We start from the raw sequence: 144,179 nt of genomic DNA, 5'->3' as shown, positions 1-144,179 counted from the left end.
TATTTATTTCGCTTTGTTTTATTATTTTATTCTTTTTTCTTCTACTTTAATGTATTAGCTGTATTGTTTGTGTTTGTATTTTTAACACTGCCTCATAGTTTCATTCCTTCATGTTAAATGTGTTGAATGACATGAATGAGACGTTCACCTCATGTAAAAGAAAACAAATGATGACTTTCAGAGCAGGGCAATGAAGAGGGAAATCCTAACCACTTCTACTTTTGAGTTATTTATTCCACTATAGGTGAATTTGCTTAAGCTTTTCTTTTAAATCAATATAATCACTGTGGTAATTTAATAAACCCAGTGATGAATACGGTTCATAAAAAACGTTGAATGCCTTTAACCAGACACTGTTGTGATTCTCCTCCTTAATTTAGTTAAACCAGGGTGTAAATACTTTGGCATGGTCGGCCATTGTTGATAAATAGCTTTGATAAGTGAGAGCTTATCTTCCTTAGAGGTTTGGATCTGGGGGTCTGTTGTACTTCCTCTCTTTGTTCCTGTAGATTGGATCACCACTTCCTGGGAAATCATGATTAACGGGGAAGTAACAGATTGCTTCTGGTTGTTTTCAAAAGAGTCAATTATACTTTGCTGCCTCTGCTGCAGCTGATTTACAATCCCCCCTTTCAGCTGCTGTGCTTTGCTAAAACATACAGGTTCAATACCTGTTCTCACAAGCTTACACCTAAAAAACAAATGATGCATAATTAAGTCCAGAGCAGCTAAAACCACCGATGTAACAGTTCTAATTATAATAGAAGCAAACCCAGGTTCTCCCTTGTGGATTAATTTTGCTCAGAACCGTAATAAGACTGTAAGAAAGCCTCCTTGTTAACTCATATTCTGTCATTTTGACTTGGCCAGGAAATAAACTGCCAAAAAAAGATAAAGCGTTCCTACAAAGAAAGGCTTGCAGCTTCTTACTACTTTTATCTTTTAATAATATTCTTATGTATACAACACAGCTCCAGATATGCTGAATGTAAAGGTGTAAGGGAATAATATACAGATATAGAAAAAAATAACTGCTGCTGCTGATGTGGGATGTGTAAAAAATGACCTCCCTCTGTAAATTTGACAGAATAAAACATTGATTAAAAGCTGAGATCTAACTGCAAAGAATATTTTATCATCTTTGTTAATTATTTATGAAGCAAAGATCACTAAATGCTGTCTCTCTTATAAAAGTACTTCCATTTCTAAATAATTTAGAGCTCTGCAAGCATCAAAGAAAAGTGCTGAAAGGAAAACAAATAGTAGTCCTTTTGTATAATCACGAAGAATAAATGATGATAATAAAGACAACTGCTGAGAGGGCTTATTCTTAATGGTTGGAAAAACTAATAATCCAACAGATTTAAAACTTTCTTCTATGATAGGGATTCTGCCAATAAGCTAAATTAGGAATGTCAAGATCTTGGTACTTTTAAAGGAGGTGCAGGCATATTTTTCACAGCAAATGAGAGGAGAGGGCTGCATAAGGTCTTTAGTTTGATATGCAAATCATTTTCATCTATGGCAAATCTTTCAGGGATGGCAGCCCGGTGGCTGCAGATGTCGAACTTGATTCATCGTGTTAAATGCATGACAAAAGGGCTGGCTTACTCAAAGCTATGCTAATCAACATCAGTACTTTTAAACTTGTCCTGCAGGGCACAGTGGCAGGAGTTCTGCAGTAAGAAGTGCATATCATTGTCTCCTAGAGTAGAGTCTGTGTGTGTGTGTTTCATTGTCACAACATGTTAATCAAAGATTTCCATCGGCTTCAGGGCAGCATAATATTTGTATTCTGACTCATAGTTAATCTCATTATAAACAGTCTTGCATTGTGTAAGAAGTATCTGCAGCTATACAATATGAAGCTATGATCCATGTGCAAATAGATCTGCCAATAAGTGCATTTATAATGGAATGCAGACATACTGTTTCCCAAAGGCCCTTAAAGGATCTGGAAATACTTAAAAATCTAGATCACAGTGTTTTTCAATAAGGCTGCAGCACACAACGTGCTGATGAAGAAGAGTGACATTTACTTTAGTATGGATAGGATCAGCATTATTATTCCATGTCCCGGGGAAATGCACACTGAGCAGTATCTCATTCAAGGTGTTTAATTGAGCTCATGCAACCTGTCAGCATTGCTCATGAGATTCCAGAAGAGTTGATTTTCTGCATCCGCTGCCACGCATTTCAATCCTCCTGCCTTGGCCCACTTCTTCTAAATATTTCTATAAATGGTTTACAGGTTAAAACAGTTGAAACTCAGTAAAACAGAACCAGTGCAAAACACCTGCTTGTCATGAGAATGAAGCCCATCAATTGTGGAACAAATCATCTGTTTAAGGCCAGTTTGTGGTTTCCATGGGGAAGATTTACTACGGCTGAGCATCTGGAGCAAACTTGGTCTCTGAGTTAAAAATTATCACCAATATTTACCAAGCTATGAGTTAGTATCTCAAAAAGATAGACATTATCCTCTCTGTAACTGGTCCCGTTGCTAATATTCTTATAAGATTTTTCCTTTTCAGAATGCAAACTATGCAGAGAATTTTTACATGAATCATACAGATGTGCTAAGATTTGTGCAATTCAGTCCAATCACAGCAAAAATGCAGCAACAATAAAGAAAGTATTTACATAATTAAATCTACTCATTTCCTGTTATAGTGCTAGAATGAAGCAGTAAAAATACTCCTGACTAGTGGTGAGTGGACTGACCCAAATATCAGTAATATCTAAACCAACGTTAGTATCGATATCGATCGATGCTAGTGTAATAACATTGATAATTTAGTTTCTGTTTCTCTCCTCTGTGCAGTATGTGCTGCTGCATTTCATCAGAGATGTGACCTGGCTGTCTGTGTCCATCACAGCATTTAGCAGTCACACGTTTCTCCTCCTCCCCCTCTTGTGTTTTGATGTGGTATGGTCACGTGACTCAGCTGAGCCGGTAAACAAAAAGCAAACAAGCACTACAGCACACACACCACCAACAAGTAAAGAGTGTGGACCAGAATGTCAGATTGGACGTCTGAGAGGTTAATTGTGTGATATAATGGGTCGTCCTAAATGTGAGAATTGAAAACTTGAATAGATCAGCTCTAAAGCGGGCGCACGAGAGGCAACGCCTTCCCACGCCCACATGGTGGCTATAAATGGTCAGGTGGACGCCTATGATACACATTCATCACATTGTTTGCACGATTGCTCTGGAAGAAAAAAGAGTTAAGAAGTGTAATTTTTCGGGTTATGAGACTGAGATCCAACCACCAAGAATAACGTTAAAACGTTTGATTGGTGGGAACGGCGTGGGCATAACTTGTGTCAGAAAGGCAGAATAGTGGTAGCAGGTGGCTGATCCTGTCAACGCAGTGTCATAAGAACAGACATTCCAGAGAAGCTACAACACACAGCTGAACAACTCAGTCGGTAGATCATCCTTCTCCCATCCAGGAAACCGACTTTCTGACATGCTGACAGCAGACTGTCCAGGTAATAGTGGATTGTGCAGTTTTTATTCTGGACCGTTGGTGTCACAGTTTCCCGTTTTCCCAGATTTTGTGCGTATGGTTGGGTCAGAGTTGTCGTGGATGTAGGAACATTTTCCCATCAAGTTTGTTTTTCATAAATCCCAAAAGTTGACTATATTTGGCGTACGCCGGTTTTTGTTCTTACACAAGCTTGATAAATGAGGTCCCAGGACTCCACTGCCCTCTCTGCAGAGCGTCTACCAGCACAGGACCCACAGCAGAGCTGCCTCCATCATCAAAGATGCCTGAAAAGTTTTCATGGCCACAAAAATTTTTTTGTGAAGTCACAATGACCCACAGCGTCCCTGACTCCATGTAACTTTTAAATCTTAATGAAAAAAAAAAAAGAAAAAACTATATTTGTTCTTGACATCTTTTAATTATAAAAAGGAGATGGAGGGATAGATGAACCAATGGGCATCGCAAAGTGTAACATCTTTGTCCACTGCTGAAACAAGTACAGGGACATAGATCCTATGCCTACCAGCATTTCCAAACATTCTTTATGAAACAGTGTATGTTGTGTTTTACCCAGAAATGTTAAATAACCATCCATTCATCCATCTTCTGCCACTTATAGAAGGAAAATTCAGTGAGGGCAGCAAGCAGCATGAGGTTTCCATTTAATTGACCAGTTCTTCCGGCTTATCCACAAGAATCTCAAGGTGTCCCAGATCTTGCCTGGGGTTTCCTTCCAGTGGGACATGCTCAGAGCACCTCACCATAGAGGGATTCTAATTAGATGCCCAAGCCACCTCATCTGGCTCCTCACCTAAGGGCAAAGCTTCTTGAGGCTACATTACTCTACTGTGTCTCCTCCTTGACCAGGGCAACTATAAATTCAGTCCCATGAGGGACACAGTCCTGCAGGTTTTCAATGTGTCCCGTCTCCAACACACCAGACTCAAATGCAAATATTGATGCACCCATATTAACTTGTGAAACTCCACTAGATTGCACCCGAGCACTATCGCCTGTATATCAGCCTTTATATCATATACAGAAGGTTTACAATCCAGATGCAAAATGTAGTGTTTATTTAGAGATTTAATATAGTAAAACTACAATGAGTGATCCATGATAACACCATTATTTATCCCAATTTTGTGATAAAAAAAAAGTCTACTATCACTACTATGTTGCTAAGAGACCTCTATATTGGCCCAGAAATCATGATGAAGCCACTTCCTGTCAAACTTTCCACCAATCAGAGAGCTTAAATTGACAGTGATGTCCAATCAGGAGCAACCAAAGATCAACCAGTGACAAGAAGTTCTATGTCTGTTCTTTTATGGCTGGTTTAAAGTAAAGAAGATGTTTTTGATGCACGGGAGCTCCAAAAACCAGCTGGTTTTGTGAGGGTAGCATTAATAGTAGCTTTTGTTACTTGGGGAAACACTTTTTATACTTTTATGTTAATATATTTTTCAAAAGTTGTAGGTCCAGTGTATTATTTTAGAGATTAGTTTGGTCTTAGGCCTCAGGTTTCAAAAAAAGTCAGCTTTGATAAACAAAAATTTCCTGGATTAATATGACACATGCTCCGAAGCCTCAGCACAACAAGTCACATCACTAAATTCTTAAATTACTACATTTTTTTGGGTCCCTCCTTCCCTCGACCATGCATGACAAAAACAGTCAAACACACAGATGACTGTTTTGCATAAAAATCTCAATGGATGAAGGCAAGGTAACGTCACTGCATGTCAGGTATTTCCATTTCATCTCCACTATCATTGATCACAAGACCAGTATCTGTGCCTTTTTGACCCCAATCTGCTTCTCAAACAGTATTTCACAATCAGATTTCACACATAAGTAATTTACACCAACACAAAATGTGTAATTTGTAATAATGCTAATATTAACACAAAGCCAGGAGTCTGTTTTCAGCTGCAGATTTATGTAACTACTGATTCTACACTGTGTTTCTGTGGTACTATGGTGAAGCTTTTCACAAAGAAATATATTTTATTGTGTATTGATTGTGCCTAACCTAATTTTAACCAAGCACTTTCAGCTGGGTAGTAGAGGGAAACTCAAATTAAAAATGGATAAAAAGGAAGTAAAAAACAGCAAAGTTGGACTGGAACCCAAATACATGGCCTGGAAGTCTGTGGAGTGGACTATCTCCTTCCTCCCCGTCCTTCCCTACAGGGTCAGTGCTCCTTGTTGATAAGCCAGGATAACATTTACCATGTTACCATTTCCTTTTGGCACAGCTGATGAGTTTTTCAGAGAATAACTGGTAGTTATCACAACACAAACCAGCGGTGGTAGTTCTCTGGATGTTAGATAGTAACAACATCGGGTGGTGCTTGTTTGAGATGACATTATTAATGCATTAGACTGAAAATAACTGCTACTCTGCCAAAAGCATGCTCCAAACTGATGTTATTATATTGGTCATAAAAAATTCATCATATAGGTCAAGTGGTGACTTTTCAGGTTTTCTTCCACTGAGGAAAACATCTTCTGTGGCTTAAAAGGCCACAAGTAAAACTAAGAACCACAAAACCAGAAAGAAACACACTAAACTCTGAACCCACGCAAGCTGCTAAAGGGCTTCCAGTCTGATCACTGCTATCTTTTCCTCCTATATTTGTTCTGGGCTTATTTGCCAGTGTTTTACACGTTAAATTCTTATAATGGGAAGTGTACATGCTGATGTATACATGGCATGATGTTCACCATGGTTATATTTCCTTTTTAATCTCACAGCCATATTTTCAGCTGACTCCACTTTCAGCTTTACGTGGGTATCTGTGTGCAATACCCATTACAGGAAGATTCCACTAGAGGGCAGCCTATCAAATGCAGACTTCCGGTTCTCCAAGGTGGAAACCACAAATGTAGATAGACTTAAGAAGGTTAACAGTATGTGGTTAATGTTTAGATGTTGGGCAGAAAAACAGATATATAAATCACATGTTTAAACAATATATCAGTTTAGTGCATAATAATTTATTATTTGTCCATATTATAAATTATTCCAGCTTACGTTATTGATTAAATTTGATTCACAAGCAACCGATCAATATGCAATGATATCACAACCATTTACATTTATATCAAATTATGAAAAGCAAGTAAAATATCAATATTTTGTTCTAAGAACAAAGCAAATGTGAACATTTCCAAGTGTTTTTTCTCAAGCATGTCTTAAAAAATCTTTACTATATCAATTTTGGATCAATATTATTGCTTTGATGATCATTGAATTGACGCATTGATGTAGATTGATGTATTTTTAACCTCCTAGCACTTTGATATTTGCAATTTAGCATTACAAGCAACAGCAACCGCTCATGTTTGGAGACATTAAAGATGCAGTACGTAACTTTCCAGTCTTAAAACCCGAGGCTGTGAAACCAAACTATACAACTTTTTTTTTCCTGGGATGTTGTGTGATGTTGCAACTGAGTTTCACTTTACGCGCCGCTTCACATGCTAGCAAGCAGATATGAACACACTGGACGTTTTGAACATGCACCATAGCTGATTCAGCCAAGAAACACAAGAAGAAAAAATTATCGGAGGAAGAAAGAAAACGAGACAAAGGGACAGAGCAAGAGAAAAGACAAGTCAAGATAAGACTGTCTTTAATGGCTGCAGAGATCTCACAGTACAGGTAGGATGCAAGATGCAGAATTACGGGGCGCGTCATTGAGAAAATCTGCAAAAGTTCTATAGTGTGACTTTTAAACTATAACCCAATTATGTATAAGTTCAAAAGGAAATAAATATTTAACTTTAACATTTACAATTCATTCTGTGGAGGTCGTGAGGATTTTCAAAAGCAAACCTCCCAAAAGCTGTAACTGCATTTCCTGTAAGACCAGCGTGTCATAACACATCCTGTATAAAGTCCTTGACTTGAGGATCAGTCTTCTGGATAACATGAAAGCCTGCATAAAATACATGATATTCCCTTCAAGATGTTTTCCTCTTGACCACATACTCAGATTCTTGCCAATAACACAATTACAGTCTCTAAGCTAAACCCTTATTAATTAAGGCTTCCATTCTTCCACTCCACTGGATGCATTAATTGCTATTTATATGCCAATTAAACAGCTGAAATCTTTCTGATTTTTTTTTTTTTTTATTGAATCTGCTTTAGCTTTTCTATCTGATTCAGCTCCCATTCTGATGTTGACCCACCTGGAAAGAAATATTCCCAATATAGATTCAGTCATTGCTCACATACTGACCACTCTCAGACTGTAAATAAAGCAGCAGCAGCCCTTTTAATGACTTGGTTTTGAAATCTTACTATAACTTGAATTTATCCTTTTATTTTGCCCTCCTAATTTGTAATGATTGCATCTTTGAAATATATAATTTGGAGTGGGGTGTTTGTGTTTGTGTGGGCCTATGTTGTTTCATTGATATGGTTTCATTCTTCATCCTGTCATTTAGATAAATAAAACTTGCTGTGACAACAGTATGACAAACTAAATACATTTATTACAGTTTTTAATTTTATATTAATGCTTGAGGAAGCTCTTCCATGATTTTTGCAACAAATGAAACTCAGTTTGCTTTTCTGACCACATGGAAAGTGATTTTGTATTGTGTGACAAGGCAGTTCAAACTCTTTTACAACATGAATCCACAATATTAAAAAGGAAATTAAGCATAAAACATTAAAATGCTCCATTGGAAACCCTTTCTTCTGCGTCTCTGTATCACTACCAAGAGAATAGATCAAAGGCAGCATTGATCCTTTCTGTCTTCATCCGCTCTCTCATCTAAAGAGAAGCACAATAAACTGCTGTAAACACCTGAGGAGCTGCCATATTTACTCTAAGTGCGAGTGTTTGTTTGTCTGAGCTTTGATTTCCTTTTAATGTTGACACACTCTGGTATTGTGGTCACTTTACCCAACAGGTCACACAAACTGATAAACTGAATTTAATCCAAGAAGCTCCATTGAAATCCAGATGCCTTTTTTACTAGAAAGACCTGAGAACAAATTACATAATCGAGATCACAATGAAATCAAAACAGCACACCCACACACTAATTAAAACAGTTGCAGATATTAATCCAAACATAAGCCACTAAAGCTTTAACGTCTCAGAGGAGAACACGTCTCTAATTCAAGTTGTAATTTCACTAATGAGTTGCCAAACACTGCAGACAAGTCTTCCCCAGTTCAGTGGTAATAGGAGGGACTTTTGAAGTTAATATGTGATCTGTATCTGAACTCAACTAAAGATGTCAGATTTCCTTCTACATGAATGAAGACACAAATAAGCTGATGCTCTCTAAACACTGCAGAGAGCCGTCTAACCTTTTCATGTGGCTCAGTGAGGTGTGTGTGAAAGCTGTCTGCAGAGATGAGTGGTGAATGGCAGGAGCATGAGCAACATATGTAAACAGCCCGGCGGGGTGTGGCAATCCAAGAGATTCAAAAGATTTCTTCATATTATTATCAACTTTTTTTATGTTTGGTTATGTGCTGCAGCACACACAGAGGATTTTAAGAAACAAGAAACAACTGAATTTTAATGTCATATATGCGTTAAAAAAAAATCTTGTGGTTTTGTAGTCTGATATCTTTTAGCCTTCTGCACATTGGTGACCTGCTAATAAAAGAAAATTCTGGAAATTCTTTTTATAAGATTATTATAATTCTTATTATAAGATTCTTACATTATGGAAAGGATTCCTGAAGAGACCTTATTCATGTTCTGCTTTTCCTGGTTTGTGTTGTGATGTTCCTCTCTTAGCCTGTGTCATTTCTTCATCTGTTCAGTCAGAGTAGCGATGGCCAGATGGAGCTTCATGAAGCATTGAAGCTTTCCAGCAAAGTGGTTCGGAAGAGGGTTCATTTCTTCAGGTTTCACTTGCACACTAAACCACCCACTAGCAACAACGACATCAAGCTCTGCACAAGTCTGAGTAGGAGTCGAGTGTGTTGCATCAGGGAAACTTCTAAAATTATCGCTCGGGGTCCAGGGTTGAGAATAGTGGGTTTTCTAATGATTATATAATAACTACAGTTTCATACGCACATGTAAATTGTTTTATGAATGCATCCTATGTGTGCAAACCAGTCATTTGGCTAAAGTGTCATTTAATATAATGTCAGGAGGGTTATATTCATCTTCTGGAACCTGGAGTTGGTTTGAGCAGGCAGAGGAGAATGAATGATGTACAGTACAAGGAAAATTTTATTCATTTTTATTGAGAAACCATAGTTTTTCAACTGAAAGTATTTATCAAAAACTGTTAATTCCTCACACTGTAACTTTTATTTCTTTCATTTTATCTTATTTTATTTTATCTTTTTGCTTTTATTTGTTATTTTATTTCTTTTTAAAGTTTGTTCTGACGATTCATCTGCACACTGCTGTAATGCTTTTAATGATTTATGTAAAGCACTTTAAATTGCTTTGTACATGAAATGTGCCATAAAAATAAACTTGCTTTGCCTTACCACAGCTGTCACTATGCATGCATATTTTTTATCTACAAGCCCCAAGAGCTGGTTATTTTTGGCTTGATAGTTGTGTTAGTAATTTAAAACACTCGTATCTTTTGTATTGACCAGGTGCAGGGAACACAGAGCCTGGATAAGACAAATTAAATGAGCTTGTTTTCGTTCCACAGAAGGAAATGTGATGTAGTCGCCACGGCAACCAAACCCTGAGATGCACAAATGCTCAAGAAATTTAAAACAAGAGGTTATATGAGCAAAAGAAAAAACAATATTTGATTAGCGTTGTCTCAGGAGCACTAAGAGGTACGGTCATATTCCCTGGGTAAAACCATACAACACACTCACTCGTGGTAAATTTTACTGACAGCTTGAATACACAGAGAAGCCTTTAGAGAGGTTCTCTCTCTGAACAAATCCAGCTATAAAGTTAATATGTCAAATCATGTGTATGTGGGTGAATCAAAGTACTTGTGGATCCTTTTTAAGCATGTACTGAAGTGGAAAAAGAACAATTTTGTGATGTAACTGTCCTGTGAGTACCAACATGACACTCATCGTGTGCTAAAACACAAAACAGATCAGTTTGTCTGCTTGGTGCTAAAACCTCAGAGCTCTTACTGTCCCTTCTTACCTGATATATTCCCCTCAGCTTCCCCAAGCATGAAATCATTCAGGCAGAATGACAGGATGTTTGGCTGAGGACCAACAGTGCGAGATTTGTTTCTGTGCAGATAAACGGTGTTGATTGTTGTCTAAGCAATTAAAAGATGCAGAGAGGCTCAGCAATTTGCTCAGTACCTTGAACAGCTGTGTTGTTCATTTTTATAGAAAATTATAGGAAAAGTTCTTCTTTTATCACTGCTTTGACCAAACAAATTCAGTGTTTGGACTTTTGTTGTTTGTTTATGAAATAGAATGATTAATACTTTATCAATACCCAGGGGAGTTTAAGAAGTCATAATATGACAGGCAGAATGCAAGAAGCCAAATAAGGGGTTTTAAAGCTCTCAGCTATGTGCAAGTGGCTGATGCTCAGCTGTTTTTGGCCCACTTGGCATCTTTGCATTTACTGGCAGGTTTTACATGTTTTAACAATGTTGGCTCCCTCCTTCTATATTATAACTTATATCAGATATGTGGCAAGATCTTGCACATCTTCTTGAGTCTGTCATGAAAAGTTAAGTTATCTTTGTAGTTATCTGTTGAGCCAGAAGGTTAGATTTATGTTTGAGGCAGAAGATGGAGCAATACCACCAGACGTGCTACACAGAATAACTTACATGTCCTGTTTTGCCCATGTATTCTTCAGCTCTTGTAGTCTTCGTGACATGTTTTGTCCGTATAGTCTAGTTTAGGGCTTTTTTGGGGGGCTTTTTGTTGTTGTTGTTATTATTAAAACCTATTTTCCTGCATCTGTTTGCATTTGGGTCCACACCTCTTGACCAGCCCTGAAAGCTTGAACACAGAATTAAACAACAAGCTGTCATGTGGATCAGGTGTGTTGCTGCAGGGAAACATAAAACTTGCAGGACAGTTGGTGATCCTGCACTAAAGTACAGCGTATTGCCCCTCCTCTCTACATTCAGGAAAAAAAAATATATATATATAAACTGAAGTATTAGTATTTTAAATTTCTCTGTGGTTCCAGATGGATTTTGGTTTACAACAACAACTCTCAGATGAGTTAAGAACATATTTACTAATGTGAATACATTTTCATCTCAAGGTGTCCTGAATTCAGTAAAGCAAAACAATCATCCAGAAAGGGACAGAACATTTGTCAGTTTATCTCTCTGCATGTGATTCTGTCATCCGTCTCATTGAGACTCTTGGTAAAAATATTCCACCACAACTTGCTACTCCCTCCTGTGGGCTCAACACCCGCAGGAGGGGCCATAGGGGTCAGGTGCAGTGTGAAATCTGCCGCTGCGTGGCATTTGTTGATTAGTGTAGCGTTTGTTTGTACTATTTTATGCTAACGTAAATTAGCGCGTGGAATTAGCACTAGCATTGCAAAGCATAGCAACTTACTGTGTGTGTGAATCATCTTCGCTCACCATCATGATGTTTGCTCACGTTATGTTCTTCGTCCTTCATAGACTGTATAAAAGAACCGTCCTCTAACAAACCACCAACCTACACAAAACCCTATGAGGGGAAGAACACTATCCTTGTTTTGCTCTTTCGACTGCAGTTCTGACTTGAAATGCTAGGTGTCAATGCTACTTTTTGCCTTTAATAATTGTACAGTAAATCAGAATGCTGTAGAAAATTCCATTAAACTGAATGTGGTATCTGATATTCTTATCATGACCACACCCTTCATATTATTCCCCAAGTACGTTCACTGATTGTAACTGAAATTATCGTCATTTGTCTTTAAGTATCTTGTAGAAACAGGAAGTAGAAAAATGGCTTGCAGCAAAAGGTCTCCAGACACCAACTTTATGCATAAGCAAAAAGTTTATTACAAAAAGTCTGGTATGAAAAGCAGATCTGCAGAATCTGTCAGGTTTCTGAATCCAGTTGTAGAAATCCTAACTGACCACACATGTCAGCTGCTTTATATAGTTTCACAAACAAAGAACATTCCTAAGTTCACATCTCAGTAAGTATAGATAGCTGTATATAAAAAAACATGTTAAGTTATATCCTATAAGGTTGTGCTTCCTGTGGTGCATCCTATTCAAGAAATTCGCTGAGTCTGAAACAGACCCTTATATGGAATACTTCTAAATGTGACTACACTACTCACATAATGCTATAATTTAGATACTACAGTATCTAAATAGTTACTATAGGCAACACCTGCAACTTTAAAGTTCTATTTTTCCTGGTGGAAGCCATGACGGGACAATAAAATCATTAAAATGACAAAATCGTTTGGGTAAGTAACTGTGTAATAAACGAGACAATGTATATTCCAATGGTCATCCGAAAAATAGATTCTCTTTCATCCCAAAGGGATTTTACTTTATCAATAACCCAGGAGGAATTGGTCCACTAATCCAATCAAAGTGGGCAGGTAATGTTAGCGGCCGTATCAGTAGCAGCAGAACGAACCGATGGTAAAACACCGAAAATGGAAATTCACTCAATTCACATCGTTTTGAGCTGTAAACTCAAAGAGTAAACTCACATGAATGACGGGCTTTGTTTAAAATATGATGTAATGCACAAAAGAAAACAAGAATTGAAAATAATTCTTGAAGGAAGCCTCCCTTGATTTTCCTCTTGTGACCACCACAGTTGTTTTTTGTCCTTCTGATTTATTTCTTGCTAAAAAAAAAAAAAAACAATTCCAACTTACAGCTACTGTATGTAGCTATACACACAGCCTGTTAAATTATTATAATTATAACAATTATTTATTATAATTTATTATAATTATTATTTTTATAGGTGTATTATTATTATTATTTGATTATGATTACTTATTATTATTATTGTTGTTGTTGTTGTTGTTGTTGTTGTTATTTATGCTGCAAAAATGTGGAATCTGTACAACTGAATTAAATATTAAGATTAAAAAATCAAATAAAGATTTCATAAATACATCAGAAAGGAATTATGTAACTGTGCAGCCACAAGCAGGGAAGACATTCTGTGGTGTTCAGAGGTGCATTTTGTGATTATTTGTCCCTTGCTGAATGTAGAAGTAATTCATGATGGAGAGGAGTTTTGACAACATCCTTTTCTCCTCTGCTGCATGTAGATTGTTCAGATTGTCCGCCTCCAGGACTGAGCCAGCCTTCTGAATATATTTATTCAGTCTTTTGATGTTATCCACCCTCAGGTTTTTGCCACAGACCCTACACAGTGGCCACCGCTGGCTCATCCTGGGCATTACGCCAAATACATAGAAGGTCTGGAAGCTTCTGCAGGGGGAAAAAGGGCAACTCTATCAATGTTTAAAGAGCTGCAGTTTCTGGCTCAATCTTTAGGTTTTCTTTATCACTTTCCACCATATCTCTCATTTTTAGATACTGTGTGTGACGGTCTTTTTCATGTGATCATGTATTTTCAGCTGCTGCAGGAACTGACTGCTGTGATTGGCTAATTGGAACTGATTGGTCTGATTTGGAGCACCTGGAGCCTGGGAGCCTTAAGATATAAATAAGCTCCAGCTTTCCAGGCGGCTCCCTCTGCTCTCTTTTAATTTTAATTGCCTTTTGGTGTTTATTCCTGCTTTTGTCATAAATAAAGGTAGAGAAAGTGAAGCTTTCTAAACCACTGAAGCAATATGAAGCAACTGTCTTGAAATGGTTCAGTGTTATAAACTATTTAATACAATAAAAAATGATGACATCTGCTGGCCAACCTTCAATGTGGCATCTGTATGGAGAATAAAGGGCAGTGTATCAAGAAGCAGTAAGCTCCAGTTATGTGGAACAGGAAATGTTCTATGTGCATCTTAAAATCTGAGTAATTTTTCTTTAAAATATCTTAACATAATTGTATTGCAGTGTGATTGTGCCAGTATCAAATGCTGTATACAACAGATTGTGTTTGCCCTTGCAAGATTTTCTCACTTTCTCAAACACTCACTACACAGATTATCACACAAACACTCTGATTTTCACACATTCACTGCACACTAATATGCTAACCTAACCTTTTCATATACGTGTGTTTAGTGTGTGTGTGTGTGTGTGTGTGTGTGTGTGTGTGTGTGTGTGTGTATTTAACAGTGTAAGATGTATGTAAATGACAGCAGCTGGGTCCAGCTGGACTCACAGCAAACTGACTACCACTTAATTATGACGTCCCATCTTGTTTAAATTCTTGCTTGTGTTGTTCTTCCTCTCAAATGTAAGTTGCTTTGGATAAAAGCATCTGCTAAATGACTGTAGAATAGAATAAAATAGTAAATCAATATGTTTGAATGTCTATGTCAATGTAAGTGTATGAATATATGTTAGTAGATGTAATGAAACACTCATGCAAATCTCACTTTCCTGTTTGTTAATCAATAAATTGATAGTAATATGCACACAGAAACTCCTCCTCTTAGACACTTTTGGATGGATTGTGCCTGTTTATAAGTACTGAGTTATTGATAAACCCGCCCAGAGTTGAAAACTGGCGTGTATAATGGGCGATACGCCATGAAGCTTCACTTGGAAAGTCACGTGATCTGTCACACAGCAAAGTGAGGCACCCAGCGTCTGCAACGACTCTTTCACTTCGAAAGATCGATGAAAACTCGAGCCATCTGCTCGAGCGTAAAATCCATAGTCATAACACAAAACAAACAAGACATTTCAGTCTTCCAGTATTCTATGGTTAGTTTTTACTGAGTTACATATGTTTAGTGGCATATGTGAAGTAAACACATGTGAAACATTATTCACACCACCTATATTACAGTTCCATGTATTACATTCTAGGAAAAAACCTTTTGAAAGGTTGAAATCTTCTGAGACTTTAAACCAAATTAAGAAAATTAAAAGAAAGGCCAATTTTTTTTACATGAGAAGTTATTTACATGCTTGTCTAAAACAAGAATGAGGTGGCTAACAGAGGTGGAGCAATAATAATAAGGTTTGGAGTTTATGTTTCAGTCTCTGATAAATAACACGTTGCTGTTGGTAATGTTGTTATTTCGGAGCACTATATAGCACAGTCTTATTATAAGAATCAATTGCTGCTTCAACCTCCACTGATTTACAACCTTCCCAGGGCAGATGGAGAAATCTGGATCATTTTCATACAGTTATTTAAGCTACACATCAATTTCCTGACAGGTCTGAGCAAACCAAATACATTACCTGCTAGTAGCAACCATAAAGCTTCTCTGCACATCTCTGTCATCAAGTTTATTCTCATTGTTTCATTCATTCATGCACCTCAGCAGTGGCCACTGTGTAGGGTCTGTGCCTCTTCATTGCATGAGTATTTTCTTTCACTTTATTCATTCTGGTGAAAGTGTGTTGATGTAATGTGGTATCGTGAAGCAAAACAGTTCAACACCAGCTGGAAATCAAACATGAGATGTGGGTGTTCCTTAGAAAATTATAACAAAATATATGAGCAAGCAAACTAAATAAAAATAAAATTTAAATAAACCCAACTTTAAATAGATATAAGCTACTGTAATTCAATCCAATCCATTGGTTTTCTTTTGCTAGGCAATTATTTTTAATTAATTGCTTGCCTGAATGCAGTTATTATAAATTAAACTCATTTCATTTTTAATTAGATCACAATGAATTGGATTGAACTGATTTTGTCTGTAAGGTGACTTGAGATTACTTTGTTGTGAATCTGCAATTGAATATAACAGAATATAACATATAATAGTAATATAATAAGTATAATAAAACAATGCTCAAAAACCTGAATACTGTTTTTCTAAATAAAAAAAGGCTCTGCTCCAACACTGTAGTTGTTGACAAGGTATTTTCTCATTTTTGGAATATAATCTGTAAACTAGATTACATCTTTTCAGTGATCTAGTACCACAGACATCCTTTGTGCAGCACAAATAACACCTTAAACACAAAATGTACTATCATCTGTATAATTTAGAAGTGAACAGTTTTGTAGCTTTGGTAGGAAAAAGTGGCCCCTACGGTCATTTGAACCTTTTATGAGACAAACATTAGCTGTCCAAGATAAATGTGCTCCAGCACAGCCATCCTTAGCAGGAGACACTCTTTGTTTCCCTAATGATTAGTTGAGGTCTTCTTCTGCCCACCAACGCTTAGTAATCTCCATCCAAAATAACACAGCTGCCTGAGAAATGTGACAGGAGGCAGAACCCCCCAAACCTAAGCTCCTTTGGTGAGACGGAGGCAAAGCTGCTCATTGAAGACAGGCTGCAAGGAGCATAAGGCTCTTGAGCCCTCCCAGGGTTTAATGTCTTATTATTTTCCACAGATAGAAACAAAATGAAGAGTTTTGTCAGCGGGGACACTGCTGTGTTAGTGTCACTTCCTTTGAATGCACAGCAAGTGCAGAGCAAGCTGAAAATGAGGCAAACTGTTGAAACTCACTTTTGTGTCATTAGCTGGAGTCTCACATCTGAGGATGTTTTCAGGGGATGCTGGTGAGGGATCACTCTTGTACTCAAGATAATTTGTATATGACTGAGAGCTGGCATTCACAAACTTAGAGCCAAATATAGAATTATCCAATTATTTTTTTTCCTGCCACTGTTGCAGAGCTGGAGTGTCACCACATGTGTGACCTGGTTCCTGATATACACTTTTGACTTATTGAATTTCTGTGAAGCACATTGTTGGATTAGGGCAGTTTGTTCACTTTAACTTGATGAATCGTGTGAGTCATGGAGCCCAAATTAACTGGATGTAATGAGAAGTTGGGTGGTTAGGGTGAAAAATCCTTTTTATTCAGTTTAATGAGCTTTTGAACATATTTTTTTGCCTGACCAAGTGAAGGCATGACACTGATTGGCTGATTAAAGAGGACTCAAAGAGTATGAAATAATTATACAAGGCGAGATGACTAATGTTTAATCCAAATCCAACAATTTCACACTTGCGGTCCTGCATGGTTATGGAGATAATGAAAAAATCTGGTTTTGCACACGAGAAAGTGGCTAACATCCTCCGTTATGTTCATCTGTGTCACTCTGGGCCTGGTAACCCCCGGGCCATGTAGCACTCATGCATAGATACTGTGACAGTATGATTAATTGTGCTGTGTTCAGGGACAAACTAAGCTAGCCGATGAATGTGCGATGAGTCCTCAGTGGCAGAAAAGAAGTAACTGTTTAACTGCTGTGTGAAAACAGAGGACTGTTATGATGATAAATGAAAGCAGAAACATTTTGCTGATGTTTTAAAAAATGCTGTCTAGGATTTTCTAAACATTTTTTCAGAAGGATAAATGACTTCTAATCTTCCATTTAAGGTTCAGTAGTGCCTGAAATAGCAGCATAAACTATTATTGTCATATTCAATATAAAAGACTTAGGAAGGGTGGTTTTTACTGCAAATGTCGAGATTTGCAAATTCCAGCTATATATATTTTTTACTATGTACTCAGCAAATTCAGATAATCCAGCAGAGATGATATCCATAAGCATTGCACTACTAATGCGCAGCATGTGATTGGATTAGACTGAAGATTATCATGTAGGTAGCAAGTAACGGGGTAAGCAGATAGCCATGCCTTCAGAAATTATTAATCACAATGAACCAATAATGAAGTGGTTTGCAGACACTGAATGTGACAACCGAAGACAGAAAATACCTTCTGTATGCAACTGCAAGCACAGCAACACCGAGACTGCTTATGAGATCTTTAGCCCTGCACTGAATTTCATGGTAGGGAGACATTTCAATCATCAGCGTTCCAATCTCACCACTGATAACTGACAGGTTTTACAGTGATGATTTGCAATTTGTTTTCTTCTACAACTCAGTGGGCAGAATAGCTCTGCAAGCAGAAAGATGGCATTTAAAGACTTATGGAGGAGCGACCCTGAATGCGATGTTAGAATTTTCCCTTTTTTGCTGTTGTCCCTCCATGTAGTGACTTGATTAAAAGGGAGAACGGTTTGAAAACACAGAGGAGCCCTCACTGTGTAATCTGGATTTACCCTTCCTAACATATGGGTCATGAAAATAATAGTGAAGCCCAAACTTATATACTTGCAGAAACAACATGAAAGGCAATTAACAACAAATAAACAATAAATAAACTGTGGTGTGGATCACCTTTAAGCATCGGGGATCTCTTTCCGGATATAAATTCAAACTGCAGTGTTGAAGACATCTAGACTGAAATGAGTTATTATATCAAACTCATTTTAGTTTGTGTTCTTACTCAAAATCTGTGTAAACTTTGAACATAAGTTAATCTAAGTAATATGTTTCTTGTATAGTTATACATGAATGCATCTATTCAGTATCAGTGCTGTAATAAATCTTCCCTTGGGTGTATTTTACATGTAGAAATCAACAAATACACCAGCATATAAGAATGATGACAGTTTTGAACACATGAAAAACAACTACAAGTGGAAAACAAAGCTTTATTCATCCCTGAGCAAGCCGTAGCATCTCCTCTACAACAATACAATAAAGATGTGTTTCTTCAATATTTCATGCTGCTACATAATGTTTTGCTTTTCCCTGACTCCCTTCTTCATATATATAATACACATACTGTACTTATTCAGCAAGCCAGGGATGTGTGTTATCATTAAGCCCCTCAAAGCTGTCAGCTTGTGAAGAGGTACCGCTGTGCTGCAATAAATTTTTTATTTAATTAACCAAAGCACATCTTGACCTTTGATACTGTACCACAACATAATGATCATGTGTTTTATAACTGGGTTCTGGAACAATGTGCAACATTTTACATGTAACTGATAGCTTTGGTTTTAAGCTTTATGTTTAATTTATTTTTTTTTGCTAGTTGTGTTGCTCCTTTTGCTTTGGTAATTTAAGGCCACCCCCATCTGTCTCTATTGATCAGTTTTCTTTTATCAGGGATTAGTTCACTTCCTGTCTCCAGTGGGATGTATTGACATTTAAAGCTGCTGTTTATCATATCAATATTTTACACAGTGATTGTGTTGTGTCATTTTTGTATGCAGCGGAACATCACAACAACAGATAACACCCATTGCATCGATGTTGAAGTGTCTATTTGATTTGCTGCTGCACTATGAGAGGATATAAATATCGAATATTTGCTTGCTTTTATGAAAACAACCATAGCAGTAAATAACATGAAATGTATCTGATTCTCTGACTAATGCATGATGAATTACCCTTTAAAGTCAATATATGAAGGTCAATTCAGTCCGTTTTTACCAAAGCATAAATTAATTATTATTTGCTTTAAAATTTAAAAAGACTAAAGCGTGTTTTATGTCATTGCATTCTGAAGTGCCTATTTTTCCAGAATATAATAAAACAAGGGAAATAACAAGCATAATGCGTCATGCTTAACACAATGTAAACAATTATTTAAAAGAGCTTAATGTAAACAGAATTACAGCCGCAAAAAAAAGATATATAAATCAAATATCAGTAGCAAATATTAGTGGCAAATTAAATGTTTACTTGGTGGTTAATTTCAGTGGCTAAAGTAAGAGACGTCACTTTATGAGTCAATGTTGCATAGAAAATGTGTTTTTTTTTTAAATATTTATTGAAGTATGTCAGTTGTAGTTGCAGCTAGTTGAAATACTGTGAATATATATATATATGTGTGTGTGTGTGTGTGTGTGTGTGTGTGTGTGTGTGTGTGTGTGTGTGTGTGTGTGTGTTATTACATGTCAGTTGTTACTCAAGTCCTCCCAATGGATCTTTTAGCTAACCAAGCTAACAAAAGCTAACAAAACTAATGTTAATGGAAAAATACCATGAGTTATACTGACATGCACAAAAACAGTTTAATTTCTGTTTAATTTCAGTAATCTGTTTAAATTAAAAGACATAGTTATTTAAGTCATTTTAGCATCTGTGCAGCTAACAGAAATACAGTATCTGTTTACGGAAAGTACAGTTTGAGTCATGTCAGCAAAAGACAAAAATGGTTTGATTATAATCTAAGTAAATGCCAAATTTATGTCTTTGTATGTCAAAACATGATTAAGTTTTTTTATACTTATAACATGCCAGTTGTTGAACAAGGCCTTCCAAGGGATCTTGTATATAGCTAACAAGCTAACTAAAGCTAGCCAACAAAAATAACATTAAAAGAAAACTGACTCATATTAGAGTAACAGATGTTGGCTGACAGCATCTGGTAGGATAATAAAGACACAACAGAATGTTTTGAATTTTAATTTCAGTAAAAAAAATAAATAAATAAAACAGTATGCTGGAAAAGAACAATGACAACAAATCTCTTATGTTGGTAGCATTAGCTTGTAGGTTTTTTTATCCTTCACTTTTGAGGTAATATTAACAACTGATTACATAAAACTGTGTTTATTGGTCATTATTGACATCCCTAAAGATTTGATCACATCAAGTTTCTTACACAAGCTCATGTATTTACAGCATATTCAGATTTATTGAGTTCATTTAAGTTAGCACTTCGTAACATTTTGTCTTCATACTTTGTGAGACTTTACAGTGACTCACAAAGTGAGACACTATAAAGTTTTATTTATTATTTATATTTTTATTATTATTAATAATACTGTTGTTTTATTGTTGTTATGGTAACATTGGCTAAATTAACATATTTTAACATTGTTTTAAATTCATATTACTTAAAGCAATTTTACTGTTTAAATAAAGTTCACTTAATAAAAACATAAATTAAACAACTGAGTCATTATATACAAGCTGATTTTAAATTTAAACACAAATCAGCCTGGTGTAATGGTGTAGTTAAAGCTAATATTTGTTTTCCAATTAGGAAGAAAACAGAACATCAAAGAACTGGATTGCAGCTGAACAAAGCTTAATAACTAAAACAAATCCTCTATGAATGCACTTTTAGTTATAAAGAAAACATAATATTTGTAGTAGCAAATAGTTATTATGGCTGCTGTGGCTTTCATAGATTAAGTCTTTTTAGTGGTTTGTAGCAGTGACTCACTATTATCTGCTAATAACGACATGCATTTAAATTCTATAAAGCAGTACAGCATGAAAACCAGATTTTTAAAACCTTTAAGTTAGATTTTTGTTCAACTGCTGCTTCAGGAATCAGTGGTTAACAGCTGTTGAATGCGGCTGTAACATAAATCTGCTAAATGTCTCCATCTAGTGATAAAACAGGCGTAAACATGTGTTCCCTCATATAATGCCTTGTGCTTACCTATCACTTTATTTGCATGGGAATAACATAAATACACTCAAGAATGACCAAATTGTGGAATAATATTAGCTTATTTTTCATAATTATTCTATTATTTGTATCAGTGGAGGAAAGAAAGTGAGGTTTACTCCTTTATGCTGGAGCTATAGAAGCTGCAGTGTTCACCCCTTTGCCCTGTAAGAGCCAAAATGTAATCACTAAATCTGATTTAAGTGATGTAAAATGTCAGTATCACTTCTCAGAAGACCCTGAGTATCTCATTTAGCAGTTCTTCTGTAATGTCACTCCTAAGCAGCTCCCCTCCCTCGCTGCCTGAGGGACACATTGAGGCCAGAGAAAGTTCAACAGCAGGTCAGTCCTAATTGTCCTGCTAAGCATATTTCACTCTTTAGTTTACATTGCAGGCCATCATCTCCTTCCTTCCTCCTCATTATTCCACTCCATTATGTGTGCAGCAAAGGTAGATGGAAGTACATGTCTCTGTGGGATGAATTATGAGAAGTTTACTGAATTAAACACTGTGGTAGCCTTGATGGAAATTCCCTGCCAGGGGTTCAGCTGCATAAAATTGGTGCAAGGTGACTGACAGTCCTGATGGCTGAATTTATTCATTCAAACAGGAATGTGATGGCAAGTTAAACGGGCGGTGGCACGTTCCATTTTGGTAAGATCTGTGTTTGTTTAGCTTGTAAAACAATAATACAGCAGTAAAATAATTAAAGCATTTAAATCATGAATATAAATCATCTGCATTAACAGAAAACAGCTTTTTTCATTACAGACTTTTAACGATTTCTAAATGTAAGCAGGGAGAAAAGCACAATGTTGATTGTTTAGGTGTAATTATAATTACAATTTTGCAGGGCATGATGGAGGACCGGTGAGATTTTCTAATTTAAAGCTCAGAGTTTGAAATATGAGCTTGTCTCAGAGATACAGCGAACACATTTGCAAACACAGCGCTGTTCCAAAGATCACTTTACGAGCATTCACAATCAAAATGTAATATACAAAATTGAGCAAAAGCGGATTTCACCCACATGTAATTTTGTTAGTATTTGTCCAAAAGCCCAAGAAGAATAAATGCCATGATGAGAATCAAAATATTTCATTTATGAAACTATAATGAAACATATGAAACGGAAGATTCAGCTGCAAGATTAATAAGCATAAACTTTATTTATTTATTTATTTATTTATTTGTTTATTTGTTTATTTATTTATGCATTGTATGTGATGAATTTGAATGATCTTCCTGGGCATTGATGTAAAGATGTAGTGTGTGACTAAATTAAAGGTCAATGACTGATTAAAAATGTCTTTCTAATAACTTTACTTAAAATAGAAGCATGTAGAGAGTGCAGACCTCCGCCAAGCCATTGTAATTTTGTTTTTGCCAATGATTGTGGGCATTAATTTTGAGTTAGCAGCTCTAATGGCAAAATTATCTCTATCTCACCATAGTGAAGAATCCTTTTAATAGGAAAGAATCCTTATGGGGCAACTCAAAACAATACCATCAGGAGAATAGGAGGGGGTTTTAGCACATTTGTGTGCACAGTCTAAAACCCACATCTTTAGCTGTTATGCTCGCGTCACAGAAGCATGATTCTTCCTGTCATTGTTAAGGTGATTGGTAAGGCTTTCCAATGATGTCTCAGAGTATGCCTCCATGCGGGTGATGTTCTGGTCAAGTTGTCTGGGATTTCTAGGTTATTGGATCCCCTGCAGCTACATGGTAACCTACCAGGTTACTCTCTCAACACTGAAAAGACACAAGGCTTAATCTTTAACCATAATCCAGCACCTGATCTTAAGTTAAAATACAACTTTAACTGGGATTCTAGCCCTATTAAATATTTAGGTTTAAGATTAACAAAAGATTTACTAGAAATCTATAATAAAAACTATTTACCTATTAACACACATAGTAAAGAAGATTTAGACAGATGGGCCTCTCTGACCATGGATCTAGAATAACAACAGTCTTTACCTGTTCAAGTCCCTAACCCACAATTCAGAGCATGGGAAAGGGCCATTTCAAGTTCTCTCTGGAATGGTAAAGCCCCTAGAATAAGATTCAAAACCCTGCAATTACCCAAATCTAAGGGGGGTGGGTCTACCATGCTTGAAAGACTATTACATAACAGCACAGATAAGACCACTCATGCTTTGGTGTAACAATGATTATGTATCAAAATGGACGGCCACTGAGTCACTGATAAATGAACCATTACAGAGCTTATTGGGGAATTTAGTCCAGAATCAGTGGGTCAGTTTCTCACTTAATATTTGGTTAGACCTGGTGAAACAACTCAATCTCCAAAAAGAAATTAAAGTTTTAATGTGGCTGGTAAATGATCTCCTCTATGAACCAGCTTTAGTTGACAGAGGTTTTATTCAGTGGGAAAGGCAAGGGGTTATTGCATTCTGTCTGTTAATAGATTACCAAGATGTTATTGACTTCAAAACTATGTCTGACAGATATGGCCTTGGCCGACAGGACTTTTATAAATATCTCCAGCTCCACAATTATTATGAACAAAATATTAAAAACCTTCTATTAGAGAATATATCAGGTGTCACACAAATGTTTATAAAGGCTTATAGATCTAAAAGGCTCAGCAGATCTAAAACAAAACAATATAATGCAACATAAACAGTCAATATTTGTTATAAACACCTTATTCTCTATGTTTTCTTTTATTTATTGAAGTTATCTTCGGGAATAGCTACCCTCTTCAATAACGTCTGAGCTAGGATTCATCCCTCCATCAACGGGTTAGGGTTCTCATGTCGTTTGTCATACCTCTGAGAGAAAATTCAACCAATGCCCAAAGAAAATGTTTCAGACTTTCAGAAAACATTGATCGGGACAACTTTAAAAGATTTCCTGCTTCAAAGCAATATATATATATATATACTCAATATGTTGCACAGTACTGGGACTTGACTGAAGATAAAAATTTTGTATATTAAATGAATAATATTCTGTATGTCTCTGAACTGTGGGAAACTGGAAGACCCAGACAAAAACACAAATCAGGAAGGAAAGAGCAGCTGAAAATAAAACTGGAAACTTGCTTGGCATTAAGCAACCATGATACCATATAAATACTGCAAAATAACAGAGTACTGAATCATTTAAGATTTTATTGATTTTGCACAGAGCTGTATTGCATGTTTATGAGAGTCCTTGGTAAGTTTCCTCATGCACTCTGGAGATTTGAAGCTTTCCAGCAGTTCCTGCTTCCCTCCTCACACATGTTGCATCCATTGATAATACAGAGGATTGTTTTACCATTGAGAGAAATGCAACAGATTTTAATTGTTTTAATCTAATGTAGACATAATATTTTAATCTTGAGAACTTTCTTGATAAATGGTTGCTTCTTCATCGTCTCCCTGTAAAAATGAAGAAGAAAACAGATGACATAAAAGAAATCATAGCGTGCACAAGACAGGACATTTACAGCCTTATGTTCTAAATGAATGTCCCACATGTTTGCAGCATATGTATAAAAACAGATGGTAGTCCTTAAGACACGGTTCAAAGTAATGTTTCAGCGCAGTTGGAAGCCAATATTTCATGCTAACCTTGAAAACCAGTAGGGCTTTCTTCCCCAAACTAGAAACTTTGATCTTTGGGGATCATCTAGTTTGATTTTTTGAAAGTCATTTCTGATACCGTACACAGTGTACCTATAAAATTATAGAAGGAAACGGGAAATACAGATGTAGCTGAAAATGTATTTGGGAATAGGTTAAACTGAAATGTTGAAAAGCAACAAGACAAATATTTTATTATTAGGTTGTGGAAAGCAATTTAAAAGCAGAATGCAATGATTTGCACGTCTTGGAAACCAACATTTTACTTAGAAAACAAACTGTTAAATTTACAATGAGTATCTAAATTCATATCAGACCGTGAGAAATAAATTGGTGCAACATTTTCCTGCACACCGCTTACAATGTTTTATGAGCCAGCTCTACCAACTGCTCACTAGTTTAATTACGTATTAAATGCTGACAGTGAGATATTTTACTACTTCATAAAAAAATGTGCTCATCCTGAATTTGATGTCAGCAATGCAAAGAAACAAAGTTGGGACAGGGGCAACAAAAGACTGGTTAAATCAGCGGTGCCAAAATCTGCTTCTCTTGCTGAGACTAATTTGGATTTTCCATATAGCATCGGTTATAACTTTGTTGTTCATGCACTGATTTGTTAAATAATTATTGTGCTAATTTCACAGATTAATCGCTTTGCATTAATGGATTAATTTTGACAGCTATAATAAAAAAATAAAAATAAAAAAAAAAAGATCTGGTGAGCCCCTGAAATTATTTTGGGATCCCTGTAAGATTTGGGACTCCCAGTTTAGGAAAGGTTGATCAAGAGTAAATAGTAATACCAAGAAAGTTTTAAAGTAAAATAAAATAATCTTTGCTAAAAATAAATAATTCCAAGGAATAACCTAAACTGAAACTGGAAAATGTAATTATTCACATCAAGAGACAAAACACTCCAACAGGTTTTATAGCAGCATATACTCCCAAACAGAAAATGCATTCAGAGAAGGTCTTGCCTGTTTCAGCAAGATAATACTAAATGTAATATTGCATCTATTACAATTTTGAAGGGTCTGGGCTGGACTGGCCTGGTTAGAGTCTAGAGATCGTTCACCAGAAGAAAACATGCGGTGAATCGTGAAACACAAAATAAGACCAAGAAAACCAGAGACTGGTATTACAAGAAGAGTTTATGCTAAACACCAAGGACTGTGGCAAGTCCCAGCTTATTTTGAGATTTTTTTAACTGATATAAAAATCAATGTGAGCTCATACTTTTAATGAAAAAGTAAAAACTTTCTTATTCATTCATGTCCTATTGCGAATAAAATATTGGTGTATGACATCTGTTAATTTAGTACCTTTTTCAAATCTACTCTTCACACGCATCTCACCTTTTTTGGGAAATGTGATCATAGCCAATGTATAGTATATAAAGTAAGATAGAAATATAAGTTAACTTAAAAGACAGTAAAAGTGTACAAGTGTGGCTTATTTCAAACGTGTGTAACATATTATACATACGAAAAAGAAAACACTCATTTTAGAAAGTACTAGTTTACAAAATATTGACGCTGAATTCGCAGAAGTTAGTTGGATGTTCATATCTCCGCCTGCACGCGAAGGCAGCATTTCATACAGTACAGGCTGTCATGGCGCAGAGGAGGCCGAGCATATCCGCCGCATCAAACTTTAATTTCGACTCGATTTGCGGCATCTTCACGCAGTTTACTATTTAAACTCGTTATTATCCGGCTTGGACACGCTTCGGTAAGTTTCCTAACACTGAGTTAGCCAGTTTTAGAGGGTCATTTTTTGCTCCAACCGGAAGACAGTTGGACATTAGCCGAAACGTTATGTCTGGAAGATAACGTGAACAAATGAGACTTGTTAGTTATGAAAGGCGCGAGCTTCTGTTTCAAAATATTGTATATTTCTGTGAATACCACACGTTCGTATGATTTTATGTGTTTATTTTTTAAAAACATTTCTCCGCACATTATCGGGCTTTACATGAAATGAGAAAGCTGCGCATAAGTTATTTTAATATTCATCCCACTGTGTCGTACGTGTTTATTGTTGACACATGTCTGAGCTCTCGGCTTAGTGCTGCTCCAAAGCTGCACGGTACCATTAACTTATGCATATATTTGAATATTACCATGGTTCAGCCATGGCTTAAGGGAGGGAATTTTATTATTTTCTAAATGAACCTGGGTGCCTGTCTGGCCTAACAAATGCTGACATGTATGACTATGTGATCCGAGTGCTTTAAAACTTTGTACGACCTTCTTTAGACTCCTGTTAAGGAGGGAGGAATTACAGGAATGTTGAGAGACATATCCATGATGGTATTGCCTGCATTAACATCCAGGAAGCTTTCTTGTGGAACTAAAATCCACCCTTTCCACCCTCTTCAGTACCAGATTAAAGTTTTAAATACTTAATAACAGGACACTAAACTAACTCATTTGATCACCAGCCAGTCTGTGGAAGTTTCCAGCTAATTACAATGCATTAATTACAATGCAAGATTGGCAGTCCATCAAAGTACATAGTAAGACAAGCTAACCACATTCACTCCTAGGTAGAATTTAGGTGCACTGTTTAACCCAGCATTACTGTTTTCTTCCATCCATCCATCCATGGTCGCCTCGCTGGGGCAGCCGGCCTAAACAGAGAAGCCCAAACTTCCCTCTCCCCGGCCACTTCTTGATGCTCCTCCAGAGGATTCCTAAGTTATTCCCTGGCAAGCTGAGAGACTAGTCCCTTCCGCATGTCCTGGGTCTTCCCCGAGGGTCTCTAGTTAAATTTTCTCTGAAGAAAACAACTGTAAGCATTTGATCATCCATGTTTCTTTAAATTGTTTTTATTGACATATTTTCATGAAAATGCCAAACGTTCTCTCCCTGTAACTCTGGTTCTTGATCTACTGTAAATTTAAGTTAAGCTGATTTTTTTAAGCGTTACTTAAATAAATAAATAAATAACAATTACTGTATAACATGTTGGGATATTTGAACAAAAGTCAAAGATAAAATAAATAAATAAATATAGTCATCTTAACTAAATAGTAATTTTAACTCGTTCAGACTTCAGAGCTCTCATCAGTCTGAATCTGTGCCTCATATTCAGTTTCTCTAGCTTAGTGTTTGAGTTTATGTACATACTCTGGCCTGCGTAAACACAAACTACCAAACCAGATCTCAGTGGCTTTAACCTCCTCTTTCATCGTCAACATCCTCCCTTACTGCCTTTCTTTTCTTGTAACCAGCCTTATTCTTTACACCATCCAACCGCTGCCACATTTTTGTTTTTTCTTCTACATATCACTTACTTTATTTAAATTTTGCTCCTCATTCAGCTGCACATTTTCAGCATGTTAAAGTAAACAAAACATTTTTGTAAAAGATGTGCTTCATTCATCACACTGGACAGTAAGCTTTCATATTTACCCACTGTAATTAATTTTAACCTGTATTTCGTGGGTTGGGGGTGTTCATTTAGAGCCTTGTTTGTTAACATAATAGTATAGATAAAACAGTTAAATAAAACTTTTCAAAATGAAGTAAAAGTACATCTAAAGGCACCTCAAGTTTCACAAGTACATGCTATTAAAATCGGTAATAGTCCGATTATCTTTATATATTGTCATTTTAATTCTGTCAACCAGGGAAACTACGTGATTGAAGTGTGGACTTTAACAGTGCGTCATCTTTGCTTAGTTGGTTGTGCAGTATTAATCAGAAAACTGCCTTATAAGTATAGCTGTGCAGTGAATGTAGAGAATGGAATTATCAAATTACATAAAAACCTGTCACACTTTTAATATAGAAGGTAATAATGGCATAATAATTTATTTGTTATTCCTATATGTTTAGTTAAGTATCATATTCAAAATATCTTATGTAAGATAAGGTTACTAGTTGGAATAATGCTCATGTAAACTAAGTTTGACAGTATGCTCTAAAATCCTTTAAACTGAACAATTAGAGGTCTAAATGCAGAGTAGTTCAGGTGCATCTGCGTTATAGTTGACCTTCGACTTGCATTTTCATTTCCACACGTACAAGCAAACTGTTTTGTTTAGAAGACGCTGCATCAACACACCATGAATATATCACAGCCTTATCTGAGTGTTGCTTCTGGTAGCTCGCGCCAGGCCTCCTCAGTAGGGAATGAGGTGAGTGTGATGTGTTTGCCTTTTTAAGGGCAGGACAGGCTCGGCCGTGGATGACTGGGGGTTTATGTGGCTTCAGCCGAGAGCAGCTGTCTTTGCGTGGCAATAGTCAGTGTGCAGATACCTTGCATTTTAGAGCAGCTTTTCTCTGCAGAACATGGACTAAACTGTTTCTCTATCACAGTTTTCAACTTCCAAAATCAGAAACTTTAATTTTGAAATGTTATAATAACATAAACAAGGCCTCTTTTCCAACAGTTGCAAGTTATTTTCATCAAAACAAAGTGAACTGTGTGTTTTTTGTGCAACATAATGTAAGTTTAGTGTTTAACAGCTGTTTACAAAAAATCAACACGATTTTTCACTGTGACAGAAAGTGATCTGTGCCAGTAGCTAAAGGAAAAGCTAAGGATGAAGTCAGTAAAACATTTTCATAATGTGGTGTCAACAATAAATCTACAATAATATGATGGAAAAATGCAGAAAAAGATGATCACTGGTAATAACTTGTTTTTGGTGGTCTTCCAGTGAAGCCAGTATAATAAATAAATGGTTTCTTCCACTTTGCAAAGGTCTAGTTTGCAGCTCTAGTCTGCATTGCAGCAGATGAGCTCTCAGCAGATAACTGGTGTCAGAAATGTACTTTTACTCCAACCAGCCAAAGCTGTTGGATTAAATTCTACCAGCAACTTTTATATTTTTTACCATTTAGCACACTCCTGTGTCTGCATGTTAATTATTTTAACATTAAACGTAAACAGTTTGCCACTGGTCAGTTAATCTCGTCTTTATTGTGAACATTTATTATTATGACATGTTGTAAATACAGAATTCTGTTTTCTGCCTTCAGTCAGTCACCACCAGCCCTTAAAACCTTTCTGCTGTTCCCTGACTGTCACATTATTTTAAAACCAGCCATTCCAGTAATCTTCTGATTTATCTCATTTTTTCTTCCAATCTCACAACACAAAGCATCTGAAATATTGACCATAAAACACATTAACCTGCAGTCGCACCCTTTAAAGGCACAATGTTCTCAGACAAAATTACCATAAAAAACAGCTGTAATCTGACTTCATGAGGTTACATTGTTGGCATTAAAAAGTATTAAAAAAACTATTTTGCCTTAATGAACACAGCAGAAACCCTGCATGTAAACAGTATTTGTTAGTAATTGCTAGGTTGCACCAGTAAGAGGCAACACTGTCCTTGAAAGCAGCAGACAAAGAACACACTGTTCCTGCATCTACATGTCAGAAGATTCTTCTCTTGATTTACCGCGTTCACATACACAAAGCAGCTCCCAGTTAAACATTGTGTTGATGGTGATGTTGGACAGCCACTGACACTTTTCACTAGGCAGAAATGTGTCCGTGATGATTTAATGAATTACCACTAAACTGCGAATTGACGCTTCTGAGGCCCTGACTTTTACTGTCAGCTGTCAAAGTTATCCATACTGATTGGAAACTGTTAGGATAAACTAAATCTGAGGCATGTTGGTGCTGTCATTTCACCTCAGCGTAGATTTATAAAGCTGCCATTTTGGCTGTTAACTCTATGTGACCAAGTATAAACTCTGAGGCTTTATATCTGCAGAACAGAAAATAACGTACACCAGCCAAAATGAATGCTACAAAGTCTCCCTGTGTTTTTTTCCAGGCTATATTTGCAGGTCATGAGTTCAACTCCAGGGCCAGACAGACTAATACTGTTACGCTACATGAAGAAAGAGGGAACTGAGCTCTTTCTGTCTATGGTTTGTGTAGGTTAGTGGTGTCGTCATATCTCGACTCTGCTGTCTCTGTGGTCTTTTCACATAGCAGTGAGATTGTTTCTACACCTCTGCTTTTTCTCCCCGTCGCTGTCTTCCTCTCGATCTCTCTGAGTGCTAACATGTCTCACAGCTGTTTCTTGGACCTGATTGATAATGTTTGTACAATGTTTGGACTGAGTGGTTCATTGTGTGATATATCAAATGGGTCATCCTGTGGCCATCCTCTACCGTGATGCGTGAAAACAGTCAGAATCTTCATTAATAAGGAGGATAAAATGGGTTTTTAGTGATTTTGTTGACCACTGTAATAAAGCACCTACATGTATAAAATCAGCTTCTCTCACTGAGATAATACCAGATTCAGATTTTTAATATCTCATGAGCAATAACTGTTGTTTATGTATTTGTATTAATGTGTTATTTTTGATAGCCCTAATAAAAATTCCCAAATTTATTTGATAAATTTAGGCTTTTTTTTTTAATGATCCGGCGACTCCTGAATTTGTCTTGGGACCAGTTTGGGAACGGCTGGCCTGGAGGCTGCAAAATTCAGTATTTAAATTAATAAAAGAAAAAACAGTCTTTATGTACTGCTTTTTCCTTACATGGTAGAGCAGGGGAGCCGCCTGAAATTAAATGGATCCCACAGCCTGTGAAGTTCTGCACAATGACTCATTAACTTGAGTCAGGTGTGTTGGAGCGAGGATACATGGAAAACCAGCAGGATTGAGGACCAGAGTTGGAAACCCTTGTGGTAGAGTTTCAGCTCTTATTTGTGGATGGAGCAAAATAACTGTGTTTACTGACAGTGTTACTGACTGTGTTTAATAAGTGTTTTATTTAGCTTATGTGGTGATTTGTACTACAAATTCATGTGGGTTTTTTGAGGATGTGCTGAGGACTTTAAAACATTCTTAGAAATCTGTGTGTGTTGAGGAAAAGGTAGAAAACCAACACTGACTGAACCACTGGTATTTTTAATATTCTAATGGTATAAAAAAATAAAGAGCATTTAGAAAGCTGTGTTTTCAGTACAGGTGAGGCTTTGTTGCCCTTCAGGGGATCAGTTTGATCCCTCGTACAGCTATTTGGACAACTGCATTGTTGAATGCTTGTGTGGAATGTGTGCTGGCCTTTGGTGAGAGGATCAGGGGCTTTATAGCAACCTTTAAACAAACCTCTGTAAGCAGATGCCTGTGTATTTTGAGAAGAATTAATCTTGTTCCTAGAAGCTCGGGGAGGGATTAATGCATGTCGCTGAGAAAACTTCACGCTGTTTTTGTTTTTGTTCAGCGGATTTTAAAGGAGTGAACGCGTTCATTTCAGTAAAATGTTAAAAGTACATTTGGAGCAAATTTCAGGGCAATCAATCCAAAACTTTCTGAGGTATTTCCTCCAAGCATCTAAGCTTCTAATGTTTCTCTGCTAACTGGAAGCTGTGCTGAAGATGATGAGGAGGCCAAGGCTCTGCTTGCTCTTCCCAAAAAGACTCTTTACTCACCCCGACTGACCAAGGACATACCAGTGGTGATGGTGGGGGGGTAGCGTCAGCTCACTGCATGTTAGGTGTTCCCCCCCAAGAAAAATCCAGCCCCCAGCCCTGTCTGGAAATGGACACTGCTGGTGTATTTATAGCTCCAGACCTTTTTCTTGAACACGACTGAGGAGCTGGTCAGATGGACCACGTCTCGCTGAGCTTTGCTGTCGTATATTCTGGAGTGTTATACGTTGTTACTTCGCCTGTGAAACGTGCCTGGAGGGGCTCGTCAGGTAGGACAATCAACAGTATCTGCTTTTTGGATCCAAAGTCCCAAATTCACCGCTGTTAAAAATAACAGAGGTTGGTTCTGTTTGAATTTGGGGCGTTTCATCTGGCATGGTGGTTGAGGAGTAAATTTGTACATTTGTTATTGATCTTTGCATGTTTTTCAACATTGATCTGATTAGAGATCAGAGCATAGGTGGATTTTTGTTAGTAGGACTATAAAAGATGTGATTTGTCATTTGGCTGAAAGTGAATCTGAAAAAAGTCTGATCAAAGTTTTACTTCCAGAGTTGTGATTGTGAGACAAAGTCTTTATTTGGCCCTTTAACAAAATGTAACAAAAAAAAGTTAATTTAATTTTAATCATTTATTACCATGTGATGTATTAAAAAATATTATAATATGGTTTTCTGCTTCTGGGTATCTATTGGGGGACAGAAGACAAGTATCAGACCATGTTCAAGAGGATTTTGAGCAAAGTTTATACCATAAATTGAAGCAAAATGTCTCAAAAACTGTATGTGACAAATATGTCACATCGGGCTCTTATGGGTTAAATTATCAAAGATTTATCAGGAATGGTAGTGTGTGTAACTCTAGGGTTTAATTTTGATTGGTAGCTTATCCTTTAGTTCATGTACGGACGTTTTCCAGGCTGGGTTGTAATTTGATGCATATTTTTGTTGTTTTTTTTTTATCCATTTCAGATGAAAACAGCATTCTGAACTCGACCAGCAGTTAAAACCCAGCGAAGGAGCGATGGAGAAGCCCGTCCTGCAAACGCAACCGTCCACCCTGCCTTTTTTCGACACGGCTCATGCCTTCAACCTTCTGCGGGGAATCCACGAACTCCGCGCAGAGAGGAAGTTTTTCGATGTGACTTTGTGTGCCGAAGGACGTGAGTTTCCCTGCCACCGCACGGTGTTGGCTGCTGCCAGCACCTACTTCCGGGCTATGTTCGCAGGAACCTTGAGGGAGAGCGTTATGGACCGGGTGGTTCTACATGAAGTGTCAGCCGAGCTTTTAGGCTTGCTGGTGGACTTCTGCTACACAGGACGGGTCACTGTCACTCAGGATAACGTGGACCTCCTGCTGAAGACAGCTGACTTGTTTCAGTTCCCCTCTGTGAAAGAGGCCTGCTGTGCTTTCCTGGAGCAGCGGCTCGATGTTTCCAACTGCTTAGAGATTCAGGACTTTGCGGAGGCCTACGCTTGCAGAGATCTGGCAGCCAGCGCACGCCGCTTTGTCCTCAAAAACATCATGGAGCTGGCTAAAGGGACCGAGTTTGAGCGGTTGCCATGGAAGCGCCTCCTTGAGTTTGTGTCAGACAATGAGCTTTGTGTGGACAAGGAGGAGACGGTTTATCAGATCGCGGTGCGGTGGGTGAAGGCCGATCTCCAGCGTCGACTCCACTACTGGCCCGAGCTCCTCCAGCAGGTCCGGCTCCCGTTCGTCAGGAGATTCTTTCTGTTGGCCCACGTGGAGAGCGACCCGCTCGTCTACCTGTCTCCCACCTGCCTGCGCATGGTGAACGAAGCCCGCAGCTTCCAGTCCTGCGAGTACGACCGCCATGACAGGCCCTGCCACCGCATGAGGCCGCGGCCTTCCACGGGACTGGCAGAAATCCTGGTGGTGGTTGGAGGCTGCGACCAGGACTGTGATGAGCTGGTCACGGTGGACTGTTACAACCCTCAGACTGGGCAGTGGCGCTACCTGGCTGAATTCCCTGATCACCTTGGAGGAGGTTACAGCATAGCTGCCCTTGGAAACGATATGTATGTGACAGGTAAGTCAATTAAAGACATTTTTTCAAGAATGGGACTGCCATTCAGAGCCAAAAAGCTTTTTAAAAATGAGTCTAAAGGTCTCAGTTAAAATTCTAATTTTCTTAATGGCTTTCTCAGTTTAAGAAGTATAAGAATCAAATGTTGTGCTTGAAGATTTGAGTCGATGTAGATAAAACACAACTGTCCCAGATTCTGGGTCTGGTGTCCTACCTGTGTACAGTGCTTACATTAGCTGTATTTTAGATTTAATATAGCATTAAAACCTTCAGTGTGTAGGTGTCCCATTGCTGCCCCTTCATCTTATGAAATGGCTGTCAGGGATTCCTGAGACCCAGCAATTCATATTTGTCCATTGTAGTGGACATTACAAGTTTGCTGCTTTTTCTCACACTTCACGTTACCTCATTAAGTCCTGTTCATGCTTAGAGGACAACTTCAAGATGATGTCACATGTGAGGGGTTGTGGCATTTCTGACTCTCTGTATCTGTCTTTTCAAATAGTTTCCATTTTGGCACATTTTATAGAAAAAAGAAAGATAATCATGTTAACAATTAACATAATTTTAAATGTTAGGTTACAGCTGTTTCCAGTTTATAAACCTCTTAGGAATATTTGAGAGTTTATTTTCTTTAGAAAAAATGATCTTTTATTAGTGTCTCCCCCTTACTGGATGTCAGGACTTTGTACTGTTGTTTTTGTCACATTTTTGTCAGTAGACACCTCAATGACAGAGGTAGAAAAGATCCTTCAAGTCATTGAGGGAGACTCAGATGTTGAGTTTTCAAAGGATAAAAGTCCAAAGAGAGAGGATGAGACAGGAAGGGGGGAAAGTTCAGGTCAGGAAGACCAAGATGCAGAGAAAAAAACAATGTAGGCTTTGAAGCAAACCAGAAAATAAAAAAAAATGGAAGCATATCATTCAGAGACATTTTCCAGAAAACTGATCTCAATACTACTTTTTTCTAACTTAATGAAACAATATGTGCATTAAAAACCACCTACAGTAATAGTTATAGGGATATAATAACAAAAGGTTCATATTAAATGTTAAATATTCACATTTTTGATGAATTGCTGAATTGTTTTTGTATTTTACTAGATGTTTTATTAGATTTTGGATAATTTATTCATTCATTAAATGTTTTGTATTTAAGAACAAGGAAATGCCAATATCCGGTCCAGTGGATGTCTTGTAAAATTTGAACAAAATAATAAAAAAAAATTCTTGTAAATTAAAAGAAAACAATTAAATTGAAAACATTATTTTCTTGGGTCTCAGGAGCAGGCTCTTTGGCTACTAAGTGTAAACAAGGAGGGACATGGTGTGCTGCCAGGACTGCAGCAACACTATCGTCATCCTCATTAGCGGAGCAGAAAAACCACATCAGACCTCACTCAGAGCTGGTTACTCCTGAAAGTCACTGAAGGGGGTGCAGGCATAAATTTAGTGCCGTTAGCTCACTGCCAGGCAGACAGATGATTGCATAATGTTGCCAAGCAGATTTAGTTTTTGTGATATTTAATTCTTTGAACTTACATTTAAGCTGTTAGGGTTATATAATTTCTGTCAGGATTTCATTAGTTTAATTTTTACATTTTTAGGATTAATATTGAGGTTTTTATTTAATGTTAAATGACAGAAAATGGACATATAGCTGCAGGCTATATGTCCATTTTGAGTGTATTATTTTCTTATCAGGATCAGGTATAAATCTGGGCATTTTACAGAAAAGATGCTATAAATAAAATCTTTTAACATAAAGTCTTGCTTTGCTGAATTGAATGAAACTCAACATTTGTAAGTCTTGTAAAAACTGCTCCTGGTTGGCTTTTTTTATGCCATGAATGTGGCTGCTCAACCAACCATCAACAAGCAGTTTTTAAATACACAGCAGTCTCGATTTCTGGCGACGCTCCTCGTTTGTCAACCAATATATTCTCCACCAGAAACATATGGAGCTTTTTCTTTTTTTTTTTACTTTAGTTTTTTGGACATTGGTGTTGGCCTCTTATCCACCGCTGAACGTCCCGGAGAGACTTGAGCTCTGTGGGCTGCAGCAGTCCAAATTCATTTAACTCTAATTTAGATGGTCTTTTTCGTTTGCTCTTCTCTGCCTTTAATTGGCTTGTTGTCAAAGTGTCATTCTTTTAGCCTGGGTGAGGAGGAAATGAACACAGAATAAGTAGACAGATGTTCGGAGAGATAAAACTCCTACACCTGGCCCTGTGAAATGTTTTTTGCACTCAACACATTTTTGGTTGCACTCCAGAGCGCTGCACTAGGCATAATCCAGCGGTTGAGTAGCACATGGGTCCTGGCTTGTTTACCTCCTCTCTTGCTTGCATTGTAGGTGCATTACAGCTAAAATACTCTTCTATTACATCAAGTTTCATTCATTTTAGGCAGAAACATGCTTTGGTTTATAGATTGTGCACTGTTAGTAGCTAATGTGGGGAGATTAATTCTCTAACTACTCTCTAAACAAAGTAAAATCTGTATTCTGGTCTGGGGACTGCAGTGGCTTCGCTTATAATAACATACGGTATAATATTGCTTTAGCAAAGCCAGCATAAATCCATAGACTCTATTAGTATCTCTTCTTGATCGGACCTGTAGATATGCACACCAAATCCCATGGAGACATGCCAAACTGCAGCAGGTGCACGTATCAAGTCAAAACAAAGTTTTATGTTGCACCTATGACTTGAAACAGCAGCCCAATTTAGCCGATGACTAATCCAATGTGCGAGTTGAAAAATGGGGCAATGCTTTGTTCAGTTTCTCCCTGGGATGTTTGCAGTTGATCTTCAGTTGGTACATTTGTGACTTGTTTTTTTTATTTTTAATTTTACTTTAAAGCAGACTGTAATACTCAAACAGTGCCTTCCTGCAGATATGTTTACCCAGAATGCAATTTGCACGGTGTTTGCAAAACTTTTGAGGGGACTTTAGACTTTAGGCTTGACTGGAGAAGAGAAGCTGACAAGTCAGAGATGCTTTTCACTGACTTGATGCTTTTTTTTAAAAAGAAAAATGTACCATTAAAGTTAAAGGCGCTGCCCTGGACCTACTTTTGTTGACCATGACCTAAACGTATCCTGTTTATTTCCTCTAATTTAAATAACTTGTATGTTGATTTCATTTTTTAAAAAGTACAAATACAGCACTTCTCTGATGACCTTTGACATTTTGATGTGAGTGAAAAAGAAAGAAAGGCTTTTGGATTTACAGTCTGATGCCTACAAGGGGGGTGTACTGTAATTCTGCTGTTGGGTTTCCTGGATGGATCCATCCAGGTACACTTGGAGTGCTTTATTATTTTGGATGTGTGGTGGCACGGTGGAAAGGCTCTTCAGTCTGGTGCAGCTTTGGAGAAAATGTAATTCAGTTGGAAATGTCTGGCTGTATGAAAAGATGAAGATCTATTATGTATTTGTTATTCTCCATATATTCTAAGTTAACTTTCTCACCCATGAGATCGATAATATTCACTGTTCATGATATTGATCAGCGGTATTCAACATGAAATGCTAAAATGTGTGTATCCTTCAGGCGGCTCTGATGGCTCTCGTCTCTACGATGGCGTGTGGCGCTACAAGTCCAGCGTGAACGAGTGGACGGAGGCGGCGCCCATGCTGAAAGCCCGAGAATATCACAGCTCCTGTGTGCTGAAAGGCCAGCTGTACGTGGTGGCTTCAGACAGCACCGAGCGCTACGACCACGCGCTGGACTGCTGGGAGTCCCTGCCAGCCATGCTGCATCCCATGGACAACTGCTCCACCACCGCGTGCAGCGGACGTCTGTATGCCATAGGCTCCCTGACCGACGAGGACACTATGGCCATCCAGAGCTACGATTCAGACACCAACCGATGGACAATGGTCAACTGTGGGCAGCTTCCTCCATGGTCCTTCACTCCAAAAACCCTGACCCTCAACGGTCTCATATACTTTGTTAGGTGAGAAGAAGACTGGTTTGAGACTCTAAATCTTATTAGTTTGTTATAATCCTCTTTCAGTGTAAAAAAAAAAACATTTATTTCACATCATATTTAACAATCTTCTGGTTCTTGTTCTTTAAATTAAGACGTAGTTTTCACATTTGATTATGTTGGGATATTATTATAAGCTCCTAAAATACAAAACATAAAAGTATTTAAGAATATGTTTTTAATATTTTGCCATTATGTAAACCCTAAAAATACATCTTACTTTATAGCCTGAGACACAAAAAGGCGAATCTCACCAGTAATCTATTAGAGAAACAGATTGAAAGCATTTAGTGAAACAATGAAAACTAATATATGTCAGGACTTACTTTTACTTCCTTTTTTTGGATCCAAAGATGGTAATCAATTCATAAAAAATCCTTTCCTAGCTAAGGAAACAAATGGATTGCATCAAATTTTCTCTTCAGTTTAATCCCCCGTCCTGAGCATGCACAGGTGGTGAGTTACACTGGTACGGAAAAATCTGCCTTTTCTACAGGAATGAAAACCTTCCAGTAGAACCTGAACCTGACCATCTACCTCGATTGGTTTGGGATGGAGAGGACAGAAACGAGAGGTCAAGCCCCATAACTGTGATCCAGGGATACCTGCTGTGAAAGAAAAATGGAAACACAAGTTAAAAACAACAATGTCATATATTTATACACAGAAAATGAAGAGTAGAGATAACATGGGATGCAGTATAAGCTTATAGCAGCATAAATAAAGGTAAAGGGATGGATAGGGTGACTAAAGCCAGTCCTAACTAAACTTTATCAGAACAGAAAATTTGGAACCCAATCTTTAGGTAAAGTAGTCTGACTCCTGAAGTCTAACTGGTAGCTGGTTCCACAGAAAGAGGCCTAATAACTTAAACTTCAGCCTCCCATTCAACTTTTAGAAACTCAAGGAACCACAAGTTCCATCCATCCATTATCTTGACCGCTTATTCCATTTCGGGTCGCGGGTGAGCTGGAGCCTATCCCAGCATTTTAACAGGTGAGAGGAACCACAAGTTTTACGGCAAAATGGTACCTAAACTGAAGGTCGCTGTGAGCTAAACTCAGGATTATGTGCCAGACACACGTCTGTCAGTAAAGATTCCAAAGTCCATGCAGTCCACCGAGAATAAAGACTCAGTCCACCGAGAATAAAGACTCAGTCCACCGAGAATAAAGACTCAGTCCACCGAGAATAAAGACTCAGTCCACCGAGAATAAAGACTGAGTCAGACTTATTACAAAATACATGACACGCAGTCAACAGAAAATGTCCCCATCACCGAGCACACCCCACTTCCTCACCATTCATTTAAAAAAAAAAACAGTTTCAAACTTCGTGCCCACAGCAACACTCGTACCACCCAGATGCTGATGCTGTGTGTCACCTGGGCCACCTCGTGAATGTTCAAATATACCAGTGTGGCTCTGACAGCAAGTAAACCTTCAGGCTAAAAGTGATGTGCTCTGCTGGAAAAATCTGCAAGGGAACAAATGAAGAGAAGCTAGAAATGGATTAGTATGAGCTTTCTTTCTGATTCTCATTTGAACCCTCACTGTTTACACGCTGTAACATCAATACAGCAGCTGTTTTTCTCTGTAGAAAACAACAGTCATTTACCTTTTAGTAAATTTAGCATGTAATACATCGTTTGAGTTCTGTTTGATTACTTTTTCCACCTGAAGTCAACACAAGTGGTAAAGACGTCTTAGAGCTATGACATTAGCAGCCAATCCCTCGTTTGACCACATGAGTGCGCTAAAGTTCTTTTCCACTATGTTCTTTATGGTTTTGACTCTTAAGCCGCTTTAGATTTCAAAAAGCATTTTTGCTGTTGTTCCTGTGTGTTGTTCAGTTTTAGGTAAATTCCTTAATAAATTTGTCACATTATACGTTAAAGATTTCTCACTGATGACTTTACATGTTAATATAGAAAACGGGATTTACCAGAAGCAGTAACTTCAGTCTCTTTCTATTTACAGAGATGACTCAGCTGAGGTGGATGTTTACAACCCTCAAAAGAACGAGTGGGACAAAATTAGCCCAATGACCCAGGTTTGTATTTCACATCAGATGCTTGTGCTTTAACAAGTGATCTGTGCTCTGATGAAACTCGAGAAAGTGCCAGAAACACACAGTGTATCACAAAATAATAATAAATGCACTATTTTTATTTCCTTTTTCCTTTTAAATACACACACAAAACAACAAGAACAAACCAACAGGTTGGAGGCTGTGGTAACCAATATTTCAGAGATAAGTTGATAAGTTTTTTTATCACACACACCCTCCCAAACACTTTAAGAACTAAACCGGGAGGATATGTGTGCACGCACGTGTCTCCGTGCACATCGGGGTGGAGGAGAATGCATGATCACGTATGACGAATGACATGCCATCATTTAAATCAGATTAATAACATCTGGCTGACTAAATGTTCAGAGATGCAGCCTGACGTTGATGAAGTTAGCTTTTGATTTGTATAAACACAAAGGGCAATTCCACTGCTTTTTGGTGGACTTTGTTAGACCAGGTCCTGCTGAAAAACCACAAGAGTTGGGATGTTTAAATCTGGACTAAATGATTTTACATGAAGATTTGTTAGCTTCTGATTTGTAAAACCTTCCTTCTATTTATGGAAATGCAAATAATGCTTGTTTTATTAGTAATGGATTTATTTATTGTTGACCAGGTCTTCTTTAAGATTAGTGCACGCAGTACTTGGATTATTTTAGCCTCCTTCCTCGGCATGTCAGACAGTTTGCGATGAAACAGAGCAGTCTGACATCTCAAAAAGGGGAAATAATTTTAAATAATATGGTTTTGGTTAAAGTGGAGAATTCTGAAGGGAAAAAAATTGGGGTTTTTTCACACACACACACCTTTTTTTTTTTTTTTTTTTTTTTTTTTTTTTTAACAAAGTCTAGGCTTGGGATAATTTAAGCCTGGAATCAGTGTGTTCTGGTCATACAAGTTTTTTCCTTGTCTACTGATGAAAACAAGCTGTTTTTGCAAACTAAGGCTTGAATTTCTTTATTTCAGGTCCACGTTGGAGGCAGCGTGGCGGCTCTTGGCGGTAAGTTGTACGTGTCTGGTGGTTACGACAACACGTTTGAGCTGTCGGACGTGGTGGAGGCCTACGATCCAGCATCCCGCTCCTGGACTCTTGCTGGGCGGCTTCCTCAGCCGACCTTCTGGCACGGCAGCGTCAGCATTTTCCGCCAGTTCATGCCCCTGGTGTCCACCACGTTCGAACCCAACGACACGCCCGAGTCCAACACCATTCGCTTCCACCGGCACCAGCGCCACCAAGCGCTCCACAATCTCAACAACAATCTCAACCAGAACCAGGATGTGAACCCAGCGCACTGAGTCTGGACCTAGAGATGCTTATGTTTACTGAGAATTTACCTCATCACCATGCTAAGGCAGAAGGAAAGACTGACTACATACACACCATATGCATGACTGCCAATGTCATGTAGCAAAAATGACTCATGGCTTCAGAAGGGCCTGGAAACCGACTGACAGAAGAAATGTTTCCCTCCTGCTGGGGAAATTAGTTACAGCAGCTACACTTAAAAAGAAGTCACTGTGGAAGGAGTCCCTCCTCCTGTTCCCTGCAAATGAATGTTAAACCCACTTATTTCCATACGGGCTCACTTGACCTCCCACTAGCAGTTTCAGCTGTCATGTGCGATCATTAAGAACAGAATACTTACAGTCGCATCCAGCTAATTCATGTTCCAGTGGAGCGGCATTGCAGTGATGTCAGAGGAATTTTATGTGATTAATTTATAGTTCTGATAGCTAAAATGTAAACAAAATGTTTAAATTCATCACTCATAATGAAGTTTAGAATCGTGCCTTGGATTCATATTTTTCAGAGGGCAGCATGTAATAATAGTTAAAGAAGCGACAGTAAAAGGTGGTCGAGTGAGTTGCACACTGTTCATACATGTAGTTGTTTGTGTTTGTTAGTCGTGATGTGGACTGCACCGTCCACTCCATGGGAGATGCAGGAGTGCTAAAGAGATGTGCTGGAAAGCAGCTGCTCGGGTTCAAAAGAAGGGAAGATCTTTTCCTTTTAGCTTTAAATCTTGTGTAAGGGTCCTATGAAATCTGTTTGATTTTTTTCTTGTATTGTTTTCTGTTGTCCCCCTGAGCTGGGTGTTTTACTATAAAACCTTGTTATTTCCAAGGGGGATGTGTAAAATAACAGTTAAATAAGAAATATTTTTCTTAAAGATATTATTTTGGCTCTAGAGGCCTTCATGATAAGGGGGTGAGATCCAGTTAAAGGCTTCAGGCCGGGATCCGAACCTGCGCCAGGTGCAGTCGAGGAGCTGTAGTCTCTATAAACCAGTTGAGCTTACCGCCACAAACATCCATTCTTTTTTTTAATAATTATTTTTATTTCTAATACGTAGCTGTCCATTTCAAGTAGTTTAGTCATGGACATGATATTTTTTCCCACCGATCTTCAGCAGCCTCCAGCTGCAGCTTAAACACTTGTTTTCTGACTCCTCCTTGTTTGTAATGCTCCACCCAAAATGAGGCAGCTTTTTTTCTAGAGCCATTTCAGGTAATCTTTCTTCATTTGTTGGACAGCTTTTGGTGTCTCTGAGGCACCACTAACTTTCAGGGGGGGGGGGACTTAAACTCAATGCAGATGATGTCACACAGCCAGGAAGCTGCAGGAGATTTCACCCTCATGAGCAAATTCCATATTTCTGCATTTTACAACTGATTACGTTCTTATTTTCAAATTCTGCAACTCCGTCTATGATTTCTGCATCATGGAAATCAAAGGATCCTACTGGTGACACCAACATAAATTGCACAAAAACTACTTTCGATGGTAATCCTTTAAACATAAACATAAATTAATCTTTATCAGCTTTCCTCTATTTTATATCTTTATTTGTAAACTGAATATTTGGTGTTTAAATGCACAAAATTATATGAAGTTTCTGGCCTTAAAAAGCTAGATCTTATAGACCAAAACATTCATCAAGAATAACATCAGACAAATCTATAGTATTGACTGATTACAGCTCTACTCTCTGTAATGCACGTCTGGGCCATTTGTTTGGTTTTCTTCTCATACTGGTTCCAGCTTATACTGAGCTCATTGCTTCCTCCTGCAGGCACCGAGCAGAAAACTGCACAGATGCTTTGATGTGTTTAGTTGAACTAGAGGTTGAAATCAAAGACAGTAATTTGTAAATTCAGGCTTTGCTTCAGTGTTGTGTTTCCTGCGCAACACTGTCATCCCCACCCTGAGTTTGGGCGCCGGCATAAAATTCACTTTTCTTTAAGGGTTTACAAATATGGACATTTTTTATGGATGAAAACAGATGTTAAGCTCTTGTTAAGCTCTGTCTACAAGTGGGAAATGCACTTTGGACATTGGTCAATTGTTTTAGTTGTAGTACCACAACTGGCCACTGGGGGAAATTGGCAGCAACTCAAGTAGAGGTACAACATCTAGCAATCCTAAAGGGATATTTAAGTTGTTTAGTCTTTTTTTAAATGTGAAATGTGAGTAGTCAGGAGCTCTACTTCCAGCAGAGAGCTCTCAGTTGGGGAAATAAAAGGTTTCATAGCATGCGAGCTGAGCTAAAAACTACTCAAAAGGAGCCTATGACGTAGCACTACATTATGAAATATTACAGTCTGGTTAAATCCATGCTACTGCAGGCTGTTCCAACCGGGACCATGTTGGATTTGACTTCAGACTGTGGTGCTACAAATGTTCTTCATCTTTTGTGAAACTGGAGTGACAAACAATGTCTCATAAAGAAGAAGCAGCAAAACACATCCACAGTATTTGCTTGACCCACTGTGAAAATGTTGTGTTTGAGTTATTTTAGATGGTGAAAAATGAGCTGTTTTGAGTAACTTTCAGCTTATCTTGCATGTCAGATATATGTTCATACATCGCAGTTAAGGAAACCAAAAAATAGGCCGTCTGAAAATATACTTGCTGTTTAAGCTTGAACATAATTGTTCACATACTTGCTTGTGTGCTGTGCTTGTTACCAGAGGATTCCACTAGGGGGCGCATTAAAGAATTCTGACCACAGAGTTGCCAAATTTGTAGTGTTGTGTAAACAAAACTATAAACATGAAGGAGGTTAGTATTTTTACTTTTGTCAGCCCCGTGACTTCCGGTCAAATTGGCAGCAACACTGCACCTAGTGGTTACTTACATTTTGCAGCCTGCGAATGTACAAACGATGCTTCAGACAAAAGCAAAATATGTGAGGCAGCCATGATAAACAGATGTATACCTAATTAAAAGCAACCATATTTTCTGCCTTAAAATGCATGATATTTCCTTCAGTGACCACAAGGGGCAACAGTGAGCCAGCTCTCCAAGGTACTAGCTAACCTGAGACAGTCTCATATTGAGTATAATGAGTATGGATGTTAGCAGAGGATTACATAGTGTTTTTTGTTTTGTTTTGTTTTTTTAAGAACCCCTATTATATTAAGGTATGTTTACTGGTAAACTAGCTGTAACAGTCAAGTCTTAAAACCTTAGGTCTGAAAATGTATCTGATAAGAAGGAAATTAAGTTTACTAGACCTCTGAAGCTACTCCACCTCTCAGCTAGAAGCTAGCAGGTCCAGCCTATGTAAGGGGGAAGAATTACAGCAATAAAAATAAACCATCTCATATGTTTGTACATCAATATTGTAGTTAAATCATTGGAGAAACTCTTGTGAAACCTTCTCGCCCCATGTAGCATTCAGATTCTTGGATAGAAACATTCCAAAAAATAACATAAACCATTAAATTACAAAAATAAACACACTGGTAATGCTTGTTGGAGGGGCTGAAACTCTGTACGGAGTAATAAGTGTGCTGAACACTGTCATCAGAAAGTTTCAGGATGGTTGAATGCAATATTTTCAGTGATCATAACATCTCCTCATTGCACTCCTGGCCTGTAATCTGGGCTCCATCAGACTCTGTAACCACCAGCTGAATGTGCATGAAGTATTTATTAATGTTAAACCTTTTTCTGTTTATTTATGGACATGTTTGTGCTGTGGTTGCTTGTGAAGTTTTTTTCAGATGAGGCAGCAGTCACAACTGGAAGTTGCAAACAAATCTCACTTTGCTTTTATGTAAAGAAATATTTTGCTGTAACTTAAATAATATTTTGGATGTTTGTATGTTATTGTTAGAGCAGGACTGTTTTCTTAGTTTCATACAGGCTTGTGATGTTGAGTTGGTTTTATAAACACAGTTTATTCTTCTGATGTCTGCTTGTGTTTTTCTGGTTACCATAAATTAAACGTCAGGAAAGTTTGAGACACTTTTCTGTGTAATGTATATGTTCAATGTAATTTTAGTATTTAAGGAAATAATCAGGCCAAGAAAAAAGAAAGACACAACGCTTAAGAAGGCTGAAGCTTTGTCTACATCTACATCAGCTCCACCGTCTTACGCATCCATCTGCAGAACAGAGCAACACAGCAAGCTAGTCAGGCCACTGACAACAATAACATCACTGCCCTGGAATACACTCACCAGCCACTTTATTAGGAACTAGTACCAGGTTGGACCCCCTCTTTCCTTCAAGTCTGCCTTAATTCTTGGAGTCATAGATTCAACAAGGTGAAACATTCCTGAGGTTTTAATCCATATTGACATGACAGCATCACACAGCTGCTGCAGGTTTGTCGGCTGCATCCATGATGAGAATCTCTCGTTCCACCACATCCCAAAGCTGCTCTACTGGACTGAGATCTGGTGGCTGTGGAGGCCGTTGGAGTCCAGTGAACTCATCGTCATGTTCTAGAAAGCAGGTGGAGATGATCTGAGCTTTGTGACATGGTGCATTATCCTGCTGGAAGTAGCATCAGAAGATGCTCCACTGTGGTCATAAAGGGATGGACATGGTCAGCAACAATACTCAGGTAGACTGTGCTGGTTAAACCAGGCCACGTTGGTACTAAGGGGACCAAAGTCTGTCAAGAAAATATCTTCCACACCATTACAGGCTGAACTGTTGAGCCAAGGCAGGATGGATCCACGCTTTTAGGGTTGTGTAGGAGCTGGAGCCTTTCCTAGCAGTTACAAGTCAGTCAGTCTATCACAGGCCCAACACAGAGGCAAACAACCTCATGCTCACATTCACTCCTAGGAACAATTTAGAGATGGCAATTAACCTAACATGCATGTCTTTGGACTGTTGGAAGAAACCAGAGAACCCACATATACATGGGGAGAACATGCAAACTCAGAAAGGCCTGATTCAAACCCGGGACGTTCTTGCAGTGAGGTGACAGTGCAAACCATCACACCCCTGTGCAGCCCCAGTCTGAACGTAGCAGCTATATATATATATACACAAAAGTACATTTGACCAGATCAGAAAGTCTCCAAACAGCAGTTCACAATCCGGTGTCCAACATCATTGTTAGTTCATCTTTTTTTTTACAATATGGTTCATGTATGTAAAGAAACCTGCATGTGGATGAGTATGCAAGCTAATTATTCCTAGGAAAATATCCCTGCAAGGAAATCTCTCTTTGCACAGAGCACAGGGGTTTTTCAGGGTTTATTTTGTATAGCTGACCCACAGAGACACAAAAGACAAAACCTAATGGAATTAACCAGAACACTTGCAAAGTTCATGTTTTAAAATAATCTACAGTCATTATGTAGAATTGCTTACAAGCATCATCTTCAGCAGCTCTGACAATAATTCTACTTCTTTTTTTTTATGAGGCAAAACATTAGAAACAATTTAATTCAGTCCAGTAACGTACCACCTCTCATTGTGACCATGAAACGTGAAGATTATCTGCCAGACCAGGACTGTTCTGTTCGATTTTACAGCTGCTGTAAACATCAAATGAGTCATTTATTTTCTCAGCAGCACATTTGATGAACTCAGGCTTGGCTGGTCTGATGGCTGCCAGCCTTCACGCCTTATTCTCAGATAAATCCTCAACGATCTGCTCCATGTCCACCATGGGTCCGTACGCCTTTATGACCAGCTGAGTCTGCTGCAAAACTTCCGGGACAGAGAAGCTCTCCGTGGTCTCGCTGTGCCTCGTGCTCTGGTTACTCCCCACCTCCCTCATCGCCGCGTCATCAGGCTCAATCACCACCCGCACGATGCAGCTGGAGGCCAGGCCTGATGAGTCCGGCTGCGGGTTCGTGGACTCCTGGACGGCAGCCGTCTCTGGGGTGTAATCGGATTTAGTGCCCTCGTTCTCGTCCTGCACGATGACGTTCCTCAGCTTCCTCTGCCGTGGGTTGTAGTTCTCAGTGCGTTTGTGGATCAGACTATGTCGTCGCAGGTGGGCCTGGAGGACGAGGTGTAGAGTCATTAATCATAGTCTGTTAATTGTTAAATGAGGCTGTGTAGGACCATGAATAATTCCTTCCCACCACACAAGCCTCAGATAATAATTATTTGATCTTTTTTTTATTTTTTTTAACTATTATATACTGCAGGGATCTGATTTCCATTTAACTATACATCCAAGTCAGTTCAGTTAGGAAGCATCATGACATTAATGTCTATACTTCAAGAATCATTTACAGATCAAATAAAAAGGCTGTGGAAATAAATTACAATTATTCAACCATCTCCAATATCAAAATTTGAAGGAGGTGGTTCAGATAAAGCATATCAAGGAAAGTCTGCACTGTATTCAGCACAGCTGTTAAAAAGCTACTGATGAAGCTGTGGTGAACTTCTCCATGCAGGACAGTCCAGAGGCTGTAGTTGTGCATAAGATGTGTCCCGGCCTACGTTCACCAGTGTTCACAAAGAGAAACGTTTCCAGTGGCTCAGATATACATTTTCATACAGTTTTATTCACTGATGAATGTCGTGCTACACTAGTTGGTCCTGATTGATGGAACAATAGGGAGTGAGATGGTAGGTCCCTCTGATAAATCTGTTCAGTTCTTAACTGAGCATTTCCTGCCGTGGTATAAAAGGAGGAAGCGTTTCTTCTGCAGTAAAGACAACTCTCTATCCCACATTGCAGAAATACTATTGAATCTGCAGCTATGGGTATAAAGTTAGAAAAACGTATGGTGGGACCACCTGCCTTCCCTAGACCTCAATCCTACTGAGAACCTGTGGAGCATCCATAAAGGATGATCTCTGAGGGTGGAGGGCAGACAAACTTTCCATGGACGTCCAGGTTCAATAGACTAGAGAGTTGTTAGGGGGATATCAGAGAAGGACTCCATGTTAACATGGAAATGGATCTGGAAATATGATTTTTGCTTTTAGAAGGATGATCTCTCATGTAATGCAAAAAATACAACTGATGTACATTTTCAGTTCTTTATAACCTATTTAATTTTTTTAAGCTGTTTTGCTAAATAATCTGGAACAAAAAGCTGTTTTCATCATTGGTAGTTTTATCAAATAAAATCCAAAATAATTATATAACCTAATAAATGATATATATATTTTAAATTTATGAATAAAAAATCATATTCACTGTCATTCACACGGATTATTTAGAGGAAATTAACAGCATTTGCAGAATAATTTGGAACAATGTGTACAAGTGATCATGAGTTTAGATTCTTTAATTATGTTTTTTGATGTGTTTGAAAAGAAGAACAATCATCCGATGTTATTATGTCCATAAGAAGGACGTAAAAAGACACCATGAGACTTCAACCAATGTCCATGAACAATAACAAAGAAGTCAGACTAATTCTCTGATTCTGCTTCCAGCAAAGGCTGCTGCCTAGTCAACAAAGAGATGGAGCACAAAGCAGCAGGGAGGATGCTGCCCTCGGCTTTATTTTCTTTTTTTAATTAATCTTCATGTAGGTGCTCCTGATGGCTGAAAAAGTAAAATAAAATAAAATAAAAGTTTCAAGGAGATCCTTTGCTAAAGCTTCCCTTATCAAAGTAAAAATGTTTGGCACAACTCAACGTAAACACCAACATTTTGCTTTCCATGATTCTGAACAGGACAAGGTGGAATAAAGGTAAATCTTCCAGCTGTGGTGCATCAGGCAGGAAAATGTTGTGTTTGAACCGACCTGTCTGGTGAACTTGTAGCCACAGTCGATGCACTCAAAGTTCCTCACACCTTTGTGGCGACGCAGGTGGACACGCAGCTGCTCTCTTGCTGGTTAAGGTGGTAAAAAAAGTGTTTAAAAAGTGATCATTTTACAAAAGAAAAACATGTATATCAGCTGTTGCACCTTTGAAGGTTTTGCCACATATGTGGCAGCAGTGTGGGCGGCCCTCCTCGTGCTTGCTGGCCTTGTGGCGGAGGAGGGCCCCCTTCTCCGTGAAGCGCTGCTCACAGACGTCGCAGCTGAAGGGACGCTCGCCGGTGTGTGTCCGGTGGTGCTTATCCAGACTGGCTGGTGTCAAAACACACAGATTCACACAGAAAACAATATATATTATTATTTATAATCTTTATTTGAACTCCACTTGTTAAGCCTATACATTTTCAAGAACAAAAAAAAAAAACTTTTTTCTCCATTTTTTTTATTCTGTTCATTTTTATGTTGCAGAAAATAAATCTATAAGATACAAATATTGTAAATATGAGAGCTCTGGGGAGGCAGATTTACATATAATGTGTTTTATTTAATGGCATAAAAGGAGAAAATATCCAGTGAGCAGCAGCTGTCTGGACCAAAATGTCTTGTTGATGTCAGAGGAAAATGGGCCGACTGGTGGGCAAACACGAAGTCAAAAACCCACTGGTTCCAACCAAGGTATGCATAATACCATTTCTGTACACTCAGCATAATAAAGTGGCCACTGAATTATCATGTGTGTTCTTATCTTTGTGTGGTTTTCTAATTCTGGCTGTTGACTTTTATGATAAGCAGAAAAAATGACAACAAAAACCTGCTGTTCTTTAACTCCCACTGAAGATCATTCCCGACTAGCAGGAGCTGCCATTACCTTGTGTCCGGAAGGTTTTCCCACAGAGGTGACACTGGTAAGGCCGCTCGCCGCTGTGTACCCGCAGATGCATGTTGAGGTTGTTCTTCTGGGAGAACGCGTGGCCACATAAGTTGCACACAAACGGCCGCTCGTTTCTGAAGATCAACAAGTGGAAAGGATTCTGTGGCATTCAGAAGACACCTTTTCCAAGATTCTTAGATCCATCTGATCTGACAAAAAGATGCTCTTTAACACACTGTACAGTAAAACACTTGCTTCTACCTGTGAATGGCTTTGATATGCATCTGCAGGCCGTTTCGACTTGATGCTCGATGGCCACACTCCTCACACACAAAGGGTTTTTCACCCCGATGTTTGGCCGCTTCATGCACACGCAGCTCAGTCCGAGTTAAGAAAGTTTTGGGGCACTGTGGACACTAGAAATGGAACAACGGTCACAAACAAGACACCTTTACAAATACATACAACAGACGTCATTAGATGTTATATGTTCAGCTGTGTACAAAGAAAAAAAACAACCTCATTTGGACCTAAACTGACTTGGGTTTGATTCTGACCTTTTCCCCTTATTCAGTGAATACATAAAATATGCTAATTTGTCCACATCTCTGCTCATTAGCAGCGGCTAGCTCATCCTGGCAGCTAGCCCCCAGTTGCTGGTCCTGATGAGTCAAACCTGGGTCCCGGAAACTCGACCGGGTCGAGTCCCAGCTGCTAATATGCTAGCACCCTGACACTCAGTCCTTGCAGATGGTGGCTAGCTATCTTCTCTGTTGTTTGCTGACGACACAGCTGAGGTGGGACTGATCTCCTATAAAGACGAGTCAAAGTACAGAAAGGAGGTGAAAGATGTGGAGAGAAATGACAACAACCTCTGCATCAACGTGCAGGAAACAAAGCAGATGGTTGTAGACTACAGAACAGTCAGAACCACTCCACCCTCAGTCTCAGTCCTGTGGAAATCCTCAACCGTTTCCTTGGTCATATGGACGTTAAGGATGAGGTTGTCCTTGCACCACCGTTTCAGGCCCTCCACCTGTCTTTCTTCACTTTTTGCCACTCTCCCAACATTATTTCTCTCTGCTGCAGCACCCATTACAAATATATGTACCAGATCTTTATGCAAATTAGACAATGATGTCATTCAGTGACTTCTAGTGACTTTTAGGACAGTCAATAGCTTATTTACTTACTTAGGAGTTGTCATTTAACCCCTGCTAGCTTCCTGGCTAAACTCTCCTCACAGCTTGTGCTAGCATCTCACATAGCACATGAAAAGCATCTGCAAAGGCACTTAAAAAGTTTAAAACATTTTAAGAAGGTACTCACAGCATGTGGTTTGGGATGACCATGGAGCTTCATCAGGTGCATTGTCAAGTTCTTCTTGTACATAAACTGCTCATTACACGTTGAACACTTAAAAAGAGAGAGAGAGAGATCCTGGAAGATATATTTAAAAGTCTAGCATTGATATTGTTTGCTTTCATCTGTGTTTTGAGGAGTAAGCGGTACCTTGTGGGGCATTTCTCCTGTGTGAGCGACAACATGCAACCGCAAATCTTCTTTTGTGTTAAAGGATGAGGAGCATGTCGAGCAGGTGTACGTCTGGAATTACAGCAAGGAAAGGCATTTAATGTACAAGACAATTCAAAGTGCTTTACATACAACATAAAAAGTATTACAGCAGGGTTAAGAAGTGTTAAAACTAACTTAAAAGAGTTTTTAAAAATTAAATAAAGACAGAAAATGTTCAAATAAAATACAATAAAATGCAAGAAATAAGTTACAGTGCAGTTTTCTGGGAGTTTGTTCCACATGTGAGGAGCATAAAGTTGAACGTTGTCTCTCCATGTTTAGTTCTGACTCTGGGAACAGAAAGTAGACCTGACCCTGATGACCTGAGGGATCTGGTTGGTCCATAACGAACCAGAAGATCCTGAATGTATTTTGGTCCTAAACCATTCAGTGCCTTCTAAATCTAAAAGAAGGATTTTAAAGTTAATTCTTTGGCAGACAGGATCTGAGGACTGGAGTTCTAGGATCTACTTTCCTGGTCTTAGTGAGGACTGGAGTAGCGGCGTTCTGGACTAACTGCAGCTGTCTGATGGACTTTTTAGGGAGACCTGTAAGGACAGCATTACAGTAGCCCAGTCTACTAAAGATAAATCCAGAAATCCTGCTGAGACATGAGTCCTTTAATCCTCCAGATGTTCTTTAAGTCAACAGGCCGACTTCACAACTGTCTTAATGTGATCCTAAAATTCAGGTCTTGGTCCAGGACTATTCCCAGACTTCTGGCTTCATTGTTGATTTTTAACATCATTGTTTGAAACTGAGTACTGACTTATAATCTTTCTTCCTCTGCTCCTAAATTTATTATTTCAAATTTGTTTCCATTTATCTGAAGGAAGTTCTGACACATCAAATCTTTAATTTGATCAGTGCTTGGATCAAACTATAGTTTCCTGGTGAGACGGTTATGTAGATTTGTGTGTCATCAGCATAATTATGCTAACATATTTAGTTGTTTTTGGGCTAATGGGAGCATGTAGCAAACAGCAGTGAGCGGCAGGGGCCCCAAGATGGAGCCTTGGGGAACTCCAAAATAACTTTGGTTATTTTATTTTACTCCAGTTTACAGTTTCCTATAGACACAACGTCTATAACCTGTTTTTTTTTTTTTTTTTACATAGGACTAGTTAAGTACTGTACCAGAAAGTCCTACCCAGTTTTTCAGCCGGTCTAGTAAGATGTTATAGTTGAATTGAGATCCAGCAGTTCCAGGACTGCAATGTTGCCACTTTCAGTGTTCAAGCAGATGTCATCTAAAACAGTCTCGAACCCCAAGATAACATACTGTCTGCCTCATAGCATAACTGCCTAAGTCATCTAACTGTACTCTGTTTGACTGTGCATCACTGCCTATAAAAACTTAAAATTAAAAAAACTTAAACTTAAAACTTAAATGTAGGCAATTACACTATGAGGCAAACAATACACTGGTGTACTTCAAAATGTATCCGATAAATGTACACTATTTTATTTTTTTTAATGATCTGGTGCCCCCTAAAATGATCTTGAGACCCCTGTGGGGATCAGGACCCCCCATTTTGGGAAAGATAGATCTAAGACCTTAACTATAGCAGTCTCAATGCTACAGCAGCACAAACACTGGGGTTTTTGATGTTTCTTGTCTTCACTCACCAGGACTCTGGCACAGTCTCTGCTCTGGTGTGTGTACAGATTCTCCTTTCTGAAGTATCTCTTCCCACATTTAAGGCAACCAAAAGGCCTCTCCCCTGTATGCCGCCTGCACAAAACACACATTAGTGGGTATACTCTACCCAAAAACAACTAAAGAAACAGGCAAAACCCTGTACCTGTTGTGGACTTTGAGATAGTATTTGCTCTTGAAGGATTTGTGGCAGATGGGACACTGCACCGAATCCTTCCTGAAGTCTTCTTCCACAGCATCGATGCTCTTGTTTTTGTTTGTTTTAACTTGGGCCTTGCGCTTCTCTGATGCTGATGTGAGCCAGGCTGAGGAAGTGGACTCAACGGGGGGCACATACTCTTCATCTGTGTCGTCAGTGACAGGCTCAAAATCCCCCACGTCATCTTCTTCCTCCCCCTCCTCTGCTGCTGCTTCTCCAGCTGTCTGGCTAACACTGCTGCCATGTACGTCAGTCTGCAGCTCAGTTACCTGCAAACAGCATCAGACAAATGCGCTAAAATCGCTATATTCATCTACTTATGTGCACTCTTTGCTTTTTGGTGTATGTTTGTAAACTCTACCTCAGCTTCAGCAGCTAGGTTTAGATTTTCTGCTGAAACTTCCCCTCTCTCTTTCTCCACAGAAGTGAGTGAGGCCCTCTTGATGTCCGAAGTGGGGATTACACCAACGGTCACCAGTCGCTTGGGGCCCTTTACCACTCGACCAGAGCGTGTTGTGGTGGCAGGAGTTGCGGTCTCCGCTCTGGTAAAACTGACTGCAGCAGAATCAACTCTTGACTCATCTGTTGCTGCAATCAAGTTCTCCTCTTTAACAGCCTTTGCACACTTTCTCCGTCTCCCTCTTTTCTGCTTCAAAGACCCAGCATCCACAGAGGTCTCCTTGAACTGCTGACAGATTGTGAGAGCTTCAGGTATACACAGGCTGGCTGCTGCTTGCTGCACCTTGTCCAGGTTGTCCAGGTCCAGCTTCAGCTCTCCGGTGTAGACGAAGTTTAAGAGCAGCTCCAGGCCGTCGCCGGGGCAACCCTGCAGGCAGAACTCCATGCAATTAGCAGTGCTCGTGTTGGGCTTCTCGAAGAGTTCACTGAAACAGGCGAGGATGCTGTGATGTGCACGGTAAAACACCCCGTCTCCCACTTTCAGCACTGCATCACAAAACCTCCCTGCTGCCCTCTGCTGGTTCAGAGATGACAGAACACGGCGTGCATGGCTGCTCTCTGCAGCAGGCATCCTTCCTGCTTCACTGGGGGCTCCGGCTGCAAAAGAAACATCATACAATCTGTGTTTTAATTACTAATGAATCAGTCTGGTACTTTTACATATAACAGTTTGCAAAAACAGAAATAAATACATTTTAACTCCAAGACATTGTCTGTTAATAATTTTAAATATATATTGAAAGACCTGGCGATGCAATCATTGACCCGACACTGATTTTAGTTTAATTTTATATATTGGTTGAGTTTTTTTCATTTCATTTCATCTGTTTTTAATGTAACAGTGTTTTAACTGTGATTGTCTCGTTTGTGGGTTGTGCTAATAACTTTCTTGGCCAGACCTCCCCTGAAAAAGAGATCTGTGATCTCAGTGGGATTTTTCTGGGTATTCTTAATCCTAAAATCAATCTTTTGTAAGTTCAGGGCTGAAAATAATAAAGAATATATTTTTTCTTCAGAGCAGAAGCAACTTATTTAAATTACTTTGTTTTCCTTTGTTTTACTTTAACTATCACACATTTCAAAGAAAAGCAGCAAATACTGATGATTGAGATGCTTAAGCCGGAACTAAGCTTGGTATTTTTGAAAGAGAAATGGCTGAAGCTTGTATCTCTATAGAGATGAGATATCCGATACAGAGCTTGTCTACTGTGGTTTTCCTTTTGTCACTAATACACAGGTTCCAACATCTTCCAGCTCTGAGGCCTTACAGCTTCTCTTTGTCTGAAACAAGAGCATCATGAATATTGCATGCACTGGACTGATGGGACATTTTGGTTAACTGGAAGATGCAACTTTAGTTTTAGGAAATCTTGATGAGTGTGTTTCTCTGTACTTTTCGTAACACCTTGTCTTTTCAATAGCATCCATTTCTAAGGTATAGTACACATGACTAGGGTAAAGAACACACACTATAAAGGCTATACATACATCTATAGGGATACAAAATTATTGCACTTAAAAGTCCAATTCCAAAAAGGCTCTTCCCATCTTTACCTCTGAGATAATCCACCACTTTTAAATGCTTCTTTTATACCCTGTCATGTTACTGACCTACTAATCTAATTAGATGTCCAAAGTTCCTCCAGTTGTTTTGATTTGTGACGATTACTTTTCCAGCCTTTTTTTTATCTCCTGTTCCAACTTTCTGAGATGTGTTGCTGCCATCAGATTCAAAATGAGCTCATATTTTACATGAAATGATAAAATGTCTCAGTTTCAACATCTAACATGTTGTTTATGGTCTACTGGGAATATAATATGGGGTTATGTGATTTGTAAATCACTGCATCCTGTGTTTTGTTTTGTTTACATATTACATAGCGTCCCAGCTATGTAACAGCTGGAGTTGTATAAGCAGCCAACTGTCAGCAGGTTGTCATTTTAAGAGAACATAATCATTTTTGTTTTAACTCATCAAATGTGATAATTATATGATTTTTTCTTCTTTTAGGTTCAGAATAAAAATAGTTAATAAATACTTCTTTAAACATTGCTAATTTGTTCACAGTTTACTGTATTAAAATGAAGTTAGGTATTTTTGGAAAGGTTCTTAACATGTGTGTGTTGATATATTTTATTTCATTTAATTTATTAATTTATTTCACACATGGCTATGCACAACATCAAATTATAACAGGACAACAACAACAAAACACTTCTTGTTGCACCACCATGATAGAAAAGAAGCAGGAAGAAGTTAAACTTATAATACGTCCCTGTCTTAAACAAAAACTCATATAAACGTTCTGTCAGCTAATTACATGACAATCATCAAATCAGTACTGAAAAATCCTTAATATACACATTTTAATCCACACAATTTCCATCATTTGACATCATACAAACTAAATATTCTATTTTTATAAATAGTTTAAAACTGAAAGATATTTACACACATCTTTGTGTTCTCAAACATTTTTTTACCTGGTTAAATAAAGGTTAAATAAAATAAAAATTTAATTCAATGTGTAACGAATTCCACAACCTGACGCCACATATTAAAATACACATCTGTTTTAAAGTAGTCCTTGTAAACTGGGGTTTAAAATGAAATTTTCTTCTACTCTCCTGGTCTTCTGAAATAAAAACAAACAACTTCTGCAAACTTTCCAGTAATACTTTGCTTTTTGCCTTATGCATAACTAATAATGTTTGTAACTCAACTAAATCTTTAAGTTTCGTAAGTCTTGACTTCATAAACAGTTCGTTGGTCTGCTCTCCTGGATCGACTTTAAGAATAATTCTTATTGCTCTTTTTTGTAAAAGAAACAATGGCTTTATATTGCTTGCATATGTATTACCCCACACTTCCACACAATAACTTAAATATGGCAAAATAAGTGAACAATACAAAATCCTTAATACATTATAATTCAACACATACTTTGCTTTGTTCAAGACGTATATTCTTTGACATCTTCATTTTAATATAAGCTATATGAGATTTCCATGTCAAGTTTGTCATCCATTATCACTCCCAAAAACCTAAATTCAAACATCTATATTCAAAATAGCCTCGTCTTTTTCTCTTTTTGAAAAAACCATAAACTTAGTTTTGTTTACATTTAAAACTAACCTGTTTTTATCAAACCTCTTTTCAAGTTCAACCATTTCTTTCACTATACTTTCTGATGGGGCTTTTAAATCATTCCCTGAACTAAAGAAATTTGTGTCGTCAGCAAATAAAACAAAATTTAACAGTTTGACACTTCAATTATGTCATTAATGTATAAAATGAAAAGTTTAGGCCCCAAAACTGAGCCTTGAGGAACTCCACATTCAATACTCATACACTGATTTATTGCCAGCAAATTGTACATGCTGTTGTCTCTTTTCCAAATAACTACTTAACCAGTCTAAGACTACTCCTCTCACCCCATATGTTTGTAGTTTTGATATTAAAAGAAAATTATCTATAGTATCAAATTCTTTTTTTAAGTCAATAAACACCCCTATTGTATAATTATTATCAATTGCAGTTGTAATCTCTTCCACTATTTCCATAAGTGCTAAGGCTGTATATCTGTTTGTTCTGAATCCATACTGACTCTCACTCACTTATTCTTATTGTTGTTCTGTTATAATTTGATGTTGTGCATAGCCATGTGTTAAATAAATAAATTAATTAAATTTTAGATTCTATTTAATTGCATTTGTATACATAATAATTACAATATAATTGTCAAAACATTCCAATGTAGTTATTTTGGAGGTATGTGCTCAGTTGATTTGGCTGTCTTAAAATGATTGCAACCCCTTCCCCAACTACGTACCTCAACGTTTATTTCCTAGTAGATGTCTTTAAAGACGCTCCCTTAGCGAGGAACGCCCCGACAGCGGCATGGAAACTCACATTTGCGACACAACATTTTCCACATCTATTGTCTGAATAACTAGATCGATTTGGGCGTACCTAAATTTATTTAACAAAAAACAACACAGCGTAGCTGCAACTATCTTCTTTTCGCTTCTTGTAGGCCCCTACATTGCAAAAAGGAAGAGGATGTGACGATGTTCAAGTGAAACTCTGGGAAAGATTTTGTTGGCCAGTATTTAACATGAGTATTCAAAGAAATAAAACAATTCCGTTATTACATTATCAAATTATAATTTGCATTACATTTATTTGAATGGCTTTGCCTTCCGTCAGAGAGCTATACATATTAAATAGTTTGTTAGCATATTATTGTAAATAGTAACACTCTTGGAAAGATTATAGTCGACCATTTAGATCCGGCGCTTACGTTAGGTTGGATCAGTTGGAGGGACACACTGCAACGTAATGCCGTTGCCTGACAACGTAACAACCAATCACGTCAATGCACCCATGCGGCTGATCCGATCTGGCACCAGCGCGTTGTGTGCGTCTCACACACGCAAGGTAGCCTGCTAGCACACTGCTGCATAAACATCTGTTTGGCTCCTTGGATTTTTTATTTAATGACGTATGAAGGTTCCCAGACTGATAACTTCCAAAAGGTACTTTTTACAGCACCGAAGACGTTTTTCCCCCAATTGGGGAGTAAGTTTTGTCTTTTCAGGCTGCAATAACGTTAGCTAGCAGCTAATGCTAGTTGTTGCAAAGGTTCTTGTATGTAACGTTAACCACGATAACTTGAAGCCAAGTTTAAAATCCGAGTTACATTGTCTTCTACCTTTTGGTTTCTCCTGCTAGACAAATGTATTCATGTTTCAGCTCATCGTTTTTAGAAACACTGGTTATTAGCTTGTCTTTCTGATGCTACTGAACTGTCACCAGCTAGCTATAGCTGACTTGTTTTTTACATAAACAGTCTGGTAAAACTGTGTGTGATTTGTTGGCATTCCTCGTTCTGGGGCTGAAGAAACGGCCTTTTAGATTTAAACACATTGCCTTTATTTTTGCAGGCTCCCCTTTGTTTTCCATCTGAACTCTAATCACTGATCATAGGATCATGAAGGTGAACAAACCCACACAGGTCAAAAGTAAATCTCAGAAATGGAAGGATGTGAGGGGCAAAAGGTGCAGGCCTTCCACTAAGTCCTCTGATCTAGCTTCCAGTCCTGTCATGATCAGTATGATGAAGGAGCACCAGGTGTCTGTGAAGAAAAAACCCTCTGTTAAGAGGCTAAAAAACAAAGCAAAAGCTGTCTCTGAGCACAAGATAATTCCTCCAGAATCTGGATTTAAGAAATCATACTCTCAAGCTAACGGAAGCTCAGCGTTTACCCTTGACGATGAGACAGAGGATTTGAAGGACTGGAAGGAGTATTCACAGTCATTTCTTGGGAATGGACACGTTGAGAGTTCAGGTGATATAGAGGATGTCCAGCCTAGTAGACTGGAGGGAGAGGCTCTCCATCACTGTGCACAAAGAGATGATCGACAAAACCGTGCAGTACTGGTCATACAGAAAAATCAGGTATACTTCAGAGCATTTTTTTTCTTTAGTTGAATCAACAGATATAGCAGCAATAATTTCCATGTCTGAACGTTACTTTACGTTCTTGCAGACCCTGTGTTTCCGTGGGAAGTGCTTTTTGACCTGTCTGTATGGTCGTGTAGAAGTGATGGGATTCACCATTGAAGAGGGCCAGAAATCATACCCCCTCTTCTCCCCTGCGTCACACTGTCCACTCACCATTAGAGCATTGGAAACCTCTGATTATGTTCGAGATGACAGAGCAGAGGCTTCACACATTCTTCAAAAGTATCTTCAAGCAGGTAAGTAATGTTTGGGGACTCTAAACTGAGCTGAAATGACAACACTGAGATATGCCGTTTCTCCTTGAACTCTTTGAAATGTTCTTATTGCAGCATCACGGAAGAAGTTGCTGAAGAAGATCACGTCAAGATCATCTGTCATCCTACTGGAACCTCTGGAGACGCCTCTGACACGCTTTCTGTCAAGCTTCACAGATCTCAGTGAATTGTTCAGCCCTCCTGTGGTTAGATTTATTTTATTCATATAGTGGTAGAGTTTCAGCAGGTCACTCAGTGTTTGACCACATAATGCACTTAATAAGGTGGAGTGACTTTTGACATGTCCTAATTAAAGCTTTTCTTTCTGGTATGTTTGCAGAGTGAACTCCTGTCAGCTGTTCTCGACACTCCCCTCAACGGTTTGGGCATGATTCCTATGGCCAGCACCATTGAAGGCCTCAAAATGTCCAGGAGCTACAGAGATGCCCTCAACACTGTAGTCAGCGCATGCAGGGGTGAGCTCTCAAGTGGCTTTAACCTCTTCTTCATGAGGTCTATTTTTTCTGCCTCCTGTTTGAAATAATGTACTCCCCCCAAAAAATGAAGTATATCTTTGGGACCACAAGAACTGCATGTGTAATCTTAGTCTTTACAGAAAGCTGAGACATGCGAGATTACAAAAGAAGTGTCACAATCAAGACATGTGTTACTGTATCGCAGTAAACTCACCTGGAACACAGTAGAAATTTTATGAGTTATCTCCTTCTAATAAAAACCACATTGCTTTTAGTGACAACGAGAGGATAGCAGCCCAGTTTGTTTAGGCATTAGTAAAGTAATGTCTGAAGCGGAACTGCAATAAAGCAGAAGCTAAAACAGTGAAGCTGGGCAGTTTTACAGATGTTTTAATAGAGGTGTTATGCATGTAAATATCTTGGAAACCTATCAGCTTATTTTGTTTATTATAGTCCAGAGAATCCAGGTATAGCTGTCAAAATTCTCCTTAAAAACACCTTGAAGATCCAGAAAGAAGTAATCCCAAAATAGTTTGATAGTAAGAGTAAATATTTCAACAAAGGCAGAGTCATAGGAAAACACATTAGCAGAGTTTTTTTGTTGTTGTTTTGTTTCGTTTATTTTAGATGGAATAAAACTTTTGACCAGAAAACAGCAAAAGTAAGACATGATTTATGGCTTAGTTTTATTTTTGTGTGCTACTCTGGTTGCTAGCACCTGGAGTTTTTGCTCCTCGGTGACGAGTCAGACATCTTTGTAATCAGCAGAGTCTCTGATCTTATGTGACACCTTGTTTGTGTGGTTTGCTTGAAGTGGAGAAATTAGCTGGAGCTCTAAAGTAGACAGTGCTGTTTTCTTGTTTTTGTTACATTCCCATATAATTGCTTAAGGTTTTGAACTGTTTGGATGCCAATGCTTGGCAGAGTCTTTTATCTGAGTTTCTCTCTGTCATTTTGGTATTCTACATGTTAGGATTGCTGCTTCCTGGTTTGTGCAAAGATCTTCTTTACTGCATGTATCTCGTGTAACCACCTCTACGGGAGGTTAGCTGTACAATTGTACAAGACCGGACATTGGGACTCCTCTCTAACACTCTAACATAAGAAGACTGCAGCTGATGTTTACCTAGCAGCTACATGTGGATCACACACAGTTATCGGAATATACGTCTTGTTCTGTCATTTTAAAGATACTGTAATGAGTTGTTTATTCTGCACAGTTAAAAAAAAGTCTGTTAAACTATTAAAACACCTGAAAGTTCAGAAAAACACGTTGTGAGCCAGTAAATCTTGTTATAGTTGATGATTGTACGATTGTTGTGTTAACCCGAATGAAAACTGGTGGATGAAGCTAACAGAAATGCTAAATTTCCACTTTATGTTTCATCATTTCTTGAGCTATGTGACCGATTTATCCCCCTTCGGATGCCGTCCTCTTGTGTCCTGTCCTCATGTTATAGACATGCTGTATCAGTTAGGCAGTCATTTTGAATATATTTGCAACCATTATGCTATTAAAAAAAGAACCCAGAACATCAATTAAATCATTAATTTCAATAATTTGCTTAACCGTTAATGACCTAGAATTGCATCATTTCGATTGTTTTTCTACTTCATGTTTAGCGTGACTTTTTAAAGTAAAAAGAATTGTGTTAAATAATTAAGCTGCCTTTCAGCTTGTGATCAATGTTTTCATCAACTGCTGCTGTAAAAGCGCTAACACTCATAGGGACTAACGGACACATTGTCGGAGTTAAACACACACACCCCTCACTTTTACTGCTAACGCTGAAGTTCTCTGACATTTCATTCGTAGGAGACGTTGATGGTTGTGCTGTTATCCTCGTGTGTGGAACCAAGAATGTGGGCAAGTCGACATTTATCCGCATCCTCATTAATACCTTACTTAATCAGTAAGTTCTCAGAGATTCGCTATACTTTCATTTCTTCATATGAAATGTTTCCTTATAGTTTGTTTTTTTTAGAATTGTTCATCCTTAATGAGCTGAAGCTTAAATAGTTTTTTTTATTGCTTTACTTATTTATTGAACTCTTAATTTTGCTTTAATAACTAGAGTTTTGTTTTGTTGTGTCTCTAGTACAGCTAGAGTGGATTATTTGGAGGGGGACCTCGGGCAGACTGAATTCACTCCTGCCGGTTGCCTGTCTTTGTCAGCTGTCAGTGAACCACTTCTTGGTATGTTTTCTACTCTTTTTCTCTGATTGTGCCGCTTAAATCTGTTGTGTTTGCCTGTTTGTCTTTGTAGAGGTAAATGTATTAAATAAGCTTACATAAATATTTTTATAAAAAAAAGATGTATTAAGCATTGAGAAGTCTACAGCGTCATAGTTGGGATCTATAGTGTTAACGCGCTTGTTAGCTTAGCTTAGCTTCGACTGGACGTGCTGTCCAAAGTGAAAAAATGGCGCGCTGCACGGCGGCTGCTGCCTCAGTCTGCCTGATCCTGTTTGGACGGGTTTGTACTGTTGCAATGACAAAAAAATTTATTCAGAAATCTTCTTTTCAGCTTCCAAATTTTAGTCTGACGTGCAGCAAAGGACCACATGCCAGGATTCAACACTGGGCCAGTTTTGTTGAGAAGCTGTAGCCTCTGTTTACTGGGCTCCTGCTCTATCGGGTGAGCTTCAATCCGCCCCCCTGGACTGTGCTAGTTGCAAATGTTTAAAATGCTCCACTGGCCGTAAAGAAGAAACTGGGTTTTCCTGCTTAGGCTGCTGCCCCTGCAACCCGACCCTGGATAAACAGCAAGAAAATTGAATCGATTAGGATTCACTGATTCAATCACTTTTTTCTGATTTGTAAAATGACCAAAATGTCGACAGAAATGCGACGCCTGACCATCCCTTCACATCCTGCTGTAATGTTTGGATAAATATATTTTTGTACAGTCTAATTTAAACGATCGTGTCTTAGATTTTACGTAGTTTATTGGCGTCAAACAAAAACCAGGAGAGTTTCAATTTTCCACCTTCATATTGAGCTGACGGCGGTTTGAAAACACGACCGTTTGATCGTGCTGGCGCGATCATAAACTTGTTTGTTTTCTCCGTGTCCATCCTGAACCTTTCTGCTGACAGGTATTAGAAGACTTGCTGTCTTTTTTTTCAGGGCCTCCGTTCACACACCAGCACACACCAGAGCACATGATCTACTACGGTCAGTCGTCATGTGAGTCGGACTTAGACCGCTACCTGGAATCTCTGAAGTCCCTGTGGCGTCGACGCCCCCAGAGCAGCGAGACTCCCATCATTATCAACACCATGGGCTGGGTCAAAGGTCAGCTCAGCCTCCCGTCCGTGACCGAAACAGTACGGAAACTTCATAAACACTAAAATACATGTCTGTCTGCAGGATTTGGGTTCCAGCTGCTGGTGGACTTAATTCGCCTCCTGCCAGTCTCACATGTGGTCCAGCTGAGCCACAGCAACACCACACAGTGCCCCCCACTCACTCCAGAGTTCCTGATGACGGCACAAGGCTGCCATACGCACCCACCTGCACAGACCCCTCTGGACGAGTTCACAGAGAGTCACTGCCTCCCCAGAAACTACACTCACCTGACTGTACAGGCAGATTTTCAAGGTGTGGCGCGCCAAGGGACTTCGTAAGTGCACAACTAATTAACATTCAGGTTGTAATGATGTTGCTATTTAAACCCACCAGCTTCATGTTAAATTGATGTCTGGCAGGAAACACCAGCGCTCTAATGAGCACAGAGAGCTGTCGTTGCTGGCCTACCTGAGTCAGCTACAGTCTCCTGACTCTGGACCAGTCAGACCTCTGCACAGCCTCATCCCATACCAGGTACATGACAAACACCTGCATGCATTCACCTCATCTCTAAACAGTAACGGGAATACAAGCTGTAGCTCAAAGTTCAGCTCCTAACAATGTGTTGCAGAGATAGTGACTTTAGTTTTTACACTTGTCTGAACCTACAGGTGCCTAACACAGCGGTGGCATTGGGTGTGATCCATTGCGATGTGGTGCCCACTCATATGTTTTACGCTGCTAATGCCAGTCTGGTGGGTCTCTGCTGCCTGGCAGAGAAGGTAACGAGCAAAGGCGGCCCAGTCCTGCTGTCTCAGGCACCCATCTGCCCATGTGTGGGCTTTGGTATGTCACTATTGTTTTTTTTTTTGGCTTTTGTTTGTTTCTATCCATCTCTGGATGTATAATAATAATTATACAAACTATTTTTTAGCTTCTTTTATTTTATATTAAAGGCTTTTTTTAAACATATATAGGCAAAAACTCTGACACAAGCAAAACATAATTTAACTCAAAATCCAGAATCAATCCAGAAATCTCATCATGCACCCATGCATCTACAGTTATAAAAACATTTATACTTGGATGCTGTTTGATACTTAAAAATTAGTATCTAATTATAGTCATTTGCAGAAGTATCGATGCCAACGCGATGATCATTGTTTCCAACTTCCCTGCATTGCTGCAGGCAGACGGACACCCCGCTCCTCCTCTCCCTAGCAGCTGGACAGCGTTTGGCTGCTGCCTAAAATGAACCCAACTTTGTTTTTTATTGCTTTAAGACCATTTTAATAACAGTAGCAATTTAAATCCAAGTAAAACAAATCCATTACACTATCTACATTAGTCCATTTTATAATAACTACATTCATATAAGCCTATTTAAAAAAAATCTGTGTAGCTATGGAAACCTAGAGATTGCATTAAAATCTTCCCTTTGATTTAATCCCTCATCTTGAGCATGCACAGGGCAACATTAGAGAGGATAAACCTCCCTCTTTAACAGGAAGGAAAACCTTCAAGAGAACCAGGAAGGGAGGCTATTAGGCTGGACTGGTTGGGAGATGGAGAGGACAGGAAAGAGTGGTCTACCTACTGAGAAGGAAAACTGAATATTAAAGTTGAACTCCACACTATTTCTATTATCTTAAAAAAATAAAAAGTCATACCTGTTGATGTCCTGCAGGTGTTCTTCGAGGGATTGACATGGCACAAGGTCTGTACCTCCTGCTGACTCCCGTAGACCCCGCCATACTCCGGAGGGTCAACTGCCTCCTCTTGGGAGCAATTTCATTGCCTTCATGCATCCTCACAACACAGGTCAGATGCTTGTTTATACACAGTTGCATTCAAACTACCATTATTCAACCCTACGTCCATATCAGTCTTTATTTAGGCCTAAACAATGTTTTCTCTTTCAGCCTGGCTTTGAGGGAGAGATGCCTTATATCACCACAGACTACAGCTTCGATGTCACCGGCGCAGGAAAGCTGCGAGTCTTCAAGGGACTGACGAGGCCCAGTCAAACAGGAACGCAGTGACATTTCTACACCGCATCAGTTTATTGCCTTTTCCATTTGTTCGCTTGTCGTACAACAAACCAGTCGCACCAGCTTGTGAATGTGCAGAACTGGAGTTGATTTCGGTCTGCAGGGGTAGATGGACCTTTTTGACAAACTCAAGTGCTCTCGTGTCTTAACAACCTGCTACTGTACAAACATTTGGTGAAACTGGGAATTTTTCTGTATCCCACATGAATGAAATGAAATACCTTGTAGTTGAAGCTTGTTTAATGTCTCTTCCTTTTTTTTTTTTTTTACATTCCAAATTTAAAAACCTGCCTGATAATAAACAGAAAACAACTTTGGTTAACAGTTTGTGCTTTCTGCTTCTTTATTATTGATTGAAAAGTAATTTGTCAATTTTTGGTTGTGTTAAAGGATAGAAACGATTTCCACGTGGTTTACTTGTAAATCTAATAAAGAAGTAAAGACATTGCTTTGGCAAGTGGATTAAACCAAAATATCTTTCAGATTTTTTTTTAAAGAGCCACCGTAGTTACTAAACTTGAAGTTAATTCAAAACACTGTGTACCATTTTCTTATTCTGACCCGTGTGTGAAATATAAAGGATGAAAAATAAAAATTTTTTTGTTTACAGGTTGCAGCTTTTATTTTACTCCTCAAGGGGGCAGCAGACATTAATGAATTGATTGTTACCATACCACCTTTATTCATAAAGCACTTTAAAACGACCACAGCTGAACTAAGTGCTGCACACGAGTAAAATCAAAATACAAATTGAAAAAAAATAATTTCAGACATTAAAACAGCTAAAAACCAACACTAAAACCAAAACCATTAAACAAGATCAAATTAAAAAGTAAGTCTTGCTGAGGTTGAAAGCTAAAGAATAAAAATGTGTTTTGAGACGAGTTAATAGTGGACAGTGAAGGGGCTTCTCTAATGTGTAAAAGATTATTCCACAGTTATTGAGCAACAATGGAAAAGGTCCTGTCCTCTCTGAACTTCTTCCTGGGCCTCAGTACCTGCAGGAGCAGCTGGTCAGCTGACCCGAGGGACTGAGAAGGTGAGTAGGGGTGACGAAGCTCAGAGAGGTAAGGCAGGGCAAGATCATATAGACATTTAAAGACAAACATAAGTTTAACGTTAACCTGAAAATGCATAGGCAGGCAGTGGGGTGAAGCCAGGACAGGGGCGATATGTTCTAATTTATAGGTACCAGTTAAATGTCACGACGTGACAATAAAGACTGACTCACTCCAACATAAAATCAGTTACAGAAATCCAAGTATGTATCACGGTTTCGAAGTGCTGCCTGGAAAGAAATAATTTAACCTTCAACCAACCACCTTAAATGATAAAAAACAAGACTTAACAACAGCCCAGGTTTGGCGGTCCAATTTAAAATCACTTTTCAATTTAAAACCCAAATAAGTAATGGTCGGTTTAAAATATTATGTCAGGGGTCCCAAATCAACAGATGTGGATTTACAGTCGTCTTTTGGTCCAAACACTCACCTCAGGGTCAACCAAGCTTTAAATCCTCAAACAGAGGTCAAACAGAGAAACCATCCTTCCTCTTTAAATACAGTAAACCTGGCAGTCATCAGCATAGCAATGCAATGCAACTCTTTGCTTTCTAAAGATGGAACCCAGAGCCAATAAATACAATGAAAAATCAGTGGTCCTACAACTGAACCCTGTGGAATTCCACATGACAGAGGAGCACACAATGATTACAAGTCTAAAATACTGACAAAGGAGGGCTTATCCACCAGATAAGACTTGAACCAACTGTGTCACAAATAACCACAAGTTGATTCAAGCAGGATATTAAAATTTTGTGGTCCACTGTGTCAAAGGCAGCCGTTAGGTAAAGCAAACATAAAACAACATAGTCGCATGCCAAGAAGATATCATTAATAACCTTTAAGAATGCTGATTCTGTGCTATGGAGTATGGAGGGCCTTAAAACCTGATTTAAAATCTCCAGTATACCATTTTTATCCAAAAACTATTGTAATACAATCTTCTCCAAAAATTTTCTCTCTAAAAATTTTGTCTTTTTCTTTTTAAAAACATTTAAAAAACACAGAGGAGTCAAGACCAGGTTTTTTAAGTAAAGGTTGCACTGCTGCTATGATGGTGTTAGTGGCAAACTGAGACTTATTTCCATCTAGATTTGTATATTTGGATAGGCTGACTACCCCCTCTCTGCCCCCTCCACTCTAACTGTGCACCGTTCCCTGCTCTTTTATATTATTGAGGATGGGAGCCAACAAACACATCAGGTATATTTTGGCAGAGCCATTGTTTTGGCTTCGTCAGGTCATCTGGCTTCCCCAAAGACCTTTTACAAACCAAATCAAAATTCTTCTGTAAAGGTGCCATGAAAAAGTCAACATGAACCTAATAGACATAACTTGCATGTGTTGTATTCAAGCTCAGAATACATTTACCTTACTTTCCTTATTGCACAAGCATTTATTTCAATGATTATACCTGAAACTACAAGTCTACTGACTTAACCTCATTTTGCTAAAAAAAAAAAAAAAAAAGCAGCATTTTAGGATCATGATTGTGCAGATGTGTGGTAATCCAATGATTAATAGACATTATTCAACATATGTGATTTTAAAATTTCACGTAGGCTAAATACAAAAGTGAACAACAATTTTACCTATGTACACCCCTGGATAGGATTAAAGCGGGATAGAAATGTATTGATATTTTACTCTATTATCACTATCAGTCATGAAAATGAATTGGCATGATGGGTGATTATGACAAGAACTGTTAATTGCAGCTACCAACGTTTTTTTCCCTTTTCTTTATTACTGATATTGCTATTTTCCAGATAGTTTTGATTCAATTAAAGCTTTGAAAATTAACAAGAAAAGTATTAATTTCAATGGCCAAAAGGCAAACTTTAATTGTAAGAAATAAGCTTCTGACTTTTCATAATCCACCACCCTTATTATATTAATAATTATCTACTGCCTACACAGAAAACTGTACTGCATAATACAATAATGTGCCCATATTACATCCTGTTTTATATTCACATTATGATAAATGAAATAATCAATTGAATTAATAAAATTTAAAAAAGCAGAGTTATGGTCAAGGTCAGCTCTTTTGTATAAAGTTAATATAAAAATTATGTAGCAAGTTGTTTAATCACTGTATTGTATCCAGAAATCTATCCACTAAATCTATGGGCTGATTTTTGGATTAAAAATTAAACAATGAAAGTATTCCACCTTATTAGAAAATGTGTAGATTGAACAAAATCATTTATTTCTCTTAAAATATCTCAAAATAAAACCCATTTTGCATACTGGTCAAATTAGTCTACAAAAATGTAGCTGTCACCCACACCAACTTTATTACCTTTTCCTAAACTTAACCCCGTTAAAGCAATTTTTTTTTTAATGAAAGAAATACAAGATTAGCAATAAAATTGAAGGACTGCAGGTATCAGCTGGCAGGGGTCTTCACCAAGATCTTTAACCAGTCCCTGTTTGAGGCTAGGGTTCCCCTCTGTCTGAAGACCTCTGTAATAGTTCCAATCCCAAAGAAAAACCGACTAGTACTCTGCATGACTACCGTCCAGTAGCACTTACACCTATTGTTATGAAATGCTTTGAGAAGGTGGTCCGATCTCATATCATCTCAAAACTTCCATCCAGGTTTGGCCCTCACCAGTTTGTCTATAGAACAAATAGCTCCACAGAGGACGCCATAGTCACAGCTCTCCATGCTGCACTATCCCACCTGGAGCAGCAGAGGAGCTATGTGCGACTACTCTTTGTGGACTCTAGCTCAGCATTTAATACCATCCTTCCAAACATACTGGTGAATAAGTTGTCGGACCTGGGACTATCTTATTCTGTTTGCCAGTGGATTAAGGACTTTCTGTCAAACCGCCCCCAGAGGGTGAGAGCAGGCCCTCACATCTCGTCGGTTCTCAGGACTCAGGACTGTGTGCTAAGTCTCCTGTTCTACACTCTGTACACACATGTCTGTACTCCCACTCACTCCAGCAACAGTATAATAAAATTTGCAGATAACACAACTGTGGTGGGGCTCATCTCTGGGGAGGATGAGTCTGCATATCAAGAAAAGATGATAGGGTTAGACCAAGACAAAATAGCTGATTATAGACTCCAGGTGATTAAAATGTGCATCCAGCCCTTGGTTATTGATGGGGTCTGTGTAGAGAGGGTTTCAGACTTCCGATTTCTTGGTATAAGTTTAGAGGATCACCTGACCTGGAGCATCAACACCACTACCATCATCAAGAAGGCACAGCAGATTGTATTTCCTGAGATTACTGAGGAAAAATCACCTTAATTAAGATTTGCTGGTGTCCTTTTTAAATATCCTCTTGGACCCACCGCATCCAGGACATTCGATTTTAGAACTGCTGCCTTCGGGCAGATGGTTGAGGTCATTAAAAGCATGGACTAGCAGGCTGAAGAAAAGCTTTTATGCCAGAGCAATAAATGTACTTAAGAGGCACTGGTCACTGTACATACTGTAGGTTGTTAATGTTTTGTGTGTGATGTTTTTATCTGTTTTTATTCTTGTTTTTATTTATTTTTCTTATCTTTTCACTTTATTTTTTATTTATGCATATTCAGCACCTTCAAGGACTGACATTTTTTTATTTCGTTGTACCAGTACAATGACAATAAAGACATTGAACTGAATTGAATTAAATTGAATTGAATGTGCATCAGTCATTTTCAGTGGAGATAACCTTTTTTCTTAAAATCTGGCCTTTTGCATTTCCAAAAATCTCTTTTAGTTGTACTCACAGCTGAAAGTAGCTTTAAGCTAGCTATTTAGCTATGGGCTGAACACAACACACAAGAACAAACCAAGCAGTCTTTTATCTACAATATGCTAGCAGTAGGAGTATTTATGTAATTATCATTTGGGAAATTTGTTGTTTTTTTATCAGTAAAAAAAGCAGATGCAAAACTATAGAAAGAGGTATGCTAACTGCAGAGTTAAACTCACTTTAGCTGAGCTTTAGCTAGCTTACGCTAGCAAGTCCATACATGTGTTCATCGTTTTCTCAATGAAAATGAGAAGCAATGACAAAATATTTTAAGACACTAATGTTAAAGGTTAAACTATAAATTTAACATTTTCTCTTCCCCAAATTTACAAAAAGTGTAACACTGTATAAATAACTTGTACAATTTCTTAGAAATTAGTGTTTTTTATTGCCATCACAACAACACAATAGTTCATATAAATGCCAATGCTTTCTGAAACTCTTCACACAGGAGTAGTCACACTAGTAGTCACACTATTCAACACTTTCAGATTATCTTCTTGATTGAAGGTGTTATGCTGCTTGATGTAAACTTTTCAGTGGAACAATCACATTTCCCTATGCTGTCTATTTTGACAAGGTTGGATGGTGTTAACAAAGCATTATACTCCCACCACCATGCTTGAGTAAAGGGGCGATTTCTTTTACCATATGCCCAAATGATTGTCCTTTCATTTTATTTGACCAGACTTCTTTCTCCTATGTTCAAGTGAGCTCTTGTGGCCTGTTTGACTTTATACCTGTGCATTGCAGTGTCCAAAGGCATGTTGTATGATTGCTCTGCCACTGATAATTTTTGAGTTCTTCTTGACTAGCCTTCCTGCTAAAACACTGGTTACTTAGGTTTCCTGTACTATTTGAAATTTATTACAGAAGGGAAGTTGTAGTCATTGAGCTATGTGTTGCACTGTAGTTTCTTGAGCTTAAAAACACATAGATAAATCTTCATAACACTTCCTGCAGTTGGGAGAAGCCACAGTATAAAACCGGATGTCCTCTCTAAGCTCTTAGATTTAAGCAAGATCTTGCAACTGATTAGAAAACTACTCAGTTAAATGTTTTCAATTTATAGTTGAGGATGCTAAAACCTGAACCTTTTTTAGATGTCACTGAAGCTTACTGTGAACTCTTAAAGAGCAGACTATGATTTAAGGCATGACAATAGAAAGAAAAGCAATAACATTTCAATTGTGTTACCACAACAGAATGCTTTACAAGCACTTTTCCCATGCTTTTTCCAGCTATAGAAGAAGAAACCAACATGAGATAAATTTTCTAAAGATGGAAATCATTATCAATTTTTGGTTTAGGCTTTTTTAACCAATGGGATGAGAAAAATCTAAGAAGTTAAAAAACAGAATTAACTCAGACTGACTGAAAAGTCACCACCATAAAAAAGTTACACCTTAATATTTCTTTGGAGCACCTTTAGCTTAGATTATCATCTGGTGTTACATTCTTTTTTTTATTTTTTATTTGTTTTACCAAGATCTAGCATTGATGGTGGGAGAGTCTGATCACTGTGCAAAGCTTTCTCCAACACATCCCAAAGATTCTCAATGGGGTTCAGGTCTGGATTCTGTAGTGGCCAATACATATCTGAAAATAATGTCTCCTGTTTCTTGAACCAAATAACAAGTTACTCATTGCATCAGCTGGGGTTAAATATCTTCTTGCCAGCTGAAAAATAACCACCCATGCAGTAATTATCCAATAGGAGGCTCATACCTATTTGCTTACTTAAATCCAGGTGGTGACTTTGTTGTTTTGGACCAGGCAGTGTATTTAAAAATTCTGAATCAGTATCTGAGGTACTATCTCAGAATTGACATTGTTTTAAAATTCCGTATTAATTGCTCTAAAAAAATTTAAATCTCAAAATCCTGAGCTACAGTCTCATAAACCTGACTTAGTATTTAAAACTTCTGGGACATTATCTTAGAATTTCAAGATAGATAAGATACTAAAATCTCAACGTTCTTTATTATTTCATTTTTTTTATATTCTAAATATCTCAAAATTATCTATCTATCTATCTATCTATCTATCTATCTATCTATCTATCTATCTATCTATCTATCTATCTATCTATCTATCTATCTATCTATCTATCTATCTATCTATCTATCTAGTTCTGCACTAAATCAGGGTGTGTTGAATGAAATGTCTGATTATATCTGAATGTCAGGTGGATAAAATCCCAGAAAACCTGAATGGATCTCTGCTTCATGTGTGCATGTTGGTCTCTCTGGCGCCTCTAGCAGCAACGTAGCGCCACTTGAGAGAAATTGCGCTAAGTCTTTGTGGAGATTGAATGAATGGAGGAGGACCGACGGTGGCTGAGAGAAAGCCGTGAGACCAGGCGCCGGAAAACACGCATTCAGCTATAGCGACACGTTTAAAGTTATTTAAAAAAGGGGGGAAATCAACAGAGCTGCGACTTTAAATGCCCCGAAGAAGATTCGTCCTAGTAATCTCATTCCCGCACCGACCAAGCTTCACCAGCAGAGGATTTTTTCTTCTGTGGACGTCGAGAAGATTTCCTTCTGCACGCGTGCACGCAGCAACAGGTCATTTACCGCTAAGCTGTGCATCCAACCTGCAGCTGCACCCCACAGTGCTCTTTAGATCCGTGGTAACTTTTCGTCAAGGGATGCGTTTTTGCCACTCTTTGCAGTGCGTTCAATGTAATACAAGCTGCAGCATTGTGCTCGTCGCCGACCTGATCATACAGCTCGAGCGCACTGCTCTTTAGTTTCATACTGGGAGCCACGAGGAAAACAATGAAAAATGGCATAGTGGATGGTGCTTTGTAGACATTCGTGGCTGATCTCATACGACAGATAGACCTGCGAGGACCTGGTGTTTGTGCAGCGGGTGCTTGGTTGGTTCTTTTCTTCCTTTATTTTTTCTTTTTCCAACAAGGATCGCTTGCGTAGATGGTGCCAAACAAGTGGACCATGAGTTCAGTTCTACACAAGTCGCCTCCAAGGAGCTGGCTCGGGCTCAGATTACGACTGAGTGAGTAAAACATTAATGAAGTCATCTATTAGGCACCTTTTCCCTCCCATGTTTCTGCATGTTATGTGTTGGCTAAAAATAAATCACCTGCACCTTATTCCATGAGAAACACCTAATGGAACTCACTTTGTAGTGTGAACTGTCTTGTAAGAAATCTGATGGGAAAAGGGGGACAGAGCAGCTCTCGTGACTTTGATCCTGAGGCACCAGTTCTTTTTGTCAGGCTTTCCTCCAGGCATCAAAGTTAATGGCTGGATTTGGCAAGTGACCTGAGCAATTATCCCAGTTGGAGGAAAGGGGTATTTTGGTCAGAGAGGACAGAACACTCTGATCTGGAGCTCTCCACTTGATAAAGGATGTTGGAACACTCATAAGATGGATATTCCCACTTGTAAATCTCCAGCTAACACTGTTATATGCACTCCTCTCATATTTTCCGTCTAGACTTCTCTAGCAGTATGATTGCATCTGTTTTTTTTTACATTGGGTTAATCTGCTGCAGTGTTTTGTGTGTCCTCAGGTAGCCAGATTCAAGGTTAAAGTCATGTAAGAACAAACAAAATTTATAAATTCAAGCCCCCTCCCCCATTTATTTTGTGACTAATGTTTTTTATGTTTATGATGTATGCAGTGCTGACAGTTCCTGGGTTCATGCAGTAAGTAAAGTAAGCGTGCAGTTAAAGTTTAGCAACCTTAATTGGTTGAGTTTGGAACCCCTCTGTGTTCCAGGCCACTGGAGTCTTAAGCTCGTCTTAAACACACAGGTCTAATCTGGGACCAGATGTCTTGTCTGGTCTCTGCTCAGCACTGAAAAACAAAAACACACAGTAGAAGTTTCAGCTCTGTCCTCGATGATTCACTTTATATCCATTTTTAATGTCATAAGATACTTAAAAGAGACCATTAAGTGATGCCTTGGCTACAAAATGAGGCTACAATTCACACAAATTTACCAAAACTGGACAATAGAAGATTGGAAAAAGGAATTTGGTGGAAACATCATGAAAACATGGATCCATCCTGCCTTTGATCAACATTTCAGGCTGCTGCTGGTGTAATGGTCTTGGGGATATTTTCTTGGCCCACTTGGGGCCCCTTAGTACCAACGTGGCCTAGTTTAACCAGCACAGCCTACCTGAGTATTGTTGCTGACCATGTCCATCCCTTTATGACCACAGTGTAGCATCTTCTGATGCTACTTCCAGCAGGATAATGCACCATGTCACAAAGCTCAGATCATCTCCACCTGCTTTCTTGAACATGACGATGAGTTCACTGGACTCCAACGGCCTCCACAGCCACCAGATCTCAGTCCAGCAGAGCAGCTTTGGGATGTAGTGGAACGGGAAAATGGCTTAAAATGCATTTTTTGTGTGTTGTTTTATATTAAAAAGATGAATTCATCAGTCAAACTTGCTGATTAATGTTCTTTATGGCTTTGTATCTATCACTCTAAGTACTTAAGTGGCTTCTTTTGCTCTTATCTCCTGATCTTTAGCAGATTTTTTTACCTTGTCCTCACTGACTTGCAGTTACACAAATATTGTCACTCAACCGTCTCTAGACGAGGTCCTATGTCTTCTAAGCTGCAGCTGACAGTGCAGTGGAGGCTTTAGTGCTTTTGATCATATCACATGACTGTCTTGCTTAGAAAATACTTAATGTAAATAAGGCACAGACGTGCTTCTCACGTTTTGATCTGTGATGAAATGTAGTCTCATATTTACGTTAACTTCTTAACAGAGTTTAGTTTGTTAAAGCTACACAGTTTTACGGGACATATGGAGGAGCATTCAGTCTCGCTGCTGCAGCTTTGGTGTAATTTGGGTGCATGTTCCATGCATGCTTTTGTTTGTGAGCGCGCCTGCATGTTAGTGATTTTGGCCTGGCACATGGCTTGTTACAGTTTAAGCTTCCTTGTTTGGACTGTCTTTTCCATTGTTCCACCATGTTTTCCTTTTCTGTTTTCCCCTCTTTTGCATTTCTTCCTTTTCCTGATGGTCCTAGGTCACAGTTTGCCCTGCTTTTTTGTTTGTCAGTCATCTCCTTCTGATTAAGAATAATTATCCCTCCCCTGCCTTTCATGCCACGAACACAGATGGGTGTAGTTGCATTGTTGACTGAACTTGTGGTCATTAGACTCCCAGCAGAACTGCAGGTTTGCCTTTTCTTGTACTGTCAGCTCTGCACTGCTGAGGTCTGTTTTCCCCTCTGATTTGATGTGAAATGTCCTGCAGACTATAATGAAAAACGGATCAAGCACTGATGCAGTGATCCTCTTTATTGTGTCTGACAGAAAACACATTTCCTTCCTTGCAACTCACCATTTCCGTTCCTACATGTGCATTTTAGCATAGCAAGGAGCCCATAAAGTTCCTCAACATGCATTATACTTATAGCCATCTTTCTAAGATGTATGCATTTTGCACCAGGAAATTAAGAAATGTTATTGGAAGATTCTGTCATATTGTCTTTCTTTTCAGGGAGCTTCCTCATACAAACTCTTTTTTTTTCTTCCTTTGCTAAAAAGTAGCTGAAGTCTCATCGTTTCCATGTTAACTTGCGGTCCTTTAGTCACATGATCCTCTGATAGCTGCTCATCCTTTAACAGCATTTATCAGCTAGCCATATGTGCAGCTCCTATGAACTTAGAGAGCTTGTTGAGCAAGAACATTAGAAAAATATGACGACAACAACTTTCCTGAACCTTTTTATAAATTTCTTTGATGTGCAATTTGAAGAGCTGATGAAAATGCTTTAAGTAAATCGATAATGACTAACCCTGATAAACACATTACATATTTGGTCAGATGAATAATCTGCTGTCTTCTAGAAAATAAACATGACCAGTAATTACTGACATGAAAGAATAAACACAACATATACCAGTTGAAAGGAATTCCTGAATACCCGTCTCCATTTTTCTCTTGTATGACCAAGGCCTCCAGTTTTGTTTGTGCCTTCTTCCCTCAATTTCTGCAGATAAAAATGAAGGACACATGCTATGAGGGAATTTTTCAACCATCCCTGGTTGTGTGGAAACATGACTATAGATTCAAATTAGGAGTTTAGATTGGTTACAATATGGACTTTAAAATGCCAATTGCTTAGCAACTCCCAGGGCTCTCTGAGGGACTGGGGACCCGCATGAAGGACAACATGCATTTGGGGACTATTAAGTCTTTTCTGAGGCTCAGTTCTTAATCCAGATGGGAAAAATGATGTAATGGCCAGCTGCAGGTGGTAGACGAGTCAAAATCACGTTACAACCCCTCTGACGCATTTAGGCTTGACGAACTAAGGCTTCACTGTCCGTCTATGTCTCCTTGTTTTGTTTGGGTTTTTAAGAGGCAAATGTTAAGAGCTGTTTTTTGTGTGCAGGATTTTTCACTAATGTTTACTACTTCACTTTGTTTCCATTTGTAGTCGTAAGCTTTGATGTTGCGCTAATGTCCAACGTATCACTGTGTCGTCTACAGATGGTTCTCCTCGTTCGCTCTGGTGCAAACCAAACAAGCAAAGGTGCTTGAAAGCCGGGGGTCTTGGCTCACTTGCAAATAAACCATGTTGCTGTTAGCTTGCAGCGTGAGGGCGCATTCACACCAGGATAATCTAGCCTCAACAAATTGTGCTTAATTTTGAGATAAAGGTGCTTTGTTGAAACATAAACGCCTTTCTGCTCTGTCTGCAAATGACAGCGTTTTTATTGTTTTGTCTTTTTCTTTATAATTCTCAAACTTTGCGTTTAAAGGGCTGACAGGTTTTTCTAATTCTTCCATCTCGCTCTGATCACATTCAGACACTGTGTGAGCGCTATGACTTCATCTTGTTTTCTTGGCGTTGGGCATGCGGCGATTTGGTGCATTACTGCCACGTACTGGTGGCAGTGACACAACATGCAATTAGGTGCGAGGGGGAGGGGGTATCCGTATCGGTTATCGGCCAAATGAGTTGTAAAATATCGGCATATCGGATATCAGCCAAAAATCTAATATCGTTCATTCCTTCTTTCCTGTACTTTTTTTTTACAAGCCCTCTGATTGACCAGCATGGCTTCAGGGCCCGAACTAGAGCACCACCTGGTTTGGTGCATTTTCATGTAGACAAAGAAATTTGTGGGGAATGTAGAAAGTATATGAAAAATAACCACATTAATGTGTAAAAAACCTGAAAGCGGCTTTTTGTAAGGGAGCATAACCCAGCTTAAAGAGCCCTCGAATGAAAGTGTCTTTCTTTAGCTACTAAGTTGTGATTATCAGGTAGTTGTTGTCTTATTTGGGCCTTTTTGGATGTTGTTTACAGAGTACAGTCTGTTATTTGAAGCTTCAGTTTTAGAGGAAAAACCCAAGAATACAACCAAATAATGAGCTGGAAATTACTGAGACGTCTTGAGCCGACCTATTATTTAATAAATAGATAAATTCCGATGTATACTAGGAAGGAAAATGAAAGAGGCATGTCTCAGCAATAAAAACTAAATGTGAAGGTAAACAAGCTCTGCTCACTAAGCACAGGTGAATCTAACATTATGCAGGCAGAACAGGTGTTGTGGACCCCCACACGTGACTGCAGAGTCGGCTGGTTTACAGTCGAAGATGAAGTCATTCTCATACATGTGCTACAGGCATATTTTTCCCTCACGCAGCTTTTCCAAACATCCTGCTCTCTTACAAAGAACCTGCTAGAAGTTTTGGCTGGTGGTGAACAGAAGCTAACACTGTTCTCTTACTCTTCTTACCCTTATTCACAATACTTTGGTTTGTTGTTCTCATTTGATGGCACGTTTCTTTTACAGCAGTAACATGTTTCTTGGCCTCAAATGTCAGATATTGATCTACGTTTGTTGCCCTGAAGGGTATTCTGTCCTGCTGCGCTGTTTTACATCAACGTTACGGGAGCAAACAGCCGGGCTCTGGTTTTCATTTTTACTCAGTTTGCATCTGAAATCAAATTAACCCATTCGGCCTTTTTCTTTTAATAGATGCTCGTAGGCCAGTGTTGTTGTTTCAAAACTCATGAACGGCATCAGTTGGCTCGCTTCTAAAATTAAAAAAAGAAAAAAAAAAAGTCTTCTATGCTGTGGGAGCTTCATCATGTTGCAGAAAACAGACCAACTTGAGCTGCTTCTCTTTAAACTGTGGAGCAGATAATTAAAGGGCTACTTGAAGGTCACACACACACACACACGCACACACACACACACACACACACCTTCTTTAACCAGAAACATAACTGCAAATATTTATCTCTGAACGTGTCCTTCCACACTCCACCCTGGCTAAATGAGTGTTTATGCATATTGCAGCCTTGCACATGACAATAACTGTACTTTTAGGGAATAAGTGTTTTTGATTCCAGTTGACTCTGTTATTGGCTTCTTAACGGTAGCCCCCTCTGCAATTTCAGCCAGATTGTTTCAGTTATGGGATTATTTATATCAACAAGTTGAAGAGTGGTTGTTTGTGCCTCCGAGGTTCTGTTTCAGGGACCGACTCCTGAATTATGCTTCACAGAGATTTACTTTATGGGTCCGCTGACTCGGACTAGGATGACGGATGCGTTAGCATTTTGGCTCATATCAAGTGTAATGTATCAAACCCTGTTGGATTTCGAAGATTTAGCTAGGATGGAAATATTTGAACAACCATTTGATGAGTTGATGTGAAATTCTGTGCAGATGTTTATGGTTTCCAGAGGAAAGATGAGTGTGAAAGGTCAGACTGAGATAGAAAATCAAAGCAAATACAAACACATGAATGTTGTCCTTAGATATAAGTTATAACTCCACCGGTTTTTCATTTAGCACTTTTAATGTCAAAATGTTGTTTTTTGTTATTTTTATAAAGATTTGTAAAATCATAACTGTTGACTAATAAAAATGAGTCATAATGAGCTCAAATGAGACGGTGAACTTGAAGTAGTGTGGTGTTTCTCTTCTTCACGTTCTTGTGAAAATTATTTCCAGATGCTAGGTTCGATGGTGTATTGTAAACCATGCTGGTGTTGGTTGTATTTGTTTTTACCCCTCTGGCAACAGTGGCGGGTTCGAACATGACTTTAACCATGTGATCTGAGCTGACCATCATGTGATACACCTTCTAAATCACCAACTCCAGATCACTTGGGCCAGTGTCCTGCAGGTTTTAGATGTTTCCCTGCTGCAACACACCCGACTCAAATCAACGGGTCATTTAGAGGATGGTGCAAAACTTGACAACAAGCTGTTTGATCCATTTCACTTTAATCAGGTGTGTTGAAGCAGGGAAACATCTAAAAACCTGCAGGACACTGGCCCAGGAGGTCAGGAGTTGGTGATCCCTGGTCTGAATGATGCAGGGACTCACCTCTGGCTTGGACAGTAATGTCGCAGTTCAGCTCCAATGATGAAGAAATCTTACGTGAAGAAGTCAACCCACTTTTGTGTGTGTGGCCAAGTCAACAAGTACCTTTGCAATGATTGATTGGCTTTACACTCACAGGTAATTACTAAGGGTTTAACAATACATCGATTCAAGGATCAACAAGCCAACAGCATTAATCCAAACTGAATATATCAATAAAACATTGAAACAATAATCATTTGTGAGATGAGTTTAAGGAAGAACATGTGGAATTTTTTCCTTTTTCTTTGTTCCAACAACTGTAATGTCTTAATTTGAGGGATATCCAAAGACGCAGTGTATAAGTATGATGTCAGACTGTCCTACTTTGCTCTGTTTTTGTTAAAAGAACAACTCCTGGCTCCTGAATCGAATAACAATCGTGGCAGAATTTGTGATCAAACTTGTGATTTACATCCTTGGTAATTGAATCCTACTTTGACTGCTTTACACGTCCATTATAGATGAATCTGTTTATACTTTCATAGTTTATTAAGTTTGATGTAAAAAGCCTCATTAATCAGTCTCAGGAGCTTAATCAGATAAATGCAGTTTTAGAAAGTTGGTAACAGATAAGCAGCAGATTTAACTCAAGAGGACGACACCGGGCGTTTGATCCCATATTAAAAAGACGACATAAATGCACATTAAAAAGAAGACTATTTAAATAATGAACTTATTATTCTCTATATTGACAGACACTGCCTTGTTGGAAAATTCACATGTAGTGTCTTAGACTGCTCCCAGTTTGCTGGTGAGGGGTTAATTTCGGTCTGTTTGATGGGCCACCTTGCTAAATATAACCTCCAACCTCCTCCACATGGGCACGCACACGCCTTCAACTGCACTCGCTCTGTCAACACTCCACTTCACTCACTTCTTCCCACAGCATACACTCTCCAAGAGGCTCACTTACAGTCTTGTCCTATTGCACCCGCTTTACACACTTAATACTTTAGCAAGTGCAATTCTGTTGCGAGGCCAGGTCACCGAGCTTCGGCACATTTGGAGGTTTAGCCTGACGTTTCAGTCTCTGAAATACATGAAAGTCAACCGAGTTAAGATAATTATTTTCAGATATATACAGTAAGTTTTGTTTACTTAATTATCTATACTGTGGTAAAGGAATGGTGTGGCGTTGGAAAATATTTTGATGAAAGCTTTATGATAAGATGGACACCTCAGGAAAGGTGGGGGCAATTCTTTAAAAATTGTTTGTTTGTCTGCTTTCCCACTCACCTTATAAATATATCTGGCCTAAAAAAACATAAAAAAACCCTTTGCCCTCTTTATTTATGAAGATTTTTAGAATTGTCAAGCCTTACTTTTAGAATTTTTATCATCAGGTGTGCAGAAACTTTCAAACCTTTAATGTTGTATATATCTTATAATTAATACAAACAGTTTCTGAGACCTTTTGCATCACTTTATGGTAAGAATTTGGCTCAAAATCCTGTTGAACATAATCTGATACTTACCTTCTGCCCCCTGGTGGATACAATAATATTACAATAATGCACTACTATACTTTTGACATATCTCATGGTAATAAATGCTAAATATACAAAAAATATTAAAAATTTTTTGTAATTTGTTAAAGGCCCAAATAAAGACTTCAGATTAAGGAAATGAAATCTACAATCTAGTCCTCCGAGCCGGACAAACTTTGAAACGTAGAAGAAGAAACATAACAACAACCGGCAAAAAACGAAAAAGAAGAAACAGCAACAATCGGAAAACACACACAGCATGGAAGAGGAAATATAGGACGAGGGAATGATGGTGGTCTTGGAACTATTGTTAACAGAAAAGGCCAGAACTGAAAAAAATAAAAGACTGGAGACGGCGTAAACACAGGCTTTATTTACTTCCTTGTTCCCCAGCCAGCCCGCTCTCTGATTGGCTACATTCCGTACCACGTCACCATCCACGCAGTCACAATGCACGAGTTGTTTGGGTTCCTCAGAAATCGGCTCTGAAATATTGAACATGTTCAATATTCCCAATTGTCGGCTACGACCTGTTTCAGAGCGGATTATCGGGACAAATCGGCTCTTAACACACCACAGACCAAATGATAATTGGACAGGGAAATCTCACGATAATCGGGCGTTTGCTGTCTGAGGTCGGGAAGAGGCAAAATCAGGACAAAAACAACCCAAAAATCCTTGTGTGTGTAACAGGCCTTAAATGGAAGGAAATAATCAAGTGCACCTGCTCATAGTTTTTGGTGCTAAACCTGGATCTTGGCTGTTTTTTTTTTTTTTTTTTGTTTGTTTTTTTTTGTGGCTTGCTAACCATCTCCTGGCTGTTGCTTCATATTTATCAGGCAAACTTTAAGCCTAATGTCAGTCAGTGTTAAACTATTTCTCTCAATGTTCTGGATGATAAAATCAAGACCTTTTTATGCCAAAAGCCGCCAACACTTCTGGCAGAAAACTTGGGATTTGGGATTGTGTTGTTTAGGGATGCATACTTTTTTAAGGTGAGGTTTGGTAGAAAATGGTTGATTCTATTTAATTTAAAGAAAAAATATTGACAAAACCTTCAGAGAATAAAAAGAATTTATGGTTTTTACCAGACTGCGTTTTGTTGCTTTCATTATCCTGCAGTTGATAAGAGAAGCTGTGTTTCCCATACATACATGCCTACGGAGGCAGAATGTCCACCCACTATAAAAAAATATCTCGTTTGCAAGCAGTTACACTTGCCAGATGAGTATTTATGAAAGAGAATATTTGGATGGAATAAAAAGTCAAAGCATTTAATCTTTGATTAATGTACCCACTTTTTTAAACCTCCGGTTTCTCCATTATTACTCATGGAAAATATGATGCCATGACTAGTTAATGCAGGAAAATGACCCACTCCAGGGTCATTAATTCTCTGTTCAAAAGTGGCACTAAGGTTTAGACTTCACTGACAATTCTTTAACAAGCCACAGTGATCTGAAGGCCTTACAAAATCCAGGATTCAGCAAAGTTGCGCCTTCAAAATGGTGTTAGAGAGGAACTGGTTTTAGTGGGCAAGCATCCAGTGAAAGATCAGCTTCAGCAGGAAGATTGTCATTCCCACTCCTTGTAGTGAAAAGGTTTGGAAAATGGAAGCATTGGTAGTAGTAGTCGACATCCTGTGCGTCAGACTACAACTTCACAAGTGCATGGAGATCTATAAATGCTGAAGGTTGTGTAATGGTCACAGGAAGAGTAGATTCCCCTGCATCCTGGTCTTTATTTGACTTTTGACTGGACCAAGAACACTGACAGAAAGTGTAGCCTATGTCTACACAGAGCTGCCAGAGTCTCTCACTGTGGAAAGAACATGAGTTTTCATTATACTGAGTCCATTTCCAAATGAACTCAGATTGTTTTTAGTCTAAATGTCCTCAGTGTGAGATCAGACCAAAGTACATTTTAATGTAAGTACTAGTGACACAATGGAAAAGCTATTTTCTGGTCTTGATATGTCCAACAAAAGACTCTTTTTAACTTTTTTTATTAAAAGCTGATCTGGTGGATGACGATGAAAGCGAGGCTGTCTAATACCTCCGCGGCGTCTTGCTTTGTTTCTGTAGTAGGTGGAAATTGGCCCTTTTGTTTGCAGCCCAGTTCTCATGCGGCGCGACTGTTCTGTTCATTAAAAGGGAAGCTGCATGCTCAAAGCTGCTTCAGATTATTACCATATGTCTGCAAAGCCCAGAGCTGAGCAGCAAACCGGCTCCCATCCTACCCTCTAATTTCTTATCCCAAAATTGGACATGTGGGTCTCTATGTGTGACAACGTCCCTCCCTTCCCCCGGCCAGCGCAGTACATTCTCACAGTATTTCTTCTCCCATTTTAGATGCATAATAGCAGTGCATGAACATTTAAGCAGCAGTGGGGAAAATATTATGCCTTGACTTGTAGTATCTTAACTGCATGTTGTTTTAACCCTTCATTGTTTTTTCCAAAGGCATTAGTGAAGAGAATTGCATTGTTTCAGATAAGCATTTTGAAACAAGCCGTCTCTTTTGCTCATTCTGATAACCAAGAGGCACATTGTACCTCCACAGAAATAACTGAGCTCATTCGGCTCAAAAGTGGCGCATTCATAAAAAAGGAATAAATCTGTCAGGACTCATAAAGGGCGCGGGCACTAATCAATGCAGAAAAATGTCAGCCTTTTATAAAACATAAAGAAAGTCCACTCTGGATGTAGGAGGAGGCTTAAAAGAGATCTTTGTGTCATCTAGTCCAGAAACCATTGGCCTAGATTGCCCATCCCAGCATGCATCTCACCTCTGTATGAATACAACATTTGTGTGATGGAGTGGGCAGAAACCCCCCTCTTGTCTCCAGGAGATCCTACACATGAGCAGCTTGCCTCACACACAAGTGCTGTGCAGTTTGAGGAACTTTACCATGAATAAAGTCAAGGCTCAGGGAAGGCAGTGGCAAAGGAAATGTCGCTTACTCCTGGAGATAAGATTGCAACACCTTTTAGCAGTTGGACGTCTGTAATTTTAGTCGAGAATAGGCCGGTTAAATGGATTAGAAGAGGGCAGCAGTTGGTGCTTGACAGCTCCTGGTGGGTGGCTTTCAGTGGATGATTAGCGGAGAACCTAAAAGTCTAGAGGATCAACAGGAAGAGGCCCTGGGACAGAAGGTTCTGAGACACGTATTAGTCTTTGCTTTGTGGGTGGCAGTGGTACAACTTATTCCAGTTGCAGAACCATTGTTGTACCCTGAAGATGTGAAGGATTGTACTTAAAGGAAATCTTTCTGCCCTCAAACAGGATCAGACTCAGAGGGTTAAAAGCAAGTTTTAAGCAAGTGCAAGCTGGATGAGGTAATTGTGCAGGTGGGGAATTAGTGAACATATTTGCAGATGGCACGATTTAAAGCAGAGTAAGCTGGCAAGTATTTTTTCTAAAGGTAGTTGATGCGAGGGGTAAATCAGATGTTTGCAGAAGTTCAGGTAAACTTTCTTTGTGGGGTTAAGGAGCTTATTAGATCCACCAGTTCCACAATGACACTGTGGAAAGACTTTAGTTTTACAGTCAATATTTAACACTTCATTAATATTCATTATTATAAAGCTTTAATTGGTTGAAGAAAATGTTCCTGTACTGGAAAAAGCGTGGTGCATATGAGTTGGAGGCCTTGCAGCCCTCTTTAAGTCCCCTGGGAATGGAGCGCTACTCCTGGTCGTCTTCCCTGGATGTCATCCATGATCTGCCGGGTAAGCTGAGCTGAAATGAGGTGGATCAACTGACTAGCTTTGGATTTGTTTGTGCATCTGATTTCTGCACAGTGAAATGGGAAGCTGGGTGGTGGATGTTTGTTTTTCTAGACAATTTATGAGAGAATATTTGCATCGAGTCAGATAACACACATGCAACATATTACAGGATGCTTGTGGAAGTTAAGAACAAAAAAGAATTGTCAAGATATTAAATTTAAAAAAAAAAACTGAATAAAGTCCTGCATCCCACAGATTTAGAAAGTAGTACACAGTGTAGAATCTTATGGATATCTGGACTTTTTAAAAGTAGATTTCCCATTATTTAATAATAAATAAACTGGTGGTCGAAGGTAAAATGAGACAAAAGAAACACAAGTCCGCAATTAATTTACAGTCCTTCAATATTAGAATAATGATGGTCATAGGGGAAAAAATCTAACTTGCACTGATCAATGTTTAACATAATGGTAGCAGAAGGTTGGTAAAATCTTTTTGGATGGTCCGAGATACAGCGGCTATCATCCTAAAACGGAGGAAGAGAATCTAATTGAATACACGAAAACATTATAATTATGGTTCCAAAAAGATGATTCTGTGTAAAATTTAAAATAAACTATTTGCAAATCTCATTAATGAAACATAAAAAATCTTATCCAATGTTAAAAAATTTTTTTAGAATTTTGTGGTGCAAAACTATCTAAAAAGCTGAGATAGGGTCTTGATGACCACTGTGTTTTATCCACTCTGCTCTCACAGTAAATGAGGAATGTTTATAAATCTTGTCTAAATTAGGACTCTGGTTACGTCCTCTTTTGTTTTTTTTTTTTGTTTCATGATGTGCTAATTGTTTGTAATTGGTGAAAAACCTGGGCTGCATGCGGACCAGTTCGGTACCTGGATTCTTCTATTACAAATCCGTGCTGTTGTAAGAGATGCAGTGTAGCTCATTATTATCTTGCTGAAATATTCAAGACCTTCCATTAAAATGATGTCATCTGAATGGGAGCATATGTTCTAAAAAACCTGTTTTTTACCTTTCCACACTGATTCCAGTGGCCAGTTGCAAAGACACTAACATCCTGAAGGGTGGAAGATCTCTCTTCTCTTTAGTTTAGGGGAAAAGGTTTTTGTACTTTTTTCAAAATTAGTTTTATTTTTTTTTTTTTTTTTAAACCACAGAGTAATTTTTCACTTTGTCTCAGTCCATTTTAAATAAACTTTGGTCCAGAAAAGACTGTTGTATATGAAACTAGGATCATTCAGGCCTAAAATATACATGCTTTTAAATTTGCATATGTATAATTATCATGGCTGCCTCACGTATTTAGTCTGTTTGAAGCATAATCTGTGCACATACTCAGAAATTACTGCTCGGCATTTGCATGCTGCAATATGCAGGGAAACCTCATTCAGAATTTGGCAAATAGTCTGAGTTCTCTAATGCGCCCCCTAGTGAAATTCACCAGTAACAACACAAGCAGGTATGTGAACAATTACGCTTAAAACGGAGCTGGTTGAATATGCAATTGAGAGGTTAAAAATCAACTACATTCTCTGCTTTATGGCTTCTTCTTTGCATGATAGACCTTTAACCTGCATTTGTGGATTTCTGGAAGTGTTCCTGAACCCATGCATTGATTTCCACATCGACATCATGAATGCGATGCTGCCTGTGGACCTGAAAAATCACAGACATCTTAGACTATGTTCACACTGCAGGTCTTCATGCTCGAAGCAGATTTTTGTGTGGTTGTTTACATTATCGTTTACGTGCAACTGTTTTTGTTTATTTAATAGGATCCCCATTAATCATCACTCTATTATAGAAGCAATGGCTGTTCTTCCTGTGGACACCATACTATGCATTAAAAACAAGTAAAGCTAACAATAAAATAAAACAAATAAAAAATAAAACACTGCATTCCATCAATTTGCCATTCCAAAATTCTCCAAAACACCTAAAATCCGTCTTACAAAAAGACAAAGACTAACAAAAACAAGAAACAAACCAAAGTGACCTGCAAGCTCAGAGGCAAACGTGACGTCACAACGCTGCGTTTATGGAGGTAAATAAGGAAGCTACACTTGTTAGCATGTGTATCGTTCTGTCCATTGTTTAATGTGATCTTACTGAGTCCCGCCTCCTCTGGCGCAGAATAACGACGTCTCACTCGAGTGACGTAAAAGTCAGACGTAAATGTGACATGACCGCTCAGACTGAGGTGGCTTTGATCCGTATCCACGTATGAAAGTGGCCTGCGAACTGATTTGTGTTGCTGAGACTGTAATAAGAAGATCTGATACGGGTCATTTATGGTCAAAATAGTCGGATTTGAGTCACTGCAGTGTAAACAAAGCTTAAAACTAATTTATGTCCCCTGGCTGCAGAAATTTCTCCAGATTCTCTTAAACTATTTTCAGTTTTATGTTGAGGAACATATTTCCACAGTTGACATTTTTTGCATATTGCTGAACTTCAGCCCATCTTTGCTTCTGAGGGACTCTGCTTCTCTGAGGAGCTCTTGTCATACTCAGTCATGTTATTGACTTTTTGCTGATAAGTTTCTCCAAATGTTTCTTTTTTTGCACCACTTACTTTTCCAGTCTGTTTTTCTGGTTGTGTCATTGATAAATAAATAGTCAGACTTACTGTAGCATGAAGATATTTGTGATGTTTAAAACTTCGATTTATTATAAATACAGAAAAATCTTTAACGAACTTTGAAATTTTTGATATGTACTGCACTATAGAGCAAATATTGAAGTTCCTTTCTTAATGATTTTTCCCCTTAGAAAAAAGTTTTTCTCCTTAGATAAATATTTACTTAAGTTTGCAAACATTCCTGACTAGTTTGGTCTTTTGTGCATGGTTAAAAATCTTTCTATAGAATATTTATTAGTTAAAAAAAATGAAAAGGATAAATGTGTAAAGCTCAGATCTGCTTTACTTCCCTTTTATTTTTAATTTCCAGCTTTCTTTTGGAAAGTTTTTTTTCTTCTTCTTTCCATTATTGTCTTCTCCTGTGGAAAGCACTGAGTAATCTGGAAAGAGGTTGGAGAGCGGAAAGAGCAGATGAGAGCAGCACAGATTAAATATTTAGCAGTGTAGAAGTACATGGCTAAAACCGAAAACTTCCCTGCCTCCTCTCAGGGTGTTCTTTTTTTTAGTGTGGTACAGAGGCTCTTGCTTTCCATGCCACCCGATTTATGCCATGAGTGAAAAGGAAGTGATAAAACAGGGCTGGGAGGAATGTCCTGCCAGTCAGCCTCTTGGAAATCCAGCTGCTTTCTGACACTGGTGAGGCAGGCCCGTTTAGCAGAGATTAAAAAGAGGAATGCCACAGAGGCTTTAATCCTCACCTTTAATTATTTTTGTCAACTTTCAGCAAATGTTTTAGCCCTAAATCATTCAGATAAACATTTAAGACTGGGTCTCTTTTGTCATAAATGGAACTGAATACATTTAATTTTTGTCTTTTGCCTCTTCTCTCTGGCCCTGTTTTGTTTTTTTATACAACATACATGCTAGTTACGGACCCTTGAGCAAATGTTTGCACAAATCCCAAATTTGTGACAGTCTGCTTCAGACTTTTTTTATGGTGTTAGAGTAAATACAGTAAATGAAAGACAGTTTGTGAAGAAAGCCAGCATTTATTTAGAGTATTACCTAATCAGTCCCTAAAAAGGGAAATAATTATGTGCCAGAATAATGATGCATTTACATAATATGAATAAACAAATAAAATGTATGCAATTGTTATAAATATTATATTAGTTGTAATGGTACTTCTCGGGGGTGTAATGGTTCTCAGTGCCTGACCACATTATATCAAAACTGAAGAAGCCTCTGACTGAAGACCACTCTATTGTTTGATCGCTGTTTTACAAAGGGTGTGCAGAGTTGTCCATTATGCAGGACAGATGGAGCAACATTGTTCTTTGAACACAGAGCCAGTCTTATTCTTTGGTTTGTGTAGTTTCTTTGAGTCACTGGCTTAGATGCTGCTGCACCACAGATGTCTTGAAGACATTTGCTGCTAACAATGAAGGACCTAAGCTGCCTCAAGGAGAGTAGGCTCCATCCCTTCTTGTAGACAGCCTCAGTTTTGCATTTACAGTTTAATCTGCTGTCCTGGGATACACAGGTATAAGTATTTCGGAACCTAACAATTGGATGTATGGAAGCATTGCTGTACTTGTAAAAAACAGCATCTGTCTGTGTTATGATCGAAGAAAAGTCAGAAAAATGTACCTCAACTTAAAATGTGGTACTCAGCATGTAGCTCACCTGGCTCAGCTTCAACATCTGCCGTATTAATGTTCTAGTATAATTTGAGATTTGCACGTCATTGCATTCTGATTTTAGTGACATTTTATACGGTGTCCCAGCTTATTTTGGATTGGGAGTTGTATTATTGGCACCCTGATTTTAAGCACACAATTTGGTGACTCATATTTTGGGTTTCAGAAAACCACTTGTTTATCCCAGCTCTACCTCCATTAACCAGGCCAGTGGGAATTAGGCCCATAGTACAAGCCCCAACTTGCATACCTCAAGTTATAGTCAGCCACGGGTTCCAATAACAGTAGAACATGCTCCCATTGTGATTGAGGTTTAGCATAAAGCCCATAAAAAGAATAAGCTGACAGAAAAGGACCATGTTATATAATAACTTCTATTTGACCAATTACTGTGCTCTCTGATAAATACCCCCAACAATTCAAACTATGCAGTAATCCCCTCATGCAGCCCGTTAAATATGGTGACAGGTTATTGAGGTTCCAGCTAATATTTTTCCTCAATGTGAAATCATTTAGACTTTCAGATATGCACAGAAGGACTGCAGAAAGTTTTACTTTGCCATCAAACACATCTAAAATGAGTCAGCAAAGTAAATAAGATATTTGTTTTTCTTTCCATCTCGTAAATTAAGAATACTTCACTGAACTTCCACCCTTCTTTGGAACCGTTTACACTTGTTGTTCTGTGGTTTTTGAGTTTTATACATGGGGACCCCGGCCTTTCTCAGATGTGGTGGAGGAGGGAAAAAGCTGGAAGGAGTGGGTTGGAGAGTGTGTGATGCACATGTGTGTTTTGACCACTATGGGGGTAAAACAACATTTAGCAGAAGGGCTGTGTTCTGCCCCCGCTGCCACTACAACTCTTTGCTTTGGGAACTGCTGCAACCTGCTTGTGTTTGAATGTCTGCTCACCAGGATTGATCCACCTGTAGAGGAATACACTGACCTCAACCCATGTTTTAAATGTAAAGTTGTGTTAAAATGGACAGAAATCAGAAGAAGCATAGCATCTAACTTTTGTGTTAAAGTTGTAAAGGTTAAAACTGGCTTTTATTTCAGGAACAGGGGTATTTATTGGTCATGGCTCCAGTCCAAAAGAACATCTCCTAAATTTTACCAGGTCATGTTAAGTAACTTTGACATTTATGTATGATTAATTTGTAAAATCAACTCTATTACAGTAATGATAAAAAAAAAATAAAAAAAAAACTAAATAAAATGGAATATTTTCCTTATACCAGTCTTCATGTCTATATGGTTGTGATTTGTCACACGGCTTGTTTTGGTCAAACCAGTTTGTGCATCAGAAAGGTGCACAAACCGCATGAGTGACTCACAACGATGGTTTACGGTATTTGTTGTCAGCATTAAGTGACATTCTTATTTTTTTTGTAGAAAACCCATCTCTCTTATGTACGTTATTGATGGGATCTGTGTGCGAACAGATGCACATCATCCCTCCACCACCGTGCTTGACAGTTGGTATGAGGTGTTTGTCATGCTGTCCATCATGGCCAAATCCGTTTTTTTTTTTTTTTTTTTTTTTTACCCCTATCTGATCTTTACATAACAGTCTGAACAACACAGATCCGATTTTTTTCAAATGTGACTCAGGCCACTTGGATATGTGGTCCTAAATCCGATACGTATCTGATCTTTTGCCATGCGACTTTAGCCTGAACGGCCAGGTCGCATTAATCCGACCCATTTTGATTTGGAATTAGGTGTTTACAAGGTCATTTTAAAGAGAATTTAATTTTATTCTTAATTAAAAGAAAGGGGAATTAAAACTCATGTAAACATGGCCAGTTTGAAATAACATTTTAATGGATAACATCTAAAGCTATATTAAACTAATGCTCTGTTTACAAGTGGAACAATCCTTTGTGAAACTGTGGAATTATTAAACAGGCTGGTTCGAAGCTTAACGTTGCAGTTGGGGCTCTGACATACCTTTTATTGGGTTTGGGGAAATTCAAATTCACCACCTAACTTTCATTGTTGAAGCCTTTTTTCCTTAGAGAGCACGTTTGAACCAGGGTGTAGTATAGGAGAGGAAGCAAGGTTAAACTGGGAAAGCTAGTAACACTGAGGGTTAACAAGTCCCACCGTGCTGCTGTGGGATCTGTTGTTGTGACTGAGTTACAACAACACATTTTAGACCGTCATTGTGTAAATGACAAATGTGATGTTTGAAAAGAAATGAGTGGCCGTACGCCTCAAACCAGATCCATTTCATATGCAGCATCACTGAAAAACCAGACAGTGAATGCCTGAAGGCTGCAGATAATGATTGTTTCCCTTCTCAGATAATATCTCTTCCTCATTTTAATTTATTAATAATTTCTTTCTTTTAAATAAAATAATATTGTAAATTGCAATTTCCCTGAGCCTGAGGAGGTGTCTTGATATTATTTTTTTGTCTGATCAGCTGTCTAAATTAGAAGATATTAGTTTACAAACCTTATATAAAAGAGCAGGAAGTTAATGATGATTTTTATGGTTGTGTAATAGATAACATTTCATCAGTCTGTTTGCTTGGTGCAGTCCACATAAAGATTTGATGGGATGGAAGGAATGTGAGTTGAAAGAGAAAGGAAGAGGAAATTGACAAGGTGGAATAATTAGTGCATGTTTAAGTGTGCATGATATCAACTGGCCTCCGCTACTCTGGCTTATTTATGGGCACCTAATGGGTCTTTGCCCCAGGCAGTGTCTCACCTCGGTGTGCAGGCCTGCACAGAGCTGTGCGGATGCGATGCACTGCTGTCTCTTCGGTGCGCGAGCTCATTGTCTGCTGTCACGTGTGTTTGTGTCTAGTGTGTGCTCGTGTTTGCTTTTGGCTTAATCAGCACTGCTGAGTTCAGGAATTCCAGTTCATCAGACAGAAAGTTGGAGAGTCAGCAAGATGTGAGCAAGTAGGACAGAAGATGGAGGTTCAGCAGATAATAGTGTGTTTTTATAAGAAAATGAGCATTTAAAAAAGACGGTTAAGTGTAGGGGTGGAGTTTCAGAAGGACTAAAGTTTAGGTGAAGGGTCATTTAGACATGTCACTGAGGCCTGGAACAGACAATGATTTTTGGGTTGTTTTTGTCCCGATTTTGACCTCTTCCCGACCTCGGACGACAAACGCCCGATCATCGTGAGATTTCCCTGTCCAATTATCATTTGGTCTGCGGTGTGTTACGAGCCGATTTTTCCCGATAATCCACTCCGAAACGGGTCCTAGCCGACAATTGGGAATATTGAAAATGTTCAATATTTAAAAGCCGATTTCTGAGGAACGCCGACGACTCGTGCATTGTGACTGCGTGCGTGACTAATTTCAGTCCTGGCTTTTTCTGTTAACAAAAGTCCCAAGACCACCATCATTCCCTCGTCCTATATTTCCTCTTTCATGCTGTGTGTTGTGTTTTCCGATTATTATTATTATTATTATGTTTCTTCTTCTTCGTTTTTTGCCAGTTGTTGCTATGGTTCTTCTTCTATGTTTCAAAGTTTGTCCGGCTCGGAGGACTACATTGTAGATGAGTTGCGGGACAGCATCATTATGTGTGTGTTGTTCTGCGATTACATTTTTGGAGCACACCACACACAGTACGAAAACTGATTTTTTATCTTCACGTGTGAGGTCTCAACCAGATAAAAAATCTCATTAGATTAAAACAATCGTTATGTGTGTACCAGGCCTTATTTAAAAACTGATTTCTGCTGACTCACAGATGCTAAAGTGATTTTGCTGTATAACAAATTAATTATATTATTCATATTATGTAGATTTAAATTACACACTTTAATTAAATTGCTGTTTTGCGGTTGTGATGTCTAGGGTACCAAAATGTTTTATTTTTAGACGTGCTGTCATCATCAAAATGCAACAACTCACCGACTTATTTCTGCATGAATTTAAACAAAACAAACAGTTCTAAGTGCTCAATTACTTAATACAGTTTTGTTTTAAATTCGTTAAAACAGGGTCCCAGTTGCACAAAAAAAGTTAGGTTTCTTTTTAAAGATTAAATGTAAGGCACGAGTATTTCTTGCCTGATGCATTGCAGAAGTCATGGATATAAACTATGGTAAAAATGGTAAATCAATGCACTAACAATGCAGTAGCTCGTTTTTCAGTATATATTTGAGTGTTTATGATAAATTATGTCCAAGCATTTACATCTGTGATTACTGGACTATTTATATTCTGCACAATTTGTCCATCTGCATCATTAATAAATCCACAACAGAAAAGGAAGATGTTTCCAGTGCATCTTGATTGATTCAGGTTTGTTTGGACTCATGACAGGATACAAATGGCAGAAAAACCTAATTTTCTTTATGAACGAGCTTTTTCCGTTGACTTAGTTTTTTTTTTAAATTGGTGTAAGAATAAAATTTATGCAAGTTTACTTTTACTAACAAGACCTTTTTAAGAGATTCTGTACAACAAAGCGAAGTGAGTCTCACAGGTAGGGTGAAAACCTATTCAACGGTCACTTTATCAGATCCACCTTGTTAGTACCAGTAGAGCCAACAAGGTGGTGGAAACCTTCCTCAAAGGTTTGCTCCATATTGACATGACAGCATCACACAGCTGCTGCAGGTTTGTCGGCTGCATCCATGATGAGAATCTCCTGTTCCTCCACATCCCAAAGCTGCTTTAGTGGACTGAGATCTGGTGGCTGTGGAGGCCGTTGGAGTCCAGTGAACTCATTGATCGGAGCTTTGTGACATGGTGTATTATCCTGCTGGAAGTAGCATCAGAAGATGCTCCACTGTGGTCAAAAAGGAATGAACATGGTCAGCAACAATACTCAGGTAGGCTGTGCTGGTTAAACCAGGCCACGGTGGTACTAAGGAAAAGGATTATAAGGTGGTGACTACAAGCAGGTAGAAGTGAATTGGCCTTATTTGTGGTGAGATAACAGCTAAGGGATTGAAGCGCAGTCTGACCTCTAAGCATTGAGAAGCACTGTTCTTGCTGTAGACCAGAGATCTCACTGATGAGGCCAAGTAACATTTGTTTAGTGGAAAGCTGTGAAGTCTTGCTGTGGTAGAGAAGCTTCTCCCTCTTTGGGAAACACTCAATAAAAGCTGGAGGCTTCCTCTGCAGCCTGCTGCTTGTAAACCCCAAGAGAACCATTATCCTGAGGCCTGCTGGCAGAGGTCACAGCCAGAGCTGAGAGTGCGTCTCGGCCTGCTTCCAGCATACAAGAGAGGACTTTTTTTCCCTTTTCCCGGAAGGTTGTTGGGAGTTAGAGAAAATAGACTCTGCTTTCTGCTGGGCTGCTACGAAAGGTGTTCAACAAGGGCTTTTTAGCCCACTGGTGGCAGGATCGAGGGGATAGAAATGTTACTACAAAGGTTATAGAATAAAGGTCTTGTTTTTAAAGTAGACCCTATGAGTAGGGAGGCTGCTGGCTCTGTATATGTACCAATTACTGTGTTTTTCCTACTTTTGCATGAGCAGCCGTGACCTGCAGGAGGAGTTGTAGCCAAGTGGATGACTCAGGGTGACTTATTTCTGTGTAGCAGCTCAACTTCATGGTGACAAATGATTGTTTAACATCACCCTTACAGCTCGGCCTCTGACTTTTATTTTAGCTGCAGTCCTTCTGTTCATCTGGTGATTTACTGAGATTTTATCGACAACATTGCAATAAGCAGATCATCTGTACTTACTGGAAAGGTTGTCTTCACAGGACGTTGGGTGCATTTGCGAGAAGCACCTTTACCGTCCATCTAACCCCCTCTTTCTCCTTTCTGCACGTGTATTCTGTTTTTCTCATTAGACAGAAGGATAAATATTGGTGCACTCAGGGTCTGTGTTATGATATCTTTATCTTTTGTGTATATATAGAAGATGTAGATGTAAGCTCTGTCTTTTATCTTACTCTCAATGCAGCCAGTCAAGTAGATTTTAGGGGTTTATTTGACATTGGTGATTTGTTGTGAAGTGGGGAGCAGTGAGCTTTCCCAGAATGAGTTCACTTTTGTACAAAAAAAGGAATTGGTCTTCGTTTGCTCCATTTACTTCCTGTCATTTTGGTTGTTATTCTTCTCTGATCTCCCAAAAACGGACCTCATCCTCTTCCCTCTGTTTACCTTTCCTTCATCAACTCTTTAACCAGAGTTCTCTCTTTTCATTTTATTACACGTCTTTCTTTGTCAAACTGTGTGTGTTTCTTGTGCTCATAGTTACTCTCCCTCCATTTTTTTCCCCTCCCATCCTTTTATAAACACAGGCAGTGACTTAAGTCTGCCATATATTTTTACAGCCTTACCAAAGAGGGTGTGTTAATTGATGTGGAACTGGCTGAGTGGATGGTTTGGCGCTTTAATGATTAAGATAGATGTCGGATTGACCTGTGTGTTCTGTTTCAGATGATAAGCCGGTCCAGGAGGAGGACTGGGTGGTGTGCCAGCATCCTGAGTGTCCTGACCGCCGGAGGGCCTCAAAGGTAAGACCTTAAAACTTGAAAGACAACCTGTGCAAGGGTTGATTCTAATTAGATTAGTAGTCAGCAATTCAGCCAGTGATAAATTAGTAAATTCTTCATCATTATGGGTCACTTTGTGGATGAGAATTCGATGAAAAAATTGGTCTTCCTCCCATCTCTCTATGAAACATCAGGCTGCAACTTGTAGCAGGTTGGCTTTGGTCTATTTATTACTTCCTTTCTTCATTTTATTTTATGTTAAACATGGCACAATCCAGCTACTGTCCATAAAACATAGACTGCAAAAGACCGTTTAATGTGAGCCTTTAAGTCCTGCCCTTCTAAGTGATGTCTTTTAAATAGAGAGCTTTGGAGCTGCAGATAGAGTAGGTTTGTTTTCTTTAAACCAGGGATACACAAGTCCGGCCCTTGAGATCTACTATCCTGCAATTTTTGGATGCATGCCTTCTCCGAACACACCTGAATCAAATGACTGGCTTGTTGCCAGGCCTCTGCAGAGCTGACTGACTTGCGGATGAAAGAATTCAGTCAGGTGTGTTGGAGAAGAGCTGCATCTAAAAGTTGCAGGATAGCAGGACACCCTCTGCTTTAGACTGAACAAATGAGGTTGTTTTCCTTGCTTTCAGTTTTTATGCTAAGCTAAGCTAACTAGCTACTGGCTATTGCCTCTGAAGCCCTCTTTCTTTCGTGCACATGCTTTCTGTAACCGTAGTTGAATATGCCATGTGTGAGTTTCCACCTCTTCTACTTTTTCCACCACATTTTGCCACGCAGTTGCTTGGTTGAACCAAGTAGCAAATGGCTCCACCTAATGAATTTTTATGAACTGTGAAAGGACTTAAAGAGTTTATTGTGTTGTGCTGCAACCTCTTGGTCCCTGTCCACACGTAGGTAAGCGTTTTGATAGATGCAGATCTTTCTATGCATTTGCGATTTTTGTTTACATGTAAATGCAGTTTTGATGAAGACAATTTAGCATTAGAGGTGGCAGGGAAAAACATTTTTGCAAAACAGCCATGTTTGTGTGGATAAAGCCTATAAAACAGTAGTAAAATTAGATTTTTTTCTGTTTTTACTTCTACTATGCTTCACATCAAAAATAAAGAATCAGTGTGTGAATGGGTGAATGTGATGTATATATATAGCGCTTTGGATAAATTCTTTTATTGTCAGTAAAAAGAGATGAGGGAAGACAGTGAGATGTTAATGATTTGGTAAAACATACTTGGGTTAAAGTTCTTTGTAAACTTGATTATAATAGTTGACTCCCTTAGCTTTAACCAAAGAGGATACAATTATTCCAAATTAATGACATGTCCCCAAAGGTGACCTAGACACCGGCAATGGAGCCTGATAAGAATAACTTTTGGTTTTCCCTCTAAGCTTCGGAACCGCGCTGGACGTAGCCAGACAGTATTTGGCCTCTTTGTGAAAGGTTGAAGCCAGAGCTGCTTTTCTTCTTTTAGGTGTTAAAAGGGCTGTGAGTCTCGGGGCTCTGTGTCTGGCCACCAGACTGTGAAATGAATTATTCCTTTGAAGCTACTGGTTTCTGAAAAATGGGAGTCTGGCCAGAAGACCAGGGGGAAACCGCCATAGTGTCTGGTTTGTCTGGGTCGTGTTGGTCTACCTCCCGCCACCAGAGCCGGGCATTAGACAGATTTTCTCAGTGAATCGAGACGTTGTCTCCTGCTGTCCTGTTTGTGGAAACAATAGAGAGGGAAGATGTTGAATTTAGACAGCCAGTTGAGAGAGAGGGAGATGGTTATATATAGTTTCTCTCCATGGCAACTGGGAATAATAAAGTGGGAAGAAGGAGACAGCTTAAGTGCTCAACCTTAAACTGCCTCTCTCCCTGTTCCATATATTTTTGAGTTTCCTGAGAGACAAAAATCACTCGGAAGTCCATGTTCCTGCTCGTGTGATGGCTGTTTGTAGGATTTGTGTGGGGAAGTGTGAATGAGGCAGAGGACCTTCTCCTTGGTCAGGGTCAGGGTGGATGTCGTTATGTAAAGGGATTAAGGATAGACGCATCTCAGAGGGAAAGAGGACAAGTCACCATCAATCTTTTTACCCATCGGGATGATATAAACGGTTCTCATTTTACATCGTTGCAAGTTTGAACATTGACTAAATGTCGACTCTGTCTTATTAGTGTGTAGCAATCGATACTCTCCTCTTATCTTTACAGCTCATTTTAGTGTCTCCGTGGTCTGTTACACTTATTGTTATCGTTCCATCCTCCTGTGTTTTATGGTACAGAGACCTATTATTTGATCACGCCAGAACGTAATTGTAGAAATGCGCTGTAACAAGAATTTCCCAACTTTAGAAACATATCTGCATTACTGTGCAAATTCTTCATCCACCACATGACTTTCTCGTAATCTTTGAAAATGATCTTGAGCAACATTTGTCCAGATTTTCTTAAGGTCTTGCAAAGTTTTTCTTTGGATATTGGATGTTTTTTTAAAATTCATTTTCAGTCTATTCCTTGTATTTGAGCATTTTAGCCCAGTGTTTCCCAATCCAGGTCCTCAGGACCCACTATCCTGCATGTCTTAGACGTGTTCCTACTCCAACACACCTGATTCAAATTAATGAATTTCCTCATCAAGTTCTTTGCTGTTTGTTAATGAGCCATTCATTTCATTCAGGTGTTAAAGTAGGATTTCTTCTAAAACATGCAGGGCAGTAGGTCCCGAGGACCTGCATTGGCCTGTTAATCATATAACCATAAAGAAGGCACCTAAAACTAGGCATAAACCAGTATCGTGTTGAAACATAACAGATAAGTTGGCCATTTATCTGTTTTATGTATCTTTAGGGATAGAAATGAGCTGACTGTTGCTATTGATCATTAACTCTTTAATGCCTGACCCAAGAAATAATGTGCAGAAAATTCTAGTTTTTGGAATCTGAAGTCTTTATTTGTTCTTTTTATTAAATGTATAAAAATTATAATAATCTGCATATATGTACCATTTATTACGATGATATGTCAAATTATTTTAGTGCAAAAGGTTTCCACCAGGCTTTTTTTTTTTTTTTTTTTCGTTTTAGCAAATTTTACCATAAAGTGATGCAATAGGCCTCTTATAATGTAAAAAAAAAAAAAAGGGGTTAAGGTCTGACCTGACCGGACTCTGACTTTGACCAATTTAGTTTTTTTTTTTTTTTTTTTTTTTTTAGGTTTTAATGTTTAGCTCTAAACTTCAAACAAAACATTGATCATAAATATTGGATTACTTTCCAAAACCACACCTTTAAGGCCTCTGGGTTGAATTGGTAAAACAAATGATCTCATCTGGAATGATGGAGGAGGCCGGGCACACCCCGGTCATCAGACCATCCAAGCGCCAACACAGAGACAAACAACCACTCACTCCCAGGGAGAATTCAGAATAAGTAATTAACCATGTTTTTGATTGTGAGGGGATGCCGGAGCAACCAAAGAGAACCAGTCAGGCATGGGGAGAAAGTGTGAACTCCACTCTGAAAGGCACCAGCTGAGGTCCAAACCAGGAGCCTTCTTGCTGTGAGGTGTGGACCATCACACCAGGTGCAGCCCAGAGCTCAATAAGTTCTTTAATGGTTGAAGTACAGCAATAAGCAAGTTGTTTTAAATCCATCATGACAGATAAAAAAAAAAACAAAACAAGGCAAAAGGTAATGACAGATTTAAAGGAATAAATCACTGACATGCAAGTAAAAACATGGATCAATGCAGTATTTACTGATTATTTTGGGGTTGTGCAGAGGGATAGGAAGGCTGCAGTGGTTTCTGTTAGGTTGGTGAATGCTGAGCCAGATGGGCTGTCTCTTGTGTCTGAAAACCACCAAACCTTTCCAAGGTTTTTGATGCCATAATCTCCCAAAGAGTACTCTTTCCTCTTGTTTTCAGGGTTCTGAGAGGCAGCTCTATTTGGCTGTGGATAAAGGAGGATTATTCCCTGGGACAACCTGGTATCTCAGCTCCTCTTTCAACTCTGTCCTTCCAGTAAAAGATGTAAAGCTGAGGGCTGATGATTGAATCCCTTTCATGCAAATGCATTTATGTAAGGAATAGTTTAATGCAAAACATTAATTACCAGAGCCGAGAAGCCTGCAGCTTAGTTTAGTGAGTCTCTCTGATATAGGCGTATAACATGGATTGTGAATTCTGTTTTACATTTTCTTTATAATGAGGGGTGGTGTTGATTAGCAGGAGTGGAATAAATTCCCATGACATCTTCTTGATTCACAGTTGTTGTCCAATAAAACAAAAAAGAGATGTTTTTGTGGACACTTCCCGTCTGTAAGAACCCCACACTAAAAAAACCATGACCGTCTCTCACTTACAACTAAATATGTTGCCCATCAGTAAAAATATATTTTCACACTCACACAGTTGCATCATGACAGGTGAGTACATTTCATTTCCTGACACCACCGTGGTCCTGTCTGTTCCAGTAAAGAGGGGGTATTCTGAGATATCATTATCTTTAAAATGTCTTAGCTTAGTCATCCTAGTGTCATTGTTTCAAACTACGAGAAGTCCTCATTTTTTATTGTTGTGCAAGAGTGTAAGATTTTTTTTTTATATTAGTTCTCATCCTATAGTGTTTCTGGCGGTTGCTCAACAGGTATTCGTGTGTCGCCTGTAGCAGGCTTTAAACAGCAGGGGGCAGCGTCATAGCAACCCTGACCTCCAGGACTGGCTCTGCTGTTTATGCTTCTCATGAAGCTCTCACTCTTCTGGAAAGAATCTGACATAAATATCCCTCGACTTTCACCCACTCCACCCACTGAACAGATTTAGGCACATCAAAGACATTTTCACACACACAGAAAAAGAGAAATAAAAATCTACTTTTTATATATCTCTTTGAGTTTTTTATTTGGACTGGTTTCTTTGATATGCTGGCGGCTTGGCAACAGGACACAGAGCAGATGCAAACACATGCAGACAGACAGGCGGTCTTAGGCCGGTCCTGCACAGCATTTAAACCCTTTTATTTCCAGACAGGCCTGCTTTGAGTCTTCTCCTGCCATATATCAGCTCCCAACAGGACTGCGTCTCTTCCAGTTGCAGCTTGACTGCCTGGGACCTTAATGAGTTCACCTGAACCATAATTTAGTAAAATCTTCCCAGGTGTCAAGCTGTATTTGTGCTGCTGTAGCTCAGCTCTGTCACCCTGTTGCACAACAACTATGACTGTTTCTTAAGATTACCCAACACGTTTCCCAGAGCTTTTCTCAGTGTGTTTGGATACTTTAGGTTTCTTAATTCACTTGGATTTTACTGGTTTTTGAGTATAAATTTCAGTCCAGAGTTGTTACTTTGCTAAAAGGGCAGGATTCATTTCAGATCACGCTGGTTAGCAGTCACTGCTAGTCTGAGCTTGCTCCTACATAGAAAGGAGCTCATTACCACCCCCACCACCCTATCATTCTCTCTGCCCCCCTCAGTTTAATTTTCCTCCCTGCCTCAGTTTAGACAAGACCAGGCAAGATAACTGAAAAGGTGTGGGTTGCCACGGCGACAAACAACTCCCATGCCAAACACCTGGAGGCACAGGGATTTTATGAAGAAAGTGAACGAGGAAACGTATAAGTTATCTGGTTCAGTCTCTTTATCAGTGCATGTCCATCCATGTGGGTTTCAGCTTGTACAGAAAGGAAAAAAATGAAGGGAAATTCCCAGAAATATTTAGTATGAAACGGAGCCGGAAAAGTTTTATATAGATGAGAAGCAAAATGGATTTGGTGTTTGATGACGTAAAATTCAATTTTGTACATTAAAAAAAAAAAAAAAAGGAAAATAGAAAATAAAAACCAAATTTAAATGCTGTATTTAACTGAATGATGGTACGAAAACATGTTGAAGGATTGGGTAAAATTTTAGTTGCACAGTAATTCTTCTTGTTTTTTACTTTTAGTTGCAGCACAGACCACAGAACAAGCTTTCCACCTCTTTTCAGTCCATTTTACTTCAGTTTGGGCCCAGAAACTAAAGATGTGTTTCTGGATCATAAAATGCTTAACAACGTGCACCAGTTAGCTGTTGATGAGAAATGATGAGAAAAACTGTTGCCTGTCTTCCATTTCATCCTTTCTCTTTCCCTTTCTGTCTTCTCCCTCCATCGTAATGCCGTCACACATCATGACTCATCTTTTGCTGAAATTTTATTGGAATTAGAGCAGCTAGACAATAATCAGGTTAATCAGAGTAAGACAAGTTAGACAAGATTAATGTGACAGTACATTCCACAAAATCAGTGGTTGAATTATTTTATCTGGTAGACCTGTAATTATTTTTCTTTTCTCTGTACTGACTGATTGTTGCTTTTGGTTCCAGAGATGCCCATTACCGAGACTGACCTATTAAGGATGCTAAAGTATACACATTGCCTTGGCTTAATGCCCGCTTTCTCTATATGTCGTGAGCTGAAGAGTGCAGAGTATTAGGTATCATTTCCTGGCAGAGATGGATTTATTTCAAGATGTCATGCAGTTACTTTAACAACTTAATACCCAACATTATCATTTACTGGTAGGGTCTGACTTCTTCAGAAAGACAGCTGTGTGTATCATAATAATTTATCTGTGTTTAGGCCACCCCTATACTTAGTGAGGTATCTCATGGAAAACATTTCTGCTGTCTGATGATTTTCCAGAGAATTTCACAAGGAACAACATGTGGAAATGCAAATCCACCTGAGACATTTCCTCCTGTTGTCTTGGTTGGATTCCCCTGCCTGTTACGTAATAAAAAGTAAGGTCGGACACAGTTGTGCCCATGTGGAAATAAGAAAGTTAAGATTTATGGTGGGCAAGAATGCATCCTGGTTATATTTACTTTATATTTTAATAAGTTTTGTGTTGCAACAAAGCAATGTACTCAGAGTACTTTGTGCATCACTTTGTGCTCTACACAGATGCCACTCCTGAGTGTTTCCTGCATCATTAGCAAAGAACATACCCAGGCTTCTATAGAGAAGCTCTGGACCTAATCTTCTTAAAGTTCTCCAGAACCTTCCGTATATATGTCTTTATGACTTATGTTGATCAGTCTGACCTACATGCTACACACAGCTACAGTATTTTTCACAGCTTTGTACTTTAATGTGAATCATTATGCTTCACTAATTTGACTGACTGCAGAATACATTGTTAACTCTGGAGTTCTTCAGACACTAGATAAGCTGAGGAAAAGTTACCTAATCACCTTTCTAACTGACTGAGCACTGAGAAACTCTATGCAATTTGTTTATTCAGGGAAGGTTGAGTGTGCGTGTTCTTTTCCAGTATTTCAGAGCCTTTCTCTTGAATAAAAAACTAGCACATTCACACGAAGTTGCGTATTATACTGACCTCAAAGTTGGAAGTTGGTGTCATCCTAGTTACTGCCTGTCCAAAAAAGAAGAGAGCTCTGATCCGGTGACTCAAATTTGATTACACTGTTAGTGTATTTTTTTATGTAGTTTTGTTTCTGTGGAACTTTGAAAATGGGTTTTATCATGTCAGAAGCTAAAGCTTTCTGGGTACTTCAAAGCACTGTGAAACACAATAGGTAAGGTGAGGGGTCCATAGATCTTTTTGGGGTTTTTTAAGACACAAAAGATCTAATCTCACAAAATATGAAAGAGTATAAAATATGATCATTTGGATAACTGATATGTTAGATTCAAGCCTGCTGAGGTGGTTCTGTAGACTTCAGTGTAAATGATGGATTTGGCCATTATATCATCACATGTTGGGATTAGTTTTGCAAAGCAAGACATGGGATCTAAGACCAGGGTCAGATGGCCAGCAGCTCCATGTTGAAAGTTGGAGGGCATCTGGCTTTTGCTGTGGCAGCACTGAAGCTTTGGAACCAGCTGCCTTCTGATCTTTGCAGCTATTCTCCAAAAGAGCAAGACAAGGATGCGTTTTTAGTACAAATAAAATATTTATTTCTAAACAGAAAGTTGCAGCTCTGAGGTTGTTAACTGTAGAGGAGACTGTAAAAGCAGTAACACAGAAAGTTATGGGGAACTGGAAGAAGATGTCTCTCCAAACTGGTGGCCAGCCAGTAAAATTAGTCCAGTAGTCCACATCTGGTCAGACTAGAGCAATAACGTTCATCAAGACCTGCAAATGTCCTGATGATCTCGACCTGTTTTAGCCTTCCACTGCCACAAGGGGGCAGTGCTTGAAATATGGAACAGTTGAATTGTAGGCGCCTCTTGGTTTTATTTCTCCTGCCGTTTTTTGCTCTGAAATAGGTAAGAGCTCACTAGTCTTTAGGAAGAAAGTACACGTTTTAAAACCAAGTGCTATAAAAGTGCAATCACCACCAGAGAACATGGTTACGGGTGATGCTTTTGTGTTCATAAGGACAGTATCTGGAGTGCTTTTGTTATAAAATCGAGCTACACAAACAGATACGCATTGCTTCCTGTAGGAATGGTGCTAGAAGGAGCACCAGGAAGGTTCTTTTAAGGCCACATTTAAAAGGTATTACCTACAGCGATTTCCCGACTGAGGGAATAATAACTTTTTTTTTTATTTGTATTCTTATTATATAGCCAATGTTTCTCAAGTATTTATGGATATATTTGGGTTGGAAATACTGCATTTTTGTATTCAGCCTGTCAATGTGCTCTTGCGCTGTTTGGAACAAACACTAAACAATCTTTTAATATTTTTCTTATGTTGGGAAATTAGCTCTTCTGAGGCAGAAATGATGAAAAGTTCCATGACCTACAATCATCCTCAGGAACACTGACGAGGTTCCTGTGGTCTTAAAATGCTAAGAATGAATCTGAATCATGTGAAAATGCTTACAGAGTTCTGGTGTTAATATTTTGCAGATCCTTCATCTGAAAAGCTCCGTCTGAGGGAGGTGGTATAGTTTTTTCTTTTTTTTTAACCTTTGTTTATAAAGGTAGCCCCACTGAGTCACTTTTACCATCTAACATGCATGTGTTTGGATGAGGGAGGAAGCCGGAGTATCTGGAGAGAACCCATGCATACACCGGGAGAACATGCAAACTTCACACAGAAAGGCCCCTTTTCAGCGCTTACCACAGCAGAGGCTCGAACCAGTGACTTTCTTTGTATTTTCTGCATTTGAGCTACACACAACTTTGCAATACATATCTACCTTTTGCAGTCTTTTGCTGTCACATAGAGGTAGTCTCCAAAGCATCTGGCATGATCTGGGGTCTAAACTACTTTTGCTTTTCTTAGTTATGTTGTTAGTCCTTTTTAATTTAGCCTTTTCACAGAAAAGACAGAATATATAGTGGACAAAGAATTGCGCCTGTTGCATTTGGTCCTTCTTGGTGATGAAATTCATTGTGGTTGTCCCTCACTTCGGCTTCAAACCAACTTTTAAACAACCAGCATTTGACCTATGCAGAGCATTATCACTTATATCTGTGTGCTGTTAGCATTTTAGGGAAGTGAACCAAGTCTGTTGGTCGTATGCCCACAATCTGCCAATGGAGTGAAGAAATGAAAGAAAATTAGTCATGGTGTGAACTGGGTGTTACCGTTTGAATCACATAAAATCCTTTAATCCTAAGATGAGGCTGCAGTCGGCACTGTTGAGTAAATGTTACGTACCTGTTTCAAAACTTGAAAACAGAGCAAAATACACATCAAATGACTCTCAAATGACACACATCTATCCATTAAAGTTTGTGGAAAGAAAAGTATTTTAAAAGTCACCCTGCAATAACAAACAAGCTGAAACTGACTTGTGTGTCTCCAGCTATACAATGTCTCCTCAGGAAGTATGAACACTAGAGATGGGGGTTGAACCAGTGATGGCGGGTCAACTCCCCAGGAGCATCCCAGTCAGGAAGCTGCATCACAGCCGACAGGGGAATAACAGGAAGAGGGGTACCTGACTGACACTCCAGTGGAAATGTCCTTGTATGAGCTGACCAGTGACTAAAGTTCACAGACTAAACAGAGATGTGGGGAAGGCCTCCACTGGGAGAGAACGCTCGGATGGAAAACTCTCTAATTGGTGGTTGTGAAATCTAAACAACCACTGCTTAATGGAGTGCTGTGAGAACAGCAGTCTGCAGAACTTAGAGACAATAATAAGCTTTGAAATATTTCCAAATAACAACTTTTTATTACATCTGCGGAGGCAGTTAGAGCTCAGCCTCAATCGTTCTGAACTGAAACTTGCCATTAAACAGCACAAAGGGCTTTTTCTACACTTCCTTTTCTCACACCAAGTTGAACCTTATTATCTTATCACTCATATCTGCCTTTGGTTTATTGGTCTTTATTGGTCTTTGGTCTTTATTTAACCACTATCTTGATGACTTGGAAAAAGCCAAAGCTTATTGGTTAGCGAAAGGTTAATACCAAGAGAAGGTTGCTAATGTTTGCACCACTATTAGAAAAACGGCGGTGCTGTTATTTTCTAATCCTTGAGGCTAGTTGCGCCATTGATGTCCGCTCTTTTATACGCATAGCCTCCCCTAATTAAGGCTGACAGTAAAGGACAGACAGGGATGCAGCAGGTCGCCTTGGTTGGGTTTGGATTAAGGTCCACCCAGTGTTTCCATCCCCCATTTTTCGTCCCCTCCTCTCCCTCGGCCCCCAAGGCTCAAGAGTCTGAATTGTTTTTCTTGTGAGCTAGCTAATTGTGGGGGATTTAAACACAGCTCATCTCAGATTAACCTGAATGACAAAAGAACAGAGAGTAGTGGGATGAGTGTTTGTGGTCAGCACAGCAGACTGGAACAGGACATTTAGGCAATAAATTATACTTGTGTTTCACATGAGGATGTTCCTCCCACACACACATCACACCACACTGACAATGCAACAACTGACTGGTGGATTCTGTTGGAGGAGAAAAACAAAGGAAATAAGCACGTTCATAACTGTTTGGTGACATCACTAGCTGTGTTTCCATGGACCACCGCTAATGAGATTAATAATCCAATCAGAATAAAAATGCTTCATGGAACACCTCGATCAGATCAGAGCAATCCGAGCCGGCTTTATCAGAGTGGATTATTAAATGGATTAAGAGGGGTGGGGTAAATCTTTAGGTAATCTGATCATTTTTCTCTGGTTGGAGTAAAATGTTCTTTCTATTCATGTCTGGTCCATTTGGAGGTGATATGAGTTTCTGGGATAAGTAGAAACATGGTGGCAGGAAAATACCTTTTTTTCCGGCTCGAGAAAGTCAACCTCATTGAATGTCTCAGCATTTTTCATTGTGTTCTTATGAAATCTTGTAGATTCTCATATTTGTAGGGAAAGATTTGGGTGATTCAGTGAATTTTAGTTCTATTGGTCCCATCTTGTGGAGCTGAATAATACGGAAGCAGAGAGCGCCCAGGCTCGGCTATTATTTTTTTAATTGTTATCTGAGATAACGAGATTAATTTTCTCGTTTCAGCAGGTTCTTGCCATTGATTTGGTGTTTAAGAGGCCTTAGTGACAAACAGAAATGCCTAAATCATTTACAGGACACATTATAGCTCCTCCTTTCCGTGCTCTGCAGCACCGTTCTTTGCAGTATTTGCATCAATGCATGCTGGATGTAATTCAAGAGACATTTTTCTGTTTAAAAATAGATTTTGTGATATCTGGGTCACTTCTCAGATTTTATTTTTTAATTTGCAGGTATTTTCTCAGCCTGAGGATTATCTAGATGACTGAGCTTATAATTAAACTGTTGTATAAATTTGGTGGATTACTCAGTCTGAAATGACTCATTAATGGATTAGTCAAATGGCATTTAAAAAACAAGACACCCAATTTTAGTTTTGAATTGTCACTTTTTTAAAATAAAAGGATCCAAACTGACTAAAAGGTACTATAAACATAGGTTTATTTCAATCTTGTGGACGGCTATGTTGATAGATTTATCTTCCTCTGTCCTGTACTTTAGAAACTTCTTTGACCTCAGCACCCTGCAGGGGGTAAAGTTCAAACCAAGCTCTAAATCAGGCAGAAGAGTTGAGCTCAGGCACACATGGACTATCTAACAATTGCTTAAAAAGTCCAAGTTCCAACTTGATGAAGCTGATGCATAAAAAAAGTTGTAGAGAAAACTTGGACAGTTTTCAGGAAAAAGGCTGAAAAAAGCTGAGTTTCTGTGTAAATTTACATGAGTCAGTCAGGATCTGTGTGAACATGTGGAGGTGGGATTGAGCAGAAAGGCGGGGTTGATTATTTCTGTCTGTGTGTGCTGGTGTCTCACTAGTAGACAGCTGTAGTAAACGCAGGCAGGCTCCCTGCTCCGTCACGTTCCTTCAGTCCCCCGTTTGTCACTTTGACTGCATCCAGTCTTTCCATCCAGAAGCTTGGGGTTATTTCAGGAGCTCCAAACACACAAAGTGCGGCGTGAGTTGGATTCAGGCTGGGACTAAAACTTTTCTCCACCTGCCGTCTGTTTGGATCTTGGAAATATTGACTGGTTTTTCCACAGAAACACGGAGCTTGTGCTTCCTGGGAGCCAGTTTTCTTATGGCAAGTATCATGTTGTTTTATGTATTTTCATTTGCTTTTGTTTATTGAAAAAGTGAATTAAAGTCATCCTGGTATGACATGAAATTACTTCCTTAATGTTTTTTTTTTTTTGTAGTTTTCATTTATTAAAGAGGTTTTCCAAAACCCAAATATAGAGAGAAATACTTCAATATGAAAGCTGAAAACCCTCAGATCAGAAAAAACTGTATGTGTTGGTCTTTTTTGCTGGTCAGATGATAGCACTGATTTATTTAAGTTGTTAATTTATCATCAAAGTACTCATAGTGTCACAGACTGTTATGCAGCAGTGGTATATTTCCTGCCTGAGATTGTCAAAGCGCAGCTCTCATATCTACAACAGTGCAGAGCAGCACTTTAAGTCTGTTTTTTCCTTCTGTGTCTGCATATTTCACATCTGCTTCTTATATCAACAGACCAGTGTACCCCTTGGCACCCGCCAGAGATCTCTCCTTTCCATCTTTGTAGAACATTGGAAGTGGTTTCCAAATTATCAATTTCCAAGTCACATTAGAAACAAATGTTCAAATTATCATTCAGCCGAAGCTCTAATTCAGCTTGGAATACTCACTACTTCTTTTTTCTTTTTGTCTCCTTTCTCACTTCCTCCTTTTTTGGTCTTGTTCACCACCTTCCTGTCTATCTTCTCTTCTTCTCCTGCCCTGAAGCTATGGATAGGAAGGCTGGTTGCGCCACAGTCCAGCCAGCATGGTCTGAAACAGCCGTCAGTACACTTGACTTTGCTGAAGCAGAGCCAGAGCAGCTGCTGGCGAGTCATGTGTAGTTGTGTTTATCACTCTGTCCAGCCTGGCTTAGTTTAGCTCTTCAGCTTTGTGAAGATTTCGTGGCTGCTCGACTGTTTTGTTTTTCAGTGACGGTGGCATGTGCAGTTTGAGTGTCACGTAAATATTTGACAGTAACTTTTAAAGTTGATGTGAAAAGGATTTTAAATGATTTTTAATCAGTTTAGCCTTAATTTCAAGCTCTTTATAAACCAGTTTAAATTCTAAAAAAGAAAGAAAATAGAAAAAGACACTTGTTGGCTGAGATTCAGGTAAAGATACGAAAAGAAAAAAGTCTTTATCCATTACTTCGTTTCAAAAAGGAGTTGGGGAAAAATGAGGAGGTTGTATTTTTCTTGGGCAAACTTCACTGCATGTTGAAACATACCTTTCACTGGAACGCATAGTCAATTTTACAACCCCCCCACACAAAAAAAGTTTGTTTCCTGTAAGCATGTCTGTTCTTCACTCAATGAATTCTCTGGAAAAACGTGGACATTTGGGTCGTGTTTGAGCTGTAATGGTGATGGATTAATAAGATGGAGTGGATGTGACAAAAAGTTAGAGATACTTATGACCAGAACAATCCACTAACATGAAAGTTAATGAGTAGTTTAAATACTTATGTATGAATAGAAGAGGAAACAAATTCAGTGTTTTCTATGTATGAATTGGAAACTGATAGTGATGTTAGTAGCAGAATATTGGCTCATTTCCTGTAAGAGCTTATATGTATGTAATCTGGGGAAAAAACACTCTCCTGTGATGCGTGTCACAGGAAGATGATATTACGAAATATTTGTGTATAGTTGCGTAACCCTGTCTGGCATCCAAATCCTATAAAACAGCAAAATGAATCACACAAACTGATCTGCCACTCGTTGAGTGAATCACAACTACTGCTGGGGACTTGTTTTTCTGTGGGCTTTAGTTTGGACATTTAATTAAATTAAAGAAAAAGAAGGGAACAATTGAGCAGATTCAGCAATGCTTTCACTTTTTTTTTATAGGAAAAATATTCTAAAAGAAAAAGGGCATCCAAAGATCTTAAAGATCAAATAGTGTTTCAAATTTAATTGCAGAGAAAGCAAACAAGAACAGCAAAACGATGACCCAACTCCGCAATAAAGACCTCAACACAGTGCCCCTGCAGCAGATCGGTACCGTCATGGCTGCATTTGCTGGTTCTGCTTTTATCTCAGGTGTTTTAGATAAGCTGACTAAACTGTTTGCTGATTGGCCATTCATTAAACCTCTTACCTGAACAGCAATTGTCCCATAAAGGAGCAGCAGGGTATGGCGCTTTGATCAGAGCAGCGTTAAAGATCAGAAATGGTTAAAATGGAGTATTTATCTTTTTAAATAAGTTGGCTGTGCTGGTAGTTACGGTTATGTTCATATAAACTTGGTTATTTTGCTAAATAAATTTCCCTCATATGCTTAAAAAACGTGTCTCTATTTACTAAAAAAAAAAAAAAAAAAAAATATTGAAATGCTTTCAGGAGCAATCCAACCCAAACAGTTTAGCGCCTGTCCCCGAAGCCACGCTACCCAACCAGAAAGCTAGCAAAAAAACAATTAAAGCTTCCACCAAATTCAACAAATAAGTGTTGTTTTGATGTAGGAGTAGCCTCAAAAACATGTCAAGATGTCTTTGTTGTTCAGTTCAGTTGACAATTAACTTAAAATTTATATGCAAACATGTAAAAAGTCTTTTTAACGAGATTAGCGTTAGCTCAATCTCGGCTAGATCTGCAATTGTAATGTAATCAAAGAAGTTAATGGTGCCTATTATGATGTAAACCACACATATAGAAGCACACAATCTGAGGGTGTGAGCCAAAAACAGATCATTCTGTCCACGGTTAAACAATACAACCAGATTATCTAAAAATCTGCACCTGGGAAGGCGTTGTCCTGAAAATTAGCCTTCAGTCCCCAAATCTTCGTTTGCTGTGTAATGTTTTCTAAGCATTTTTTTTTATCTAAATGAGATCAACCAGTTTGTTTCTCAAGTTTAATGTGTAATAGTGAGTATCCATGGAGATCAGATCCTTACTGAGTTACTGAAGCAGCACTACAGTGGATGTTTTCCAGTGAAACAAACCTGAAGGGTTTTAGGAAAAACTGCAAAAAATCTACAAGAAAAGAAACAGAAGTCAGACAAATTTTCATTGACTGGTGTGGCCTGAATAAACTGGGCTGTGTGGTGTTACCAAGTAGTGGTGGGTTAGGCTTCATTGTTTATGGTTGTAATTTAGTTGTAGTATTAATTAGAACAAGAGGAACTGCAGTGGACATCTACTGGAGGAAAACTGAGAGTTCTGCTATATATTATATATGAAAGTTATTTTGATTCTCACTAATGCTTATTCAGTTTTATTTGAGGCAGACATAAACCACCAGTTGCATAAACTTGTTTGTGCATTAGTGGACGTTTTTCTGACTTTTGTTTTTTTCTTACCGCTGTCTTCTACATCTGAATCCAATAGTTCCTGGAGTCCAAACGCAGCTTCAATACCCATGAGCTTGGCAACTTATCTGAATTCAGATCTTTAGATTCACTCGCTCCACAGAGCTGAGTGATTCATCTGACACATGGAAGCAGCAGCTGGCGGCACCAACATCAGGAAACTTAGAGCTGAAAATTACGTTGCACAAAACTGCAGTGATTTTCAGCTACAGGTGTCCGCTGGTTAACTGAGTATGTGTGTTTTATACCTTACTGTGTGTTGGGGGAGCTTTGTCTTGAATGATGTCATTCCTTGCTTGACACATCTCCTCACACTGGTGTTAGTTAGTGAACGAATGCTGTCACCAGAATTTACCATGTTGGGTCCATTTTCTGAACATACTTAATGGATGTTTGAGCAACACACACACACACACACACTTTGCTCTCTCTTGGGAGGCTGAAACACAGCAAGTGCCACTGTTTGAGTAAACCCACATGTGAGCAAGGCGTCTGCACTGCTGCACAGCGAGGGAGTCGGTTAATGGAGAACAGGCGTGCAGACAGGCAGAGCCGAGGGCCGAGGTAAACACCAGGGCCCTTGGCTCTCCTCCTCCGTCTCTTAGCTGAACCAGAGGACAGATGGCAGGAGAAGAAAAGAAAGCGAGCAGCGGTGGCTCTCCGTCATGGCACTCCTCAGCAGATGCAGCATTTATTTATTATAAAATAAATCAGAGCTGAGCCAGGCGTACCCGCACTCCCTCTTTCATCTCATGCCGCCTTCCTCTCTGTGCTGTTTTCAATCCCACCTACTGGGCCACAGCTAATGGCAACCCCCCCTGTGTAATGTTTAGGAAAGTAGGTCCACTCCGGCATGCACATGGTGGCCCTGTGGGATTGCATGCTCCGCTCCCAATAGGACAAACTGGCACTTAAGAAAATGGCAGTGAAAGTGTAACTGATGAAAAGAAGATTTTTTTTGTAATGTAATGCAGATATTGTATATTTAGTTTGTAATCAAAGCCACGATGTGCTGCTGCATGCAGGATAATGAAGAGCTGAAGGAAAAAGTCACAAACATCATCTGTTCGGGGGATTGGGAAGATGTGATGAATCACTGGGCTGGAAGGTTTGGGACAATCTAATATAAACAGTTTCGTCCTTTTCCTGCATCGGTTTTGTGCGTAATAAGAATTCCACATAAGTTCATGTGAACAAAAAAGTGAGGCAAAAATTCTCGTAAACATTATTTTCAGTGTCTTTTGTATTTTTCCTCTAAACTTTGATTAAATGGACTGTATTTTGTATTTGTATAGTCATGTTTCATGACTGTACTTGTTAGCTTCGCTTTTTTAGTCATGTTGACCTCTCAAAGCACTTTACACCACGTCACATCCACCCAGTCATGCTCACACTCATACAGCACTTCTGCGGTTACATACTGGTACAAGTGTTTTACTCTAGCACACTCATACCCCGATGGATGGGAGGCAGGACACAGGACACTTCGACATGTAGTCGGGGAAAGCCTGGAATCGATCCACCGGCTTTCGGACGACAGCTCTGCCTCCTGAGCTTCATGATTAGACCATATGTCACTGAAATAGTTAAGAACTCTTTCTAATTCAAAAGCTGTCAGATAAATGTAATGGAGTAAAAAAAAGAAGAAGCATGGCAGATTTACCAGTATTACAAGATTATAGTCAACAAGTCCTGAATAGTTTCAGTTAATGAGCCATTTTTCTGTAGATGATGGTGTGTTTTATGAAATTGGATGGTTTTAGACGTGCAGCTTCGGTTGAGTGTGTGTAGAGTTAGCCTTGACCTGCAGGACTAAGGTCAGAGCATCAGTGTATTTAACTGTGAAAGGAGACGGCGGTTGTCTTTGCTCTGTCAGCCGTAGACTATGAACCACCGATGATGCGTGCTTGGCGTCTGACTTTTGGGTCAACTCTCATTAGATTGATGTTCTGTGTGAGTTGGTCTGACCGAAGTCTGATTTCACTGCAGTCATGCTGTTTAAACAAGACCGTGCATGACTGTCGCTGGTTGAGCGCTAACCAATCATTTGTGTGTGGGTGTGCTTATTGGAATGCACTGGAGTGTGTGTTCTGGCTGTTTGTGTGGAGGGAGGAAAGGATGGGGGGTTGGGGTTTGACAATGGAAGAGGGTGAGAGGTGTTGACTTAAAGGTGAATCCTCTGACTGATGTGTTAATGTTAACATAACTCACCACTGAGGAGAATCTCCACCAGTTGCCAAAGCAGTGACGACTCGCATGTTAGGGCAGGATCTCCATTTCTCACTGATATCATGAGCATTAATTTGACTCATGTGGTTGAATTCTCAAAGACTAAAACCTCAAGTGTATGTGACAAAAACATTGGACCAAACACTGTTTTTAGTGCTTAACATGATTTTAGCTCTGATGTGACAGGAAGCTAAGTTTGCTGCATGGGTGTGGGTGCCGCCATGACAAACAGCTGAGAGTGTGTGTTGCAGCATAGGGGTTATGTAGAGTAGCTCCTGTTTTCACAATATGCCAACATGAGATAAGGGGTTTATTTTTCCCTCTTATGTTGTGTGTTTTTCTGCTGGGTTATATCCCCCACACGAGTCCCACATCCTGACTGGCACACCGCCCCACCCTTCCAAGCACATCTAAACCAAAACATATGAAGAAAGTGAAGTTTGTGATTGGTTTAATTCTAACTCAGCAGCTGTCCTGCTTTTGAACCTTTTTCCGCTTCTCCCAAATCCTGAATAATCAGACATCTTTGCAGAAAGCAAAGCCAGTTAAACAGGCCGGCTTTCGCTGTCAGAAACACAAAACACTTCTTCAGTCACGGCTTGTCATCACTGTTACATAATCGTTAAAAGCAAAGAGCATTGACTCCAGATGCAGACACAGCTAAGACGAAGAGTTTTCATCAGACATGTTTTATTAACTGCAGTCTGTTTAAAAAATGCCTTTACTGTAACTGGACGAAAGTCTTTATATTGTTCTTTATATTTTGCTTCCAAGCTGCCTGAATTTATGTTTTAAAGTGGTTTGAGCAGAAGTTCTAGAGGCTTTCTGAAGTTTTTTTCTTTTTTTTAACCCTTTAACCGACCAATGAATTGTTAAAGCATAAAAAGGCAGCTAGTGTGTTGACACAAAACAGACACCTTAGCAAAGCAGCTATTTTAAATGGGATCTTTATGCACTTTACCAGCCGCTTCTTGTAAATACATATAGTTTTTTTCTCATTTCTTAAGTTGCATCTACAGAAAATGTCAAAAACAGCAGAATTTGACATGAAATGGTATTTTTGCAGCAACAAGGTGGTGCCTGCAGAGCTGTTAGCTGAAAGCTTGGCATATCCCAGCACGGTGTCCAGTGTGTTAATAAAACATTTAGCAAACTGGACAAGTGAAGGACAAAAGAAGTGTCACAAGTAAAAACTACAGCAGGTGAAAAGGATCTGAGCGTGATGTCCTTAAAAAGGGGGGAAAAAATCCAAAATGGAACATAAGAGATGCATCTTGATGATCATCTCCATCTACTGTTGGCCGAAGCTTCATCAGAAATGGTCTCAATGGAAGGGTGGCTGTCTATAAGCCATTCTTAACCCTTTACTGTCATATGAATCATGTTTTATGCAAAAGGTCTCATACTGTATGCATCATTTGATAGTAAAAACTTTGCTCAAAGCCTTGTAGAAGTCAATCTAATACTTGTCTTCTACACCCTGATGAATACTGTAATAATACAATAAAGCACTACAGTATCAGTAAATATACAAAAATGATTTTGTTTATTTTTGTAAAGGGCCACATACAGACTTCACATTAAAACATTTGACTTTTCTCCCCCATTTTGTCTTGAGTGAGACTTTAAAGGGTAAGGAAGGGATACGGGGAGAAAATGCTGAGGTATGCCACATGACACAAGAACTGGACTGAGCATCAGTGGCAACAGGTCTGATGGAGGGATGGTTCCCCCCCAGAGGCCGGACCTCAACATTACTGATGCAGTGTGGGATCATCTGGACAGGAAATGGAACAAAAGGCAGAAACATCCAAAGAAGAGCTTTGGAAAATCCTTGACGAACTATTCCTGAAGAATACTTAAGAATGTGTTGACCGCTGGAGCTGCTTTTGCACAATGCTGGAATTGTGCACATTTGTCTGAATGGTTTCCAGTCATTTTACACAAACAACTGGAATAAATAATTTCCTCATCAAAGACTTTGTAGTGGTTGTTGTTTTTATCTCCTATAGTCTTCTCTTTTTTAGATTTTAGCTTAACAAAAATGGAGGGCATTAATGTGGAAGTTATTTGGAGCAAAAAAGTGGAATTCCAGGATGCCAATACTGGGAAAACCATCCAGATCCAGTATCCTCCCCACTTCTGCTGTTTGTTGTTTAACTGTCAGTAAGCTTTAAAAATAACAGGTTATAGAATGAACAGAAAAGGCAGAGAAATTCTCACATTAACAGACATACTTGTAAATATATGTTAAAGGATTCACACCTGCTTTTTTTTTTCACTCCCATCAATTTTTACATTGAAAAATAACAGGAGGCGGTTGTTTTTCTTATCTCTCAGAAGATAAATTTTGTAAGAAATTCTAGCCTGCGGCTCTTATAGCCTCCTCCATCATGATGCAAACTCCCCCTGTGATGTACGCTGTTGCATAAGTGCTAGGTGTGCTCTGGCAGGACAAGCTGTTCCGGAGGAGGAGGAGCAGGAGGGCTGGTCAGGTCGCAGACAGACAGGAGAGCGTAATTTTGGCTTTTTCATCAATAAGAGCGTGACTGAGCAGATCCTCTTCAAAGCAGCGCTGTGATGGATGGGCCCTCTATCAGTCATATCTGCACTCTTTATTTGAATTTATCTGCAGCCTACAACCCCCCTCCTTCAATGCATCATGTGAGTCCAAACACACGCTCATAACCTGCAGATTTTCCAGCTTCTGAGTATGTGGCAAGCTGTCCAAACTAATTTAAAATTGGCCCCGAGAGCCAAAAATTGGGATGGTGGTGAGGAGATGGCAGCCAAATCCAACTGCCTGGATGTTGGAAACCCACATGTTCCATCCGGGATCGTAAATCATGTTTAAAACGCTGGAAATCCAAACTTAAGAAAACCGCTCCTTGGTTTATTGTCTTTAGGGTCAGCTGTGTAAAGTAGCCATAATAAGCTGAAACTTTTTAACATGGTCAGAGGAAACACGATGTGCTGTGAAGTATCTGAACATAGAGCTGCTATATATAGGTAAAGATCTAGATTCAACTCAGAAGACTCCAGACTTCTTCTCTTCTGCTGATGACAGAACCTCGAAGCAGGTATACATGTGTTCCCACATCTTTTACTTTATTACGTACACCTAGTTTCAGAGATTTGGCTCTAAACTGACATGACAGCATTACATTGTTGGTGCAGATTTGTCAGCTGCACATCCATGATGAGAATCTCCCGTTCCACCACATCTTAAACCTGCTCTACTGGATTGAGATCTGGTGTTTAAACCATGCTCAGTTGGTACTAAGGGGCCCAGAGTGGGTCAAAAAAATATCCCCCACACCATTACACCAGCAGCATCCTGAACTGGCAGGATGGATCCATGCTTAATGATGTTTGTCACCAACATCTGACCCTAACATCTGAAATAGAGTCATCAGACCGGGCAATCACCCAAAAGGGGAGTTGGGTGATTGACATGCAGGATGTGTGGAAACGGGGATGCATAAAGAAAGTGCCACGTGGCCACGTTGGGGCCTGTGTGTTTGTATTCTCAGCTGCTGGGGAGGATATGAAGTTGGGGCTCTGTGTGTATGTGTGTGCGTGCAGATATTTATTCTTACTATAATGCAACCCTGAACCACCTCTCTAATCCGAGCAGTTCTGAGAGCAGGCGTTGGGGGGGGGGGGCTCACTGCTGCTCGCCGTCAGCTGTCACGCACCAGCTCTCTGTCGGCTTCTCTTACACTCCTCCTCATTGTTGTTAAGTTCAAAACTGATCCAAATCCAGCAACAGATGCTTAATGAAAGTCTGCTCGTTCTCTAACTCTCATATCAATTGACAGGAATGTTCAGCATTTGAAAAATCTCTGCTGCACATCCTGAGCTGAAACTCTGCTATGTCAGATGTAATTTCAGGTATCTGTCATGAATGTGAGATTACAAGCTTTTCTTGGTTTATTTGAACTTTTTCCATTCGCTTGATTTCGGACCCCTTTCTTCATCCTGCACTCGTTTATCTTGGCTGAAGCATCCGATAGATGCAGCAAGAACGAGGATGCCTCAGTTTGACCTATCGGACAGTGTTGTCTAAATATGACATCTGATGTGCTCGCGTCCCTCTGGCTCGGGATTTGGTTTCCCACCTCACGGAGAACATGCCAACTCTGTGTGGGGGAGACGTTTTACTTCACACTAAGTTCCAGAGAAGAACAAGCAGGTAATGATGCTGCAGATTTCTGGTTAAGTTCTCGGTCTCCGAGTGGTGAGATGAGATCAGTGAGTCAGACTGAGGAGACACACTGGACATCCAGTGATGGAGAAACATTTTTTATTCAAAGTCTACCCATAAATTATTCTCACGGTCACTTGAATACTTATGAAGAAGTAATAACAACAATGCACTGGACTGGTTACTGAGACTTTGATGTGTGTACTACTTTCATAACTGATATAATTGTTAGCCAAAACTATGAAAATTAAGTTGTAATAAACAGGAATTTTCCTTTAACCCCATGTCATGTTCACCATGTCATGGCCATCCTCTTCGGTTTAGCCCTCAGAGCTCCCTCTCTGACTCCCGTCTCTCCGTCTCTTTCTATTTAAAACCTCTGGTTGAGGCTCTGCCTGGGTGCAGTGACCCTGAGTGTATGAGAAGAAGGGAGGAGTCTGAGCTTCTGGTGGTGGAGGACAGAGAGAGGAAAAGAAGAGAGAAGGGGGGTTGAAAGAAGAGAGGATCTTGGCTCATGGAGCTTTTTAATCTCTGCAGGACCGTCAGATGGCTTTGACAGAGTACAGGCACAAATTAGGCTGTAACATTGGGAGGGGGGCTGAAAAACTTCTAGACGGACCTTCTTATTCTTTTCCTTCCTGCCCGAGGTTTCAGTCTTCATTGGAACTCCTCACCCCCCCTAACCTTATACCTCCCTCCCCTTCCTCCCTCCTCCAGCCTTGCAAACGGCCCCTTCTGTGATTATACCTGTCGAGACATTGAGAGGAGTGGATTAATACTGCAGTTGGAGTTAGTGGGCCAACAAGGAGGCAAGCTGGATGGTTACTGGGGGTCCTGAATGCCTTCAAACATGGATATAGAGCCAACTTGCAAAGACTCTAGCTCCCATCTGCACTGTATGGTGGTAGAGTAATGAGAGCAGTGAAATGTGTGTGTGTGTGTGTGTGTGTGTTTTTCTTTCATATTCATTTGTCTGCAGGGTTTGAGGTTTTTCATATTGTCCTGTTTGTAGGCCTTTAATAGCAGTTGTGGTACCTCTAATTGTTTATAACCTGCCCCGCTTACACTCAAATCTTTGCCGTCCACATGGACACACTCATGCACAGACACACTGCTCCTTCCGAGTACATGAAAAACAATGACAGGAAGTACATTAGCAGGACCTCCATTGTATCTCCCATACATCCTCGCTTCCTGAGGCGGTTGTGGATGCTGGCGAGAGGGGACACGAGAGGAGTCCTGCGGTGTTGAGGACTTTTGGGGGGAGGGGGGTAGGTTGGATGTGTCTGGTCTGAGACAGACAGATCCTTAATCCTTCAGCCTTCTGCTGCAAGTTGCTCGTGGAGCTCAGGGACTGACCTGTGGTCAGATTCATTGCTTGACTTCCAGGGGAAGAATTCTAGATAACGTCAGGGCGAGCTGGTCTCAGACCAGCACAAGAGTTGAAGAAAAACAACCTGATTTTAAGTAAATAAGTCGTGAAGCTGCAGAGAGGAACAGATGGTGGGAAGGTGGGAGCGACCAAACCTCAGGAATGCCCGTGGCAGCCTCAGTGGTCATTTTTATTGTGGCAGAAACAATAGTCAGGCAGGGAGCTGTTTATTCTGAATGTGTGTGACTGTGGTGCCCTTTTCATTATGGCCCAGCCTTTTTTTAAAAAAAAATATATTTTTGAATGCATCTGTATTTTAACACAGCAGCTTTGTGTGCTTGGCTGTCACGTTGATCTCTGTGTTTGTCTGTTTGCAGGTCTGCCACCACCCAGACTGCCAAGACCTGAACAGCAAAAGCCCACTTCACCTCTGTGAGTCATGTGACTCACGATGCCATTCAGAGAACACAGACAACATGCACTTTGACCGACACCCTCGTTTTAACTTACAACCTCAAGGTAGATGATTTCTTTATTTGGTGTGCCGCCTGTCAGTGATGATGTCATCCTCATGACCTCATTGCAGGAATTTATTCTGTAATTATCATCCACACTCAGGTTTAATTGTTTTCTGTAAAAGGCAGGTGATATTATGTCTGTTGTGTGAAATTCTGAATTGGATCATTCAGATTCTGAATGTTAAAGGCGATCTGAGACTGTGGAGGTAATAAATTGGAGAACTACAGTTAAATAAATAACACCAGGCCCTGCCTTTGGTTTATTCATTTTAAAGGTCCAGTCTGTAACTAAATCAAAGATCAATGACCAAAAAAAATGTAAGATATCATTAATTAAAAACTGTGTTTCTATTGGTATGTAATCACTTTACAAAAATAACACCACATACATGGCAGCAGCCATATTTGTCCCACCATTTCTTCTACGGTGTCTCTGGTTGGACAAACAACTCTGCATATAGTGAGAACCTTCTGAGTTAAATGCAGCATTGGTTTTGTTTGATAGGAGCTAGAGCACCGTTTGGGGTAAGTAACGCCTTAAAAAGGCACATAGAAGAAGACAGTACGCATGTACACAATGTAAAGTAGTTACCTGTAGTGTAGTCATTGCTGCACCTCAGGCCACTGGATCCACTTACAAAAGAAAAAAAATGTGTTTTTGTTTGAAAGAATTTAGTCTACTGATGGCCACTATACATTCACAACTGTGCATGACATTTGAAACCATTTCAAAGCCCACCTTACCACTCGATGTTAGTAATTTGTACACATTGTACCTTTAAGACCTCATTGTTAATGGTTTAAATTAATCTTTTTTCCCCAATACGAATTAAGTCAAATTAGCCCTGTGGAGTTCCCATGTGTTATAGATCCACATCGATGTTTGTGTAACTATTACTAGACTAAGCTGATGTTCAGAAAAACTTAAACGTACAGTGTGTAAAAAGTACTGACATCTAGTGGTAAATATGGGCGTAGAAATTAAATTTAACAGTTGTGAATGAATGGTGGTCGCTAGTGGCCAAAATTCTTCTAACATAAACATGTTTTCATCCACAAGTGGATCCACACAGAGTCACATGTCCATTCAGAGACACCGTAGCAAAAATGGTGGCACGAACATGGCAGCTGCCATGTATGTGGACCCACAGTAAGTAGATATAAATGGCTTATTATAAGAAAATAAGTAAATTATTTTAGTGAAGTGATTAAATACCCATAGAAACTTTGTTTAATCATGTATTAAAATTTTCTGTCATTGACCTAATTTTGTTACATGCTGCACACTTGATTCTTGATCAAGTTCTAAGGTTTTAAAGATTTTTTTTAGGTGAAATTTTCCATTTTTTCCAAGGAATGAGTTCACACAAGTTGGGATGCAAACAGAAGTGTTTAAGACGAGTTCTCAAAGATCAGTTGCATTGAGGCAAAGTTATCTTTACTGTCCCCTAAAGATGAGAATATGATTTGTTTTTTGTTATTATTGTTTGAACCGATGCTCCAAGCTTTGTATTAATGGTAAACTGAGCCGACAGAGGGAATAACTGCTGTGTTTTTTTAACCTTAAGCCTCCATCCTGGCTCGAAACGTGTCCACACGCTCCTGTCCCCCACTCACCAGCGCCCCCCCTCATCTGGAAGAAGGGAATGAGGGGAGCAATGACCACGGGTCAGTAACCTTCCGCTATGTCTTTTCACACTGGCGATCATTTACAGCCATGACAAATGTGTTTTCTTACGCTTTAAGCACCAGTGATCACAACAGAGAAGCAGCTTGTGTATATTTGTTGATTTCTGAGGAGCTGCTACATGTTAGGTTCGATAATGTGTGGAATTTCTTTTGCAGGGAGTGTAAAACAGTGGGGATGAAGTTAGGCAAAAAAGGACGGAGACGACACACTGATGTAAGTAAGCGTGTACAAATAAAGTCACCCTCCATCTAATTAAACCACTTTTTAATTTCTGCTCCTGTAAGAATGAGGGACAATTTCTTCTGTCGCAAACAGGGAGTTGTGCAATACAGCAGCCACCATATAACATGCTGGTATCACCATCCTTAGCCTGCGCCATGCAGCATGGGGCGAAGGGGCCCCCATGTGGATCAAATGAGCTGCAAATAGCCGAACTGCTTCACCTTTATGTCCCCTCTGTCTCTGCAGAACCCCATGGAGTACTTCAGCCTGAAGTTTGACCTCAGTGTGGACATCAACACAGAAATTGTACCTGCTATGAAAAAGAAGACACTGAGGTGAGAGAAGAGGGAAAAGCAGCCACTGAAATTTACACTTCCCAGCTCTTTGAAACGTGTATAGACCTTTATTTTCTTTTTGTGATCAGAGAGGTTCTAGATCCAGTGTTCGAGAGGATCGGCATCGAGTTGTCAAGGGTTGACCTGTTCCTGGATCAGTCCAACACGCCACTGTTCCTCCACTTCGAGGCCTATCGTTTTGGAGGACACTACCTCAAAGTTAAAGGTGAAAACACACCTTCCACTGATGTTGTGCCCTCTCTAGGACTGGACATGCTCTTAGGACTTCCGGCTTGTCTATATGTCCTAACCACATAAACATACAGACCCCCCACCCCAAAAACTAGCTCCAAACTATCTCATTCATCTGCTCTGTTTCCAGTTTTGCACGTTTCAGCTGATTTTAATGCTGCTCTTACACAACATGATGGTCTTTCAAAATTTCTGGGATTGTCAGAAATTTGTCCTGTGTCACAAACACCAACATCATCTCTGCTTTCAACTGAAGACTGTTTCATTGCTGTAGATTTGAATGTGTCTTGTATACTAGGATATACCCATCCTTCTTCAAATGCATTTTTTATGATAAAAGTGTCACGATCCTTCATTAGTGGGATGTTTGTGGAAAGATTACAAGCGGTAACAGCAGGAGTCCAAATAAAACCCCAACTAGAAGAACTTGTTCTTCTGTTTCTGAAAACTTGTTAGTCATGGGGATCTTTACTGTATTTTAAGACACTTCAGATTTGTGAGGGAGGCAGATTTCCTGTCACAGCCGACTTTCTGACTCAAAGATTAAAGGAGTGGACAGCACAGATGACATCACAGTGATAAGTGAATTATGTGTCACTGATCATTACTTTTGGGGATTTTTCTTATTTGTTTTTCCTCTTGGTGGAAAATAGTAAGAGCTCAAGCTCTTCTGATATCCTTTGCCACCAGCACGATCCATTGGCATGAAAAATTGCTCAGCTTGTGAAACTGCATCCCCTGACTGTCCTCTGGACCACAGTCTGGAGCACTGCATAGTCTGAAACACAGAGGTCGAGGGTCAACAGTCCACAGCTGTTCAGTCGGAAAGTCGCTTGCTCTGTATTCTTGATGCTCTCTCAGGGAAGAGCGTTTTTCTGAAACATGAAGGTAAAAACAATCATTTCATTATCAGATTAAATTAAACTTTATATGAGAGAAGTAATCTGTAACTGCTGTGTTAACATGTTGGTCAAAATGCTGAAAAGAAGTTAATGATGTGTTCAAAGCTCAACCTAAATGAGAAAAATATTGTGTTTTTTTTTTCACAAGTTGAGATCCATCTGGATGGATGCATGCATGCATGGATGGATGGATGCATGCATGCATGGATGGATGGATGGATGGATGCATGCATGCATGGATGGACGAACGATGGATGGATGGATGGATGCATGCATGCATGGATGGACGAACGATTGATGGAATCATGGATGGATGGAATCATGGATGGATGGATACTACTGGGACATTAGTGGTTGCAGCAGCAAGTATTACTGCAAACAATGGCTCAAATTATCAAAATAAAGTTGCAACATAAAGATCTATATACAGAATAAAAGCAGATTATGCAAATCTATGTACAACATAAACAAATCAAAAAAGGTATGAGAAGTAGGCTATAGAAATATATAAGTGTTAAATAAGGATGTAAATAAAAAGACTGATGTGCTTTTGATAAAAAATACCAAAGCAGCTGTTTTTAACCACCCAGTTTCTCTCCACCCATCTCTTTCACACACAGTCATCTGTCCATGAGCTTTGGACCACCGTGCAAATGCAGTCAAGACACATAACGCTCTAAACACTCAATGACTACATGAGAGGGCTTAAGATACAGAGCACACACAGCAAACCGAGCTCTGACTAGCATACACCAAACTGATAGATAACTGCATGGCTGGAGGTTTTATTCTCAGATACTTAATTTTCCTTGATTGCAGTTCGGCCACTACCGGTTGGTACCGGTCCGTCTCTAAGGGAAACAAGCTTGTCACAAAACTGTCCGTCCATCCTTCTGTGTTTTCTTGTGCTACTTTTCACCAGGGTTTCTTTGTGTAATGAACTGTCAAGATAGAGGAAAAAAAAGACAGATTTTCTAGTTGGTAGAGCATTAATAGTTAATTTCTTACTTATGTCAACAATGTGATTACAAATCAAATGCAGCATGATTTCAGCTTGATGTTGGAGATAAAGATGATGAACATGAGTCAAGCTTACTGACTTATTTTCATCTAAATTGGACTCAAACAAAGAGATTGTTGAGTTTATCCTGAGTTTTTAAGATTCATAAAGACTTCAGAAAACGTGTATCATGCACAGAAACATCAACATTTCTATCTTTTGTTCTTTATTCGACGTGTAGCTCGTCCAGGGGATGAGCTGAAGGTCGAGCAGGGTGTGAAGGACATGCGCTCGCTCAGCCTGCCCAACATGAAACCCTCTGGAGGTCAGAGCCCCTACATCCTGACCCCTGGCAACGAGAAGGTGGCACATGAATCCCTGGGACGCCGTGAAAGCATTGATCTGTTGGTGAGTGGCGTATCTGACAGTTCTCCTAAGACTCATCCCTTAAACCGCAAACAAACACACCCAGGTTTTTACTGCTTCGCCACACCTTTGACTTTTTTCCCCATGACTTTGCTCCTCTTCCTTCCATCTCATAAAGCCTTGGGCTGGTTTAGTATCTCATCTCTTTCACCTCTTTATTTTCCATTTCCATTATTTTTCTAGAGGAATCCTGGAATTACTTTTTCTATTTCCATTTCAGAACTCTCCTATATGTGTTTTTGACCAACGTACAGTAATAAGTTCACACACTCCCTGCCACTTCCATGCTTCCTGCAGCCAGAGGAAGCAGCTGTTTTGTAACTAATGAGAGATGCTAACAGGCTAACAGTGCAGGAGGACACGATCTACTTGGCTGCCAGGCAGAAAACTTGGAAACGGGACAGGAGGTCATCAGGTTTAAGTTGTGACCTGTAAAGACTGCAGCTAAAGCTGTTGCACATAAACCAATAGAAACTTTTCAAGCTTTAGCAGCTACACACACATTAGGTGGGCTTTGGCACCAGGCTGCAGCCAGCTCACTATCGGCTAATCCGCGGAATGCTGTTGCTTGGATTTTGGATGTTTGTTTAGTCTAGAAAATGTCACAAAATGGTGAAAACACAAGAGAAACAACACAGAATGGGTTCAAAAAGCAAAGATGCTATAATCAGTCACTGTTGGTGTGTGTGAGGCCAGTCTGAAGCTGTGTGTTTCAGGCATTCAACTCACCACAGTAATATTAATAAAATCAGATTTAAACCTTTGATTTAGATAGTTGGAAATAAGAAATTCCATTAAAAAGACAGAAAAAGCTTAAATGAAAAAAAAAAAAACACAAAAAAATAAGAATGACCAGAAGATGTGGGTTAAATCAGCAGGAGTGAATGGAAACCTGGCACCGCTTGCGTCTGCTTTAGGATGTTTTAGTCAGATTGGCCTTAAAATAGTGGATGCATTGTAGGATCTTGAATTGTATTGCACTTAACTTGGCGCAGGAAGTGCTGCCATTTACTCCTAATAAAGAGTTGCCCAGATGCCATCTTCCAGTTCCTCCCCTAACATTTCCACCCAATCTGCCCTGATCTTTGCAAGGTTTGTGTTTTTAAAGAGGTTATACAGTCATTAATTCTAGAAATCATCTGAAGTTGGAACGATGATGCTGAAGGAAGTGGCTGACTTGGAAATAACACAAACTAGACCGAGGGAAAATAAACGTGTGATAAATAGTCAAAGGCTGCAAAAACACAGTTTATGTGCAGGTCTTTAAAAAGATAAATGCCTCGTCACTGTCAAAGGGTGAACTCAGTCTAACGTTGCCTCACTAGATGTCTCTCACTTGTACATATAATAGATTTACTTATAAACTAAATATAATGTAGTTTCTGTATGTTTGACAGTTGCTCAAGTTAAGGGGAAAATTGGGCTGGTGATCTGGCCTTTTTACCTACTTCAAACTAAGTTATTATTCACCCTTCTTGGCAGGTCAAGACCCAATTACAGATGAGTGAGATGATGTGTTTACATACACAAGCGATAAACATATGTCATTGTTGCTCTGAGCGAACAGGTGAAGACTTGGTTAAAGTTTTTTTTCCTGACTTCTGTGGTTTATCATGAGGGTTAGTCATGGAGATGAGGCACGAACACTGGAGGTTGCCTCTGAAAATGGAGGTTTAGTCATCGTGTCTCATCTGTTGTAGAATCATTTTTTAGTATTGTACTTTTTCCATCGAACAACTTGCAGCATCTTGTTCTTTCAGCGATTTATGTAGGCGGGTGATGACTTGTCAGTTTAGTGAGGACAGTTGTGTCAGAGATTAGGGAAGCTCTGGTTTCGTCCTGCAGGTGGCGGTAACGTGCTGCTTTTGAGTGCTGCTGCAGCTGTGTGTTAAAAATCTAAGGCTTGAATTTACATCTAGATAAGGATCGAAACTGATGCTTTTGAAAGAGCTAAAAGCAGGTGATGCAGTTTGGATTTTGGCTCATATTTTATGAAAGCTATTTATATGGCAAAGCCTGTGCTTGGACATGTGATCCTCGAGTTTCCACGGCAGCGGCTCATCATTTAGAGTTTCCTCAAAGAGGTTCAGATGCTTGATTACCACCAGATCAGAGAAATGGCATCCAAATCGGGTTTCCTCTCTTGAAATGGGTATTCTAAGTTTGTTATTGCACAGCTGTTACATTTTACCGTCTCTGGCAGCGTTGCGATTGGCTGCTGAGAGCTTTGATGATCCGGACTGATTACTTTACGACAGAAACCTTCAGCCAGGCTTTGTGATTGATTGGAGATGCATTCCAATACCAGTGATTGTTTCCATAAAGCCCTGTTGACCCTCTACCTGCATTCTTGAATAATCCATTCCTTTATACTCTCTCAGTAATCTGCACTGTGTCAGATCACCTTTGATACAGATATAAAACTTTGAACCCACTTGATAATTTATGAAGGAGTCTAACCTGAGGTGCACAACAAGCATTTCTTGGTTAATCTGACCCTCTGCAGTCCAATGGCTTCACAAAGCTACAGGTCTGGAAGAACAAACCCCCTCCCCAGTTCTCTCTTTTCATAAACACGGAGCAGAAGCTGTGACTCATTTGTTCAGGTGAAGTCATTAACCTCTAGGGTCAGGGCTCAGGATGTTTAGTCCATATGCACTCCATCTGACATCAGGTTTTTAGTAAAAGCAACCACATTTTAGTGTTACTACACCACAGCAGTTTTCCAGCACAAGCCACACACACACATACACACACAGCTTTTATTTTCCTGACAACAGAAACTGAGACGTTTCACTTTTTACTGTTGTCATAAACGGATGTCATAAACCATCTGAGACCGTGTGACCGTCGGCGAGCATCGACAGCACAACGAACTTCGATCTGCTGCTCGCGCCATAAAACACACATCCTCTGGTTGCCATAGCAGCGACGGAAACGGTGAAGTTGCTGGCCTCTGATCTGACATGTGATTCAGGCTGAAGAAACGACCTCCGTGTCACAGGGGTGGCGTCCATAAACACACTAATTACTGCGGTTTGATCCGGAGATATAAACCACAGCGATGAGGCCGAGGAGACAGGTTCTGTCAGGTGATGGATCCTCCGTTCGTGGGTGTGTGTGTTTCCTCACACTGATTCATGTTAACCCAAATCTGAACCTTTTCAAAATTTTAACCCCTTGACGCCTGTTGTTGTAAATTTGCAAAAACACCCTACTAGCCGGTTGTTATTTAATTTCTTTTATCAGAATGATTTATTTTATTAATCTGTTGGCTGTTACTCACTATTATGTATTTATTTTAATATTATTTTTTTATTTATCATTAATGTTTAAGTTTCTTTTATTCCACACTTTAATTTTTGTGAATTTTCCCCCCTTGTATTACCTTTTTTTAATATAAATAAATCCAAGTGTCAGAGGGTTAAAATTAGAAAATAATCTCCTTGTTTGGGGAGATTTTTTCACCTTTTTCACCTTTGTAAACTTCTTAACAAACCTTTTCTCGTGCTAATGACCCATTCAAGTCATAAACGGCAGTAAAAACAGTCACATTTCTTTCCATGAAAATAAACCAGACTATAAATGCAAACGGTGCATTTCATCATACATGTTTCTTTAAATAGCTTTCATTGACGTATTTTCATGAGAATACTGAACATCCTCACAGTATTTCCTTTTCCAGCCAGGAACGAGTAACTTTTACTCTTAGCACATTTTAAATGATCTAATTTAAACTTTATCTGGGCAGTTTTTTCAACATTACTTAAATAATAACATGTTGGAATATTTGAAGATCTTTGATTTTCCTGAATTTGTGCCATTCAGGATGTTCTCAGTTAGCTTTGTGTTTGTTTTTGTGTACAAACTCCTGTTTCTTCACATTTTCTTCTTTCTTTTTTAATAATTAGTAGGAGTATTGAATTTATTTGTTATTATGATGCATGACGATGTGGAAATGGGCAACTCTGCATCGATGCAGCCACAAAACATAATAGTTTCAGAGTAATTTAATCTATAATAATAATTTATAATTTCTTATTTTTCCGGCATTGGAACAATAAAGTTCTTAATATGAAAATAACGTCATAGTTTACATGTTTATGATGTTTAATATTCAGGACATTCAGAATGATTTTTGTAATAATTATAAATTAAAAGGGAGTTCATAATTATCTAGGTGTTTATAATTCATCCTGGAATGAAACTGAATCATTGACAAGATAATCGTAATCGAATCGTGAGACCAGTGAAGATGCAAAGCAGCTAGTCTCATTCATAGCTGGTGAGGGTGGGGGAGGCCTGCTTAGAAAAGAGATGGAGCGAAGGCATAATTCGTTCAGGAAAGAAGTGTTTGGATCATAAACTTGGAAACAAAATGGAAACGTTTTCAGATTTATTCACTTTCGGACCTGGTTTCAAAATAATGACGTGGACGAAACCTCCAGACAGAAAAAAACCTTTTGCGAACACACCTAAACCTGTCTGTGTGTGGACACGTTCATGTGGAATGTAGTGCTTCAATCCTCACTTACCAGTCTGTAAGCTTTTATTTTTAACTGCTAAATGAATTTAAACCCGCGTTTGGTTGGTTGGCGTGAATTTAGAGCTCTGTTTTTAAATGTGAGATTTGCTGCATTGTTCTCTTTTATAGGGCGGTAAACTAAACATTAGCCTACACCTTCCTCATAGTTTTGTTTTGGTTTTTTTCCCCCACTTTTTTTCTGAAATATTGATCAGCATATATACATATCAGCATATTGGGAAGTTTCTTCCCAGCTGGCTTTGCCTCAGGCCTGGGTGAGGTTGTTATGTAATAGACAGTGCAGGTAGATACTGTGGTGAGAAGATAATAAGGGACTTATGAGGTGATACTGGAGCTGACAGAAGGATCTAAAAGCCTTCCTCTGATGACACCCACGAGGAAGACGTGTTGTCCTCGCTTGTTTTTAACCACTGAAGGAATTGAAATGATATTGTATTCATGCAGCAGGATGCAGCTCGGTGGGCTTTGCTGCAGGAGCTGATGTGTGTTGGAATCACAGCTCAGTCATGTGTCTGGTTTCCCTTTAGCTGCCAGCTCTCCCCTCACTATCTGACGTCTATGATGGCTCACAATGAGGACTATTGTCTTACAAACACACAGTCATTTCAAGTGACAGTAGTTGAATCAGCAGCAGTCACATGGGTCTTTATTGATCCATTTGATCTCAGGCATTGAGCTAAAACATGCAGTGAGTAGAGTTTAACAGAGTTTCTGTGATCAATTTAAGAATAACACTCTGCTTACTTGCATCCAGTTTGACGAGTTTGTAAGGCATTTATGACTCGTGCATTAGAGCCTGTAGTCTAATTACTCTAATAATTATATCAGGTGCTGGGAGATTCCTAAATATTCCCCAGATAATGTGGGAGGAGCTATGAGCCCAGAAGGCCAAGGAGGTGTGTGTGTGTGAGACAGAACTTCCCCTGATTCTTAAAGGTGGAGATTACTGCAGGGTGAATACACACCTTTATGATTGTTGTTTGTGTGACCGTTGACCTGCAGCTGCCATTACCTGCAGGATCAGGCAGGCAGTCAGACATACAGACAGAGGAGAGACGGCGATCCGTCCACGTCTGGAAATGGATTTGTCCTGACGGGGGAGTAACCTCTGCGGTTTTATTTGCTTTGACTATTTTCTTTTTTTCTTTAATTAAATTTGGGTTTTGGGGTGTTTTCTCTGGAAAAATGGTTCGTTTTGGTCGCTTGACATCCTGGCACAGCTGGGACCTGCTGCATGTGGACTCGGAGATTCCCGAGTCGCCGCCTCCTGACAGAAGGCAGCCAACGAGTGACTGTCAGGTGAGAGGTTTTTGGATGCACCTGTGTGTGAGACTGACCTGCAAAAATTATATCAGACCTTTTTTATTATTTTTACAGTGTGCTGTTGCCAAATTGTTGCTCCAGCTGGTAAAATATAAAGATTTGGCACAAACTGAATACATTTAGTTTCATGGTTAGTCAACATAACAGGACATTTTCTCAGTTGGAAATTCATAACATGCTTTTTTTCTGTTTGTTATATAACTTTAGACACGAGAACGAAATAAAAGAATATTTTTTTTCTAATAAAAATGTTTGTGTGTGTTTGAAAATGACTGCGAGCTCATTATGTTTGCTGCCTGATTGCTGGAAGTCAGCTTCAGGAGCTGCTGACCTCTGGCTGAGCTTCTGTTTGAGCCCACCAAACATACGCCTCCCTGCATCGACCACCGGGGGGTTTCTTTATGGTTTCCATTTCCTGGTTATTCACATGGAACACGTATGTGTGTTGGTGCGGGTCGGTGTATAATCGGAGCTTTCAGGAAGGTCAGTGCTGCGCTGTTTTCCCATCGTTAATCAACCCACCTGATCAAGGGGAGCTGTTATCAGTTGACTACCATAAAGGCAGGAGTGAAGTGGGGGGGCTTGGGTAGACTGTGGCTGCTCTCTTTGTTGCCACTTATTTTAATGCAATCTGTTCTCTTTTAAAGATTTTCCTCTTTCCACGCCAAGGCTACCAAAGAGTAGATAAGATAAGGCTTATCCGTGATATTATTAACCCTTCCACCCCAACACACACACACACACACACACACACACACACACACACACACACACATACCATTAGAACCACAGTCGCAGTTCCCAAAGCGGAGGATCTCACTGTCCTCTGCCCTGACTGACAGGTTTACACAGCAGGCACAAGGGAAACCTTGTAAACATAATGACTTAGGCAGACATGAATAGAGCAGCTTCATGTTTGCTGTGAGGGGACATTTACTCAGGCTGAAGAGTTATTTGACAAAATACTGACACAAAGAAATATATATTTAAAGAATTAAAATGCCTTAAATGTAATTGTTATTACCTGTACATTTAAAGTTGACTTACTGGTTTCAGCTTCAAGCTTTTTTTTTTTCTTTTTTGCGGCTCCAGGGAGGAAAAGTGTGCTTTCTTGTTCTTATCTATTGAACATAAGCAGCCCATTAAATGTGCTGAGACAAGTATACAAAGGGGATTTCCTGTTTGGTCGGTATTTTGGAAAATTCTTTCCTTGTTTTTGCCATCTAGCCTGGCATTGTTCAAAAGGTCTCCAAGCAAAACAGCGACTGAACATAACAAAGAGAGCCTTTGCTTCCAAGAGAGAGTAAAAACTACCATGTCCCCCCTGTAATCTTCATCTTATTTAGCTAATTGATTCCCAAGGAAAGCTGGTGGTGAAAAAACTGTTCAGTTTATGAGCAGTTAGTGGTTTGTTTGCCTGTTGAGTCTGACCTGCAGAGCATTTGTCATCCTCACAAGCTTCAGGATCCCTGTTTCAACCGAGGAGCTCCCCTGCAAGCTGTCACCCTGACTCCACCTCCAAATATTCAGATCAGCCTCCTCCTGTGCCTCCTCTTTCCTGCCCGACACAATGAGGCAGGATCTTCCTGGTTGCTATGACTTCAGCTCAGAGTCTGCATGAAATGTTAGCAGGCTGGGCGCCTCAGCGAGTCGGTCTCATCGCTGACAGGACGTGAGACGTACATCTCGGCTCAGGACGTGGCCAGCAGAGCCTGGACCCCCGTCATCAGGAAGAGAGGGGGGAGATTTCAAGACTTAGTGAAGTTCAAGTGTTGGAATAGAAAAGAAAAAGAAAAGGTTCCCAGCTTGGTGAGGACTGTGCAGATGTGTGATCCACCAGTGAAAGTAGGAAAAGAGGAGGCGAGAAGTTGAGAGAAAGCAGCAGCTGGCTCTGGAATGGGCTGCGATCCATGAATCCCTCTGAAGGATTAGGATGGTTTTTGTTACGTTTGACATGCCTCTGGCTTCAATGGTGAGCGCTCTTTTTATACCTGGTTAAAATTTAAACTTCTTGTCCTTATTTCAACATTTGAGAAACATTTCTTATTTCAGTTCTTGTTTAAAAACTTGTGCAAAATCCGATTTGTTGGTAACTTGTTGGCACTTGCTTTTAAGTCTATAGACCTGGTTTCAGTTTGTCCAGCAGTGTTTAATCAGTAGTGCAGGGTCTGGACTTTCCCCGTTCGACCATGTGGAATCAACACCTGCGTCCTTGACCAGTTAGACAAAAAAAAAAAAAGTTCATTTCCCTCCTACTTTTAACCCTTTCACTTTACTTTTTCCAGTACTCCTCTTCCAGTGAAGCATCTGCTCTCTTTGGTTTCATTTCCAGAAAAGCTGCTTTAGTTTCTCTCCAATTTGTGTTGATTATCTCGTTAAAAAATAAGACTGATAACAGACTACAATTCTTCACATTTTCACGCCGTAGTTACTTAGAAATAAACTAGCTGCCTTGCTAGCCTTCTGTTTTAGTTAAGCTGGATCATGTAACTCTAGCTTAGTCAGTGTTATGTGTTATCTAAGTAACCTGGATACTTGATTAACTGAGTTGATGTGTAGCCCCTAAATACACGCATCAAAAACTAAATATATCATAATTTCCCCACATTATCCTAAAACAAATCTAACGCTGCTAAATTAGCACCGCTACTCAGCTTCATGCTAACATCAGGTTAATAGTTTTATATGTAGTTAATAGTTGTAGTTGCACAGGGACAGAATATCTTGTGTGGCCTAATGAAAATATAATTAAAGGATTATTAAAATTTACTTCAAACTGGTGTAGTGATACTGGTGATCCATGAGTGTCTGGAAAGACTTTTCTATCCTACAGTGACCTGTCAATCACCTGAGGTGGCACCATGGATGTCTAGTCAGATCTCGGAGGTGACCAGTGCCACCATGGCCACCCCCTTAGCTTTGCCCCTGCTGAGAATAACAAACACACATCTTGTGTTTTGTTTGTTGTGTGTGTGTGTGTGTGTGAGATGTCCAACAGCCTCGCAGCTTTGGGCATAAGTGTTTTGCCTTCCCTCTTAGTGTGTATGTGCCTGTTTAAGGAAGATGGGGGGGTCAGTTAAAGAATTTCGCTGGAATGGTCGTTCAGTTTCAGCTGCGGTGTCAGTGTCCAGGAATGTCGCTGTGTTTGATGGAGGAGCAGGGGGGTCAGTGGCCTGCATCTCACCAACTCCCCACCAGCAGATTCCTCAGCACTGACACTCAGACGACAAAAACAACTGCTTCCTTAGATACTGAAGTGGCCCCTGTTTGTTTGCTTTGCTGCTGCTCGTAAAGTGGACTGAGATTGCATGAGCGGCTGCACGGCAGGACCTGCTGACAGGGTAACAATGGACCGGGAACAATGGCCAGACTCGGGCCGTTTGTTCCTATGGAACAACCTCCCGCCAGCTCCTTGTGATGTAATGAGCATTCACTCTGAGGAAGTGGCAGTTCTTCCATCTCCTGTTTGTGTCAGACCGTTAGGATAGCCACAGCAGTCCTGTTGATGTCATCCCTTGCCCAGAATTCCCCCTCTGATTTCCTGCTTGTCCTGTCTTTGTATATTTCTCTCTTTCCAACCATCTGTCTGGAATTGCTCACTTCCTTTTCAACTGGCAAAAACCTTATTTCATTTTCTATTCTCTTCTTGTCATGTGCACCACATTAATTCCATGTCTGTGCCTCGCAGGGTCAAGCGCGGCGAAGGAAGAACATGACAGAGTTCCTGGGGGAGACCAACATCCCGACTCCGGATTCTCTGGGACAGCTGGGTGGATCTCTGCCCAGCGTCGGGGCCGGATCGGACAGCTGGAAGAACCGCATCAGCATCTTTTTCAATCCCACTCCTGGACCTGGGGCCTTTGGCAAGGTAACGCTGAGCCCGCAGGGTGGGACCACAGAGGGTGTGACTGCTGCTTTCAGACACAGTGACAAACCTCTTAGTTATAAACACATTATGAAAGTTTGGTGCCCAGACATGTCTCACATTAAGAAAGCATTTAAAAACAAACAAAACAGTAGCTAGCAGCAGTGCGAGGAGGTCAGAAGGACACATCCCACCCGTCCTGGTGAAGTCATTTCCCTTCAGAGTCTCCTGACTCGTTGGCTTGCATACTTTCCTCCCAGCAGATCTGGGAATGAGCAGACTGGGATGGAGGGGTGGGACTTTGCATTCACTCAGTTTAATCCAAAGTTTAAGGAATAGTTGGTTTTTTTGTTTTGTTTTTTTGTTAGATGAAAAGTTTGTGCTGACCTGGATCTGTCCAGATGTAACAGTCTGCCTCACTGGTTGAAGCTTCACCAAAGTCTAGATTCTTTTACTGGTTTTTAAAGCTCCTAATGGACTTTTTAGTTTAAAACCAAACTAAAAACCATCTTTTTAACCTGGCTTTTATTTGAATCTAAAATGTAACCAGAATTTCCTTTTTAAAGTAACTTAATTAGTGTTATATTCCATTTTTATATTTTATGTTTTTATTCAATTTTCAATTTATCTGCTTTATTTTATTTTATTTTCCTCAGTTCAGTTTCATACTGTGGGCTTAAATCAGATGAGAGAGAGACTGATATGAAGACACTTTGGCTTTTTTCTTTTTCTGTTTTTTCTTTGAAGCATTTTGAATTAAGAAATTCTGTTTGAAGTGCTATAGAAATAAAAATCTGATTGATTGATTGATGGATTGAAAATCCCAAATGTCAAACCTCTTCTGTTAACTTTCCTTTTATAATTCCCACAATAATAATCAGCTTTGATTTTAATGAGATACAGACACGCGCTCAGACATATGCTGCCCTTTGTATCCTCCTCCCTCAGGTCACGTCCTGCACAGCAGCAGATGTCATTTAGAGACGCTGCCTGTCAGTCACCCATCAAAGCTCATCTCTTTTACACTGTCTGTCCCTTTTAACCCAGTGATCCTGCAGCGGGACCTGGACCACTGTTCCTTCCTTCCACAGTGGAGGATTAAACATCCTGATGAGATCACACTCCTCTTCAATCTGTTGGTCTCATTTCTTCCCTCTGTTGTAGCTCTCGCCCCTGCTCTCCTGTCCTCTATTGTTAAACTAGTCTCAATGCACCAAGCTCATTTTCATAACTACATAAAGCCTGCCACCTCCAACAAAGACCTGAATAGCGGCTGCTGTTGGATTTGAATATCAAGGCACTGATGTGGGTAGTGTTTTTATGCTAATTGTACAGGAACACTGTTTAAACCCAACAATGAACAGACCAAACGCTCGCTGCAGCTTTGCGGTTCGTTGTCATGCCGTCCAAACTGAACTGTGCTGGTCTTATCGCAGGAGGTGGATCGTCTGGAGCAGCTCCAGAGCAAGCTCCACTCCTACAACCTGTTCGGGCCGCCCAAGGTGCCACGCGAGCTTTCCTTCCACCAGGACTCCTGGGAGGGGGAGGAGACCAACCTGGTCCTGGAGGACACATGGCAGATGTTGATGGACGACTCAGAGGTACAGCACACTCTTCTTTTAGACTTATACTGTTGTGTTGCTGGGAAAATAGCAGAAAAAAATTCTCCGACCTCCAGTCCACATCTGATTTCCTCAAAAGCATGCCGATGTTCTACTTCCTGATTATCTGACTTCCTTATCAGTTCTTTCTGTAACTCTCTCCCCGTTGCCCGTATTCCTGTAATGAAACTCATAAAGCATTTCACTGACAGGCTGCAGTGAGGAGCTGTAAACGATAACATTATCGCACACACCGGCTCCCACCTGTTAATGTGTGCAGGAATAATCAGCTCATTGCTCAGCTGCTGTATCTTTCCCGGTCCTGTACATTGGCCAGTACAGGAGGGGGTTACATAAGAATAATCATTGTTGCTGATCTGATTACTGAAAACTTACCAATGTTAAAGTCATATGAAGTTACTGTAAAAAAGAAGGAAAATAGGCTGGAAGTTGACTTGACTTGGCTGGAAGAGGCTGGAAGTTCTTGGTAATTTTCCATAGTCAATTCTGGTCTAATCCAAGTCTGATGACACAGAATATAATATAAACTATATAATATAATACTCTTTCTCACTTCATTTCAGTGTGAGGTAAATGTATGATTTAAAGGAATTAAAATGCTGAGAAATCGCTGATCAGAACAATCTATAGAGATGTGGCCACCAGCGTAAAAGCAGACGTTTTCCCTTTTTTCTGTCAGAGCTACATCTCAGACCCACCAGACCTCAGTTAGCATGTTAAAGTTCTGATGGTACAATTCGAACAAAGACCAAACAAACATGGCTTGTTTGGAAGGGTTGCAGGACAGAGCAGCTTCTCTCTAAAAAGAAAAAAACATACAAATACAAACATACATGTTAGACCAATATAGGGATATTGGGTCAGAATGCACAGCAGTACATGTGGAGAAAATCAAACACTGCACGTTAGGACAAACACCTCATACAGCTAGCAAGTATGGTGGTGGAAGGGTGATATTTAGGATTGTTTTGCAGCCACAGGACTTGGACACATTGCAGTCATCGAGTGTACCATAAAGTTTTCTGTGGACCAAAATATGAAACTATCCATCTGATAGTTAAATCTTGGCTGAATTGATCCCCAAAACACCAGCAGATCTACAGAATGACTGAAAAAGAAAAGAATGAAGGTGTTGACATGGTCCAGACTGCAACCTGACTGAGCTGTGGTGGGGCTTCAGAGAGCCGCTCATAAGTTCAATAGCTGGAAAAGATCAGATTTTTTTTTTTTTTTAAGTATGTTTTACAACTTTGCACATTATAAATATCTAGTTAAACAACATTAGTTCCCTGTAAAATATTAGCTTTATTATGACTGAAGATACTAAAACTCTGGAGAAAACTTAAACAATGATGTTCTTGTTTTTCAAAGGAAGCCCCTTCAACCAACTGAATGGAAAAATGAAAGCACTTTTGATAAAAGTTGAATTAAAATAAGTCCCTGACATAAAAGAGAAGCATGTTTGACTCACTTTGCCAGTAAATGCTGGATGACAGCAGCAGTTAATCTGTATCTGGGATTGTATGTGTCATACTAACTTGTGTGTGTCTGTGTTTGTACAGATGTTGACCAAAAAACGGTCCCAACAGCAGGAAGCAATTTGGGAGCTGCTGCACACAGAAGCCACCTACATAAAGAAACTTCGAGTCATCACTGATGTAAGAGCTACTGCAGTCGGCTGACATGCAAGAACACACACTGCTGCTGGTTGTTGGGCAAGAAACAAGAGGCTTTTGTTCTCTGACAGATAAGATGCAGAGTGAACTATTTGTTTACCTTCTTTTGCTGTATCATGAGCATCTTGCTAGGAAAGTGAAATATTTGGCTGATAACATTTAGTTTTAGTACGGCCGCTTTGGAGGTGTATGTATTTAAATCTAAATCTATTGCATCACCCTCTCCAGTTGTTCCTGAGCGGGCTGCTGAACCTGCAGGAGAGCGGCCTGCTGAAGGAGGTGGAGCCCTTCAAACTGTTCAGCAACATCCAGGAGATCGTCTGCCTCCACACCTCTCTGTGGAACCAGGTCATGCTGCCTGTCCTGGACAAGGCCAGGAAGGCCCGGGCCACCCTCGACCCCACACACCTCCATGACGGCTTCATGACGGTCAGTCGCACTGAAAAAGAACAATAAACAAAATGATTTAATTCATTTTTATATTTTATGTTTTTCATATTATGTTTCATATGTTTATTTTTGATTGTTTACATGTTTTATATATTTATTTATTTTATTTTACAATACATTTTATATATTATATATGATATATTATTATTTGTATTACTAATTTTTTAAATAGGTATTTTAAAATTCATATATTTCATGTTTGATTATGTATAATTTTGTCACTTTATGTTTTAATGTATATATTTGTTGTATTATTATATATGTTTTATATATTTATGTTATGATTTTAATTTCTAAATATATTTTAGATTATTATATTATGATATACAGATAATATTTTATACATTCATGATTTAATTTTTCAAGTTATTTTTTTAGATATTTATATTATAGTGTACATATTATATTTGAAATTTATATCTTCAATTTTGTTTTAGAATAGGATTTTTTTATTAAGTTTATGTTTTAAAATATATTTTCCATTTCATTACTTTAGTTTTAAAATGTATTTTAGATTATTAATCTCAGTATTATATTTATACATTTATATAATAAGATTCTGTTTATTATTTTATATATATTTGATATATTGATTAATAAATGTATTACTTTGTTTAGCGTATTACGACACAGTAAAAACGTTTCCTGTGTGATGCAGTCGTGTCTCTGATGCCTCGTGTCTGTTCGGTGTCTCAGTTTGGCTCCAGGTTCCAGCCCTACATCCATTACTGCATGGAGGAGGAGGGCAGCATGGAGTACATGCGCACGCTTCTCAGGGACAATGAGCTCTTCAGGACGTACGTTGCGGTCAGTTCAGTCTTCTCGTTTTTCTCACCATAAAACCGAGCCCAGGTTCCTACAGCACACCCCGTCCTCACACACTTTTGTCTCATCTCTGGTGCTTCCTGTCTTTGTTTCTGTTCAGTGGGCGGAGACCAATAAGCAGTGCAACCGTCTGAAGCTGGCTGACATGTTGGCAAAGCCTCATCAGCGACTGACCAAATATCCTCTTCTGCTGAAGAGCATCCTGAAGAGGACCGACGAGCCTGTAGCCCGCGAGATTGTCAGCAGCATGGTACGCATGTCTGCTTTTTCTAATCGCCGCTCAATCCAGTGGCTCTTTTCTTGAGCATGAGTAAACTTGTTTTTTTTGTTTTTAATGAAGTTAAGCTCAGTGGAGGGCTTCATCAACAGCGTGGACTCCCAGATGCGACAGCGTCAGGAGCGGCAGAAGCTGGCCACCATCTCTGCCCGTATAGACTCCTACGAGGCTGTGGAGGGCAGCAGTGAGGAAGTGGAGAAGGTAGGAAGTCTGCAGAGTTTTCAGATGCAAGACCTCATGTGAGAAGGGGCTTCATACATTTGTCTTTCTACCCCCTCAGATTCTCAAAGATTACAGCCGCTTTGATCTGATGGCTCCCATGAGAGGAACCTCACCGGAGGAGACTCGACAGCTGCATCTCGAGGGAGCACTGCGGATGAAAGAGGGCAAAGACAGCAGGGTAAACACGGCGCTCATCCTTTCACCCACCACATCTGACTCTAACCTCAGTTATATAACACAGTTCCTGTCAGGTCTGAACTGAGTTTATTGCTCCTACAGATGGAGGTTTACTGCTTTCTGTTTACTGACCTGCTGCTGATCACCAAACCGGTGAAAAGAGTGGAAAAGGTTAAAATTATTCGCCAGCCTCTTCTTATCCACAATGTCATCTGTAAGGAGCTCAAGGATCCTGGTGAGTTGTAGTTGTTGTTTTTTTAAACCCATGCTTTGATATTTAGTCTGTGATGTCTGCTGCAAAGCTACAACAAACATTCTCTTTAGCAGATTTAATTTGTATCATACTTGTCATACAAATGCATAACAATAAAATAAACCATATACAAACAACAAATCTCATCCAAACTCGAACCTAAACAACATTTAGTTATGAGGGTTGTAAGGGTAAAAACCAGGGGGAGAAAAAATTTAGTTAACATTGGAAAACACTAGAGGAGTTTCTAGTGGATATTTTAGAATTAAATCTAAAGAAAAAATTGTTTTAGCAAACTAATATTTTATTCCTATAGATCATAAACTACATTTCACTTGTTGAATCTGAGATTTTTTACCATTTCCTGGAAAATATTAGCTAATGTTCAGCAACACATTTAAAGCTGGAAATGGGTGATGTTTACCATTGTGCAGCATCCCCTCTTCTTTTAACAACTGTAAATATCTGGGATGTGAGGAGACCAGATTTTAAATGAGCTTTGGTCCAGAGAAGATGGAGGTGTTTCTGGATCCTCTTCACACCTGGCTTCTTCTCTGCATGAAAGAGCTGCATTTGTGGATATTAAGGTGAACTGTGTTCACAATGATTTCTGGAAATATTCCTGAGTTCATGCAGTGGTTTCAATTAGAGAATCATGTTTGTTTTAATGCAGTGCTGCCTGAGGACCCCAATATCACCAGCATCCAGTTTGACCTTCTGCCTTGTCTCGTGCACACAGAGATTCCTCCTGATTCTCTGAATCCTAGATTGATGTTATACTGGGGATGAGGGGAACCACAAGAGTGATAATTTGCTATTACTTTTTTTTTTGTCTCTTAAGGCTCATTCATCCTGATCTACCTCAATGAGTTCAAGAGGTGCAGTTGGCCTGTGCCGTGTGCATCTGTTCCATGTCCAACAGCGCCTCCCAGGGGAGAAGCTGGGTGTGTGTATGCAATCCATGCGAACGTGTGCAGGTATGAGCAGGCTATTTGGTTCTCTGTCATCATCAGACTCGAGGACATTTGTTCAGTGCTGTAATTGATAATACTGTTTGGTTGCACTTCAGAAACCAGCTTGCAGAGACTTCGCTCTGAGGAGGACCTCCGGCAGCTGGATATTCAAATGAGACCTATAGAGCCTGAAGAAGAGGATGAGAGCAGCAACTCCACGACAAGTTCCCCGGTCTTGCAGCGCAATAAGGAGCTGAATTCAAGGTAATAATAAAGAAGAAAAACGCCTGCTGCTGTATCCCTGCTGATTTTTTCTGAAGGTTTATCATGAAACAATCCTCTCCTCTCAGCCAATCAGATGGTTCCACTGAGACTCTGTCGGTGATGGATGCTGATGAGCCGGTGAAGCACCAGCAGCCATCTACCTCCAACACAAACCTCGAGGAAAGCGCTGTCCAAGAAAGGTGCAAGTTTCAGCTGCCCACCCTCATAGTCCACCCTGTTGACTTAGAGCTCAATCAGCAGGTGGGGCTGGATGCTGAGGAGCTGGACCTCCAGCGCCGGTCTCTCTCCATGGACAGCGCTTATGGTACCCTCTCCCCTGAATCCTCTCTGCGAGAGCTGCAACCACAGCCCAGACAGAGCGAAGAAGAAGAAGAAGAAGAGACCGAGGAGGAAGAGTTTGACCAGGAGGGTCAAGAGGAGGAGCTTGTAGAGGAAGAAACAGAAGAGGTGGAAGAAGATGAGGAGGAAGAGGAGGAGGAAGAGGAGGAGGATGCATCTCTTGGTTCCCAGCTGTCAGTGGTCCAGTTGTCCAAACCTCGCCGACGGCCGCACGTTCGGTCAAGACTCAACTGCCTGCAGAGGCTTTCCACTCTGACTTTATCCCGCTCTGAGGACAACCTCCTCCAGCGCGTCCATGAGAAAAACCCCGTCGCCCACGAAACGCACTCGCTCCCCTCTGAGACCCAGGAATCTCAGAGCGGGGATACGGACACGTCCTCCTCGCTGGCACACAGTAAGAGCCTGTCAGAGCTGCACCAGGATGGCATGGAACTGTATTCCAGTGACCTCAACCAGTCAGAAGACAGCCTGAGCATGAGTGCACCCGCTGACAGACTCCGAGCTGACCTGAACAAGGCCGGGGCGTGGCACTGCCACACAGCGCCTCCCACGCCACGCGAGGGGAACGAGTTTCTGAGCAGCGACTCAGACGGGGTAACGCTTCCATTGGGCTGCTTGGAGAAGAAAAGCAAGTCGGTGGAACCGACGCCCAAAAAGAGGAAAACTCCAACCCAACAGCACAAGAAGCTGACAGTAGCTCAGCTGTACAGGATACGCACCACTCTGGTCCTCAACTCCACACTGACGGCATCGTAAGTTGCTCCACGTCGAATCCCAGACTCTTTCATTTCACTCTGATCAGAATGTGTAATCATGTTTTTTTTTAATTTTCAGGGAGGTGTAACGGCAGAACGGTAATATGGACATCGCGAGGAACAACTTTTCTTCTGAGGGTGGACTGATTTGCTTGAGACACAGATGCACTCTTTTCGTTATGCCCTCTCCCTTCCTGTTGGACATTGGCTTCTCCATTTTTCCTTTACAACATCAACAACCCTTTCTTTTTTTCTGCTCTTGTATTAGTTTCTGTATTTCTAATGTGGAAGGGAGAGGCAGAGAGACATTAACTGCTGCACTTTGCAACGGAAGTAGCATTATTTGGGGGTTGGGTGGGGGTGCAGGAGGGTGGATTTGACTCTCATCCAGGTGGAGGTTCTGACCCAACCCTCCCTGCACTCCACACAGGAGGAGCCGAATGCTTCGCTTCCTCTCGATCATGAGTCGACAAAAAAGATGGACACCAAGTCTTGAAAATTCTTGTAGCTTTAAAATAAATATATATAAAAAAAGAAAAGCAGCACCAAGATCGACCTCCTGACACTCGTACTACTCCTGGTTTGAGAAATAATTGCACACTTCAGAGTGAACTTACAGTCACAGGATTTGTTTGTGTACAGATGTGTATGTGGGAATGAATGTGTGTGTGTGTGTGTGTTTGAGTGATACCTTCTCCTTGTTTCCTGACTGAACCAAAACGGATCTCCATCTCCTGTGAATGTGCTAACACCCCCCAAGATGGAAGACCTGTGTAGCCCAGCCAAACAAAACTGATGCCACCAATCACATTTCAGACTTCCTCCTCCACTCTTCATGTTCAATATAACAGAGTGACTAAGGCTGTTATGATGTATTTTCTGCACTACTCTGCTCATTTTGGGGTGGGGAGGAAGAAAGAGTCACACCTGCCCGTGTTTCTTTTTGGTGGTAACAGTAAGAGGTTGAAGGAAACGTTTGAGGTGGATATTTTCTTTAACAAGTGACTGCTGAGCTTTAGTTTAACTGTTTTCTCCAGGAGATTAGAAAAGAAAAAATCATTGATCTCGCTATAAACATCGCCCCCAAACCAAATAGGTTATCTGTTTACTTTGTTTCTTTGTTGTTTGTTTTTGTTTGTAATATTTTATTATGCCTGCTATGTTTTATATATATAAGATATTGTTTATATCATTTGCTTCCATGATTTGTAAGTTGTTTTTTTTTTTTTTTTGATGTAGTCTTAATGTTGTTTTGGTCTTG

General features: G+C 39.5%; 4 protein-coding genes across 7 annotated transcripts; 3 read left to right on the top strand and 1 right to left on the bottom strand.

Moving 5' to 3' along the window:
- Positions 1–26,968: 26,968 nt before the first annotated feature.
- klhl21 (kelch-like family member 21) lies at positions 26,969–42,747 on the top strand. Of its 3 annotated transcripts, none has more exons than XM_042003610.1 (5): positions 26,969–27,087; positions 33,747–34,825; positions 38,381–38,786; positions 40,799–40,871; positions 41,859–42,747. In XM_042003610.1, exons 2-5 carry the CDS (start codon positions 33,799–33,801, stop codon positions 42,186–42,188), a joined length of 1,836 nt encoding a protein of 611 aa, XP_041859544.1. In that variant the 5' UTR covers positions 26,969–27,087; positions 33,747–33,798; the 3' UTR covers positions 42,189–42,747. The 3 variants fall into 3 exon arrangements, with proteins under 3 accessions (XP_041859544.1, XP_041859545.1, XP_041859546.1); XM_042003611.1 differs by lacking the exon at positions 26,969–27,087 and adding an exon at positions 27,991–28,149; XM_042003612.1 differs by lacking the exon at positions 26,969–27,087 and adding an exon at positions 32,759–33,044.
- A 4,634-nt stretch (positions 42,748–47,381) lies between these two features.
- Positions 47,382–58,718, bottom strand: zbtb48 (zinc finger and BTB domain containing 48). Of its 2 annotated transcripts, XM_042003609.1 has the most exons (12): positions 58,478–58,718; positions 55,111–55,241; positions 54,547–55,011; positions 54,132–54,454; positions 53,956–54,061; positions 52,264–52,356; positions 52,081–52,167; positions 51,013–51,167; positions 50,749–50,885; positions 50,028–50,192; positions 49,863–49,951; positions 47,382–48,148 (listed from the first exon to the last, which is right to left on the bottom strand). In XM_042003609.1, exons 2-12 carry the CDS (start codon positions 55,213–55,215, stop codon positions 47,762–47,764), a joined length of 2,112 nt encoding a protein of 703 aa, XP_041859543.1. In that variant the 5' UTR covers positions 55,216–55,241; positions 58,478–58,718; the 3' UTR covers positions 47,382–47,761. The 2 variants fall into 2 exon arrangements, with proteins under 2 accessions (XP_041859543.1, XP_041859542.1); XM_042003608.1 differs by having other exon boundaries at positions 54,547–55,241.
- A 323-nt stretch (positions 58,719–59,041) lies between these two features.
- On the top strand, positions 59,042–66,727 carry nol9 (nucleolar protein 9). Its single transcript, XM_042003219.1, has 13 exons — positions 59,042–59,183; positions 59,592–60,106; positions 60,198–60,408; positions 60,502–60,632; positions 60,767–60,902; positions 62,719–62,815; positions 63,002–63,099; positions 64,033–64,200; positions 64,276–64,528; positions 64,614–64,728; positions 64,866–65,040; positions 65,882–66,015; positions 66,117–66,727. Exons 2-13 carry the CDS (start codon positions 59,639–59,641, stop codon positions 66,234–66,236), a joined length of 2,106 nt encoding a protein of 701 aa, XP_041859153.1. The 5' UTR covers positions 59,042–59,183; positions 59,592–59,638; the 3' UTR covers positions 66,237–66,727.
- A 6,607-nt stretch (positions 66,728–73,334) lies between these two features.
- On the top strand, positions 73,335–143,387 carry plekhg5b (pleckstrin homology domain containing, family G (with RhoGef domain) member 5b). The gene is given in 22 exon segments (XM_042003218.1): positions 73,335–74,088; positions 96,374–96,450; positions 120,383–120,524; positions 122,092–122,191; positions 122,369–122,426; positions 122,682–122,770; positions 122,860–122,996; positions 125,166–125,332; positions 134,908–135,087; positions 136,521–136,685; positions 138,269–138,364; positions 138,611–138,811; positions 139,529–139,639; positions 139,758–139,907; positions 139,998–140,135; positions 140,215–140,334; positions 140,436–140,568; positions 141,428–141,471; positions 141,474–141,556; positions 141,651–141,803; positions 141,890–142,915; positions 142,998–143,387. Coding segments are annotated over 22 exon segments (3,462 nt in total). The 5' UTR covers positions 73,335–74,006; the 3' UTR covers positions 143,008–143,387.
- Positions 143,388–144,179: the final 792 nt, after the last annotated feature.

The sequence above is a fragment of the Melanotaenia boesemani genome, chromosome 13, assembly GCF_017639745.1.
Source record: "Melanotaenia boesemani isolate fMelBoe1 chromosome 13, fMelBoe1.pri, whole genome shotgun sequence".
Taxonomy (NCBI): Eukaryota; Metazoa; Chordata; class Actinopteri; order Atheriniformes; family Melanotaeniidae; genus Melanotaenia; species Melanotaenia boesemani.
The sequence above is the reverse complement of the archived record's forward strand: the minus strand, read 5'-3'. Positions and strand labels throughout refer to the sequence as shown.

Bases quoted from the DNA above. Each gene is read 5' to 3' on its own strand.
- nol9 (XM_042003219.1), top strand. From the start codon at position 59,639: ATGAAGGTGAACAAACCCACACAGGTCAAAAGTAAATCTCAGAAATGG. The intron at 60,903-62,718 runs GTGAGCTCTCAA...TTTCATTCGTAG, and splicing joins TGTAGTCAGCGCATGCAGGG to GAGACGTTGATGGTTGTGCT. The intron at 65,041-65,881 runs GTATGTCACTAT...GATGTCCTGCAG, and splicing joins CTGCCCATGTGTGGGCTTTG to GTGTTCTTCGAGGGATTGAC.
- zbtb48 (XM_042003608.1), bottom strand. From the start codon at position 55,215: ATGCCTGCTGCAGAGAGCAGCCATGCACGCCGTGTTCTGTCATCTCTG. The intron at 51,168-52,080 runs GTGAGTACCTTC...TTCCATTTCTAG, and splicing joins GTCATCCCAAACCACATGCT to TGTCCACAGTGCCCCAAAAC. The intron at 48,149-49,862 runs GTCGGTTCAAAC...CTCGTCCTCCAG, and splicing joins GCTACAAGTTCACCAGACAG to GCCCACCTGCGACGACATAG.
- klhl21 (XM_042003610.1), top strand. From the start codon at position 33,799: ATGGAGAAGCCCGTCCTGCAAACGCAACCGTCCACCCTGCCTTTTTTC. The intron at 34,826-38,380 runs GTAAGTCAATTA...TGTATCCTTCAG, and splicing joins AAACGATATGTATGTGACAG to GCGGCTCTGATGGCTCTCGT. The intron at 40,872-41,858 runs GTTTGTATTTCA...TCTTTATTTCAG, and splicing joins AAATTAGCCCAATGACCCAG to GTCCACGTTGGAGGCAGCGT.